Raw genomic sequence first — 121,896 nt, 5'->3', positions numbered from 1 at the left:
CCTTCCTCACAATAAGATAAATAGGATATTACCCTTTCCCCTAATTTACACATACCTACACAGTGTAATGATATAACACCTATAATAACAATGCTCTTGCCAATGTTTGTTTGTGGTGCTAAGTACTCTGCAGTGTTAGGTGAAAGGTTTCAGATCAGAGATGATGTGACCTGGCTGTGGGGGATCTGACATGATTTTTACTGTCTGTTTCCTTGATCTGGAAAAACACAGGTCCTGATGAGTGGGCAGGGTGGGTTATGAAACATAAAGAGCATATCAATAACTTAGTGCATTTTAACGAACACCTCAGACACCAAAGGGAGTTTAGTGTCTGGCCCTGCTTCCACATTGGAATATGGCATGAGTCTTCATATACAGGCCTCCCAGTGCACACACTTCTACATATTATTACAGCTGAAACGTCCTCTCATTCATTTAATCAGTTTTGAAACATCATATTCCGCTTTTATTATAACAGATAAGAGTGTTAAATGCCATGCCCTGCAATGCGAGCTCAAAAAAATAAATTCCTGTCACTTATGTTGTAAAAACAAATATTGAATCTTGGATCTGTATTAGCAAAAATTGCGTCTATTTTCATATTTATATTATTTAAAAAATGCCAATCAGGATGTAACAGGATAGAACCGGTGGCTTCGTGCATTTGATTTGTGACATGCTTATAAGGGTATTTTTAGGACAACTCACCACATAAAACGTTCTAACCTGAAGGTTTCTGCAACCGTTACACACTAAGAAGCTGAGGGATAGCACATTCTGTCTCCTGCTGGCGGAATAATCTTATTTGAATGATGGGAATTTCCAAACAGATGCAGCTTTGTGGCCTAATGCGCTTAGCCGGAGAGATGGTCCAAAAAACCAAGTATGTATGCCTCCCGGTTACGTAGCCCATAAACAACGTATGCCATGGCTGAGCCTTTCAAAATAAAATGGTTATTCTCACTCCAGTGTTTTGTATCACTGCGCTGGACTAGTCAAAAATCATTTTATTCTGAAGTGTGCACTCGGAAGTACAACTCTTTGGATTTTGAGTAGCTTTGTGAAAGGTTAGCTAACGCGGGCTAGCCTGATATGGAAGAAGAGGGAGCAAGAGGAAGACTGAGGGTCTACCTGAGAAAAGCGGACTGGCTGGGACTAGTTCTGAGGGGTGATTTCGGGAGATAACGTTACATACTGGAAGGAATGTCCTCCTGGCTTACAACACCACAGAGATAGCTAAAATCACGAGACAGCCGCAATCACTACTAAAAACATGAAGCTGACAGCTGCGGAGCGCCTGATAACAACCCGCCACCGTCGAGTTTAGCTCTCCGTGGCTGCAGCTGGACATTAACGGCGACGGCACCTCGGGAAGCGTTGTAGCCAACGGGAATCTTTGTTCGCGTTTTTTCCCATTCTTCTTTTTTTTCCTTCTTCCATGGGACACAACTGGGCTTTACCTCCGCTCTGCCGTTGTGTTACCGCCGTGACAGCAGCAGTCTTCGGCTGGTATCGACTGGCCACCGTGGTCCCTGAATCTTGTGGACTCCTAGCAGCTAAAGTTTTTTGGCTTATTTGACGGACGCGGCAGTCATGTTTGCTGTACGAATCGTCACCGCAGACTACTACCTGACAAGTCCCATTAAAGACCTGGACGTCTGCTATTCTGAATTCAGGGAGAGCGACGTGAAGAAAGTGCCGGTGGTGCGGATATTTGGAGCAACACCAGCAGGTTAGCCTTGTCCTGTGTTTTATTCTCGTTGATTCCTCAGTAAGCTAAAGCTTGCTGCACGCGGCGTGTCACAGGTTTGTTGCCTTCGCTGCTGCTGCTGTTTGGACACGCGCGCACAAACACGTCCGCGCTGTATTGTTCAGAGGAAACCTAACGGGTGTTTTATGTATGTGACAGGAAGATGTTGTAGGGTGTTGACACGTTTTACCAACGCGGCATGCAGCCCTGTTGCAGTAGTGGGAGCTCTCCGCTGTGCTTTGTTTTCGCTTCATCGTGGTGCGGTGGCGGACACCTTTTAGTCCGTGGGGCTCCGCTTGTGTCTGTCTGCCACATGTGGCATTCAGGGAAACTCGTACCTTTCCCGCTGCGATGCCTTTATTATATTTTGTATTTATAGCAACCTGTGGAGTGTGGCTAGCATGCAGCTCATATATATATATATATATATATATATATATATATATATATATATATATATATATATATATATATATGTATTTATTTATTTTTGGGGGGGTTGGTAAGTTGAAAGGATAAACACCATTTTGTTGCCTAACTGTAAAATGGGTGACAGTATTATGTGGTGGAAGAGAAATGTATAGAATAATTACTGTATCATGCGTTGATAAAGCAGGGCAGTCGTGACTTTACATTAATAGCCTTGACAACAGAGGTTGTCATTGTATACAAAACGGAACATGCATTGTGTGAGTGTGTAATGTTCAGCGCTACAAGCCCGGACAAGACCCCTACAGTATGTGGAGTAACTATCGTGGCTTGCAGGTGCTGCTTTAGATAAAATATACACATATATACAAATGTGTTGCAGATATTTATTGTAGATGTGTGTTTTTTCTGAACTGTGCCACATGCCCTGCTCTTCGGTAAAGCCATTACAGCCAGGCATTCTGGCCACTTTAATCCCCACAAAACAAAAGAATGTTTTTCCTGTACAATGGCACAGCATTAGCAACCTGTGCCAAATCCTCCAGCAATCACTGTGCCCTCTTTTCAACCTTGTTTGATGGGTGAAGGCACATTGCAGTGTAGTGACTATAGATATTCTTAGCAAGGTTTGTCCCCAGTGGGGGGAAATGGTGAGTTACACTTGCCCCCTCGCCCAATCAGTGCTCCTGGGTCGCAGGATGACCTGGAGCAGCGTCCAGCAGGATGTGCCCTCAGTGAGGATTAAAGGCTTTACAACAGAGGTGGGGGGAAAAGAACAGCGGGTCATGGTGAGGAAGGTGTCTGCTGTGGTTTGGCCCTGTTTGTGTTCAGGTCTGCACGTTCACATGCAGTGGTTCTCATGCAAATTGAATATACAGACCCAGAAACTGCAGTGATGGCTTGTTAGGTGAATGTACTGTATGTTGATCAGAAAGTACCACAGTTCAATAAACACAGTGTTGCAATCCCTAGAGCAGAGGCATGCACTGATTTTAGTGTGAATGATAAGGTCCAATATTAAAACCTGAAGTGACTGGTGGTGTGGATAACATTCATTGTTTTGCTGGGAAACCCTGCATCCTGCCAGTCATGTGGACGGTAGTTTGATTTTTACCACCCAACTTGCCTCAGATAATGGGACTTCTATCCACCAACGGTATCCTCCAGCAGGACAGTTATCTGCACAACAAACATGAAGAGACCAGTGTGTTGACCCAGCCCCTGAACTCCCCAAATCCTTATCCAAATCAACTTCCACCAGAGAACAAGCCCGTTCCATGGAGGTTCTACGTGTAGCAAACCACAGAACCCAGAGAATTTGCTTCCAGTGTTTCAGTGCCTGACACCCAGACGTCTTATGTACGTTATGGAGGGAAGAGCTATTTTAGTGGCACAACGTCAAAGCAGTTGTTGTGGCTGTTCTGTGTATGTTATTAATTACTACCTTTTTCTCGTCTCAAATTGTTGTAGTAGTAGTAGTAGTAGTAGTAGTAGTAGTAATGATAGTGATAAGCAGATCCATTGTTTGAACATTAATGGTTCATTTAAGTAATTTTTAAACATTTTTTTGTCTTAAACAATTTTATTTCCCCTTTCTGTTTGATATGAACTGTGATAGTGAACCGCATAATCTAGGCTTCCTGTCAGATAAGTCTTTGTTACCTTGGGCTGTAAGAAGTCATCATAATTTGATGGCCTCTTAATAAAATGTGGTTGACAGTAACTAATATATTAATATATTAATGTTTTTGGTGTTAGAAGATTTAGGAGGCTACAAACGTGTGCAAAAATATGCATCTGAAGGGAGGTGTACACTAAAACAACTAAATGGTACAGTTTTTTTTTTCTTATTTGCCAATAATCCTGTAGCAAACACAAGTAATATTAACATTCTGAATAGTAGTATTAAACATCTGATAGTATGTCGCAGGTATGATGACTCACTTCCCTTCAAGTGAAAGACCACTGGTGCAGGTCACTCAGCTGAATAATATCCAGCCACATTCCACTTGTGTTTTTCCTGCTCTGACATGCACAAATGTCTGCAGTGAAAAAGAGCCAGCTACATAATTGTCATAACAATGATGGTTTGTCGATACGGTTGGTTTGACCCACGTGTGTTTGCCAACACACTTGTCTAAATGCTTATGCCTCTGATCCTATCTGATTGGTTAACATTCTTGAGTATGCAGCAGTGAAACAAAAGCGAGGATCCCAGTGGAGCATTAAGAGCTTTCATTGATTGAGTTCTTACAGGTTCAGCAGCACACGAACGAGCCTCGTTTCTCTGCTGTGCGTGTTGTATCTGCAGTTTGAATATCGGGCTCTGTGTTGTTTCCACTTGCAGTAATGACAGAATATCTTGTCTGCAGTCTGTGCATCGCTGTCGATGCCCTGCAGATTCTCATAGTTGGATCCCTCTCTCGTTCAGTTTATGTATCAGTTGTGTGGCCACATTTTCAGATTTGAAATTACATCACCATCTGGAAAGCATTGAAGTGGAGAGGGATCTCTTTCTTTCTTCCTTTCCTTTCCTGCAGCTTAGAAACAAGCCACACCTACTAGAAAGGTTTTTTTTTTTTTCTTCTTCAGATTTCACTTTGCCTTTTATGGTTTCATTGCGTTGACTCCTCAGACTGTTCATGTGCCTTTATCATTAGCGTGTTTACTCTGGTCTAAGCGGTCAACAGCGCATCCACACCACGTGGCTCTTTCCACAACCCCAGGCCTCATATTTCCTGTCCTTCCCTGACCTAAGCCACGCACACTCCCACTGTGTAATTTGATGCCAAGTTTCCTGCTTTTTTTCCCTCCCCACTCTTTGTTAGCATTCAGAGACTGTCCTGCCTCTGCAGCACACATACTGTACGTGCATGCCCATCTTTGGTTTAGCTCAAGAGGAAGACAATACAAGGAATCCTTTCGTTATAAAAGTTATTGGTGCTGTTGAGGTGCCGGAAACCTTTTAAGGGCATGCATCTCCAGGCTTGAAGCTGACAAACTAGATACGCTGATGGGGCCTGGTCCTCGTGGCAGCAGGAGGCACACTGTTTTGGTTCATCGCTTGGATGTGTACACTAGAGTGTTTGTTGGGTACGCATGAGAGCGGAGAGGGGGAGAAAGTGCATGACCAATTGACCTGAATGAGAGGGCCAAGCATTGAAGCCCAGAGGGTGGTAAAAATGAGGGCCTCTTCCTCTACTCTGGCCCTTTCCCTCCCAGGTTTAGCACTCTCCAGGGGAACCCTTAATACCATCTGAAGGAATTCCTCCTGATCCATTAATAGGATAATGGGCAGACTAGAAAGGAGACTGGCTCATTAAACAGAAGGTCATTGTTCCCTTTACTGTTTACTCTCCTGTCTTTCTGTCGGTTACCAGGGTTCACTTATCGTCCTCTAACTGTTGCTCCAGTTACTTCTAATTGCTTTATGATTAAGATGTTTATTTGTTGACAGGTTTCCTCTGGAGTTGCCTTTCGTTCTTTTCCCCCACTGATTTTACACTTTTGTTTAAGCTTAAGTGCACCAGATGTAATGGCTACAGGTTTACCATAGTGATAGAGTAGAAACACAAAAGAAGACCGAAGGCTGCTCTGCACTAATCCTCCTCCTGTGATGTTTTTTTTTTTCCTTCCCTTCAGATGAGGCCCGGCTTCTTGTCAGGGCTCTTTGAATCTTCAATAGAGGAAGGAACATTTTCGATGTGGGGACACAGAGTTACTGTTCATTTGAAAATCAATTAAATACTTGATGTTCTACATGCAGAGGACAAAGGAGGTGTTTGGGTTTTTGGGTTTTTTTTGGCAGTACTGGCAGTTACTTTTTACCAGTATGTTTGGAGAGCATGTACAGTGACTTAATGTTTTAAGAAAAAGGTATGTTATTATTTTTAATCTATAAATCCTGTATGACTAATGCTTTTAGAAGTTATATGTTTTGGTTTGACTTATTGACTCTTCTGATCGCGTATCTGATGTCAAATGTTTCCACAACATTGACTTCGTTGGTGGATGAATGGTTAATCACAATACTCAGGACTCCCCCCCCCCCCCCCCCCCCCCCCCCCCCCTCTCCACAATTCCATTTTTCCCTATCATCACTATCAGTGTGTCATTCTTTATTGAAGTGAATGCGACTGTTTCCAAAGATTTACTCCATGCCTGCCATTGATATGAAGTGACAAAGCCCAGCCTCCTGTGTTTGTTTCATTGGCTTCCACTCTTAACTCACTGCTAGGGCTGTAACCAGGACTAACTTCTCCGAGGACAGATTTGCATTTATAATTGTTCCATATCTGTCCATCTATGGTTGTAGATGAGTTAACAGTTGTTGGAAAATGTCTCTCGCATACTAACGAATGTATGTGTTTGTTTGTGTGCACATGCACATTAGTTGTAGCACATTTTCAGTTCACTCCAGAGGCAAGTCACCACACTAGCAGTCGCTCTGTACCCATGGTCTGCTGGTAGTACTACCATTTTTGTCACATCTCCATTGAAGGGGCCTACTGACATCCTCTCTGGGGTGTGCTGTCTGGTTTCAGAGGGACTTAACCAGACGCAGTCAGGGGAGCCACGCTGAAGAGCTTTAATAAGTAAACAGGCAAAGTTAGGGCTGTTCGATATAACGATATATATCGGATGACGATATAAAAACATCTATAGTTTAAGTTTACACTATCGTTTGTTTCGTGGTGTCGCAAAATAAACTGTTTACGGTAGGGCTGCTCAATTAATCGAATTTTAATCACGATTATGATCTGGGCTTTCAACAATCATTAAAAATGACTGAGCCGATTATTAGCCCCTCCCTCGTGCTTTACTCTCGCACTGCTCCGTGTGGCAAATCGAGCGCACCTCTCTGCATTTCGAACACGTGTCACAACAATTAAGAGCAGCGGTCCCCAACCTTTTTTGCGCCACGGACCGGTTTATGCCCGACAATATTTTCATGGACCGGCCATTAAGGTGTCGCGGATAAATACAACAAAATAAAACTAGTACCGGTACCGAAAAAAAGAAAATTTATTCATAACACACGTGAAAAGACCAAGGAAAACCGAGTAAACGATAAAAACGATAACAAAATAACGCTGAAAACCGATAAAAACCCTGAAAACTATACATTTCACACCTGAGCCTCAACTCTCGCGGCCGGTACCAAATGACTCATGGACCGGTACTGGTCCGAGGCCCGGGGGTTGGGGACCGCTGATTAAGAGGACCCGAGGGAAGCTCGGAAAGCTAAGGAGAAGTTATTTGGAGAGGAGAGTGACTGCTCTTGGTTGAAAAGAGAGGTAAAAAAACATGGGTTCGCGGAGTCAGACGTGGATCAAGTAGACATAGTGTGTAAACTTTGCTACAGTGTCGTAACTGCACCACAGAGCAACACTGCAAAGTTCACTAAGCATAGATGTTTACATTTTTCATTTATTTTTTATATTGCAAACATTTGCACTGTTATCAGTATTTGCACACTATTTTATATTATTTTTTTGACAATCTTTAAAGTCATTATTCAATACATTGTTATTGTTAAATAAATATCGTCAAATAATCGAGATCTCAATTTCAGTGAAAATAATCGTGATTATCATTTTTGCCATAATCGAGCAGCCCTAGTTTACGGCAATATTTTTTTCATCGTTTTGATGGTCACTGTAGTGGCCATATTAATTTCTTAAAGTTCTCTCTTTCTCTTATATTTAATATAACCACACTATGGACGGACAGGCGCCTGTTTTTATGCGTTGTCGTTAGCAACAACGACGGTAAAACCATCGCGTGTCCGCTTGTTTATTTTCCACATAAACCTTTCACAATAAAGCTCAAGATCCTGTTGAGACTTTTCAAAATAAACTGAATCACGTGAAAGAGTATGCGGAGTATTTACGGATGAGAAGCAAAAAAGAGCCGTCAGGTGCTAAAAAATAAACCTTAGACTCAAACATTAGAACAGGCTTTACCCTGCATCACGCCGTGTTATAAATACTCACAAAGAAAACGGCGGCTGTTACAACTTTAGTCTAAAAATGTATCGTTTCATGCATCGGTTAAAACACTCGACTCCAGGTACACGACGCCCAGCTGGAAACACTTCACGCAAGTCGAGCTGCCTGAGATTCACAGAATTTACAGAAAATGTTAAATTTTTGTGATTTATATCATTATCGGGACGATAGATGTCTTATATCGGGATATAAGATTTTGGTCATATCGCACAGCCCTAGGCAAAGTCCTCTGACTCCAGTTCACATAGGCCTGTGAGCATCACATATGGATACGGAGGAGACTTTGTCTCTGTCTGAATGCCAGAGTACCACAGCTGGTCTTTGTGGTGGAATACAGACAGAGAGGCTGGATAGATGCAGCTAATGAGCAACATCTAGCCAGAGGTGATGAAGTCATTCAACTTTGTGATGTGTTACTGCTCGAGTGTAATTCACATTTGGCAATTTTCCAGATCCTTTTAATTTTTTAAAAATGCTCAATAAGTGGAAGGCACCGCATCTAATCCAGCATATGGCTCACACATTAAATTGACCAAAATAACTGTTTTATGGTTATGAATGTAACACAACTACGATGCTGTGTCAGCCTTTAATTTCTATGTGATTCCAGAAAACACTAAACAAATACAATTCATGCAACTTAATTAACCAAAGAAAGTTCCAAGCATTCACTTCAGATTAGTAAACATCTGAAATGCCCCTGGGGTTGAAATTCTTTGCAGTGGACTTGGAACTCGACAAAGATTATCAGAGTAGTTGTAGTAACCAGCCGCAGTCAGTCGTGACTACACGGTGACAGGCAGTGGTTTTTGTGCCTTGATTGGCAGGACAGTAGAGCAACAAGACAGGGAATATGGAGAAGAGAAAGTCGAGGTGTGACTTGCAGCGAGTGGTTCAGTTGGTGAGGATCTGGATGAGGGGTTTCCTCAGCTTGGTCTGCTTTTGTCTTGAAGGAGCTGTGAGTATACAGAGGCTCCCTCAGTGTCCTTGCTGCTGCTGCTGCTGCTGCGACAACCTGATTGATGGCCGTAATAGCTCCCTCCGGCTTCTCTGTGGGTAACCGAACTCATCACTGTCGAGGGCACAAGCCTGACACTGCAGCATACTTTGTCCCCAACACATTCTGTTCCCTTTCACCTCGATTCATGCTGAGGTAGTAGAGGTGACTTTACATTAACACCCAGAGCTGCTGGATATCTTTTTTTCGCCCCACAGGTTAGATCAGTACTGTATTCCTATTGTTCAAGTTTGACCCTGCCACCCCTCCCCCTAATATTCTTTTCACAATGCTGCATCGATCCACTAAAAAGAATCTATCTTCAGCGTGTGCTCCTTCACGGTGAGTTTAAAGCACCTGCTCGGCTGCCACTGTAACTCAGCGTCATTCCCACAGACATGTATGCAGCAGTACAGTAAGCACTTGGAAAGCTTTGTTTTGCTGTCTCCTCTCATTCTCTAACCAGTAAAACCAGCAGCACTGCCAAAGTTAACACAGATGGAATACACACATGTTGACTGCCTTCTAACATTCCTGACAAGGGCTGTACCATTACAGCATGCATTATTTGAAGAACGTTTTAAGGAGGTGCTCTGTAATTCAACTAAAAGAGAGATATGGAAAGATAATGTGCTTCTAAATTGCAGGAAGCTTGCTGTTATGTCGGGGGAGACCCATGTATGATTTATACAAGCCGAAAAGATGGCTTCTTAGCAATAAGGAAAGCTAAGAAGTAATCACTTTATTCCAATTGTCTCATGTTTGATTTTTGTATGTTATAGAATATTAGCACATCTGCAGCACAGATTGTTAAAATTGTAAAGGCAAGCAGTCAGCACCAGGTAAGAATGTCTTTCTGTGCATTACCCTTTTTGTTGTGCTCTCTGTAAAGGTGTTTTAGCAAGCTTTTCTTTAAATCTGATTTCTTATCGGAACACTCGGCCTGTCTGTTTTCCAAGTCAGTAGGGCATGCAGGCTGTGACAGTGCGAGGCCTTGGTGGTGCTGCTGTTGTTGTTTTTCTGTAGCTGCACAAGCTGCCAGATGGCTTTGCCAGCGAGGTAATGTGATTTAACTCTGTGACGAGATGGATGCCTACTAGAGAGGCAGGAGAGGTAGGCTCACAGGGAGTCGTCGCCTCTCAGTTTGGCTCTATGGAGAAAAAAACCCCAACATTTAATGTAAAGTGCAAAAGAAGGGCAAGTTCTTCAGTATGGCACCATGTCTTCTTTTTCAAAGCAGGTTGTTTCTTTAATGTGGTTCTGTGTGGTCTGAAAAGGGACCATGTTGGCACGTGTTGTTGGGTCATTTTAGGCCCTCGGTTCAGCGTCGGTCTCTTCCTCTTCCTCTGCACCATTGTCCCCTCAAAGGAGGGGAGGGAGAGAGAGGGTGGGCCCTGCTTTGTGCACCCAGCCTGTGAGAGTGGGAGACTTCCCACTCTGTGTTCCCTCAGGGCCACTGGCACTACTGCAAGAGAACTCTGCAGAATTTCAAGGCAGATTAAGACCTTGTTGAAAAAGAGTGAAAGAATTTGGCAGGCCGAAGAAAGCTTGAATCACTGCTGGTGGGGGGAGGGAGGAATGCTTTGAACCTACCATGCTGTGCCATTCAGCATTGATATTAATGAGGCGTGTGTATGTGTGTGTTGGTTGGGTGTACGCACGTGCACTTACAAAGTCAAATAAAGCAGATAAGTTTGTACCAGTAGCGATGGGTATATCTGCAGTTCGGGGTGGAGTAGCCTCCTGTTGCTTCAGCGTGTAAGCTTTCTTATTAACCTTCTGTTCAGTGATAGAATTTACAGGATTTTTTTTTGTCTGTTGTGTAGTAATTGAATTATAGTTTGGCTTTGGGATCATGTAATGCAGTATACTTCTCTGCCAAGTGTCCTAGATCAGGTCCAGTGAGATGGGATGGAAGGATTTAAACAACTAAATTCTTCTGCAATGTCAGTAAGCCAATTGTGTTGTTTTGGTTGATGCTAGTTTTTATACAACTCAGACTGGATTCAATTCAGTGTTTCCAACAGATTTAGAGTCTGTATATTTGGGCTTTTTTGTTTGTTTGTTTGTTTGTTTTTTACAGCCACTCTTATGTGCCGACAGACAAGACCAAGTTTACCCTGATCTTAAACACCAGGAAATTTTAAGGCAAAATCTTGAGCCATTCAGTTAGCTAATGTGAATTAATTCTTGTGTTTACATATATAAAAACGGTTCTTAAGAAGTTAAAAAAAAGGGAAATGTGCAAATGCTATGACTTAATGCAGCTTTATCTATTCAGCTGATATCCATCCACTGGTGGCCACTCACTGACCTGAAGATGAATGAGGTTAACAAATGCATTGTTACTGCATTGCTTCCTCTTCATGCTGTCGTTGGGTTAATATAGCAGGTGGCCTGAAACTCAGAACCAATGTGAATGACATGAGGTTAATGGCAGTGCTGTCTTAGTATCAGTTGTATCAGAACTCCAGGGTTTTACTTCATCGATATTAAAGCAAAGTATGCTGCTGATTAAGGATGTAAACAGTAATAGACATGTGGTTCATTGAATCACTGACTGAATTTCCAAGGATGACTTCTTAGATGGTTCTGTGAAACAGTCAGTTTGCTGCATCAGGGTGGTGCTGGAACTGGGGACACAACTGGTTCCTAAAGATGTAGGTATTTGGCTGATTGCTGATTGTAGCCAGTTCTTTTATGGCATAAACTGGGCCATATTAACTCTGTCTGAAAGTAAAGTGGAATTGAATGTTGTTTTCTAAGCTTCAAATATCTGCATGTATTTAGCTGCAGAGCATATTTGCTTTATATGAGTGGATTCTGCCACCTGTGCAAAGACTGGTGTTCCTGATACCCCCCTCCAAAAAAACCAACAACACAAATCAAAATCATCTAGCCAAAAAAAAAAAAAAAATCCACAACAGCAAACAAAACAAAAACAAAAACCAGTCTTGCTGTCTTTTTCATACACAACTGCACAGCTCCAACTGAAAGGGTTCTTTTTGATCAATTTTTAATTCCATAGCACTGTACAGTCATTTTGAGGGCAGGCTTATTAAAAAGGGGAGGGGGGAGGGACGTTTTGCAAGCCAAGCTCTAAAAATAGCCTAGCTTGTATGTACATATGTAAGCGCATGTGTGTTTGCAATGTGACTGAGCCCTGTCTCTGTGTGACTAGACAACATTCTGGTTGCTGTTGTTTAACTGGTCATCAACTCTTTCTAAGTGCATGCTGAGTGTCTCCAGTTTGTGAGGTGGTTCTGCATTTTTGGCAGACTCACACAGCCTCCCATCTGAGAACTTAAAACCTTTTATTCCTCGAGGAACTGTGTCTAGACCTGCTCTCTGTTCTCTGACTGTAATCTGTTGCCATCATAGCAATAGCTCAGCTGCAATTTGGTGTGTTTGCGTGTGTCGTTATGGCTGTCCCTGTGTTATGTCGAGCGAGTGGGAGGAGAGGGGGATGGCGCTGAGAGGAAGAGAGAGGAGGAAAGAGAGAGAATAGGCATTTATGAGCCTTGCTCGCCCAATGCAGCAGCTGAGCTGCCGTCCCTGCTTCTCGTGATGTGTGGCAAGAGCAAGACATGCTGTGAATATCAAATTTCGTCAGAGCTGAGAAAAGGAGGGCAAGCAGCGCTTGGAAATCACTCCAGTTGTCTGGCGAGAGATTGCTGCCCTCTGATAACCGAGCTGCTCTGGACACACGCAAACAGCATCCTCTAGCACCGTGGCAACCACTGGGCTCTAGCCAGTTCTCCCCAGACTCATTATGAAATCTGTAGCATCTCTCTGCAGTTCTCGCTGTAATCTGACTGTTTATGGGATTTCTCCCATTTCCCTGAAATGGAGTCTCATTTTGATTTCTTTTCATATTTTATTGTTTTGTTAAACTGGTCATATCCAGCTGCAACATTTTTATTATTAGAGTCTACTAAAGTAGCTTTGCATGTTTAAAACCATTCAAAATAGTCAAAATTGATCATATACTACGACTTGGTGCAGCCCTCAATTCATCCACTGTCTGAATTTTTCTTTTTCTTCAGTAATCAATACATTTTTCACCCTATTCATTACTACACTGGATATAAATGAGTGAGGTTTAAGGGCAGGCAGTGCTTGGAAATCATTTCAGTTGTCTGGTTTGAGATTGCTGCCCTTTGATAAGTGAGCCTCTCTGGACACACACAGGGGTTGTGCAGCTGCAGTGTTCAGCTGCATAAGCTGACCACAGCCCACATAAGATTAACAGCAAGAATGTTAGAAGAGAGACACGGCATTTTAAGAAACCTGCACTGAAGTCTTTGGTCGAACTCCACAACAGCAAAGATGGTGAAAGGCATATAATTTAAAACGGGGGGAAAAAGCCTGCATGAGTCAGCAGACGTTTCTGAAACCGTTGGTTTTTATTTTTAAATGAGATTTGACCTGCAGTTCTGTGCATGAGCTTCGGTAATGGACGCTTCAAAACGATTGTCCAAATAAGGCTACGTTCACACTGCGGGTTTTAATGCTCAATTCCGATTTTTTTGATCAAATCCGATTTTTTTTTTTTTGTCTGGTTGTTCACACTACAAATAAAATGTGACAGCAAACGCGCTCTAGTGTGAACGGTTCACGGCCCTCAAAGCGGCCCGCATGAGCAAAAGAAGACATCACACACAACGCGCTCTGTTTACGGAAGTAAAAATGGCAGCTACAGAGCTAGTAGGTGTTGTTGCAGCAGCAATTTCTGCACAGTTGTAACCGACAGAATTTTGACAAATTAATTAGAGAAAGAAGGACACCGAGAAAAAAGAGAGCCCGTGCTTTAACAGTGGCCGCCATGCTTTCTCGTTTGTCTTCTCCGGCGCAGATAATTGGCGTCTGTCTTGTGTCAGTGACGTAAAAGACGGATTCAATGCGACATGACCATTCTAACAGCAGTCGCTTTCTAAAACATCAGATATGTATTGGATTCAGCACCACATACGAAAGTGACTTAGGTCGGATTTGAAAATATCAGATTTGTGCTGTTCAAACTGTCATACCATGATTGGATATGAGTCGCATAGGTTCAAAAAAGTCGGATTTAATGTGCTTTCGCCTGCAGTGTGAACGTAGCCAAAGTGCCTGACATGACTTCTGCTGAATAACAAGACTTGTTTCTAGAGCAACACTTTGCCGTTTTACGTTTACGTGTTTAGGAGGTAGGTGGTGATGTAGTCTAAAGTCCCAAAATACACTGAATGAGATCTCTAAATGTTCTCGATTCTAATTAGTTCAACCTGTGTAGAAAGCAAAAAGTGATACACTGGTTTAGGAGGAATCACATTCTTTTGGGCTGTCAGTAGGAAGAGAGACTGCTGTGCAGCGTTCAGAAGCCTTCTTGTCACCGTAAAGCCATTTCCTTACAGTTACTACAGGCCTGAACTTTTCTAAACGTCACCTGGTGGAGTTGTAAGTGAGAATGCAAATGTCAAAGCACACATTAAATGGTCTTTAACTTGTCAGCTTTCTAGTACAAAGTCCCCGTAATGGCCATTTGTGTCCATCCCACTACACCCACTATGTTTAACAGCAACATAGTGGGTGTAGCGTATGCTTCCTCCTGCACACTCTATGCAGGCTGAGTATTTCACATGTAATTCATGTAAAGATGGTTTCAGGTCAAAAAGCCAAAAACTGCACCTGACTATTTCTTTCAGCCTGTAAAATGCAACACGTAGGTCCTTACTTAGTAGATATCCCCAAATGATTCACTCTTCGTTTAGAGTTGTGTTAAATAATTGCATATAGTGGCTACAACCCAACTGTCTTTGTGTTCACCTTCAAAGAGTTGTGCTTGCTGTTGTGTTTTGAGTATCCCTCTGTATGTGTGTGTGAATGAGAATATCCTTCCATGTGTGTTCTGATAGCTGCAGGCGCTCTAAAGATTTCCCCTCCACTTGTCATGGTTCCTGCCTCTCTGTCGTCCTCTTGTTCTCCTCCTCCTCCCTCTACTGCTGCCCCTTACATTCTTTTGTTTTCCTCGATGTGCTCTCCTAATTTCGAGGGTTTTCACTCTCTCTGCCTGAATCACATCAGCGTTTCCTCTCATTTCTGCCCGCTGTCCTTCCCACCTCCTCCCTCTCTGCTCTCAGATTGTCCTGGAGTGGCGCTGAGGGAGAGCCGCTTCACCTCACACATGGAGGCAGTGTTTACAACCAGAGCAAGTTTGGCCTTTTCTCTCACCCTGTCAACTCCCCCATCCCCTTCCCATTGTCCTCCTGAACTCAAAGCTTCATACACACAACTTTAAATCTCACTCTCCCTTCAACAGCCACCTCCTCTTTTCATCTCGTTACCTCACACACTTGCTTGCTTGAGCATAAAGTGGTGGAGATCTAAATTGGCAGGAGCTAATTGAGAGGGGTCAGTGGGCTTTACTTGGACTTCATGCTTTACGTAAAGAAACCCAAAACAAAACAAAAAGCAAGAGTCAAATACAAAATATGTATCAGTAATCAACATCGCATGTCTAGTTTAAGACTACAGGACAGACAAATAAAAGTTTTTCTTGTAGTTTTTGCACCTCTCATTGTGGAAGTGGGGTGTGGGGTAGCTGCTTTGACAGGGAACATGAGATGAAAAATAAAAATAAATTCTCTCCTCTATGATTGATTGTGTGCAGTGAAGCCAGGTTTTAATTGGATTTCACTTCTCCTCTGTTGCATAACTTTTTTTTTTTATTAAGCATTGCATGTTGGTGCAGCCTAATTGCACTACACTGCTCCTACATTTTCACCCCCTCCTCCTCTTCCTCCTCTTGTTTTGCTCCAGGAGTCAGGGCTCTGCTGGTGTGTGCACCTCCTGCCCTGATCCTGGCCTGCCCCCCCCCACCCCCAGGGCTGTTCTTGGCCTACATGGCCTACGCTCATGCTCCCCATATTTATGCACAGTGCTCTCGCCAAAGAGATCTGCTTTTCCCCCTCCTCCCTTTCTCTCTGTTTTGAGGAGGAGTTCAGCTGAGGATATGTGGGAATAAAGTGTCCTAGTTCACAGGGTTCTTCCTGTAAACTCTCAGCCTGCTAATTACTCTCCCACTGGATGGACTGCTCTTTTCTCTTTGCACCCCCCTGTCTGATCACTCTTTTTTTCTTCTTCTGACTCTCACTTTTACTCTCTTTGCACTGTTTCTCTCTCTGTCTGTCTCTTGTCTGTTTCTGTCCACACTCTAGTTTTTCTTTGGCCTCTCTCTCAGATCTTGTACTTTGCCTCTCTTGGCCCTCCAGCTGTATCCATATTAGTTCTACAAGTTTCAAGGGGTTTTCTAAAATGTTTGTAAATTTTTGTATCAGACATTTCACCTGCTCATGGCAGTTTCTGATAATTTATGACATGCTCGTTGTTTATTTTGTTGGTATTATTTGCTTTAATTTCTTAATAACAGTGGATCCTTACCAGATGTATGTCAGGTGTCATAAATGGAATTGATTTTTATCAATTGCTCTGACAATAAGCTCCATAAGAGCCACAAGAAAAGCATTTCTCTGCACATTGTTCTCCGCGATGGACCTCCTCTCTACATTGATTGTTACTGATTCATATCTCCGCTGCCCTTCCTCTGACTCTACTCAGGTGACTAGAGACATGCAGGCTGTGAACTCTTTGACATGAACTGATTTTTTCCCCCCTGTCTTTTTCTTTTATCCCAGGAAAGTTGACTGAGCACACAGGCTCTTTCTTAGGACTGACCTTCATTACTAGTTTTGCTTGTACTTATACTTTGCTTATACCAGACTGTGTGCTGCAAAGCCACAGATTTCTACTGTTGACTGTTAACAAGCTCTGTTAGCACAAAACTGAAGTGCCTTGCTCAAAGGCACCTTTGCAGATCGTTAATTCAATTCAATTCAATTCAATTCAATTTTATTTATACAGCGCCAAATCACAACAAAAGTCGCCTCAAGGCGAGTGTACTTGTCTTGTCAGCAGATAAGACAAGTCCAGTTGAAGCTGATATGTGTCCATCAGCCTGCCATGGAAACAAAACATACAAAGAGTTGAAGTGAAAATGAGTATGGAAGACAATGAAAAGTATCCACTGCAGCCACCATCTGTGCTTTTCAGAATATTTTTATTTTTTGTCAGATTTGTTAGATTTTGTGACAGCAAAACATAAGTGCACTGCTATTAGTGTAAGAGCCTGTGGAATATTTCTGTGAAACATAATTGCAGGAAGTTAAGGATTTTCAGATAGCACAGATAGAGATTGTGGTAACATTTGGAAAGTTCATCTGAAAACCTGATCTGAGATTATATTTTTCTTTTTTAGCATCAACATCTATCAGCTGTAGACTGCAGCGAGTCAAGGTAGCCTCAAGCACGGGAGCAATGGCTAGTGTGCTGACCCATAGCCACAGTTTCAAGCTGTCATGTCTGTTTTGATATCAGCCTGCGTCCTTTTATGAGACCGCGCTGTGCTTCTCATGCAGTTCATGTCTCACTCGCCGCATACATACTCTTCCCATAGATTAATGTGAGTGATGCCCTTTGGCTGTCAAAGATCATTGTCACAGAGTAAAAACCCATCTCAATGCACCAAACACATTTTCATGTATCTGTCACAGTCACAGTCCCAGTCCCATGCCTCAGCCAAGCCACGGCATGTGTCAGTTTGTGTACTGACCTCACAGGTGGTACACAATAAGTAAATACACACACACACACACACACCATGCCCTCACCGGGACAGAAAGTGGGACGGCTGCTGTCAACCTTCAGCAAGCTGACCAATTTAAACATCATGTCACACTGATGGTGTCTCCCACAAGTTTACTATATCCGGTCTTTAAGTGATGACGTGATAAATCCTGCTTCCGGGCCCAAACTACTCCGCGTTTAATAAGGCTTTTGTGTTTTTTACATGTTTTAATGCTTTGTATCTTGTTCTATTTAATCTCAACAAGCCCCTAAAAACAGTCAGTGATCACTGTCAGCCTCTCTCGGTTTTTATTACCGCTAATCATTTTAAAGCTCAGTTTTTAAAACCTTACGATGTAACTGCAGCCCAGGCCATGCAGCAGTATATTAATAACTAACCTCGTTTTGTGGATGGATTATCTCAGTTATTCTCCCAACTGAAGTTTGGTCTGTTTACAGCATCCTGCCATACGATTGCATTTGTCCCGAACCTTCGGGAACCCTTGCGTTAACTTTTATTGAATGGAAAAAAGTTAGCGTTCATCCTCCAGCTTCACTGTTAATATTATGTTAACATAGCTGTGTCGCTAGCGTTCACGTAGCACATACCAGCTAGCCAAACTTCAGTAACCCTACAAATGTCACTGCTGTTTACTTTCCTGTCTTCATTTATGTCGGAAATGGCAGTAGAGCTGTATGTCTTAATTTGTTTTGGAAATCTCTGTCAGAACATGGTATATTATATTTGGATGGAAACTAGCGAGCTAACTTCCTGCTAACGTCTAACTCCGTTAAATTTCATAAATTCGGTTTTCATGGATGCCTGGGTGGTAAACTTAATTGTTACACCTGGTAGAGCAGCAACGCTAATCATTTTATTACAGGTGAAAGGATTTAGACAGTTTTTAACTCTGTTAGACCGCAGTGATCGTGTGACTTAGGGACCTGCAGCGGAGTTTGGGCCCAGTCACGGCTAATGACGTCAGACTTAAAGACCGGATTGAACTACAGCTGGGCAGCTCTGCAGCCAAGTGAACTAGTTACTTTTTATACATATAAAAACAGATTTGAACACATACAGGCATAGAGGAGAAAAGTAGTAATCACCTAATTAGACTTCACTTCACCTTCAGGATTGTGGGGTAGGCGTTCAGTACTGTGTTATGCACACTTGTTTAGAGCTTGATATAAATTGGGCATTCAGTCTTTGTCTACTTTGATGGGGATTTCATTCACAATCCCTGTATGCTACACATTATGGCTGTTTAAAGGTTGCACATTTTGACTTCATTGCCAGAAGAGAAGCCCATCATTCTCCTGTTTTTTGTGGCATTGCTCAAGTTGTCCATCCTGCTTTTGATCCATCTGTTACCCAGTCAAAATCTGTGGAGTCTGCTACCTCCATCTGTGCTCTGTTTTCACCAGCCAGGCCAGGCACACAGGAATCATATCAGAAATGAATGACAGGAAGGCCGGCCTGGGCAATCTGATCATATGTGGGCCAACAATTTCCTTGTTCATATTTGTAAAGATCAGTGTAGCCTTGTTTTGTCTGCGTCACGAAGGTCTTGCATGAAGCACCTTCCAAGTCACCATCTGGTAAGACTCAACCTGTCTGCTCAGATGACCAGCTCTGCTGTGCCGTCTGTCTGCTCGGCTCGGCTCAAATTGAGGCATCTGCATCCGTCTTCCAGCAGAGTGATGGGGACATGCTGCTTACAAAGTGGTCATTAAAGAGAAATACAAAGCCGAATCTGCTTTCAGTCACGAAACTGGGATCCAGGAATAATGGATTGGATGGTGTTCACCTGCTTCACCATCATAAATACATTTGACTACATTTGGGAAATGAGACGCACTAAAATTGGGGTTAAGTTTAAAATTACACTGATTTTACTCAGGTTTTTCTGCAGTTTCAGGTCCAAACTAAGATGGGCAGTGAGTCATGAATAGTTTACAGCATAAATCCTATTGCCACCTTTTCAGCTCTGTAAGCAGGCCTTACACAGCTTGTTCAGGACTAACCAGGCCAGCAAGTCCTCTCTCCTCTAACCCTGGCTTGTTGCTCAGGCATACAGCCAGGACAGTCCTGGCTGTACAGCAGCGGGGGAGGGCCTGCTTATTTGTCCCGTTAATAAAGCCCAGACACAGCCAAAGAGGGAGCCTCACCCAGCCAGCTGGACGATCTCTTAGCAGCACTCCAGACTACAGCATAAATTGTTTGAGAGATACTTTGTTAGTAAGTTATAATTGTGCAGCTGTAGTATAAGGAAATTACTCTTATTTGCGCCAACATAAAAAAAATATGTCCATTGTTCTGTTTTGTTTTTGTTTTTTTTCACTAAACATTGAGTTGATAAAAACACTTAAGTGGCCAGTTGAAGCCTTCAATGTGAACCTGGAACAGAGAGTGCGTGGATCTTTACAGACTGGTGTTTTTGCATTCTCCCAGAGAACAATGCAGTGAGATGTCATTGTTTTATCAGGCTCTGTTAAGTCTGAGCGGATTCAGAGTCAGTAGTGTTTGTTCTGAATGAATAGTGATACAGAATGAAGGAGTGATACTCCCCCCCTCAAAGGTTCATGTGCAAAATTAATGAGTTGCAGATGAAGAAAAGTAGGGAGCCCGGCTTTTGTGCCTGGTCTGTTCTGATATATATTCTGATCTGCAATGTCAATGAAAACTTGATGTTTAGCTTTTAATTGATGTACAGCAAACATCAGTTCAGTGTGTAAAGAGAGGGAAAGTGCGAGGGAGTTGTTAAGTCTTACCACCAACAGGTAACTGCCATTGCATTAATAAAATCAGAATAATTACTTATATAGAATAATAGGTAGACGGCGCTCATCAGCCTGAAAGTCCAAGGGAAGTATCTGGAACTGGAGTCCCAAACACTGTTGGTCTTAGAGCTGGGCGATATATCGAGTTTTTTAAAAATATCGATATATTTTCATACGAGATATAACATGTGACAATATCGTTTATATCGATATAGTATATGTTACGTTATAATTATACTTGTGGAGCTGCAAGTTTGCCTCTCTTTCGTCCATTTTTGTCTCTACGCCGCTTTACTGGGCCTCGCCTCTCCTTCACTGAACACAACTCCCCCTCCCCCATAGCTTCACCTGCAGGCAACGACAAGATGAACACGGCAAATCTCCGTTAACGAGTTACCGCGGATCGCCCCGTGCGTGGGGCTGGACGGCGTCAACGTGTTAGCGAGCTAACTGCGCTAACGAGCTAACCGCGCAAACGACATGCAGCCCACAGGGGCTGCATGACCTAAAATCCTTTCATTTTCTAAAAAATCTACAGTGCACCTTATGTATGAATTCTGGTTGTGCTTACTGACTGCGAACCGTTTTTATGTGGTACAGGGCGCTCAGCAATCTGTCAAAAAATGTTTTAGTACGACTTTGGTAAGCTACGGCGCTGCACCGCTTGATGGATTGTCGGAGCATTACGGCTACCGTAGCGGAGCCTCGCGGAGTGATACGTACTGTGCTTCAACGCCATAAATGGCACCTGTTAAGAGACGTGGTTACAAAGATGATTTCAAACTCCAGGCTGTCAGTAACGCAGTAGAACTTGGGAATAGAGCAGCTGTGAAATCTGTCTGTCTTTGTTATTATGCTCAGTGTCTTTTAGTTTACATTTTGACTGCACAATTGTGAGCTTTTTGTTATGCACAAAAACAACATTGTGTTTCTTTTATTTATGGAGCATTATTATTTAGTAAATGCTGATAATTTATTTTTGAGTAATTTCTTCATGTACATCTACGCTGTATGTTAATAAAAGTGCCTGTGTGACATCTGGGACACAGCTTTGACTAAACTCTCTTTTTGTTCTTACCTTATGGCTTAAAAAAAAATATCGAGATATATATCGTATATCGCCATCCAGCTAAAAAATATCGAGATATGAATTTTGGGTCATATCGCCCAGCTCTAGTTGGTCTCATCTGGTACCAGACTATACTGGTCAGTGCTGTACTGTTGGGTCCACTTGGGCTACAGCTGTTTGTCCATATGAGCTCACACTTCCTAGAGAGGACAATCCAGCTGACCCAATAAGGATGTCGGCCTTCCTCACTGACTTAACACCAAGCACGCTGTAGCCATCGCACCAGGCAAAAAGGTTGATGCTGTTACAGCCTCATCTCAGCTCCATTGACAATTTTAGTTGCCATGTAGCATGCAGCATCAGTTGCTGCAGTTATAATAACAGATGCACATCATCTTCAAAAGTCACCACACACAGGTTAAATATGATGGATTTGCTGTGTTCACTATTTATATAGCTACTCGTTTCCTGTTAACGCTACCATTTTGGATTCCACCTGTTTGTGTTTTAACCAGTGTTTTCACGATAGCAGTTGGCTGATCTCTTTTTGCCACAAAAGCAGAACATCTACACTGTGAAGAGCATCATTTCATCTCCTCCTTGGAATAATCCTGCCAAGTTTTTTAGAATTTGTCCCTTGGCTACATGATGCTTTTCACTCCCACTTTGGCAATTCCACAACCATAATTAGTAGTGAAATTAGAGTAGCGTGTACTTTCTTCCGACCACTTGAATTAAGTACGTGAATGGCCACCCACTGGGCACCTCATTTGGTTTTAGAGGAGTAACTGTAAAGTACTGAGCTTGTGTAGGACTACAGACATTTTTTTTTTTTTTTTGTATGCATGATCTTAAAGTATCCCTTATGCATTATCTGTAAGACTGCTTACAGATACAGATGTTGAAACCAACATGTTTGTTTGCTGTTAAACTCTGTAATTCATCAAGCATGTGGGAAATGTCCTCCTTCAGTCCTGCACCAAATTGTTGTATTTACTATCCAACACTGTATCACTGTTGCAGCCCAAGCTTGCCATTGTACAGCATTTTTTTTCTACATTATTTCTTGTCTTGTCTTTAAAAAAACAACAATGGCACTTGCCTCGTTTGTGGTATTTTTCGTAAGGAGGAAGATTGTGTTAACATAATGTGTCTAAGTGGGAATGAATCTCTGACATTGATTACTTTGTGTTTTTTAAAGCATTAATGTGTTTGTGCAAATGCATTGTTGAGCCAGCAGTCTTTGATGTTCAGCTTTTAATTGATGTTGCATGTGGCACAAGTACCATTCAAAAGTCTGTATTGTGCACTTATAGCATCTCCTCTAAAAGTCTTGTAATGAAAACTGGATGTGGAGAGTTTAAAAGCCTCCAGTGTTCATCTTTACTTATGTTAATTGCAAACACTAACACAGTTGCTGAAGAGACTATGAAGAAAAACTTTTAAAAATAGAGTCACTTATGTGTATTCTTAATACCGCATCTGTTTTATTAGACCCAACTAATTTATCGACTGGCCAATATTATAGTCTGATATTGGCTATTTGCTAATGTTTAGGCATTTGTAATTTCGGAGGTTGCATCGTCAATATCAATGAGATGAAAAAAAAAAGTAGTCGAAATTAGGGCTGGGTGATATGAGTAATATCTAATGTCGCAATATTTTTTTGCTATATTGCGATACAATATATATCACGAAATGTCTTGAGCCCTAGCATCTCTGGTACTGGGGGCAAATGGGGTGAGCTGCAGTTTAAGCCTCTGTGAGTTTATGTAAATATCGGCATGTGTGGTATCCACAGAAACCTCAGCTAAAAGCACATATAAACCATTTCTACAACCACCAAACAGCAAAAACGACAAACAATTAAAGAGCAGTTACATCATTTTGCGAAATGTGCCTAAACACAAACAACGAAGCCACAAACTCACTCAACTTCATGGAACCAAGCAAACGGCTAAAACTGCAAGTTTTGTCACGCTCTGACCAAAGTTTACTGAACCAGCTGCAAAGAAACCCACAAATATGCTTCACGTTCGATAAACAATAACATGGACTTACTGTGCTGTTTTTCTGTTTCTCTCACCAGTAGGCGTTGTAGCTCGTATCACAGCTTGTTTATTTAAAGTTTTTTTTTTTTTGGTGTGTGTGGGAAGATATTGACATGTGGAGTTTAAGAAAGTCTTTATTTTGCAGTGGATGACTAATTTCGTGGTACTGCTACCTTTAGTGGCAATAGTTTTATGGCATGTTTTGCAAATTACCAGATTTTGTTCAACATCCTCCTTGTGAAATCCAAACGATGGAGGGACGCAATATTTTTTCTTATCTGGTAGCAGATAAACACGCGTGATCAGCGCAGTGTGCCGGGCAGAAAGTTTTCCGGTTCAGAGGGTGGATTAATGATGTATTCGCAAAATACCAAAACCACTCACAGTGAATCACATGCAGACAGCTTAATATTTCCATGGCAGCCTATACTCAGTGGTTAGCCAGTTTAACAATCGTATGTGGAAAAAAACTTGCGATACATCGAGTATGTTTGATATATCGTTCGCCCCTAGCCGATTTATGGGAGTAGTGACATTTTTAATCACCAAATATCGGTATCAGTCTTAGAAATCCTATATCCAGTATGTCTGAACCATACTGGATATAAAATGTGTCACTTCAAATGTAGGCAGAACTAATGTTATATCTTATTCCAAAACATGCAAAATACCATCAGTACGAATACAAAAAGTCTTGGTATCAGTACGCAACATCAGCCGTGGTCGCAGTGCAGATAAAATCCCAACATTTCCGATCCTTGCTGTACTATAAGTATTTGTTTAGTATGTGGATGTGGCAAACTGTTTTGACTTAGCATCGACTCCTGTGTTAAATTTGTTGATATGTGTGTCTCTTTGTTACTTAATGAAGATAAGATAAAAAGGAAACATTGTAATCGATAAACCACATCCCTTTGACAGATCTTTTCAGTGTGCGGCCGTTCTTTGTTCTTGGCAGTTGTCTTCATTTACCTTTCCAGTGTGTTTCTAGACAGTGCCTACATTAAACTATAGAAAGAGTTTGAAACACATCAACACGTTTGCATATTTTGCCAAGTACTGTGTTGCTTTGGAGGTTTTTGAAGTTTTTTTTTTTTTTAGATGCTAAATAATGATCAGAGGCTTACAAGCAAATCTTGTTTTCAGACATGCCTGGGCTTATGTGTGTACTCAGGAGTTTTAACACACAGTTTTAACACACAAAAAATATGACATTTTTTATATCATGTGAAAGTTTTTATTGGGGAATTATCGGGGACATGGCCCTGCTGTTCATCTGTATATTACATCCCCTCTGTTCTCTCCAGGAGTTAATTTAAGGAGCAGAAGATTGCGAGTGAATCTATTAGAAAGGCTGTGATTTAGCAGGTTGTCACCCTCCTCTGTTCACTCCCCTTCCTCTTATTGCAGCCTTATTGCTCTCCTCCTACACACACACCCCTAGCATCAAGCTACACTGTGTGGCTGTGTGCATATTTGACTGATATTTCACTGTTCCTCAGTGAATTTACACAAAGGCTTATTTAAAGCATCGCAGTATAGGCGCTGTGCTCCGCTAATGTTTTCTGGAATCAATTCAGAATGACCCCCAACATCATACAGGGGCATAACTACACATAATGACAGCTGTTAATTCATTAGAACAATGGCAGTGAACATGAAAGTTGGTGTCAGGGCTAGGGATGGGTATCGTTTAGGTTTTATCCGATACCAGTGCCAAACTGGTACTTTTGAAACGGTGCCGGTGCTTAAACGGTGCTCGAACCGGTGCTTGAACCGGTGCTTAAAGAATGGAGAACACAAACTTTGTCCAAAAACCTCTTATGTTTTTATTTTTAGAAGTCTTTTTTTTCTGCAAAATGATAACCAAGTTAGCCTTTTCTGTTGATACAACATACCTCCTTTGGTTGGAACCGCTGCTTAAACAATGGAAAACACAAACTTTGTCCTAAAACCTCTCATGTTTAGCTGTTTTCTTTGTAAAAAGATAACAATGTTAGCCTTTTTTGCAGCTATAGGGCATATATGGTATCACTCTATCAAACAAGAAGACAGCCGCATGTAACTACGACGGTGTTTGCTAGTTCACCTTACATGCATTAATTTAATAACGTGGTTAGCCTACTCAACGTAAATTACACACGAACAACATTAACCTCCTCACGCAGAGAAGAACGGCTGCTGCTGCCATCATCATCCGTCATCATTTCTGCTACACTGGCAGGGCTAGGGGCCAGGACTCTACTCTTCGGGTTCTTGGGGGATGTTGCTAACTCCGGGTCCGATAACAGGCACCACACCCGCAGTAGATGTGCTCGGTGTGAGGTCTTTCAGCAAGCTATCAAATACGGTGCATTTCTCGGCTTTTAAAAAAATGCTATGCGTTGCCAGGTGTTTCATCAGATGCGAGGTGTTACCTCCTTTGACAGTATCACCTTAAAGCACTTGTTGCAGGCTGCTGAGTTTGCATCTTTTGCTGTGAAGTACAGCAAGACTTTTGACCGCTTCGCCTTGGGCGTTTTTAATCTGTAGCTCTGCTCTAAAAGAATGTACGTACCTGGGCCCGCCTACTATCCTTGGAAAGGTAAAATGATTGGCTAGAATCCAAAGTGTATGACATCTCAAGAAAAAAAAAAGCACCGAAATAAAGCACCGAAATAAAGCACCGAAATGTGCGCTGCTTTTCGGTCTGGTTGCTACCGTTTATGTCAGGTAAGGCACCGGATACCGGTACCCATCCCTAGTCAGGGCTGCTATTCTGGCTAAGAAGTCATTGATTGGCTATGCTTGTCATGCAGAGTGGCTATTTCTGTGTCGAACTAATCTAATATTTTAGAAGAATTTATGTGTGGGTGTAGAGGCTGTTTGTATTTTTCTGATATTTCCAGCATATGAGAAAGAATTGTTCCTGAAAAAAACATATTGGGTTTACAAATATATGTTTTGATGTAGCTATGGTATAAGTAGTCACTGTAGTTACAGGTACAGGCAGTCTGTCTTTCTTACTGTGATGTCTATATGTATTGCAACCTATACTGTTTTTTTTTTTTTGTTGTTGTTTTTTTTATTATTATTTTAAACATTGCAAATGGACCCCAATTGACAATAAAATGTACAATTAAGTGGAAAAACTTGAATGTACAAGAGAGATTAAAACACAAACAAAAGTACATTTTTGGGGTAGATGCCAATACATGCATTTTTGCTTGATAAGGAACCTCTAGATTTAGCATGTCTGACATAATTTGAAAAGGTAGTTTTCCAATATTGTTGAAATAGTGCTATTTCCCTTCCAAACACTTGATACATGTGTCACAAATATCAGGAGACCATCAGTTAAACTTGGTTGGGGTGATATAGGTCCTCATCACCGTTTGTATTTTAACATCTTCATTATTGTATGGATTGATTGTTTTTGTTTTGGGACTTTTAGGCATGCCTTTCCTCACTTCTTTTCATCTGTATTTGCTTGAACATCCTTTCTCTGTGCTTCTAACATGTCAATAGTGGATTTGCTCTCATGCAACAGCAATGCTGTATAAACTAAAGAAATCTAAATTTCCTTATCAACAATAAGGTTTTCAAGGTAGGATAGTGGTGGCTCAGATATTAGATGCTATACGTCTGTATTTTAAGAATTTGACATTTTTAATTGCAGATACTTGAGAAAATGTTTGTCACCCAATGCCACCCAGATTTTGAAGCTACCATCTGTCCTTCCAGCCCTAAAGGATTCATTACAGCATATGGGGTAGTAAGATGATATGGAGGAAGTAGCTTTAATATGCCACTTTGTACCATATGTCGAAAGTATTTTCTAAGGACAAGGTTTCCCATTTTTCCTTTGAGTGTATAATATAAAGAATATAAAAACAGAACATAAAAACCGTTTTACTGGAAGATTTGTAGTAGCTCTGACCCACATGATTATACATTGATGTAGGCAGTCATCTGTCTGATGTCTTCCTGACCTCACAAATCAATGCTCCTAGGTCACTGGGATAAATATTTTACTATCAAGGGTAATTTTAAGACTTTAAATTTAAAGTTTGTTAGGAAAAACTGTCGTCGGCGTACAGAGGTATTCTATGCTCTTGGTCACCAAGTTGTATAGCCACTAGACCTACCTCTATTATCACCACAGTCAAGGCCTCATGACAAGGATTATTAGCATCAGTAATAAAGGACATCCCATGCTGCTAGATCACTCTAGAAAAATGGTTTGGAGGCTATATTAGTAATTATTGTATGTTGCAATTTACTCAGTCATCTCTTCTGTCAAATAGCTGTTTTTGACATAGGTTTTAAGCAGGAAGTTATTTTAATCTCTAAAATTACTTCATTTCAGCTTGTGATTTATATGTTAACCATATTTAGTAAATTTGTTTGTTCCATATGTCATTTGTATCAGATCAGTACAAAAAGTAAGAGGGAGTTTGCTGTACTAAGCTCATGGCAACCACTAATAAGGCAAAACAAAGAAACATTAACACATGAAAACATTTAAACCCATAAGTCACCACTCCCTTACTCAAAACAATGAACTTCAAAACCAACCCGTGGTCTCTACTAACCATAAACCTTATTAAAAATGTAGTCTTATATAACAGGCCCTGTTCAAGATCAAACTGTTCCATCTGAGTATAAATGGTTTTAAGATGTAAATTTCAGTCACAACAGAAAGAATGAATTGAAAAAATATTCAGGGAACACAAATTCTGTAAACCATGCCACAATGAACAATGCCAGATACAAAACCTCTTGGATGTAAAATCAACTGTAAGAGGGCATCCTTAATAGATGAAACTCCATATAATAAATCCTATTGAGTTTTTAATTTGAACGGCAACTACTCACGAACTAGTCGTGGAATACACTGTTTTCCCTAGCAACCACAGTGTCCCAGCAGGTTGTCGATCATCTAGGCCTGTGTGACTGTGTTCATGTGCAGCTGATTCTGCATCATTGTTGTCCTCCAGAAATATTAAAATTGGATTGCTTAAGCCATTTCTGCAGTTTGATCGAGATGTGTAAGTGCATTCATGTCTGCAACTCATGAAGTCTTCCAAAGTGCAGCTATATCAGGAAGTGATCTTTGGAAGCAGCCATTTACAGGAAATCAAAGTTATTATAACAGCAGCTACTTTTTGTCAGCCCATTCTCTGACAGAAAGTGAAGTTGACTTTCTGTCAGAGAATGGGGGTTCAGTAACTTGAACGCATACTTTCATAGACGTGGTGATTCCCTGATTGGTAGAACCATTTAATCTTCTATAGTAGGAATTCTAGTGGTAGCATGATTAGTATGAGTCGGTGTAAAACAAAGAGCGATGGATGGAGCAGCTACGAAGTTTGCTTTTCTTCCCATGCTTTGATGTAAAAATCCTCCTAGCTTTTTCCCAATAAATGTTTTAATGGAACAGTGTTGCTGTTTTGAACCCTAATAGTTTCTTTCACTCAACCTGAGCTCACCGTTTCAGTAACGGCTCCGACTCCACTTTAAACTGTGCCAGCGTCATCACTGCTGCTGCTGTGTTATCATTGTTTTTGTTTAAAACTGGGGGCTGAGAATGCACACTTGCAGCACAAGTGCATTGGCTTCATCTTTCTGACAAGGAATCTACATTCATCTTTGTTGGTCTTTCTTTTACAAGACACCTGAGTAGCAAAGAGTAAACGGGTCATACTTGTCTTCACAATCTTTCTCAGTCTTCTTTTTGGACTCTTGTTATGATCAGTCTCTTTCTCAAAATGTCCTTCTTCCAAATAAAAACAAAGCCATTCACAGCACATTTTTAGACCCAGCGTTAAAGAGTAAGTGTCCTTTGTACCACAGACTTGCTTTGCTTCCTTCTGTCCTTTCCTTCCACACACCTCCTCTCCCTCTCTGTCTCATTTATTTGGCACTCTGCCAGGCTGCACAGTGAGCCAGAGGCTGACTCTGCCAACATGTGTGTGTTTGTGTGCATCAGATTAACTTGCGTTTTATTCTGTGTTTATTTTTAATTCTCTCAAGACTGTGTGTGTGCTTTGCCCTCACGTACCCTGTTGTCAGGTTCAGGTAAAAACCGTTGCACAGATGCACCTCGATTAAAGTTCCTAAAGGTGTGGGAATTATCATCACTATTTTGTCTGTCATAATCTTCTTCCTCCATCGTATTCTGCTGTTCTGACATTTTCTGTGCAGGCAGTGGGAGTGCCTACTCAGTCCTAGATTTCACACAGTTCTCATTGGGCCTTTTTAATTAATACTAGCAGTGCTTTTATTAACGTCTTCTTCCACTCCTCCCGGTGGCAGCTGACTGTTTAATTACAGCAGGAGGCTAACCGTACCCGCAAACTGGGTAGGAGAGGAAAGGGAGGAAAGGATTGACATTCTCGTGACATAACTTAAAACAATGTTTTGAATGTGACTATTTTTTTTTATGGATTTAAACATAACTGGGTTGTAGAGAGCTTTCAGGTGTATAAATGTATATGTGTGTGAGAGTGTTCCTGGAAAATGGGACCTGTACTCAGCAAAGCCCACCTTTCATAGATACTACTAATAATAATAAGTATCTTTTTGTTTCTCTGCTGCAGCAGACACTGTGTATTTGGAGCTTAAAGATGTGATGGTTGTAACAAGGGAGGGAAATTTGATGCTTTAAAACGCCATAACAAGCACTGTTTGTTGTTTTAAGCTATTGTAAGCAATATAGCGCATGCGCTGTGGGCTTTAGATATGAGATCCATGTAACTGATCATTAAATGTTCTTTAACCAGCAAGTTCCTATATACAGCAACAAGCATTAATACTTCAAACCCCCCATTTCACTGCTAATGTCAATGACATTACAGGACCTGTTTTCATTTATTTATTTATTTTTTACCAGGCTATAAACACAGCATTTTAAAATGAATGTCTAGGGGCACTTATTCTTTTGGAGCCAGTCTCTAGTGGCCACACAAGGAACTGCAGGTTTTGGCACTTGTACGTCGTTTTTCTTTTTTAACCCTGGAGGTTGCTCTCTGTGGTCCTGACATTTTCTGGAGTTCATGTGTGGAAACGTTTAAATGGTAGTGTGAACAAAGCCTTAAACTATTTTTTTGTCACAACTTATAAGTAATCTACTTTAACTTCTCCATAGGGAGGTTGTTGCTTGAATCCTTTATAAACAATAAACCAAAATAGTAAAAAAAAAAAAAAAATTACTAGCACATAGCACTGTCTTTTTATTTGTTGGAATATCTGTCTGTCTTTGTCCCAGGGTGGTTAACAACACTTGCCTGCTCCGCTGTCTCAGACTCACTTACTGGCTGGTTTTTATAGCTGAACTGCTTGGTAGTCATTTTACTGTCCCAGCAGTAGTCTGGGGCTTCTGTGCCAGTGCTGAGTCATAGAGCTTCAGTTACCACAAGGAGGTTGGAGGAGGGGGAGAAGAGCTGGAGTGGAGGCGGGAAGGCCATTGGCAGAGTGCTGTCTCACTGTCTCAGCACTCCTGCCCCAAAGATAACTCCCAAGAGCTGTCACAGCCCCTCCCTCCCTACTGTTCTCATTCACAATTCCTCAGCAGGAAGGGAGATGGGAAACGGCACATTTGGCTGGGAACAGCTGAGATGTGTGGGAGCTGTCACCTCACCAGTAATGAAAACAAACTTCCTCATTTTTCTATCTTTTCAGTATATCAGGTTGTATACCTTTGGGTTTTGGTCACGTCAGGCTCTTTCATCTTGAGGTTAACACAAATATTTTTCTGACATTTCAAAGCTAACAAGCCTAGACAAGCTCTTCTTCACAGGCTGGCCTGAGTGGGAGGAATCAAGTGTCTATTAAAAACAGCAGCTGTGTTTATCGGGAGAAAAATGAATAAGTCAGATATGACAAAGACAGACTGTTTGTCTCTGTAATGTGGGAAGTGTAATGAAAGATGTTGAGGCACCTGGAAAACTACAAACTCTTCCTTCTTCTCCTGTTCTCTTCGTGGCTTGCCTTTGCAGATACCAGGATCAGGCCTATGCAATAGAAGCAATGTCAGAAAGAACAATTTACATTGGAGTTAAGCCAGAGCACTTTCTTATTTTATGGAAATCAGAGAAAAAGTATGGTGAATCCTGAGGATGAAGTGATTTTTGTGATGCCTGATTGACAGATGTAGATTAGCCGTGAGCAGGTTTTGTTCTTTCTGATGCCTTAATTGGATGAGCACTTCAATGTACCGACAGTATGTCTGCAGGAATTTACCTCAGCTTAACAGGATGGATCGAAGAAGAAAAGGTTCTTAGTTAAATGCTCAAACCTGTAGCACAAAAATGAGCCATCCATTTGAGTCAGATGTTTTTCCTCTTTGAAACCCTGCACAGTAGTGCTGGGCGATATGACGATATATATCGTGTGGACGATAGAAAAGTGTCTATCGTGCCATTTGTCTTCTATCGTTTATATCGTACTAACCCAAATTTTATAAATTATTACATAAAATATATAATTAACCCTTTACAACCGGTCGGAGCAGGCACACTCCGTTTTACCTAACTATTTTTAAATCCCTGTAGAACTGGAACCACGTAAGGTAGTGCAATATTTTTTTTTTTTTTTTTTTTGCATGTGAAACCGGAGGAGTTGTACTTACATCTTATGCCATTAGCTTGTCCAAGGTCACGGTTTCCTTCCACATATAACTTTGCAAAAATTGCATAAGAAGCACATGCAGCAACAAAAACATAATATTCCAAACTTGCAGCAACAAAAAGATAATATTCCAGAAACACGCTTTGCCGACGTTCATAAGACTTCCTACGCTGGCATATACGTCAGCGCGAACTATCGCATGTCCGCCACTACCTGCCCGAAACCGGAAGTGACGTCATTTTCGCGAAAGGGCTTATAAGCCTATGTTGGTGTTTTTAAAAGACATGTTTGACTTTATGCTTTTCTGTATCGTTTCTGGGATGCTTAGAACTCAAATTACACTGTTGGAAATAGTTTATTTTGATGCATTATAATATTTATTTTCATTTTTCCTGTAGTATACAAAAATTAGTGTATCTCAAAAATAAAACTATGAAGACACTCAAAATAAATTTCTCGTGGTTGGAAACTTTTGTATTTACAGTTTTGAGGGATACACCTCTTAAATTTTTTTTAACTAGAAATATATGTAAAAAACAAAACAAAAACGATTTTCAATTTGTTTGTAGTTTATTGCACTACAAGTTTTTGCAATTTATGTAGTTACTATGGACTTAATGCATACATATTATTACAATTTGGGCTATAACGGTTGTATTGATATATGGAAACTTGAAATACTCCCGCAAGTGGCACTACAGCATGTAAAAACATAAAGATAAGCTCTGGCGGACTTGGTTCTATGGTAGGTCTTAAAAGGTTAAATAGCCTGTGGCAAATATATTAGTGTTGTCTTCTCACTATACATGCTCTTAACTTTATGCAAGAAAAAATAAAGTATAAAAATATATATATTTTTCGCAAAGAAACTCCGTCTCGTGGTTTGCGAGCTGGTGCTGCTGTACGTGCACCCGGATTTGCGACATACTTTACAGTAACTCAAAACAAAGACTGCACCCTTGGCACTCGCTGTTTACAGACTGCGTACCTAGATGACCACAGGTCAGGTCGTATATCGTGATATATATCGTTATCGTGATATAAAATAATTCATATCGTGATAAATATTTTTTCCATATCGCCCAGCACTACTGCTCAGTCCCCACTCCCTCTACTTCCTGTTCTTCTTCTTTTTCTTCAGCTCCTGAAAACCTTCACTTCTAATTAGGGCTGGGCCATACCGTTCATGGTAATACTGGTATAATGTTGGGCAACAATACGAAAATGGAATATAGCGATAGAATATGGGTAAAACGCACATGCGCAGTGCCTTTGTTTTCATACGCACATGGCGGGAAAAGCATGGCGGCGACGGAGAATTAGAAGGGTGAAAGCGGATCGTTGAATGAAACGGATGAACCAGAATTGGTTTGTAAAAATGTGAAAACTTCAGTGGTGTGAAACTGGTTTAGCTTTCGTCTGTCAGATACACAACAAAGCACTATTTTTGGTAGAGCATGCTAGCGGGCCGTCGTTATTACCGTGTGTTTTTTGGAAAATACAGTGCACCTAAAATCAATCCTTTGATTTTTCTGAAAATCTACAGTGCCCCTTATAATCCCATGTGCCTTATGTATGAATTCTGGTTGTGTTTACTGACCTTGAAACGATTTTATGTGGTACACGGCGCTCGGAAATCTGTCAAATGTTTTAGTACGACTTTGCTAAGCTACGAACCCGCACCGCTTGATGGATTGTCAGAGTATTACGGCTATCGTAGGGAGGAGCCTCGCGGAGTGATACGTACTGTGCTTCAACATAATATTACTGTACTGTGTGTGTGTATAACCTCTTTTGAAGTTCAGTGGATATTATACATGGTTATGCTGAGAATATGTCGGCCAATTTCCACTTGAAATGCCTTTTGGTTAAATTGTCAGCAAGGAATTTGCATTTGCACTGTTAAATTTTTATATAACTTTAATGCACATAAAAAACAGCTGCTTGTTTAAGTGAAAATACATTGATGGTTTTTTTGCACTAATAAAGTTGTGGAGTTGTAAAGTATTTTGTCTAGTGTCAATTATATCGTCAGTTACATCGTTATCGCAAATTATATATATTGTGATAAATATTTTTGGTCATATCGCCCTGCTCTACTTCTAATTGTATAGACACTCTTTAATACATTTTTTGTTTCTCATCTTAATTTCCATCCTTCTGTTTCATTTTATTCTTCTGTTTTTTTTTTTCTTATTTTCCTGGTGTTTGTCCCCCCTCTTTCCTCTCATGCAGACACACACCTCATGCCTGTCAGCTCTTCTTCTTCTCTTTCTGCTTTTTTAGACACACTCTCGCTCCTTCTCCTTCTGTCTCTCTTTCTGTGGCCTGACCAGCTGGGTGGAAAGAATCACTTGTTTATCTCCCCTGCTGCCCGTCAGAGGCTTTTGCTTTGCTGCCACCGTTGCCTAGCAACTGCAGCAAAAGTCGGCATTGGCTGCTTATACAGAGACTGTGTGTGTGTGTGTGTGTGTGTGTGTGTGTGTGTGTGAGAGAGAGAGAGAGACACTCCATGTTGACTCGGCAGGCTGAGGACAGACACGCCGCTCTCACCACTCCCTCGGCGCAGAAGTGGTCGCCAGCCTTTGTGTGACTCCAGAGTAGGCACACTTACACAAACCTTAGCAGTGTTCAGTGTAGACACACAAACACATGGTACAAACAAGACTGGGACTTCCCGATCTCACAGTCTGTCTGCATGCCATGAGCCACCAATCCACATTTTCACTAGTGATCAGCTGATTGTCTTATTCAATGAAATTTTCATTCCTTGGATGAAAATATAATTTTGCTTCTCCTTTTTTTATTTCTGTTTTATTTTGAGTTTCAAGATCACAAAAATTTGTTATTACAATTCTAACCGTGATCATGGTGATCTGTGGAATCAGTGACTTCTTTATGTCTTCCTGTGTTATGCTCACGTCTCATATATACAAATATTTGCTCCATGTCCTTTTCACTTCTACTTAAGGTAGCTGACAGAATCACCTGAATATAAGTACAGAGTTAGCTCCGAGCATATACTTTATATAAAAGATGGACTTAGTGGCATTTAATATGGGAGTCTTTGATCAATTCTCAAACAGCCATGACACAAACTGCAGTTCTAGCACTTGGATTATTACAGGGTAATCCCAAAAGTAAGCTCTCCCCTTTTTTTTTTAAGAAATACAAACAACCGTTTATTTTCTATAATATTGACATCATTTCAAAGGTTGAAGAATTATTTATTTTTCTACATTATTGCCATTTCGGTCGATGCATTATTTGTAGACACTGTTCCAGTTTGACAATGCCCATGTCATACCAGCTCACCATGTTCTTCATCTTTCACCTCTTCATCGGAGCAGAATCATGTTCCAGACAAATCCTCTTTCAACTTTGGGAACAAACGTTTTTCACATCCATGCACAACTGTTCATACACTTCCGTCAGTTGGCTATAAATTTCAACCGGTTTAACGCCTTTTGCGTTTTTGATGATGATCAGAAGGTGTGCTCCAAGGTCCAGTGTAAGATAACTTTGGATTAATACTGTTAGTGCGAAGCCACCAGGAATAATAATAGCTGAAAATGACTAGGACTGGACAAGGTACAGTCCAATCCTTTTTTCCTTTTTTTTTTTTTTTTTTTTTTTTGTTTGTTGCTGACTGATTAATCGTTTCAAATTTTTTGCTTTGCCTAATAAAGAGCAGTAATGTACAGTCCAAAATCAGCTGTTTGACTTTCTGCTTATGAAAAGGCTTTGACAGTCAGTGCCTCACAGGCACAGTTTTGTTTAAGTATTTCTAGCAATCAAGTAATTGATAAATCCAATAATTGTTGCGTATCTAATCATTGTTAATGGGAAACAGTGCGGGCTTACAGGCATCATTGTAAACACATCCATATCTCCTGTCATTATGAGTAGCTCTGCTTGTATGAGCTCCAGCACAGTAGATGCCTGATTCTGGCATGTTCTGAGGATCTCATTGTCTTTCAGCACCACGTTCCATCTTGCATCGCCCTCCCTTTCCTGTTCAGATGCCCTGACATGTATCTTGGTGCAGAAAATGCTGGGAATATTTCTTTTGTTTTTTTGTTTTTTTTGAGGTGCCACCTTGGGGGGTCTCGACAATGGTGCCCCGAGGACTGCGGCACTGCATCATACACAGCATCTGTCAAACCACAGAATGAGGATGGAGACTTGGCAAGCTGTGGGTACATGTGTATGGGGTAGAGGAAGAATGCCAGAAGCTCCCCTTTTCACTCTCCTCTGTTCTCCCGGTGGTGATTGTGGGGAAGTCTCTGGGCATGTGCAGACACGTCTGGGCAAGAGTCAAGCTCTTGCTCAATGCTGCCTCCTCCTGTCCAACTGCCTGTCAGCCTGTCAGTGATGCAAGATAAGCAGACAGAAAGAGGCTTGGCATGGATGAGCCTTACCACCCTCTGCCTTCGTTGTAATTTAATTTTCACACTGCTGTTGTTATTCTCTACGTGAGGCTTAAGACAGCAGATAAAAGCTCTGGCCCAGGCTGATAATCACAGCGAGAGAATGAATCGGAGCATCTGCAGTACAGATCACCTCAGATGACTTCAGTGTGCTTGTCAGTGTGGGAGCAGCGTCGTGTCACACCGTTGGGTCAGCCGGCGCAGAGATGCAGTATTCCTAACTTCACATCGGCCTCTGTGCTGCACTCCTCCCACACTTTTCCTCTCTTTTTCTGTGGAGTTTTTCAGCTAATTAGCTGGATTTATACAGTGTGCGTGTTTGTCATGAATCACAGGAGTTCAGGCTTTTCAACACAGATGAATGGATGGGGAGGAAACCCTCTATACAGGCCATGTCAGTAGTTTTACAAGTGTAACATGTGTGAAGCACGATGGTGCGCCACACATGTTACACTCAGGATGGGCCGTGTCACTGATTCATAGTATTTTGGGGGGGTTGCCTTGGAAAGTTTTTAATAAATGAAAAAACATTATAATCCCAGTTTGAAGCATTGAGATGAACATTGGTGTTGTTATCGTTGGATCCAAAAAACTAGTGTGAGGAGGGTGGGTCGGACTGTAAAACGTCATTGGCTAATGACCGATAGTTGACAACTCGTAGTCAACAAGCCTGCTGTTTCATACCACTGATGATCCTCCAGATGTAATTCATTGTGACCAAAAATGAGGGTCATATTGCCTATACACTGACAAGGAAAATGTTTACATATGTCAGTACTGAAAGCTGTTTTCCCATAGACTTCAATATTACTGGAAGTGTTTTTACAACCACAGCTCTTACTGTCTGGTGGCCTTCAGATAGAAGGAGGTTTAAGGCAATTCCACATTGGCTTAATTTTTTTTTGCTCGAAGCTTTGTCCAAGTTTTATACTGTCTTTGGTTTTATCCCAACATTTTCTTAAATGATACAATTATCAGCTGTAATGAAGCAGTGCATCTGCTAAGAATAAGAGCTTGCATAAACACCATCACCACAATTGAGCGCTGGCAGAATTGTATTGGACACTGATCTTGTGACTCCCAGAAGAGAAATGAGCTGTACAGAACGTGTTTCTAATGATCAGCAGCTTACATTCTAGTCTGATGTGCATTTCGATGTAAGAGACTTGGAAAACATGATAATTAATTGTAATCCTGCTTTAATAGAGTTTCTTATTGCGTTGCAGGCCAGAAGACGTGTCTCCACCTCCACGGTGTGTTCCCCTACATCTACGTGCCGTACGACAACTATGGGCAGCAGCCAGAGCGCTACCTGCGGCAAGTGGCCTTCAGCATCGACAGGGCCCTCAACGTCGCCATGGGAAACCCCACCTCCAACAACCAACATGTCTTCAAGGTGGTGCTGGTTTCCGGCATGTAAGTAACTTGTGTTTGCTGTGTTGTACCGACACAACTGAGCTGAGATTTGCTTCAGAAAGCAGCTTGACTGCACACTTTGGTAAAGGTTGTTGTTAAACACAGCCTTTCTGAAACAACAAAGGGTGTGTGAGCCAACAATTGTGACTTAAGACTTCTCTAAACACTCAGTTTCAGATATACGTATTCTAAGTTTTCATGTCACATTATTGCTAATTCAGTTACTCAGACTCTCGTCAGCTTCAGAGTCCACTTTAAGATTGTGGTTTTAGCTTTTAGAGCTCTGCATGGACAAGCACCACTGTGCACCAGAGAACCTTTACTTTCTGTGACCTGTCTATATGTGTATGTATACTTTACTTTAACATGTGTATGTGATGCAGGTTTACATATTGAATGCCTTTTTTTCCTTCTTTTCTTTCAGGCCTTACTATGGTTATCACGCCAAGGAGAAGCTCTTTATGAAGATCTATTTATACAATCCTCAGATGGTCAAGAGGTAAGGATCGAAGCAGTTTAATGTGAACAGAGATCATCCCAGCCTCCTGTTGTTTGAATGCCACACTGTGCGCACGAGTCTGCCAGCTTACTAAACTGAAATCGATCGCTGCGTATTCAGCTGTACTCATTGATTGGCTGAGTGTGTGTCCATGCATGAAAGCACACGGGAAGACTGTGAATTATTTGCCAGAGTGATCAGTGTTGGTGTTGAAAGTGTGAGTGGAGCTACTGATTTGAGGCTTGGCAGAGAGCGAGTAACTCTGTTAGAGAGAGAGGGACAGAGGCTGGAGGAATGAACGATGTATCACTGGGAGGGGAGGGGAGGGGTGGGGTGTAGGAAGGAAGGTGGAAAAGTAGACTGGCCTTGTATGTGTGTATGTAAGTATGTTTAGGGTTTGGTTGCATTTTTGCCAGGTGTTAAAATAATTTTTTTAAGGTGAAACCGTAAATTTTATTTGTAATTATATGTATGTTTGGATGTGAATATATATATTTAGGCTATACCAGACCTTCCCAAAGTGTGGGGCCCGCCCCCTAGGGGGGGCGCAGAGCCATTGCAGGGGGAGCGCGGTATGAAAAGGGAAAAAAAACTAAAAAAACAACGCTAGCACGGGGGCGCCTCCACAAACGCAAAGGAGGAGATGAAGCATCGCTGAATATGTTTCCAAACCAACTTCATTCTAAGCCAAAGACTAGAAAATATGGTGAAGCATATCTTCCCTTTGGCTTCACCTGCACAAGTGCAAAGGTAGGTCTCCCCTACATTTTTATTGTAAAACAAAGGGGGGCCTAGCAAAAAAGTTTGGGAACCACTGGGCTATACAATGGCTTGGCGTTCATCCTGGGTTCAAACCCACTTGGGGTCTTTGTATGTGGAGTCTGCATGTTCCCCCATTTTCTCTAAGAACTGTTGTTTCTCCCGCCTTTGGAAAACATGCAAGGTTAATGCTGCCGATGTTAGCCCCGGACACTCTTGGAAAAGAGATTGTAAATGTCAAGAGTTTCAATCACTGATTAAGTAAAGTTTGATTAGATTAAATACCCAGTATTTCCAGTAGTTGTCATATTCAGACTATGTACAGTCAGGTCCATAAATATTGGGACATCGACACAATTCTAACATTTTTGGCTCCATACACCACCACAATGGATTCCATATGAAACAAACAAGACATGCTTTAACTGCAGACTGTCAGCTTTTATTTGAGGGTATTTACATCCAAATCAGGTGAACGGTGTAGGAATTACAACAGTTTGCAAATGTGCCTCCCACTTCTTGAGGGACCAAAAGTAATGGGACAGAATAAGAACCATAAATCAAACATTCATTTTTTAATACTTGGTTGCAAATCCTTTACAGTCAATCACAGCCTGAAGTCTGGAACACATAGACATCACCAGACGCCGGGTTTCATCCCTGGTGATGCTCTGCCAGGCCTCTACTGCAACAGTCTTCAGTTCCTGCTTGTTCTTGGGGCATTTTCCCTTCAGTTTTGTCTTCAGCAAGTGAAATACATGCTCAATCGGATTCAGGTCAGGTGATTGACTTGGCCATTGCAAAACAGTCCACTTCTTTCCCTTCAAAAACTCTTTGGTTGCTTTTGCAGTATGCTTTGGGTCGTTGTCCACCTGCACTGTGAAGCGCCGTCCAATGAGTTTTGAAGCATTTGTCTGAATATGAGCAGATAATATTGCACGAAACACTTCAGAATTCATTGTGCTGCTTTTGTCAGCAGTCACATCATCAATAAATACAAGAGAACCAGTTCCACTGGCAGCCATACATGCCCACGCCATGACACTTCCACCACAATGCTTCACTGATGAGGTGGTATGCTTAGGATCATGAGCAGTTCCTTTCCTTCTCCATACTCTTCTCTTCCCATCACTCTGGTACAAGTTGATGTTGGTCTCATCTGTCCATAGGATGTTGTTCCAGAACTGCGACGGCTTTTTCAGATGTCGTTTGGCAAACTCTAATCTGGCCTGCCTGTTTTTGGGGCTCACCAAAGGTTTACATCTTGTGGTGAACCCTCTGTATTCACACTGGTGGAGTCTTCTCTTGATTGTTGACTCTGACGCACATACACCTGCCTCCTAGAGAGTGTTCTTGATCTGGCCAACTGTTGTGAAGGGTGTTTTCTTCACCAGGGAAAGGATTCTTTGGTCATCCACCACAGTTCACCACAGGTCTTCCTAGTCTTTTGGTGTTGCTGAGCTCACCAGTGCGTTCCTTCTTTTTGGGAATGTTCTAAACAGTTGTTTTGGCCACGCCTGATGTTTTTGCAATCTCTCTGATGGGTTTGTTTTGTTTTTTTCAGCCTAATGATGGCTTGCTTCACTGGTAGTGACAGCTCTTTGGATCTCATCCTGGCAGTTGACAGCAACAGGTTCAAAAAGCAAACAGCACACTTGAAATGAACTCTGGACCTTTTATTTGTTCATTGTAATTGGGGTAATGAGGGAATAACACACACCTGGCCATGGAACAGCTGAGAAGCCAATTGTCCCATTACTTTTGGTCCCTTAAGAAGTGGGAGGCACATATACAAACTGTCATAATTCCTATACTGTTCACCTGATTTGGATGTAAATACCCTCAAATAAAAGCTGGCAGTCTGCAGTTAAAGCACATCTTGTTCGTTTCATTTGGAATCCATTGTGGTGTTGTATAGAGCCAAAAATGTTAGAATTGTGTCGATGTCCCAATATTTATGGACCTGACTGTAAGCGGGGCCTGTATGGAAGCCTTTGTATAGACAAATCAGTAATTCTCTGTCTTCGTATGACTGAATGGTAAAATTTCTAAACATTTAAACTTTTCTTGGGGCTGTATGTGGACTAAAGTGTATATGAAGATGTAGACATTTTATATTAAATTAAAGCATGCCAATAAACTACAATTCTGGGCCTAAGTGAGCCAATCCTTGACATTTTGGCCTCTGCTGTGCAGCTTGATAAAAATGTGGTATGACATCTCTGTGATCTCTCTTTCATCCTCAGAGCATGTCCTCAGAGCAAAAAGGAACAAAATGATTAAGCTTTGCTGAGAAAACTTTATCAGATACAACTTGTAGCAATCCTTGATTTCAAGGCAGACTGCAGTTGTGCCTGGTCTCCACCAAAAACAGTCGGTTTCTCTCGAGCTGGGGGAGCATTTGTTCAGTTGTAAGCGGTTAAATGTCTTTTCTTTAAACCCCAAGTGGCACATGTATCTTTTTTTTTTTAAATGGAGCAATCTGTGTTTGTTGCAGAGTGTGCGAGCTGCTGCAAAGCGGAGCCGTGATGAACAAGAGTTACCAGCCTCATGAGGGCCACATCCCCTACCTGCTGCAGCTTTTCATAGACTACAACCTGTACGGCATGAACCTGGTTAACCTGGCAGCTGTCAAGTTTCGAAGCAGCCAGAAAAAAGGTAAGGGATTTGGACAGGGAGAGCACAGATTTCCGATCTTGTCTTCTTCTCTTTTTTTGTTTTAATTTTCTCTCAGTTTTTTCTTCGTGCCTTGTCATCAAAATCTAATTTTAGCATCTGATTGTAGTACTGACCGATAAACATTTTCCTCATACTTGGAAAAACCCATAGATTTAATCTGACACTTACCCTCGTGTACTTTAGGATGCAGGACAGGCTGCTGTTTTTTCATCAGTTGGCAGTGCCTTTTTTTTACTCATTACTTGATTGTTCCCTCGTTGCTCGGCAGGGATGAGAGCAGGCCAGGGAAGGGTTGCCATGCCTTATGTCATATTGAATTAGTCTTGATCTCCCCTCAGCCTCAGGATGCCTCTGTTGTCTTGTGAAAGCTTTCTCTGTTTTCATCCCTAATGTTGTCCTCACGCTTCCCTTCACATGTTTTGTCTTGTGGTCTTTGCTCTTTTCTCTCTCTTTTTCTCTGAACTTGCTTTTTCTGACCTCTTTGCCATTCTTTCTGTCTTGTTCCTTTCGTTAATGACCAAAGGTGAAATACAGAGGACGCATACCTCCACATGAAAGTAACTAGTGAAAAAGTGTGAAGACAGGAATGGCAAGCAGATACTGGGGATCAGTAGCCCGCAGTCTCAGACTCTTCATTTTATTTGTCTGAGCTCCCTGTAGCTGAGTCCTGTGGAGCCGTGTCACATCTACAGAGTAACAGATTAGACACCTGCTGCAGCTGCTCTAGGTTTTGGCTTCTGTTTGATTTATAAGGTGAATACATAGCAGAAGTTGGATGTGACAGTCTGTGAACAAGCAAAACATGGGAGACACTTTTCATGCTGTCTTTATCTAATATTAGCCACACTGCAAGCAGCTCTATAAAAATAAACCATCATCTACCCTGTAGAATTACAACAGGTTTGAATGATGTTCTTTGCTTCTGTCTTTCTTTGTGTCTTCTTACACATGAAGGAGACAGGGAGCAACTTTAGTCCTGATTTGAAGAGGCGTTTGACCAATGTAAAAAACAGTATTTCCTCCTTTTTCTTCACCAGCTACCATCGCTTTACGTGCTAAATGCTCCACCATGCTGGCTATCAAGTTTGTAGTTTACTTTTGCCATTATCCGCTTAGCAGAGAAGTAAACAGCTGACTGATGTGGCTGTTTAATTTAGATAACATAAGAACCAGTTTCCTGTTGGGATCTGCAGTCTGCATCGGACGACTCGGGGTGAGCATTTTCACTGCCACCATGATTTTGGTTTTTTAACATAAATCTATTTATTTATATATTTTGGTAGCCAGAAGTGACTATTTGGATGACAAGGTGGTGACCTACGTCATCAGCTACTGCTAGTTATCTTATCAAGCTACATCCATAAACTGTACAGGTGCATCACAGAGACACACATACTTGCTAATTATTGCTAACTAACAGACTAATGAAATAGAATTTCACATATTAAAACTGAAGCACAGAGGGCTGCTAGCTACAGCTTTCACCCAGATGATAAAATATTATACTGGGTTCTAAAAAGCTTTTACTGCTGTAAAGTTTGATAATTTTACATGGGTGTCTATGGGGATTGACTCAGTCTCTAGTGGCCATTAGAAGAACTGCAAGTTTTAGAAATTTCATTAGCTTAATTTTTTAGCCCTGTATTTGTGTTGGCAGCAGTGGGAAGGAAAAATTCCCTTTTAACAAACAGAAACCTGTGGTGTGACCAGGCTTACAAAACAGCGGTCATCTGCAGCAACAGGTTCGGGGCGAGAGGAGGGAGACGGGACAGAAGAGACACTGTGGAAGAGAGCAGGAGCTGAATAATATCTAATGATCAAATACAAAGTGGTCTATAAACAAATAAAGTCTGAAGAACCAAAAAATGTGTCATTCTCCAAAACTTGTGGACCTACATGTATCTATGATTTGTGCTACAGTGAGCTGAACTCTTGATATCTCTGTATTGATCTGTTTCACATAACTCCTGGAGAGAGGTGGTAGTGTGTGGGCTTGAAGCTCAGCAGTGTCTTGGGACCTCACAGTGGTAGTGTCACGCTGGGGGTTTCTCTTCAGATCTTTGGTGAATCTTACCCAACTCCTCTCGCCCCTCGTAGGCACTAAAACCCCTGATTGCCAACTCTGTTTGATCTGAGTTTAGGCCTAAACTCAGCCTTCTGGTCGTCGTGCCCAATCAGACCTCTCTCCACACTCCCAGAGAGCATCCCGCCCAGCAGGACCACCTTCACTTGTGAGGCCATTAAAGACTCCAGACAGGAAATTCCACACTTGTTCTTTTAATAAAGTTCTTTTATAGAAGTCCTCACGCCTGACTGTCCTCCAACAAAAGCACAGTTCCCGTGTTTGATCCACCTCTACACTGATGCAATCAATGGAAAAGGGCTCCTGTTCCCCTTACAACAAAGAAACCAAAATGCTCCAATAATGGGTACACCAGTTTACATTTTCTGCTCCCCTCAATGTCCAACTTGAAAGGAAGTTCCTAATCTGGGATCAAGCAGCAGAATAATAATAGACTGAGCTGGTAAAATGGGCCAATTCAAGATAAATGAAACCCTTAATGTGTTTTGAAGTCCATTCAACAACTTGAACACTCTGGCCTCCTAAATACTGAGATTAAAAAGTGTCACAGGTACCAAAAGAACTCTCCATGTAACAAAACAACAGTTTTTTATCGTGCCTACCTTTGCTGCATTAAAGAAAGGAGGATAATCATGATTCATTATGCCTCAGATTCTCTAACAGTGTGGATCGCAGTTTAATTGCTAAGAAATGGCAGCACTGAGCAGTTAATCAATCGAAGTGTAAATGAAAACCCCGTGGTTATCCAAATGCATTTGGAAGGAAAAATACCGTTACTGTGATCCTCTCATGTGCCTCTTATGTATATCTCTGTATATGGTTAACAGATGAAGCAAAGGCAGACCCAGAAGGATCGGCCTTCAGGAGCATCAGCCCCTGGAAGATTCCCTGTACGTCCAAGCTCAACGACAGCACCATAGGAGGCACATTCGTCCGCTGGGAGGAGAACGCCATACCCAGGCGAGTCTCGCCACATCTTAGTCTAAGCAGAATCTGAATGCACTGTTTTTGGCTTATGTCCGAGCTGCAGTGGATATTAGTTCTCCGTAAAGATAATTGAAAACCAAAATGGTAGCTTGTTTTTATTCATTTATCCCCCCCCCCCCCCCTTTTTTTTTTTTTTTTTTATATTCACTGACTGTAGCTCTTTAGTCCTGGATGAGGTGGAGAGGCAGAGCACCTGTGAGCTGGAGGTTGATGCTGTTGCTGTGGATGTTCTCAACCGCCTCGAAATCGAAAGTAAGTTCACTCAGTATTGCAGCCACAAACTTAAGAAAGCAACGGGTGAGGCAAAGTGAAATTCAAGATAAAGCATGGACTGCTCTGACGGCTGCCACACATCGAATCTGTTATCAGCCCCAAATACAAACATCATGGATCTGACCTAATCCGTCCAATCACAGGGGAGCAGCTAGACGTACAGAGGATGGGATAGAGGGTTAAAACGAACCAGGGACAATAAAGACAGATGCTGTTATCTGGCAAAGTAATGTAGTGCCAGAGCAGATGCAGCTTTTGTTCCTGAAAGATTTGTTTTAATCGCACACATCTGGATCTGTTGTTTTAGCGTGTGAAAGAAAGAAAGAGAGGTCATTCTTGCACTTACAATCTGAGCGGTGCCAGTTTTGCTGAACGTTGTGTTGTCTTAAAAGCAGTCCTTCCATCTGGGCTGTAAAGATGCTGTGAGTTTTATCATTGAAATCAGATGGGACCTAACAAGCTTAAACCACACAAAGAATCTGTCTTAAAATGAAAAGAGAGGCCGCGATAGACAACAAGTGTGTGTGTTCTGAACTTATGAACTATTACAGTTTGTAAAGCCAGAGCTTTTTCTCAGGAACTTTGTTTTCCTGGGAGCTAGAAGATTCCTTCTAAGCTTTGTTTGTGTCTTAAAAACAGCAAAGATTAGGCAGATTAGGACTAGAAGATTTCAGAAAGTTCTGTGGAAAGTCCTAACAATGTGACTGAATGAGAACTGATGAGTTTAGATGTAAGGGTTAAAGAGAGAGTGTGGGGCTTGGAGGGGAGGTTAACCATTCTCTGGAAAAATTATTCAGAGAATCACTGCTTCACCCTATTAACATAATATTGGTATATAATAACTGGTCTGTGGGATGTGTAGGATGTGTATTGTCAGGTGCAAGTTATTTGTGTGTTGATAAAGCTGTTATTGTGATATGTGTGTAAAGATGCCCACTGCTTTTGTTCTTCCTGCTTCCTATTTTAAGGCTGCAGGTTTTGGATGAAATAATGACTCTGCACCTCATCTTCTTTCCACATTATTTCTTTAATGAATTTGTTTGCGGTGTTGGAGCTGCATGACTGTGTAATGACTGCTATACAGACAGAGCAGAAGTCCTGCTGTGGAAACGTGCAAAAAACCATGCAATAGTTCTTGCAGTTAAAAACAGCTTTATGAGTTGATGTTGTTAAGCACAGCTTTATATAAACACCGTGTTTGATGGTACAGAGTTTGAGTATTTTTGTGCTTAATTCTCCATTTTTGTCCAGATCAAATTGGCAGGAACCCTGGCCTGCAGGCCATCTGGGAGGATGAGAAGCAGAGGAGGAGAGAGAAGAACCAGCCCTCCCAGATTGAAACCCCCGAGTCACAAGGTACAGGCATTCACCATGGAAAATCTTAGCTTTGTCTAAGTCAGTCTATGGTTTTCTGTTTAATTTCTCTGCGATCTGGGAGTAAAGGAAAATGTATGAGTATGGTTAACTGTATATAAAAGATGGTCATAGTCACTATGCTGTCACCCATTCATTTCTTAACTCTTCAGTTTCAGCATTTGGGTCATTCCCATTGGTTGTTTGGAGCCAGAAGTGACTGTTTTTGGAGCTAGCAGGCTTGGTTATCAAGCTAGGCTCATAAACTGAACGCGTGCAATGCACAGGGACACAAATCTGCTCATTGGTGCAAAGTAAAACATATTTTCATGAAACAAAGCAGGCTGTGTTGTTTGTCAGGTGATTCCATTGTCAGGCATCAAAAGAACAAATGTGATGGAGAGGTCCAGCAAATGGAATTGGCAGAGCGCTTTTGGCTAGACAGACTTCTGTTGGCACACTTGTCAATAACAACAGCCACACCTTATCAGTATTCAGTTGGATTAGTTTTAAAAAGAAAATCACCCATGCTGCACCCAGCATCTGATCTACTTCTTGAGGAATTGCCCTTTTTTGGCGATTCTTCCATCCCCCAGAATTGCTAGTGCTGAAAGCGTAAACAGTGCCTATGATGGAACCGTGTAAGAACACAGTGTATCACAGCTTAATGTTTATGGAGCTGCATAGCCACAGACTTTGGCCATGTGACACAGTACCCATGCTGGCTACTGCCCTCAGCAGCTGCAAAGCGAGTGTCAGAAGTGACCCACGAAGCAGCAGGAGAATGCAGCCCGGTCTGATGAATCACATTTTCTTCAACGTTATGCCAAAGGCTGGGTGCGCGTCTCATTTATCTGGAGAGAAGAGCTGGCCAGCATGATTCGCTTTTAAAGAAGGCCAGTATGATGCTCTGCAGCGTAATACTTACTAAACATAGTTACAGGCCACCTACGTCATTTCACGGACGCTAATCTGATTGATTCAGAGGTTTCAGCAGGATAATGTGCTTTGTCATACTGCTCAGGAATTGTTTGACCAACATGACAAATTGTAAATTAACTTTTGAATTTCTCAATTCAGAGGAGAGGAGATGTTTTGAAACGTTGATTTGGATGCAAAATTCTTCGGTTCTAATGTGCGGGGAGTGAGTCTCATTTCAGTGGCGCCAGTGTTTCTGGTTACTGTGAAAGAGTTTTGAGAATGTCTGGAGGCAGTGTAGACTGTGGCTCACTGTGTTCTTCTATCATGTTATGCTTCTCTTTGTCCAACTGTGGCATCTGTCTTAGTTTTGTTTCTAAAGTCTCTTCCAGCGGAACGTAAAATTAGAATTTTCCATTACCTCCACTAGTCAGAGTTACAATTCAAAGAGCTGTCCATATGATCTGTGGGAAAGCACTGTCTTTAAACTACAAACCCTTTGAATCTTGCCAAAGTCTGATTCTCCCCGAAACACACACACACAGACAGAGCTGTCATGGAAATAGGCTGCCAAATAATCAGAGCACGGCTGCACTGTGACAAAAAGTTTCTCAGGCCTACACCCAAGCACATAAGCACATGGGGTTCCCAAGCTTGAAAAGTGAAGGGAGAAGAAATCAGATAATGTCCACGAATTATAGCTCCTACAGAACAATTTACAATGTGCAATTTCAATTAAGAAAGACAAAAGACTACGGTATGCAGAATTAAGGTCACAGTTTATTACAGACTGACAGCAAAATTACCCAGCCAAACACCAGCATGCTTAACAGCTTTTACTGACCACAATGTTTTAATTGTAGCGAAGAATTCCATATCTGAAGAATGTTTCTAAGCGCCAGAAAGTGCAGTGTTGAAATTGCTTGTCTGATGTGTTCCAGATCGTGGTTTTGTCACCTCATCAGAGAGTGAGAAAATCTTCATGAAGAGAGTCGAGGAGATCCTCAAGGAGAACGAGTTTGATGTGTAAGTTCCTTCTCCTTCCTTTGATTTATCTTGGTAGTGCCAGGGTACATGATATCTGAAAGACTGCACTAATCTTGATCCTTAAGATTGTTCACGAAGAAAATTCATAATCACATCACTTATTAACCTTTTATTAACGCTTCCACTTCCCTTAGAAGTGCCGTAGCACTTCGTGTATATTTTGTACCGGTGTTAGGTACACCTGTACAGCTCACATGGCCAATCACATGGCAGCCTTTTGTGACGTCTCACTCCTCTCACTCCACTCACTCCCAACCGGGCATGGCACATGGCTGTCTCTCCCTGAGCCTGGTTCTGCCAGAGGTTTCTTCCTGCTAAAAGGGAGGTTTTTTTCTTCCCGCTATCACAAAGGACTTGCGCCTAGAGGGTTGTCTGATTAATGGGGTTTCTCTGTATTATTGTAGCATTTTTACCGTACAATATAAAGCGCCTTGTTGCATGCAGGCATAGCCGAACTGCTGAAATTCAAACTGAGCATCAGAACAAGGAAGAAGTGATGTGGTTGCTCTTGCCAGCCAGGCTGGTCTAAGTATTTCAGAAACTTTCTCTAGGGTTTACAGAGAATGATCTGAAAACAAGAAACTGTCCAATGAGTGGCAGTTCTCTGGTTGCCTTGTTGATGTCAGAGGTCAACGGTCTGTTACTACTGTAGAAACAAGCGGTGGTGTTTTCATGATGCACAACCCTGTTAATATCCAATATGTGCCTTTTTCCACTAACGCCTACTAGGCCCAACTTAGTTTTTCTGTTTTCCAATAGGTAGATGTACATGGTACAAGGTACTTTTTTTTTTAGTACCAGTTTGGCCGGGGTTCCAAGTGAGCTCAGCCGAGCCAAAAATGTGATATCACTGGATAAATTATGAAAGCGACTTTTTCACGAGAATCAAGTTAACCATTTTTGAAACCTGGAAAAGGCGACACACAAACCAACACCATGTTCTAACGATGAGGTGCAGACTTTTTTGTGCCTGATGACAATCCAAGAGGGAGCTAGACTATTGTTGTGTTGTTTGTGTCAAAAGCAAATGACATCACCGGACTTTGAGGCCACCTTGCCCACCCATGTTGAGATGGTATTGAATTGTAATGGAAAACAACCGAAACCGAGTCGTGGCGAAACGAATAGGTGCTAGAGGAAAAAAGGCATTGTGTCCCTTCTCACGTGATGCACTGCCTTCAGGCTTGGAAACGGGACTCTTGGTAATTTGCATCACTTGTGTGACGACCCCCTTTACACAAAACCTGCATTTAAAGTTTGGAACAGAAATTGGTATTCACTGTCTGCAAGTTTGAGGTCTATGGTGAAATGGCCGAGATCACATCTGCTCTGTATGATGTATTACTCGCTCTTTGCCAGATTCAACACAGATGTCCTAATTTTGTTGTGGCATGACAGTTCTAAAGGGCCTTTGAAGTCAGTGTGGGCATGCACAGTGTTTCAACATGATTTTCTCTTGCACAATTATTTTGTTTGCATTTCTTTTATTTGATTATCTCATTTTCCTAGTGTGAGAGTGCTTATTTTGACTTTATTCTTTTCATGTTAGGTTATGGTTTGTTGTTTGACTTTCAGTTATTACATTTTTAATAATGACAATAAGACAAACAATGTCCCATATCCGTCATGAAATTTGGAGTAACTGTCACAGAGTTGGAGTTTATGCAAGAGAGTAACAGTGTTTGAAAATGGGGACAAAATGCTTCCAGCCTTAGAGAGGAAAGTCTCCCATAGTCTGGCAGCCCACATCAATAACAAGTTGTTCTTGTTTTTAGTTCTTTGTATTGAGCTGTAATGAAGTTGTTGTGTGTCCTCAGTTTCTTTGTGCCTCAGTGTCTTTCTTCTCAGGGCAGAGAGGGAAGCAGTAAAATCAGAGATTGGATAAAATGGGGAAAGTGAAATTGCAACAGATGTAGTGGAGAAAAAAAGGGAGGGGGATGGTGAAACAATCGCCAGATGTACAGCTAGAAAGTATTTCCTGTTATAAATAAAGTACAGTTGACTCGAGTGTGTGTGTGTGTGTGTGTGTGTGTGTGTGTGTGTGTGTGTGTGTGTGTGTGTGTGTGTGTGTGTGTGTGTGTGTGTGTTGCTGCATCACATCCAGATGGCTTCCATTCACCAACCCCTGATATCAGACAGGAACAAAAGGGAGGGGGGGGCAGTGCAGACCTTCGGTGTAGAGTCGGCCTCGTCTTAAGTGATGGAGCGCACACACACAGAGTTGCCTGGCTTCTTTCCCAATGCCTGGCTGTCTCAGTCACCCTTTCTGTTAATACTCTCACACAGCCTATCACTTCCTGTCTGTTGGCTCTCCTTTACTCTACTATGCACTGCTCATATTGCTGCTTTGTCAGTGTCTCACTTAGCATTTTAGGCTTTTTGGAAACATCTTATTTCCCTTTACTCATGGTTTTCTTTTAATTCAGGGATTTTGTCCAATTCTTCAGCTGTGAGCCTTTGTTTTGGCAGTTTCTACAGCCTCAGTTATGGACATATTGTTGTACCTCTTATTCATCCAGAACCAGTCTCTCATGACACTCTCTGGTAGGCAAGTGACCTTCTGGGCTTCCCTGATTTTGGATTCCAGCCTTCTCCTCCATGGGAGGGCTTTTATATCCGATTCTATATATAGCTCTTTAAACCTCATTTTGGTTGGAAATGTCCTCCCACTCGATTAACCTTTACCCTGTTCTGCCACGCTCTTCATACAAGGCTGTGCAAAATAGAGTTTTGGTTGAAGATTGCCCTTGTGGGCAGTCTTCCAGCTGGTACCGTTTAATGTCTGCCTAGGAAAAGAGATTTCAATTAGTATAGAATGTTTGGTTAAGCTGGTGGAAACCAGTACTTTAACACTTACCTTTTGGATAAGATTGTCTTACCTTTGTTTTATTTTGATGGTGTGCCAGCCACAAGAGTCCTCAGGCATCTCGAGTGCCCTTTTAAAGGTTCCTGGTGCTACCCATAGCTATATTAGTTTATTGTAGATTGTAGTCAGTAGGACAAGTGGGAAATATTTTATTTACTAATTGTAATTATGTTAATTATATGTCTATAATATTGATTTGATACCAATAAAGGTTATTACGTAAGACAGTTAGCACTGTTGCCTCACAGCAAGAAGGTCCTGAGTTCAATTCCACCACCTGGCCCAGGTCTTTCGGTGTGGTGTTTGCATGTTTTCCCCGTGTTTGGGTGGGTTCTTTCCAGGTACTCAGGCTTCCTCACACAGTCCAAAGACATGCAATTAGCAGAGTTAGGTAAACTGGTAACTCAAAATTACCCATAGGCGTGAATGTGAGAGTGAATGGTTAATAATAATAATAATAATAATGGATTGCATTTATATGGTTGTCTGTGTGTTAGCCCTGCGACATACTGGCGACCTGTCCAGGGTATACCTTGCCTCTCACCCTAAGACAGCTGGGATAGGGTTGCAGTCCACCTGCAACCCTGAAAAAGGATAAGTGGAAGAGAATGGATGGATGGAACCCCAGATCATTGTATGGCTTGAGGACCAATTAGCCGCGGTCTATAAAAGGCTGCTAGTTAACATCAGAGGCTGTTACAGGAACCATGTCCCACCCCTGGCCTACACTCTTTTTTGGAATTTTAATGTTGGTGAATAAACACCAACAGGTTTGTCTGCACTCCATCTCTGCCTCAATCCTCCTCTTTGAACCCAGCTCCTATAGGCCATCCTAACAGTCAGGTATTGGTAGAGCTGGGCGATAGAACGATAACGATATGTATTGCGAAATAACTTTTTCTCGATAGAAAAAATAAACTATTGCGATAGACCTTGCTCTCTTAAAAAAAAAGAGAAAAGAACAGCCAATCCAAATTAAGTAGCGCAGAGCCGAACCAATCACAGCCGCAGCGTCACGTCACGTGACTTGTTACGTACAGCACAAGTGCCAAGCCGCACATGTGTAGTTGTTTCGGAAGCAGCCAGCCGGGCTGCCCAGGTAATGGAGGAAATGAGTGTGCCGACTAGAGAAAAATCAACCGAGAGCGTGGGTGACCAGGTTACCGAAGAGAAAACAGATGATGGTTCCAATGCCGGAGAGATTGTCGAACGGAAGGGCCATAGAAGTTCCGTAGTGCGAAGGTATTTCGTAGTGATGTGTCGGTCGCGAACGAGCTGGATCTTTGACGTGAACGTCGCGAGCCGGCTCCTTATCGCGAGCCGTGGGTTTTTTTTTTTTTTTTCTTTCTCTCACCCTCTCTCTCGCACTTTTTTCCGCTTCACTCCGCACGCGAGCCTTGTGCTTTGCGCTGGGAAGAGGGGGGAGGGGCGGTAGTTACACTCGCAGTAGCACAGGAACAGAGCGGGAGGGAGAGAGAGAGAGAGAGCCAGGGACAACAACGTCACATTAGAAAGGTATAGTAATCATCCACAACTATTTTCAGTTGCGGATGATAAAGGATTCAGAAAGTTCAGAAAGCTATACAACAAGGAGAGATTGAAAATTTCCTTTTAGTTCTCAGTTTATTTGATACTGACAAAAGTTTGTCTGTTCTTCTGTAAAACAAACTAAGATTTATTTTTAGAATTAATATTTTGTTTCTAAGTGGAATTGAGAATTTAGTAGTCTGTTTTGTTTGTTCTATTTTGAAACTTAAACGCTTTAGCGGCTGCCTTTTGTGTAGTTTGCAATATTTGCCTTTATTTATCTGAAAAAGTCTCATGTTCCTTAAGTACATCTACCCTGTTGAACTTATTATGGGAAATAAATATTAAAATCAAGACAAGCTGCTGATTATTTCACATTTTACTTGTGAGCAACGGCACATTTAAATCTTACAAATATAGTTATTTGGCTTATATCGTGATATATATCGTTATCGCCTGAAATGAAAAAAACATATCGTGATATGAAAAAATCTTATATCGCCCAGCTCTAGGTATTGGTATGGGGAATTTACTCCAAGTCAATTGGATGTCTTATTTCTAGCCTCCTGTCTATGCTGGTGCCATATTGTTATCTAAACCCACTGAAGAATTTGAAGCATTTTCTGCTGTGTGCTACGTGACAGGAAGAGAACCTTTGGACAGTGCTCAGACTTGATTACCCCACACGGCCTGGGGTTAATGCATAAAGATCTGGGGACATTAACTAACTGTCAATTAGATAAAGTGTTAAACAAAGCCATCTGTAGCAAATCTGTTTGTTCAAATTAGCATCAGCAGATGTAGTTCTACATTTTTAATTTTTCTGACTCCTGTGTATTAATCGCAGTGTCAGCCTCAGAGCCTCTGTGTCATTTGAACTTCACAGCACAGCTCTTACTTGTGATGCCTCATCGGTGTATCTGTGGCCAGTTGTGACTCTTCATCACTCAGCATGGTATTATCTTAACAATTAGTGCAACTGCACACTTTTGTCTTGAGGCAGCAGATAGAAAATTACAGTCAAAGGTGCAAATCATATGTGCATCTACACATTACACCTAAAGGAGCTGTTCTGCCATGGAAACCCACACTGTGGAGCTCCCAGTGCAGTGTTTGTGCTGATGTTGATGGAAGAGGTTTGGAACTCTGCCGTTATTAAGTTGCAGAGTGATGGCGATTTGTAGTCCTTATTGCTTCAGGGCTTGGCATCCCCATTCTTTACTTATATGGTCTGCAACTGGAGTTGCTGTGGTTCCACTTTGCAATAATACCACTTCCAGCTGGTCATGGAGTAATGACGAGAGAAGATGTTTCAAAAACTATTACAGTACCACACCTGAATTCAGTCTTTAGAACGATCACAGATGTGGCTAGGTGCTTGATTTTATACACTTGTAAGATGAAGAACACCTGAATCAGAGATTAAGCTGTGTGGTCTGGTAGTTTTAATGTAACAAGTAGTCTTAAGTTAAATCTTGTTAATGGCTCATCAAATGGCTCAGAGCCTGTATTTCAGTATATACTTGAGCATTTACAAAGGCACATATCTGCTAACAAGACTTTCTAGTTATCGTTCCTTTCTCTTTCTCATCATTCAAACTCTGAGAGGGCGTGGCTTGGTGGCAAAATGTGTTCATCATTGCAGAAATCTCCTGACGCCTGCCAGGCTCCCTCCCTGGCTGCCTCTCAAGTCGTCAGCTGGCAGACTAATTAAGAACAACCAGACAGTGGCACGTGCATGCTGACTCTCGGGAGGCTCTTCATCATACGGCACCAGCAGAACGAAGTCTCTGTCATGAAACCTCCCTCAATCTCAACCTAAACTCTGAGTCTGGAGTAGATTTCATTTTACAGCCATGCTGTCTGAAAACCATTCATCATTTATCAGCCTCCTGCCTGCTGCTGCTGCTCATTCATCATTTAAAGTGAGTTAGAGGGTGTCCACAAGGCTGTGATTCATAGTCTACTATTCTGTCTGATGTGTTTGCTGTTTATTTGTCTCTGTCTGGCCATCTTCCCACACGAGTGTTTGTGTTCTTCCCTGAGCCGTGACTGGGCTCAGTCATGGTGTTCTGCAGCTTCACCTGTCAGTCCCGTGCTTTTCTACATATTGCATCAGAAGGGTTAAAGAAGCTTGAACTTGTGCTGCAGAAGTCGTCCGTGCAGTCACAGGAGCAACAGTTTAGTATCCTGAGGGCTTTTTACATGGTCAGACTCATGGCCAGGCTTCAGACTCTAGTCCACCATCTTCACCAGATCTGAAAGACCTCCTCCAGAGCAGTGCCTAAAATGGAATTCGTTTTTTTCTTTCTCAAAACCACTCCTGTAAAATCTGTTCCACGTGCGAGTGGCGGCCGCCCGCCTCGTCTTCGTTTCAATATTTCAGAGTCACTAAGTGGTGAGTTGCCAGGCGATGCAGCAGGGGCAGCACGATTAAGGGGACGTGATAGGCAGCTTGTGGCTGAGGGCGATCCGGAGGGATACAAAGCCCAGTTGGCTGCCTGCCCATTTTCCATTCATATTCCCTCTGCCAACACACAGACACACACCACTTAGCTGTACACACCCATATACTTTCTCACACAGTTGCCAGACAAGAGACACTCTGCACACTTGTGCAGTCCCACACACAGCTTTCACCCACTAAACCGAGCACTTTCTCTGATTAAGACCCGTTGTAAAGAGATGCTAATAAAACATGGCTGCTGCACAAGGTGCTCAGCTTTCTAATTCAGCTAACAGCCATGCAGACAACACTGTTGAATGTTTTGGTAAAAAGTAAAACTTGATGTCTGTTTATCTCCTCAGGACACAAGATCTGTGTGTTTGTGATGGGGAGAACCAAGAAGATTTCCCCGGTGAACTAACACTTCATTTTGACCCCCTGACCCCAGACGGGCTGCCGTGTACCGCTGCTAACGCTGTGGAGGTGCACAGGGGTCCACAGCCAGGTGAGGACAGTTGCAGTAGTTGTTTCACAGAGCGGCAACAGCAGATTTTGCTTTGAGTTATATCATATAGAGTTATCACGATGGGATAGTTTGACCTGCTATGAAACCATTAAAGCCAAAGCTATGTTCTGATTTGGTTTTTTACACTTTTTATTTGGTGGCTCATCAGTAATTTGGTGGCATGAAGTGGGTTAAACCAGGGTGGTAGTCCCCAAATGTTTTCACAGACCAACTGTTGTATCTTTGATAATGGAAGTAATCTCTTTCTTGGGTAGTTATCAAGGGTTATATAATTGAGTAAACTGACTTTTTAGGAAGTTGAATAAGTTTTTGTGCACAAAAAACGATGTACAGCGACATTTCTTTCTTACATTTGTTTTGTCTGGCTTTAAAGCCAATATCAGAAATGAAAGTTGTTATAAGCTTATTAAATCTGAGAACAAAACAGAAGAGAAATCCTCTTTTAATACCATCTTGTAAGTAGTCTGATTCACTATAGGAGATGAAGAAGATCTGATGTCGAGACTGAATAATTTGCAAAAAGCTGGATTTTACTTATTAGCCCCCTACACTTTCTTTTCCTTTATAGAATTTAAGCCCTAATTGGACTAGGTTTCCCTTGTGACATGCATTTGTTTCTTCTCTCATTCTGCCTGTGTGTTTGGCAGGAGAAGTACTTGTTTCATCACCCTGTCGCTCCTTCCCAAGTCAGGGAGTTGAAAGAGTGACGATGTGAGACTGACATTGGGCTAATGTGCAGGAAATCTGTGCTTGTGTGTCCAAACGTTTCACTGGTACTCTAGCAACTGCCAGAGATGGGAGTCACCGAGCTAATGCTGAACTGTGCTGCTTTAATATGGTATCTCAGTGAAACTGTTGTTAGCAAAGTGTGACATCGAAGTATGGCTAACGGTAGTTTCCATCTTCTCTGCTGCTGCCCACAGACTATGTGAGGAGCAGTGGGAAAGTCCCAGAGGAGGCTGTCGTTGATGAGGAGGCCATCCTGACTCTCCTGGAGAACAGTCAGTCTTTCCTCCCACTCTCCCAGACATCCAACCACTCGCCCCTGTTAGGTAACACAGCCTCTTTCATTCGTGCACGTTTTTAATTTTCTATGCTCGATTTTGTTTCCCATGATTAAACTGTGATTTTAGGTGCTAATTTTAAGGCTGTCTTCCGCAAACAGCATTTCAAAGATGCTGATTCAGTGGTCGGGTCATGTGACTTTGACTCCAGAAGCTTCAGCTTGTGTTTTCTGAAATGGATTTTTATGGCTGTTTTGGATTGTTGTCCTGTTGTAAAAGCCACTTTTTTCCCTTTTCCATCCATATTTTCTGATATTTAGTGGATTCTTTCCTCCATATACATCTGGTTCTTGTCCACTTGGCTGCCACTACACCCTGAAAAGAGAAAATATTCACCTCAGTGCTTAACAGCTGTCCAAGTGTTGTTTTCTTTAGTAGACAGCATCTTTAGTTTCTTCTTTTTCTCTTCTTCATTTTAAATTCTTCTAAGTTGGTGGCCAAAAACTTGTGAATAAAAGTTTGTAAGCAGAAGACATTTCTAGCTTTGATTAACTGGCTGATCTGGAGAGAAAGTTATTGCGTACAGCTGTCTGATATTGTCTGTGTGCTTTATTTTGTCCTCCATGCAGACAGCAGCCGGGACCAAGCCATCATTGACTTGCTGGCAGGCCTGGAGGACGATGGTTTCTGCAGGACACCCACTAGGCAGAATTCCCAGTCCCGCTCACTCCCTGGTGTCACGAACTACAACTGCAACAGTGATGAAGAGGAAGCAGGCCCAGAACTGGACAAGGAAGAGGCAGAACTCAGTGTTATAATGTCACAGCGTTGGGACAGCGACCCTCCTGAGAGTGCTTCCTCTCAGAGGCATGTTTATCTCTGCATGGTTTAAGGCAAAACTATAACCATCAGTTTTAGAGTATGTTGTGCATCAAAATGTTTTCATTTTTTAGTAATAAGTACAAGTAATAAGTAACAAGTACAAGTGTAAGCTACACCTTTTTGTTTCTGGTTGTATCTTAAATAAATAGGTGAGCGATCGCTGTACACGATCTGTGAGTCATCCCCAGTGAGCTCTGCCTGGGCATTTTTTTTTTAATAATACGGTTCCTGTCGTTGGTGTGTGTGTGTGTGTATGCACAGACCCTGCATGAAGGAGACAGAAAACTGCTTCAGTGATGCCCAGCAGGAGTCCTCTGACGAAGACATGGAGTGGAGTGGAAACAACTCTATGTTCGCTAACCTGTCCATCCCGCAGCTCGATGGCGCCGCAGACGAGAGCAGCGGTGAGTTGTCCTATGATGAGATGTACTGAGACAGCATGAAGTGTCAGCTTGCTTTGATGCCCATCTGACACCCCCCACTGATTCACGCTCTGTCAAGTATGTCAGGAGACGGGATCTGATAGCTGCTACAGAAGAAAAAGTTGGGATGATTTTCAGTTGTGGCTCTATGACCTGACAGGCTACAATTTGATGCAGTGCCAGACTCGGGGGTAAAAACTGACTCTCTGGGGTTAATTAACTGTTCAGTTTTTAGAGCGCGCATGTGTGTGTGGAAAGATGACTACAACTTCATAGACTGGTAATAGACTCTGTTTGCTTTTTAAAAAATATACCAGTATCAAACATAATGAAATTGGACAGTTCTTAGTCATAAAATTCATCATGACATTTCTGTATAGCTGTAACAAATTACTCTTCAGTAATTTGCAACATAGAGTTTAAAGGTTAATAACACTAAAACTGCCTCTGTAGTTGCTGTTTGTGCTATTTCAACAAGTGTTTCCTGCTCCTGCAGGAAAATAGAGACACTTTTGCAGGAAATGTTTAGTACAGCAGTGTGTGCAGACCTGCAAGCCCATTAAGAATAGAATAGAATAGAATAGCCCTTTATTGTCATTGTACATGCACAACAAAATTATGGGTACTTCACGATAGCTGTGCAGGAATAAATAACAAACAGGAGAAATGTATACAGTCAAGAAGAATATCATATGCTTTATACTTATTATGAATTGTTTTTATATATTTAATAACTCATTATAGATATAAGATCTGTCTGCATATATTCACACAGAAGTATTATTAGTCCATAGTGTGACCATATTTGAGCTGTAATTTATCACCCCACCTGCATTAGATGACTTTATCAGTAGCTCAACTGGGCCAAAAGCAGAACAACTACATTATCAGAAGAGCCAGAGCAGAGAATGAGGGACAAGCTTCCTGCTGATGCACATGTTAGTGATGTTCTCGTTGCCCTGTGTCTTATGCAGAGCGATGGTCACTTTCTTATTCAGCTTAAATGATGAATTTTGGCTTTCAACATGTTATAATGGCATAGAAATATTGTAGTAGTTTGACTTTTTAAAATTTAAATTAGTGCTGTCAGCGTTAATCGCGTTAAAATGACGTTAACGCCATTAACGCGGCAAATCTCCGTTAGCAGGTTAACGCGTGTGCGGGGCTGCATGGTGCTAATGCGTTGATGCCATGCAGTCGCTCGCACGGGGCGATCCACGTTAACTCGCTAACGGAGAATTGCCGTGTTAATGCGGTTATGGCGTTAACGTCATTTTAACGAGATTAACGCTGACAACACTAATTTAAATATATCAAATAGTGATCGATCTCACCCTGGGGTTTTGGGCTAAGATTCATGGGTGATTGCGCTGTCTGATCAGATGAATTTCAGGTTAATTTCTTGCAGCTGTGGATACTAACTGATATGCCTCTTCTTCTCACATGCTGTATCCATAGATTCCTCCTTAACAGATAGTGGCTCAATGACGCAGTCTTCGCTTACGGCCACTGAAAAGATGTTGGGCAAAAGAAATCCCATCCCCGGGGAGACGGTCCACCTTGAGCCACCATCTACAGCTAAGATCCTTTTGGAGTGCAAGCATCCTGAGCACATACCAGTTCATGTGTTGGACACGGAGCAGCCGCTTGACAAGCACTTTCAGTTAAAAAGCAGTCAGGACAGCAGTAGTGAATGTTTGACAGGGTTCAAGGTGAATAAAGAAATCCCCTACATCCAGCCAGTCAAGCACCCTATTCCCTGCATATTAGCCAATCACCCTGAGGTGTCTCCCATCTGCATGGACAAAGAAGAACTACGACCTTTGTACACCTATGATAAGAAAGCTTCGATAGCTTTGGATAAGACGGATATTGAAAGTTTCCCATTTGGTAATGGAAAGGTCGCCAAGGACAGGAAGAAGTACGGCAGTATAAAGAATGTAGAAACAAACTGTCTGTCCATTCTTCAGAACCACAGGGCCTTTTCTCTCTGTTATTCTGAGCTGAGAAACTGCTCAGCTAAGACTGACCTGGAACTGAACACAAAAGACAATAAAAGCCCCCTTCTGAGGAGCATCGCATCAGCCCCATCGACCTTGAAGGAGGACGAGTTTCTTGATCCTCATGAGGACGAAATTGGTAAAGACGGCGAGGAAGGAGATGTCGGTGAGCTGAAAATCAGGTACGAGGACTATCAGGAAAATAAGACTGAGAGGACTATTGTTGCCCAGCAGGAGGCACACTACAAGTTTTTCCCCAGTGTCATTCTCTCCAACTGCCTCAGCAGAAAGAAACCTGGGAACAAGAAAATGGCTGACACCTGCAGTAAAGTAGAACAGGCCCAACCTCGCAGGTCTAAGCTAAAGATGAACAAAAAAAGGCTAGGTATGACAGGACCTAGGAACAAATTAAAGATGGTCCAAAGCTCTACCTCTGATAGCCAGATTAGCACCGGCATCACCTCAGTAACACCTGCTAGTCCTGTGACTACGGACACTGAAATGCTGATTTCTGAGGATCATCAGGATTTACAAGAGGCCGAGTTGATCAAAGAGGAAACGATTGTGAAAAATGAGTCTGAAAGTGAGGAGAGGTCCATAGGTGAACAGGCAGAACCACAGCCAGAGCCCCTTGTCTCCAGCTCTGCTACCAATTCCTGTTTTTCTGAGGAAACTAAAGACTCTACTGAGGATGTGGTAAGCCCATTGCAAGATTTGTCTGCCAAAGTCACCTGTACTAAACCGTCAGCACTGCCAGGTAGTAAATACACCCTGAGGACCAAACGGAAGATGAAATATGATTCAGAGGATGGGGAACACTCAGGTGCTACTCGTTCTAAAAACCTAGCTTCTGTCAAAGAACGACTTAAGGACAATGATGGCTTAGGTGGGCAAGAAGTAAAGTATCAGAGAAGACGCAAAAAGGAACCTCCTATTATTATAAAGTACATTATTATTAACAGGTTCAAGGGAGAGAAAAACATGCTGGTGAAGATGTCCAAAGTGAATGCAGCTGAGCAGTTGGTGGTGTTGACGCCAGACAAGCTAGAGCACTATAAAAAACTGGCTCCTCTCAAGGATTTCTGGCCCAAGGTACCAGAATCCACTGCTGTTAAGTTTCCCGTCACTGAACCAAAAGCCAAAAAACATCCCAAAAGAAAGGCAAAGGTTAACTCCACAAATAAAAAGACTATCAACAACTCCTCCAAACCTCTGATCAGACAGGGTGAAAGGGTTCAGAGGCCAAAAGGCCGCAAAAAAGCCCCAATCCTGCCATCTCTGCCACCCCCTAGACCATGTTACTGTGAGTTGGCACATGACTATGATGTTGACTATTCAGATGTCATGGTAGAGTTGGGCTACCTCTCAGATAGATCCCAAAGCCCGAGAGACTCAACGCCTCCACGCTGTTGGTCCCCAAGTGACCCCCTCATGAATACCAGGAGTTCAAAAGAGCTGATAAATCCACACATTGACCCATGTCTTAGTTCTGCTTTCCAAAAGCCACATAGATCGTCTATAGCCAAAGGAGCACGTAGTAAGTGTCAAACTGCCAAACCCAAGAGACTGTCAGATGCTAAAAGGAAAACAAGTAAGTCTGCAGAAAAGCCTAAAACTGAGAAGGCAAAACAAGGTAATACTACTATTTCGAGGCAGAGGATCAAAGCTGGAGGTGCTGTCCACAGTTCTACAAGCACTACAAGACCTAGAAGGTCTCGTAAAAAGAAAACAGAGGAACCCAAAAGCCATGACTTAAGTAAAGAGAGCTCCCAACTCCTTTTCCCAGAGGATGAGTTGCCTCCTTCTGAGAGCTCTTCACAAGAGGTTCCTCCATTTCAACAGCAGGTGGGCAAAGACAGCCAGAGCACGTCCCAGACTCCATCTACACCAGAAAGGAACTCAGTAACCAAGTTTATCAAGCCAAAGGTTGAAGACTGTGAGACTTCCATCATGGAGGTCAACCAAAGCATTTCGGCACCTGCTCAGACGAAGCAGCAAGCTTGCCAGACCACCGTGGTAAAGGCAGAGGATTCACAGGAGCATTGCACAGACTTTCTGCCTCCAGTACAGGAACACAATAAAGATGTCCAGCTAAAAGAAGGTCTCCCACACTCAGGCCCCAAGAATGGGGAGATACCCCCTCTCTCTGAGACCCCATCTGGCTTGGCTGTCCTCAAGAAGCTTCTTCAGACGAGGCAGCAGGGACAGCCCCTTCCCATACAAGTGGTTGGTACAGCAAGCCACTCTACAGCCATAGCCCAGGCGGCAGCACTTTTAATTCCCACCACTAAACCCACTAAATCCAGAAGAGCCCCCACCCTCACTTCTCGGAAACCCAGGGCCCCAAAATCTACCACAGCAAAAGAAAAAGGGCCGAGAAACAGGAAAGGCAAGACGAGTAGTACTCAGCCAAATCTGTCAGTAAAGCAGGAGGGCACCATGTCAGATGAATGTCCCCTCTTCCTGTCAGACCCGGGACTGGACAGCTGCAATTTCATAGAGGACAGCTTGTCACCAGAGCTCCCGCACAACTACACATTTGATATAAATGCTATCGATCAAACAGAGTTCTCCAGTCCGTACAGTGGCAGTCAGTTTGTCGTGACTGATAAAAATTTACCGGTCAAATTCCTGAGTGACATCAGCCAGGATTCTGTATCTGCTCAGGCGCCGGACTCCGAAAAGACACTTGACAGGCTGCTTTGTTCTGGGGAGGATCTTCAAAGGGGCTCTGACTGCAACAAAGCAAGGCCGGACAGCCCCGACCTTTTAGATGGGCACACGAACCGCGAGCCTACATCAAGCCTCACGTCCCTCAAGAGCAGAGAGTGGGACTTCTCTTTAGGTAAAGCCCACACGCTCAGCCCCTTTCAAGACTTTCACTGTGAGAGGAAAGAGCTGCTCTTTTCAGTTTTTGACTCACTGCCTTTAAGCTCCGCTTCATTCGTCGACCATGAGGGCTCACCAACAGGTGAGCTGCCGGAGGGCATCGACGGACTAACATCCACCACCCCCAGCAGCTCTCCACGCTCCATCAGCTCGCTATCACAGGTGAGGGCAAGCCAGCTGCAGCGGGGGGCAGCGGCCGGAGGAGCCCACATTCTCAAGCCCCTCATGTCCCCTCCCAGCCGAGAGGAGATCCTCAGCACTCTTCTGGACCTGGAGATGTCAGAGGCCACCTTCCTGGAGCCTTTCTGCAGTGACCCCTCTGATGCCCCAGGGAAGCCAATGTAAGAGTAACAGCAACAGTAACCATTTCTTTAACATCATCTAGCATGCATTATTTACTAAATATAACAAAATAAGCGTATTAGTAAAGTTTTCACATAAGAGCCAGAATCTAACTGGTTGTGATGGTTGGTAAGGTTTTATATTTGTTTGTGGGATTTTTTAGCTTCCCTCACAGGCTTTTTAATTGGGTTGTAAAACATCTCAATCGACAAAGTACTGCAATAAATAAAAGGAAGGTTGTCAGATAAGAGAATAGAAGTCCAGTGAGGAAAGAGTTTTAGCATTTGTTTTAGACTACAGCAAACTCAAATGGAATCCTTTATCATGAAATGTCTGAAATTTCCATATGTTCAAAAAGAATACACTGATCTGGCTCTGTTTTATACTGTCTACAGAGCTTCACTCGATAGACATTTATTGTCAATTGTCTGTGGAGCTGTGATGATTTATTGTAATTCAAATGGAAATGGGTGTACTGATCCTTTCCTCGTCTTTTCTCCAGGGAGGTCGGTGGCCGTAAGCTAACAGTGGGCACTCGGCTAGCTCGGGAACTTGCAGAGTTTGGTGGAGACCTGTCTCTGGAAGGCCTCCATTTCTGGAAGACGGCCTTCTCAGCCATGACGCACCCCGCCACCACCGTTATCTCATCTTGTCAAGGAGCAGAGGCTTCAGAGACAAATAAACAACAGGCAGAGGGTGACCTATCCTCATCCAGCAATAAGAAGGTGGTGCTTTTGCCCTGCAAAAACCCACCAAGCCGCAAGCGTGTGCAGGTGTGGCTAAAAGCTAGAAAGCAGTATGAGAGTCTACAAAAAGGCAGGAGAGAGTGTGAGGTGCTGAAGACAGAAAGGGCTGGTCTGGAGGTGGAGGAAGATGGGAGCTCAGAGAGAAGCGAACTGCCAGCTGCTGACAGACGCTTGAAGGTTGAGCTCTGTGGTAACCTTTCCTGTACCAGAACTCAAAGGAGAAAGAAACAGAGCCTGTCTTTAATCCTGTCTCCCCTGGAGAATACAAGATTGAGGTGTAAATCCACAGAAGGAAGTCCAGTTTCAGATCAAGGCAGTATCTGTCTTGAACAGGAGGACAAAAATAAAGAGGATGATGATGATAAAACCACCTGTCCAGAGTCCCCAGAGCTGCCTACATGGCAGCAGTCCCATCAACCAAGCCCCTCTGGCCAAGGACAGCTCAGTGAGAACAAGCCAGGTGAAGACTCTCCAGAACCACTATCACCTATGCGCTGTAATTCCCCAGAGCTGCTAAGAGGGAACCACAGTCCCTCACCTCTCGCTGTCAGTGACAGGGACGAGAGGAGAACCAGTCCCCAGCTCGTTCACAGCACCCCTTTCTTAAGGAGGCGATGGAGAAGCAAAGAAGATCTGGATCCAGTGTGCAGCACACCCATATCTCAGGGTAAGGAATGTGCATCTGTCTCCTTTGATGTTGTGATATCATCAACTGTTAGAAAGAATTGCGGTAAATCCTAACTTGGGAAAATTCAGCATGGAGTTTCTGTTATTAACATTCACTGTTATTTACTCCTTCTCTGGTCTAATTCCCGCTGCAGAGGATCCTGTTTCTCAGAGACTCCAGCAGAGGAGGCGGAGCCAGGCAGACCCCCTGAGAAGAGTGTTACTGACCACGCAGATGAAGGTCAAAAACTGATTGTGATTTTTCTTTTTAGACTTTTAAAACAAAAACTACAAGCTGCACAGGTCAGAAAATCAACTATTTAGTATCACTCCAGAACAGTGCGTGTAGCAGTCCCGTCTCTCAGGTCGCTGATCGTTTGATGTGCCTGTGATTTCCTCCTGATTCCAACTTTTCTTGTCATGTTTTTTTACCCTCTACAGAATCAGTTTGCTGCTTTGAATGTGCCAAAGAAAGATAACTCTCAGATCGAAGGGCCAAGTATAGCCAACTCCTACGGCTTTAAAGTCAGCATGCAGAACCTACAGGATGCCAAAGCTCTGCATGAGGTAAGTCTAGGGCAACTAACCTGTAGCTCTTTTCCAAGTCAATGAATAAATGGCTTTGTTCTGGTTAGATGTTGGTTTTGCTTTGTTTTGTTTTTGAGAGGAAGGGACCACCTGATTGGGAAGAAGGATTTATTTCCCCAAGTATCATCACAGCATCCTGCTTTCGACTTTGACTGTCCTATCGTCAATTCGATATGCTTTATACAAAACAACAAAATAAAACAAAGACACACCCAGCTTTGAATGTAGGCCTGAGTACAGGCGTTATGAATGTATGCACAGACTTGATTAAGTTCAGGCCTTTTCCAAAAATCCGGACCATGGTAACTGAGATCACTGCCAGCACACGTAGATCTCATTAAATTCAAAGAGAGAGGTTTGCCCCGTTTTCATGGTTTCAGGCCTCTTTAATATCTCTTGAATACTGTAATTTCTGTTAGAGTGGATGGTTTATTTATTTATTTTAATGATTGAGCTCCTAAAGTCTATTATGATTTAGACTTTGCTCTTATCTTCAGGCTTGGAATGAAAGCAAGCACCAATTAGTGGTTCACTCAAATAGTAAGCAGTCACTATTATGAGGTGAAGTTTGCATGGGCCACGGTAGCCTGCCAACATCTCTGCAACTGAAAATACGATCAGCAGTGTACAAGAATTAGTACGAAATAAAAGACTGTGGTTTAACAGGCAGAGGGTGACAGGATGTGCTGCTTCTAAAGAGGAGTTTTTGGTCTATTAAACCTCAAAGATATTTGTTTCCTCTTCCATCTTCAGGTCCAGCACCTGACACTGATGACCATGGAGCTTCATGCAAGAACCCGCCGTGACCTCGAACCTGACCCCGAGTTTGATCCCATATGTGCCTTATTCTACTGCTTCAGTTCAGATACCCCCCTGCCTGATGTAGACAACACCCGGCTCACAGGGGCCATCGTGGTAGATAAAGACCATCAACGTTCCGGCCAAGGTGAAGCACGTGAGCGGTGTTTTCCTCCGAGAACATAAGGTTTGATCACTAGTTTTAAAGCCACTAGATAATTGGCTGATTTTTCTGTTTCTAATCGCCCCCGCAGGATGCAGAGGAAGAGCGCCGTTGCTGGTCAGATCAGGTGTTTCTGGGCTGCAAGTGACATACGCTGCTGATGAGAAGATGCTGTTTGACGTGTTGGTCACCCTCATGAGGAGGTGTGTGCAACTGTTTTATGAAAGGGAACCAAGGGCAGAGTTGCTGCAGCTGTAGTGCATCATTACTATCATTTAAATGTGCCTTCATTGTAGATTTTACACCTCTACAGGGGTGGGGGTGGGATTTGTTTTGAGAAATGACCTCCGTCTGCTAACACGGTCTGTTCTGTCAGATTTGACCCGGACATCTTGGTGGGCTACGAGGTGCAGTTGCATTCTTGGGGCTACCTCCTTCAGCGGTCCTCAGCACTTGGAGTGGATCTGTGCCAGCAGCTGTCACGAGTGCCAGGTACAGCCAGGAGCCACTGAAAGTAGTCCCTGCTGTAGTACCCAGTACGGTAGTTCAGGGGACGCAGACATGTGAAGTAAAGATTTGGGGGTTTTGAGAGGAAGCTACTTTCAGCCGCTCCTTTGCCCAAAAACCACAGCAGGTAGTTCTGCATGTTCGATTTAGACACACATAGTGACGACTTAACCTCTACACCCTCAAGCACACTGAAGAAGTGAGTTTGAAAGTAGGTGAATAAAATCAAAAAACATACCTGATTGTAATTTAAGATTGTCTTCTCATGCAGCTCTGATCCATACTTTTGGCCAAAGATGTTTCTTCCATTTGATTACTTTTTTTTAAGGAAGTGGATGAAGTCATAGGGAGCCAGATCAGATAATTCAGTACAGGTGGTTAGCCAGGGTTGCACAGTAGTGCACAGTTATGGTCACTTCTGCCGAAAGGTCCCCCCCCCCCTCCATGTGGGCAGCCAGACCCTGGCAGACAAATGTGCACGACCTATGAAGAGAGTAAGCAAAGACATTTCTGAGGCGTTTGACTCCAGTGAGAGGCGGTGTCCATAGGACACGACAGTGAGAGTCACTTGTCTCAAAAACTGTCAGTTTAGCGTTCATGACTCAACAATAAAGGGAGAGATCCATCTGCTGACCAAAAAGAACATAAACACTCGTCTCATTTTGCCAAAAAAACATCTCAGTGATTCCAAAATTCTCTGCAAAATATTCTGTGGATTGAAGGAAGAAGAGTTGAACTTATTGAGTCCTGTTACATCTGGAGTTGGCTGTTACGAGAACATCATGTCATCAGTTAAACACGGTGGTGGTAGTGTGATGGTCTTGAACTGCTTTGCTGAGACTTCCTGTAATCGATGGAACCATGAGCTCTGCTCTCAACAGAATATCCTAAAGGAGAATGTCCAACCATCAATTCATTGCACGAAGCTCAAGTGATGTTACATATGAGGAGAATGATCTGAAATGCCTCTGAAGAAAAACGTGAAGTGAAGGTTTTGGCGTGGCATAGTCACAGTTCAGATTTCTATTCAAATTCAGATGCTTTGCCGTGGCTTTAAACAGGCCATTCATTTTCCAAAAGCCTCAAATGAGGCTGAATTAAAAGTTGCTTTTTGGCATGGGGGCAGGTAGGCTTCGAGAACATTTTCCCTTAATGCATGACACTATCATTTAAAAACTGCATTTTGGATTTAGTCGGGTTGTCTTTGTCAGATTTTAATGTTAGACAGTCCGGAACATGTGACAAATGTGGAAAAAACTAAAGTGACAAAGGGGGCGAATACATCTTCCCATCTTCCTGTCTCACTAGGTGTGAAATTCCCTCTTAAAATGTGCACAATTAGAAGCTGGCACTAAATGTGCAGCCACATATTAAACACGCGCAGTACTTTACTGTGCATCCCTGTTATTGAATCTGACAGTGTGAGTTTGGCTAATGAAAGCCAGTACATCGTGTGTGTGCTGGATCTGTTACATAATGTAGGTACACATTGTAGATAATATAAGTGCAAACATGTAGCCCCATTTTTGTGGTTTGCCTGTGACTGAGTCTTGACACAACATGTATGTGTTTGCCTGTATAAGTGTGTGAATGTGTGATTCCCTTTGAGTGTGTGTGTTTGTGTACTCGAGCTGAATGGAGAGCCTCTGGCGGCTTCCCTCCTCTGTAATCGGCTGCCTGTCTGGCTCTGTGCGTGTCCTCAGGTGACTCCAAAGAGAACCGCTTTGCTGCAGAGAGGGATGAGTACGGAGCCGACACCATGACAGAGATCAACATCATCGGGCGCATCACCCTCAACCTGTGGAGGGTGATGAAAACTGAGGCAGGTGTCCTGGCATGACCTCCTCACAGCTTTTGTAGCTCGTGACCTACTTTCTGTCTTTCCACTTGTTTTTCCAGCACGGCTCTCCCCACTTTACTTTTTCTGCTGCTGCTTTTTCTGTGACTCTTATTTTTTTCATAGTTTCATATAAAGTGAAGCTCTCGTATTAACAAATAAAAAATGTTGTCATCAAGTAGTTATTATTGTCTCTACATTCCCTCAACCTCTGTGACTCCAGTTTTCTCTGTCCTGTTGTTTGATTCTGTTTACTGTGAGCTGCTGCTGTCTGAACTGTTCCAGTTGTTTTGCAGCTTTATGCTGTGTGCTTTGCTGCTTTTTGATTAAAACTACTTTTTTTCTCTCACCAAGAATACACGGGGATTCCCTCAGTCAGCTAGGATTGGTTTACAGTGGCCACTGTAGTGTGAGATCAGCAGCAGTCAGCTTTCAGTTAGGACTAACTAGTAAAAGAATGGGTACAATTAGCCCAGTCACCCCTTCTATATATATCTATAGATATGGGTCTGGAAAGGGTTCCAAACCATTTTTAAGTGAAGCATGGTGAGAACCATCTGTCCATGCAAAAAAAGAAATCATGTTTAGTGTTTTGCTTCCCTGTCATGATGTTTCTGGTTTCTAAATATTCTTCGAGTGAAAAAGCCGACATTTCTAGTCTGAGCCTTTGGAGCTGCTCACAGCCCATCCACAAAAAGTCTACAATGTGTGATTAGTGGTCACATGTAGACACTTGTAGACATTTAAGTAAGCTAACCCATCTCTTGTAAAAGATTCAGAGTTTTAGTTGAAGCGAGGAAACGTTAACCCTTTGTGCTACTCTTTTACTTGCGTTCTGTTATTGCTATTATTTGATTCTGATCCATAAATTGTGTAAACGTCAGAGAGAGGCAGTTTTGAAAAACTAGAAAAAGTTTTTTCTTTCCTCCTCCAGGTGACGTTAAACAACTACACTTTTGAAAACGTGGCCTTCCATGTGCTCCACCAGCGCTTCCCTCTCTACAGTCCCCGCACTCTGTCTGACTGGTTTGACCACAACACAGACTTGTACAGGTTTGTGCCGGGGTCAAACACAACCACCTTTTTGGACATTACCTTACATGAAATTAAAAGATGTAGTACAAAGAAATGGTCGTAAATTTCTCATAATTGACTCTTCCCTTGAAGCCAGCTCTGTAACTCTGGCTTATATGATTATCCTGTTTGTGTTACTCTAGGTGGAAGATGGTGGATCACTACGTGAGCCGTGTGCGTGGCTGCATGCAGCTCCTGCAGCAACATGACATCATTGGCAGAACCAGCGAGCTGGCCAGGCTGTTTGGAATTCAGTTTTTCCACGTTCTGACCCGAGGATCACAGGCATGCACACGCACACACGCTCACAAACAATTCCCGATAATTTTTATTTCAGTCCTCAAATAGCTTGGTAGGAGACACAGGCAGGGCATTTCTATGGAAAATCCAAGTTTGTGGTTCAGTTCGACTGGCTCAAATCGACCGAGGTCAGTCTATCCTGGTTAGCTAATAGTTGACTGTTCAGGTAGATGAAGTCCCTTTGATGTTCTCTGTGTGAGATAACTGAAGATTTTTTAGTTTTGAAACCTCAGGTTCAGTCATGGGGTGAGAAAAGTTTAGAGCATGCTTCTGTCTCAGTGCCGTGTGAGCAGGGTTTTAACCATGTTGGTGAAAATGTATGAGAACACTTTAAAAACCCAGTTCTGTGTGGTGCAGCCTGAAATCTATCAGTGGGTAACAAAGTGGGTCGTACAGCTGATGACCGTCTTCACATCAAAAAATGCTGATGAGTGTGCGGTAAGAAAGTGGGATGAAATCATGTTGCAGTGCTAGAGTTGCACTCATCAGCATTTGGATGTTAACAATGGATCAAATTAGTGTGTGTGTGTGTGGCTCGTGGCTCAAGAGTTGGCAGTTCGTCTTGTGATTGGAAGGTTGCCAGTTCGAGCCCCGGCTTGGACAGTCTCGGTCGCTGTGTCCTTGGGCAAGACACTTCACCCGTTGCCTACTGGTGGTGGTCAGAGGGCCCGGTGGCGCCAGTGTCCGGCAGCCTCGCCTCTGTCAGTGCGCCCCAGGGCAGCTGTGGCTACAATGTAGCTTGCCATCACCAGTGTGTGAATGTGTGTGTGAATGGGTGGATGACTGAATGTAGTGTAAAGCACTTTGGGGTCCTTAGGGACTAAGTAAAGCGCTATACAAATACAGGCCATTTACCAATTTTAAAATTGTCCAGTAATTCTCATCCAGTTTTGGAGGTGTTTTTCTGCTCTGCTGATTTAGCGTTAAGCTCACTGTAGACGAGCCCTGCCTGTGCTGATTTCATCACTGCTGACTGCTGCACAGATTTCCGTGCACACTGATGCTGACATGCTCTAACATCATGCAGTCACAGCCTCAGAGCACAATGGGGAAACTGTCTAGGCTCTCAACTGGTGTCACAACTGTTTGGCTCGGAGGTTGACTAAACAATATGACATTTAATCTGTTAACACAGTAAATGTGTGGCTGATGTTGATGTTTTCCAGTTGGAGAGATCACTGCCTACACATGATTTCAAACCCCTCTAATCTTGGACTGTTTTGATTTAAATGAAATGAAGCATCCTCTTGGATGAAGGGTGAAACATCCAACTGCTGCCTCCTCGAGTTCTCAAGGCGGCCATAACGGATGACTGAGAAGTTACGCAGACAATTTGATTTAAATATTAACTAACACAAAAATATTACTTATTAGAGAGACAGATACATCTGCTCTGCAAACAGGGATGATGCTGCGCCCGTAAAACATTTTAACAACTGCAGATTGAATACAACCTGATACAGGGGTCTGATAACACCTTCCTAAATCTGAATCAGCTCCAGCAGGATATGAGTGATTCTCTGACTTCCTGTACAGACTGAATGCAGCTGGAATCTGTTTGACTTGATTGCAGCTTTTTGTGTGTTTCCCGTGCTGCTACTTCCACCTGCCAAATATAGACTAAAAAGTAAAAAAAACTAAAAACTCTGAGGTACTTAAACACAGCGAGCATGCTTCAGATGTGATTGTCATTTAGTTCTGTGTTGTTGCCTCAGACTGACGGATTTTTATGTCCCGTCTTGTTCTGATGCTGAACTCCACTCCGTCATTAGACGCTGATATCATTAAGAGTTTAGTTTTTCTACTCTGGGAATATTTCCTGTGAACAAAAATCAGCAACACTCTGTGGGACGTCTTCATCTTCTGCACACAGATAACTCACATAAGCAGGTGCTAGCTCTTGCAGTGATTTAAAAACAGTAAATCCTTAAAACCAGTTCTAAAACTGCCTTGGTGCTGATGCAGGAAAAGCTAGTATGAGTTGAGCAGCTGCTGCTAAGCTAGCAATAACAGACTGACGGTGATGTGTTACGGCTTCAGACTTTTCCAGCATTGTTTTACAAAAGAAACTTTGGTCAGAGATCCCAGCGTGTATCCCCCTGTTATCTTGATCGTCTTTGGGACATCATGTTTACACTTTGTGGCCAGAAAGTAGTTTTGTCTTTTCACTCTGGGAACCAATCAGGGTGCAGGTGGTAAAAATTCCAGTCAGATGTGTGAAGGAACAAAAGGAATAATAAGTCAAACTTTGTTTCCTCCTCTTGTCTTTAGTACCGTGTGGAGTCCATGATGCTGCGTGTGGCCAAGCCCCTAAACTACGTCCCAGTGACGCCCAGCATACAGCAGCGTGCCCAGCAGAGGGCTCCACAGTGCATCCCTCTGGTGATGGAGCCCGAGTCCCGCTTTTACAGCAACTCTGTGGTCGTGCTGGACTTCCAGTCGCTCTACCCTTCCATTGTCATCGCATACAACTACTGTTTCTCCACCTGCCTCGGCCATGTGGACAACCTGGGAACGTAAGGACATGACAGGCCCACACAGCTACAGCGTGTAGAGAACTCGCTCAGGCTGCACGTCTGCCAGGAAAATCTCCCTCTGGCAGCGGCTTCCTCCCCTCATTATTTTTAATGGAACAGGCACGCTGAGAGCTCGGCATGTTGTTCACAGCTCAGGGCGGCGAGCAGCGCAACTTAAGACTGAGTTCAGGTTTTCAGCAAGATTTGTGTAGTTGCATAGCAACAGCAAGGAGCCATGAACACTTCTTTCCACATGCATATGTCTGCTACATTGAAGTAACACAAAAAGAGTGGTTTGTGGCAGGCGTGCACAGGCTTCATCCTCAGCAGAGTCAGCTCAGTGGGGTGCTGTAAAACGTAGCAGTTCAGATTTCTACCAGAGCATTTTTCTCACTTATACCTGACGCTGTCTTTCCATACAGTAATATTCACGTTACAAGAATAATGTTAAGTGTTTGAACTGGTGTTCTTGTTCACATTCTGTCTCAGGCCCGATGAGTTTAAGTTTGGCTGCACCTCCCTGCGAGTCCCTCCCGAGCTCCTCTACCAGCTCCGCAACGACATCACCGTGTCACCTGGTGGCATCGCCTTCGTTAAGGTACAGCAACCTCATCACCATGACCGTCGTCTCTTACGAGACCTCACCAAGCTCTTAGTGTTGGTGTTGTGATGGATCGTCTCATTAGTTGCTGTGAAGGGCCAGTGCCTCCTGAGAAAACCCACTTTGTGATCTCTGTGCTTCCATTCATTCACTGCCTGATTGCTCCACATTGCCCGTTTTTCCCCTTTTGTGCTACTTAAGCAGCTCTCACAGTAGATCAGGAACATCTTTATTTCCGTTATTTACACTGAGACATATAGTGGGCCTAAAGCTAAACTTCTAAATTGCTTTTTACGTTCTAAGTTACAGCGCTTCCCCATGCTGCAGATCAGGCCCATTTTAGATCCTTCTTAGAGTTTTGGTGCAACCCTACTTTATGTTTCTGCATTGTAAAAAATTTCAGTAATTTAAATGATCTGTGTTTTCTTTGTTCTAGTCTTCAGTGCGTAAAGGTGTCCTGCCCATGATGCTGGAGGAAATCCTCAACACGAGGATCATGGTGAAGCAGTCCATGAAAACCTACAAGCAGGACAAAGCCCTGATGAAGCTGCTGGACGCACGGCAGCTCGGACTCAAGCTCATCGCCAACGTCACCTTTGGATACACCGCTGCTAACTACTCTGGACGAATGCCCAGTGTAGAGGTAGGCTCATCAGCAGCTGCTATATGGTCTCTGCACTGTGCACTCCCAGTACGATACTGCTATAATCCATGAAAATAGTTTATATTTCAATCAAACTATTTTCTCTGTATTATTGTAGGGCCTTTACCTTGAATCAGTGTTGCTGTGAATGTAGTTGTAACCCCTTTGCTCCAATATTTATTAAATCTGCTGTGTCCAGGTTGGAGACAGCATTGTCCACAAAGCCAGAGAGACCCTGGAGAGAGCCATCAGGATGGTCAATGACACGAAGAAATGGGGAGCGCGTGTTGTGTACGGAGACACTGACAGGTAAGGAATTTTACAAGACTTTTTGACTTTTTCTCAGATGTAAATAAATAGTATGCATGCCCTTGGTAAGACCTCTGCAAAGTGTTATTCACATAATCGTGGTAATCGTGTTAGGCCTGATCAGTGTTTGTGTCCTCACATGGGAAACCTGTAGTCACTGTTCCATTATCTGCACAACAGACAGGTTTACAGGGTTGCACAACATTACTGACAAATTCATAACTTCACTCGATAGTCTCCGACTGTGTGTGAACATGACCAGCAGCTTTGTTGTGTGTCACTACACTGTGATGATGTGTAAGTCTGATTGTACCTGGGCCGTGTTCTCATGAACACTTGCACCAATTAGCTAACAGCTTTCGTTTCTGACAGTCTGTTAAAGAAGAACTGCCACTGTGTTTGGCAGACAGGGAATTGGATTGTTTCTGACCTGCAGAGTCTCAAATAGAAGAAGCATGAAGTTTTAAACTGCAGCATGCTTTGCGTATGTGGGACACACTTTCCTCCAGACTCTCTCGTCTACATGGGATGTGTTCAAGCACAGAGCCAAACGCGAAGCCTCTCAGAGCGTATCTTGTACCACTGTAGTATGTAGTGCAGGTTGTTTGATAAGAATAAGTAATGAGCCTTGTGTGTTTTTGTGTGTTTGGCAGCATGTTTGTTTTACTGAAAGGAGCCACCAAAGAGCAGGCTTTCAAGATCGGCAAAGAGATTGCAGAAGCAGTGACTGCAACCAACCCCAAGCCTATCAAGCTCAAGTTTGAGAAGGTAGATATACACACACGCGCAAATACACGTGCACACACACAAAGGGAGTGAGTAAGACAAGGTAGTGGCCTCTCTCTAACATCTGTTCACTGTGATTTTTCCATCTCCACACATTAGATGTAGTTATTTATCTGTGTGTGTGTGTGTGTGTGTGTGTGTGTGTGTCAGGTGTACTTGCCCTGCGTTCTGCAGACAAAGAAGCGTTACGTGGGCTACATGTATGAGAGCCTCGACCAAAAGGAGCCCGTGTTTGATGCCAAAGGGATTGAGACGGTGCGCCGCGACAGCTGCCCTGCTGTTTCCAAGGTAACAGGCAAACCATGCTTTCCCCTCATTTTCACTGTGCTGCGCACCAATCGCAGGCATGCCACTCTTGTTCCTGCTCTCGTTTACTCAGACCGCTTTGCTTGTGTCAGTCAGGGAAAAGGTCGTCGTCTCCTTCCGCTTGCACATTAAACAGCATTAACACCTCTCTTAGATTTCCAATAAATCATTTTATCTTCATCCTCTTATGCCTGTGTTCTTTTACTCATGTGCCCCTTAGATTCTGGAGCGTTCCATCAAGCTGCTGTTTGAGACACGTGACATTAGCCAGGTGAAGCAGTTTGTGCAGCGTCAGTGTGTGAAGATTCTGGATGGCCGGGCAAGCATGCAGGATCTGACCTTCGCCAAGGAGTACCGGGGCAGCGGCTCATACAGACCTGGAGCTTGCATCCCTGCGCTGGAACTCACCAGGTGTGTGTGTGTGTGTGTGGTCACAGTACAGGAGAAGTCAGGAGTGTGGCTTGGATAAACGTTTGCTGGTTGGCTCTGTGTGTGTGTGTGTGTCTGTGTGTGCGTGCAGCAGAGAACAGGATGGTGAGTAAGAGCTTGCTGTCAGCTACAGTTACAGTACCCGGCTTGAATCCAATTAGTCCTCCCTCACTGTGTTCATTGTCTGGCTGCACTAGCCTGTACAGTACCTGAGTGTTGCTAGGCAACCTGTTTTTTAACGAGTGGAGGACAAAAAAAGTGATTTTTAGATGCACAAGGAAGAAGCATTTATGAGCCCTGCTTCAGTTCATCTGCTTTTTTTTGTGTGTGTTTTCTCTCTCAGAGCACCAGCACACGTGCTCGCTGCTAATGTGAACATGTTGGCTGTGTGATGTAAACAATAACTGCATCAGCTGCTGTCACTTCATTTTTGTTCTGCTTCGCCTCAGACGGATGATGGCCTATGACCGAAGGCTGGAGCCACGTGTGAGTGAGCGGGTGCCCTACGTCATTGTGTACGGCACACCCGGCGTGCCCCTCATCCAGCTGGTCCGCCGGCCCACCGAGGTGCTGCAGGACCCCACCCTGCGCCTCAATGCCACCTACTACATCACTAAGCAGATCCTGCCGCCGCTGGCCCGTATGTTCCAGCTGATCGGAGTCGACGTGTTCAGCTGGTACCAGGAGCTCCCCAGGGTGAGGACAACTTGCAGACATACGGGCCATTGTGATGTTTTTGTCTCACTGCTGCCATTTAGAAGCAGAGCAGCAGCAGTGGAGATAAGAAACCCTTCAAAACAAAAAAAGAACCAGGAACATCATAAAAACACACAATCAACTCAATACTGAGTTTGGAGGGTGAATTAGATTAATTGGCATCTTTCTTTGACTGACTGTGGCAAGTCAAAGAGGTCAGGATCACTCTCTGCTTCCACTCTTGTCAAAATAAAAGCAGTCTGTCATTTAGAGAGAACAAAGGATGAAGAGAGATCTCTTCTGCTTCCTGCTGATGATTAAATGAGTCAAGCTGCAGCGCTGCTGCCTCCGTCTTTGTTTCTTTACTGAAGTCTGACAGAGTGCACACGCCATCTGCTGGCATAGCTACTAATCACAGCCAGGTACATAAATGGTTGCTGCTCCAGTGCCACTGACTCATTTTATGTCTTTGTTTTTCCCAGTCACACACAAAATCCTCAATGTGTGTATTTGTATTAAAAAAATTGAATCTTTGATCTCTGATCCTTCAGCATCTAATGATATTCGGTAGGATTCTTAACAAACCTGAAAAGTATCATGATCACGTAGTTCACACTGTTTCATGTCCATGAAGATGCTGTGCATGTTAACTCCATGTGTCTGCATATAGTCCAGCAGCAGTGATCAATCAAACGTGTGTTTTCAGCTACATCGCTCTTTTCTCTCCAGATCCAGAAGGCATCCTGCTCCTCCGTGGTGGGTGGGGAGGAAGCGGGGAGGAAGGGGACAATTTCCCAGTACTTCACCACGCTTCACTGCCCTGTGTGTGATGAGCTGACCCAGCTGGGTGTGTGCTCACGGTGTCGTGCTGAACCTCAGCGAGTCGCTGTTACACTCTACCAGGACATGAGGCAGTGGGAGAGTCAGCAAGAGCAGTTGCTGAAGGTGAGAAGTTGAGGATGCACAGAATATGAAATTCTGAGCTCCTGTTAAGGTTTCGAATAATAATTGGACCATTAACTTCTGTGATTACAGGTATTTATTTCTTCCTGCTTTTGTCACACTGTCTTTAAACATTTACCCAATTGATATGACTCAAAGCAGGCGACACTGAAGGAACACGGAAACTGCTTTCTGGCGATAAATTTAGATTTATTAAGACAGTAATTGACATCAGCAGTAATGATGCCTGGTGGCAGCAATCACTCGGGTTGAGTTGGTGTGCAGCTTTGCTTAAACAATGTCGGACTCTGCAGTTTTTCTCTGGTCCACAGTCAGACCAGTAGTGACGTTTGTGAGTGCTGTCCATACCAGAGCTCATCCTTGTGTGATCACTGTGTGCGTGTGTCTCTATTTGCATACAGATCTGTAGGAACTGCAGTGGCTGTGCTGAGCGGCAGGTTCCCTGCGTGTCCCTCAACTGTCCCGTCCTCTACAAGCTGTCCCGGGTGAACAGACAACTTTCCAAGGCTCCCTACCTCCGTCAGCTGCTGGAGCAGTTCTGATTGGCTCCCGAGTCCCGGAGCCACTCACTGATTTGGTGCTAATTCCTGGCCTTCCATCTTAGTGTTTGTCCATTTGGTCGTAAAAGTTTAAATGGTGCTTTGATTGAGCCCTGACGGGTTTTCTCATTTTGTCTCAAAGTATTTCTCTGAGTATGGAGACTGTTTACTTCATGCCTCCAGTGGAAGAGGCCGTGTGTTCGTTTGCTGCCATCTCCATTAGCTGCTATGGGCCGAATGAAGCTGATCTTTTTGATGACACGGCCACAGACGGCCTGTTGCGGGACTGAGTGCAGTCCAATCATGGAACATGTGTCGTATTGTGTATTCACTGTAACTGGTTTTTAAAGATCTTATAAATTCAGAGACGAACTACACCCAAACCACTAATTGACTTTTTCTCCTTTTTATACTGACTGCAGTCTTTTTGTAAATAGTTCCTGTACAGATCCATCTCCAATCTCACTGTGCATTAACCAACTACAGCTCCAACCATGAACACAATCAAAGCAGTTTGATGCGTTCTTTTTGAAGGTGCCATTTTTCTGTTTCTTTAACCTTGTCCGTTTTGGCAGATTTGACAGTTCATACTACAGAGTATGGGAACTGGAAAGCTATCCATTTTTTATTTTTAAATGTGGGACTGCTGCAATACTGTATTTTGGTAATTTATGCCATGAAGAGTCTATTATTTCCTTGTGGATATATGGTTTTGTGTACGTTTCCAATTTTACTGTGCGAACCGTCTTCAAACTACATTAAAATTTGATCTTTAACCCTCCCACTCCATGCAGCCGTACACAGGATCTGTGGATTTGTAAAAATGTAAAAACTTATAATGAAGGAGATCCTTTTTGTTTGTTTTTAATGGACATTGCTGTGGGTGAAGGTTTGAGATTGATATAATAAAATAAAAAAATCAATGTATGAAGATGCCTTCTTTCTTTCACTAAATCAGGAACTTAAAAAGAAAAAAATCAGAGGAATCACAGTGACATGAACCATTACAGCACAAGACCAAAAAGAAAAAAAATCCAGTTTTAACAAAAGTGCAACAGAAAACAGCTGCATACACTGTACAGCTCAGCTCATCACACACACACTATATTGCCAAAAGTTTTTACTCGTCTGCCTTCACACACACATATGAGCTTGAGTGACATTCCATGTTTAGCTAAAACAGCTTCAACTTTTCTGGAAGGCTTTCCACAAGGTTTAGAAGTGTTCTTCCAGAAGTGCATTTGTGAGGTCAGACACCAATGTTGGACAAGAAGACCTGGCTTGCAGTCTCTGCTCTAATTCATCCCAAAGGTGTTCTGTCAGGCTGAGGTGTAGGACTCTGGTGTGGAAAAACTGGACTGGCCTGCACAAACTTCCTCGTCCATGTCTTTAGAAACAGTTGTGCTGGAATAGGAAAGGGCCATCCCCAAACTGCTCCCACAAAGTTGGAAGCATGAAATTGTCTCGGTATGCTGAATTATTAAGAGTCCCTTTCTCTGGAACTAAGGGAGCAAAAAATTTACACTTAGTGCAATGCAGTCAAACAAGTACCGTTCTAGCAGCCGCCAACTCGAACTCCTCCATCAGATTGCCAGATGTAGACATGATTCGTCACTGCAGAGAACACATCTCCACTTCTCTAGAGTTCAGTGGCATCATATGCAGTTTGCACCACTGCATATGATGCTTTGCATTGCACTTTGCAATTCTGTACCCTTCTATACTCTGTTCTTGAGCTAATCTGAAGGCCACATGAAGTTTAGAAGTCTGCAGTGATTGACTGTGCACAAAGTTGCTGACCCCGGTCTGTGATTTACGTGGCTGAGCTGCTGTCAATCGCAATCACTTCCATTTTGTGGAACATTTAATGGTGACAGAACTTCCTGACTGGACTTGTTGCACAGGTGGCATCTTATCACAGTACCATATTCGAAGTCACTGAGCTCCTGAGAGCAAGCCATTCTCTCACAAATGTTTATAGAAGCAGTCTGCATGCCTAGAAGCTTGATTTTATATACCTGTGGTCATGAAAGTGATTGGAACACCTGAATGTAATGATTTAGAAGGGTGAGTGAATACTTTTGGCAATATAGCGTATTTGCAGTGCAAAATTTTATTTTAAGGGGGTGGCTAGTTGTCTGTCCCTGGTTCAGCTCATCCACTCTCCTCACGTCCTCAAACAAGGCACTGAATTCTAGCGATGCATCAATCCATGTTTGTCTAGCTCCAATGTGATACCAGTAACTCAAAGAGAGAAGCTGACAGAGAAGTCTTAGCTGTAGTCAAAAACCACCGCAAACATAAAAACATTCCAAATGTAAGAAGTATAAAAACTTGCTGTCCCTTGGCTTTTGGCTGCATCCATGCTATGTTAGCTCTCCCGTTTGTAATCAGTGCTCTACTGCTGATGGAAGGCATAGTAAACACAGAACATAGAACTGAACTGAATAGATTGACCTGTTGCCACCGATCCCAGTGAAGTTCTTTGAGTCAGGATCAGGCTGATATCTGATCTATTTCTTACTTTCATTCTAGCCTTACCTTTTACCTAACTGCAGAGGGGATCAGGACAACAATATTAAACACACTGTCAAATGATTTATAAGAAAATAGCAACAGTTCAACATCTGATCCTTCACTGTCCAGCAGACGTCCAAAAGCTTTAAAAGATGCACTGAATTGAGCTGCGGAAGTGTGTGTATGATTTATAAGCTGCACTACTTAGTCAGTGCTTCCTTCACTAGAGTACAAACAGTAACTATGTTGGAGTTTCCAGGTCTTGGACAGCAAATGGACAGTTGAGGCGTATCACTGAGCCGACATTCTCAGTCTCTCTTCTCTTGGTCCAAAGAGAGCAGCAGTTTGCGTCTCGGTGAGTCTCCTACCAAAGAGATGCTCTCTGAGAAAGCGGCGCCTGCAGGCTCTGACGCCTGTGTGGTTTGGGCAGTGGGGCTGTCTGTTACAGCCATGACATCAGGGGGAGAGGACATCTTGCTTGGTGAATTCATAAAATTTGATGTATCGTCCATTTCAATGACCTCAAAGTCTGCGTCGTTCCACTGATCGGCCTCATTATCCTGCTCTTCCTCATCCTCATCTTCATCAGCTCCTGAGTCCAGCAGTGCCCGTTGGGATTCACTGCTTTCAATTTCGTCATTCGGTGGACGGCCCCTGGAGCCGTGTTTCCTGCTTTGGCTGTTGGGCACCAAGGCCAGCTTGTACATGACTGGAAAGAGGATGGAGGTGAAGATGGCAGTGACGAGTGACAGGTACATGAGCAGCGGGTGCTTTGGAAACCTCTTGAACAGGAAGCCTACAAGTGCTGGCAGCACCATCTCGCCCAGCGCTGCACCCACCACGAAAACTGCCGCTGTGCGCCCCGTTACTGTGGTGTACTGCTCCACCCACGAGATGCCGCTTGGGAAGATGGTAGCCATGGACGCCCCATAGATAGCAGTGCACACCCACAGGACCTCCTCTTTCTTGTTGAAGAAGCAGAGCAGAAGAGAGGAGATAGCGGTGCCCACCAGGCTGAGCAGGATCATGGTTCCCGGGTACATGCAGGCTGCAAAGAAGATGGCTAACCCACGGCACGCTGCAAACGACCCCCAGAACAGGGAGTTTAGCCCAGCTGCCTTCACCTCAGCCATCTGGATGTACTCCTTAGCAAAGGTAAAGATGAAGGAGCCATATGCTACTTCAGCACCGACGTAGGCAAAGAAGAAGAGGAAAAGTAGGGCTGTAAGAGCCACATGATATTTGGCCACCAGGGGCTTTCCTGAGGCCGAGCAGGGTTTCGCACGTGACACGCTGCAGCGAGAATAAAGGATGAAGAAGAGGAAGGACATGAGAAAGACAAAAGCACCAATCACGATGTAGGCCCAGGTGGAGTTGAGGGTGCTGTGCGAGACTCCCTGAGTGTTGACGGTTTTGGTCACCTGGGGCTCTGTGGAAGGCGTACTCTTGGTTGGTGCTATGGCCTCAGTGCCCTTCCAGTCAGTCCCAAACACCAGCTTGGCTATGATAGGAGACAAAAAGGCCCCAGCGGCAAAACTGAAGTGCATCGCTTGCAAGTGAGGCCCCGACTGCTCACCCCACGTGTCCAGTATGAGCACGTTACCACCTGACACACAGGAGAAACACATAGTTAAGAATGGAGACACAAGCGTCACTTTGCTTTGGCTAAACTAGAAAAAAAAAGATTAACAGAAGAATCACAATCAGACAAAACAAGGAATGACTCCAAATAACTCCATCGGCAAGTTTTCATTCTTATGATGTTAAGAATAAGCTACCACTGTTAGCAAAAGCAGATGAAGGATTATTCTACAGGCCTAATACCACGTGGTGCACTAACTACATGCAAGATTTACAAGATTTCAAAACAGTTTGTAAATGTCTTTATAGGTCAATTTGCAGGAAGGAAACATAATTCACTATGAATTCAGGTGCACTGAAGAAGCAACAACCAGACAACACCCCGAAAAGGAAAAGTTTGCTGTGTGTGCCAGCACAGTCTCAAGAGTATAGAGGAGAGGAGACGTTACACAAGCAGAGTTGAACGGGGCCTTCGAAGAGCATTAACCCAACAGCAGGACGAGTATCTGTTCGTTTTTTGAGAGGAGGATCAGGAGAAGCACTGCCAGAGTGCTACAAATTACCTTCGGCATGCTACTTGTGCATGTTTCTGAACAACCTTTTGGAAACAAACTCTATGAGGGCCCACTGTCCCTCAGTGAGACCTTTGTTCTTACAGCTGAACCACAGAACACCAGAACTAGCAGGTCTGCCACTGGTGCCCTGTTCTCTCCACGGTTTCGCTTTCATTCAATTTTATTTACGTATGCACCAATACACAGCAACAGTCAACTCAAAGCACATTGTAATTTAGGGTAAAGAGCCTATAACGTTAGAGATAAAACCTCACAATGAGACAACATTAATGAGAAAGCACTTGGCAACAGTCGGAAGGAAAAACTGGCCACCAGTTAGGGATGAACAGAGGGAGACAGGAAAGGCACGCTGTGGAAGAGTTTGTAACGTGGTTTGAAGCTTTAAATGTAAAGTGATGGATAAACACATGTACAGTGAAAAGAATCAAGTCGAGAATAAATGCTCAGTATATCATGGGAAGTTCCCAGCAGCCCATGTCTATTGCACTGAATTACTCATACCATCTCCCTCAATGTTACAAACAGGACTCCACTACTGTTTATTCACTCTGCTGCAGCTAAGCCATGCCCTCATTTAAACATGCATCACCACAGCAGGAGAGAGAATGACGAGAAGAAGAGGTAAAAACTCATCAGCTGAGGCTGGCTGTTAAAATCATTGAACTCTGAGAAACTGATACAGTGAATATCAATAGTCTACTTACCTGTATCTATAACACCCATGGATATCCCAATGCTGGACATGAACACAGTGAGGAGCAAAGCCTGCTTACAGTAAGGGATGGCACACATCCCAGATGCCGTGAGCAGCATGGACAAACCTAAAAGATTACCACAGGAGGCAAAATCAATCTCATAAAATGACTGTAAAGGCCGGCAAGAATAACAAGCTAGAAAGGTACCTAGCAGGAGATGGGGGTTCATGCAGTCAAAAAGAATGCCTCCTAACAGGGATCCGCCGGCGTAGCCTGCAGAGCGGCCAACAAAGATGTAGGAGATGTTGCCGATATCCTGGTTCACATTTGCAGCCAAGTCTTCCAGCGTGGGGCCAAGAACTGAGATACACATCCCCTAAGAAAATAAGACAAAGCTTAGGTCAAGCTACAACTGCAGGACCTCTGTTGTTGTTGGACCCACTCCTCTCCCTCCATTGTCCTACTTGTCTCATCTCCTTGTGAGATCAATGATAAATGATCACATCAGGATCTAGGAGAACTAAACTAACATTTCCAACTCTGTCCTTTCTGCTCACCCCCAATGAAAACTTTACCTCCTCCTCCTGTGTTTTTGTCAGCAACAAGACACGAGGTGAAGACAGAGGTGGCAACGTATCAACACATACTGCACAAATGTTTATTTTAGGATTTCTGTTCAGAAAACTTAAGACTGAAAATTTTTTACAAATTTAAACAAATCTAAACTTTTTTTGGGATCCCTGCTAATTTGCATATAATTATTTAACTACTATAACTGATATAATATAAACATTTAGAGAATAGTTAAGCTTATGCACGATTACTGTTTGTGGACCTCAGCTCACGATTTAAGACTACACTCCCTCACATACTGTTAACCACCACGCTATAGATGAAGGTGAACTCCTGTATAACTAGACAGCACCTGACTTTTCTAATGAAAACACAAAAACAGTTAAATGTCAATTCTACTCGTTCACACACCTTGACTCTCATGTATACTAGATTCATTAGTGCCAGAACTAGTCTGTCCAGAGTTTACACTTTCTAAGCTCCCTGGGGTGGATGAAAGCTTTACTTATTTTATATGCTAACTACTGAATCTGGCAATACTACACAGTTTAGTAACCTGTCTGTCAGCTCAGATCAAAGGTTCAAAATTTGATCCAAAGGGCTGGAAAGACCATTGGCATGTTCCCTCCATTTTCCCCCAGGTGCTATCAGAGGAAACTGCAATAAAGTGTGGCCTGTAAAATTACTAGAGATATAAATCACACGGTTTACACAAAAACCTACAGAGTATAAAGCTAATACTATCATGTAAAAGGTACAGGGTACCAAATTGTGAGTTGTTCAAATTATGTTTATATTTTATTTAGTGCTTCAATTTGTCAAACCATTGAATAGTAATAAGTAAACTGTAAGTGTGTGCATGTGAAATGGTATGACGATTAATTTATGTGATGGTTTTCCTTGAATGACAAAGCAAAATTTCTTTGAAGGGAGACAACAAAGGCTAATCTAATCTAAACTGAACATTGGAATCATAATCCTCAGAGTTTATCCGTTCCTTTTACCAGTGCCAGCATGCTTATCTAACAGCTTCGCATCACACAAAAAAGTGAAGTGGAGCTTTTGCTCACAGAGCCTCCAAAGTTTTTTGTTCTCTACACTGAGTTCACACTCAGTGACAACAAAAACTGCAAAAGTTTCCATTTTCCCACTTTTTTAACAGCTTAATCTGATGCTGAAACAACAAAACTTGAATGTTCTTCCCCAGGCCCAACGGGGGGAGAAAAGGTTAACAATACAGGAGAAAGTCGTCCAGTGTGTGCAGGTGGATTTCACTAATCTGATGCGGAATGAATGGTTGAAGAGCGAGATTTACAACTATGAAAATCCGGTTGTGCGGGATACTGCGGCATTCACTGAACTATTACAACCATCTCATTGCTTACTATTCAATAGTTACAAGCACATATGCCCACCTTGTGTACGTAGATTCACATTCTGTTGCACCTTTATAACAACTATACAGGCAACTGACATGTGGGGCCAGTCAAAAACAACCTAAGGACACAAAGTACAGCTTAATTGAAAGGTCTCCTTCGTTTACAACGCTCGACAGAACTATAACAGGCCAAAATCTACTATATTATGGCACTATAAAAGTAACTGCAGATCTTCTGACATTTTAAATTAATTTCCTGGAGTAGACTTCAGTAGAAATTCCAAAGTATGCAAATGAATATTGGACAGCCCTGATAAGCTAGCGGTTTATGGCTATAAACTGATGTTGGTTATGCTAACGGATAACATTAATACAACCCTAGCTAGCTAACTAGTTAACTGTTGTAGATATCCCAACCAACTTAATAAATCTATTCAGTTACCACCATATATTAATTTATTGAAAAATTTCCAATTAATTTCCTTTTTAAAGGAATGAGAAAACTCGGAGAATTGTTTAATGAACCGGCAGGTTTAAGCTAACTTCCCACTCCTAACAATTTACCAAGCCCAGGCAAGATGCACAGAGCGCGAGCGTAACCATCCAGCGGCCGGCTGCTCCTTGGCCGCCCCTTCCTCCGCCAACCACCTCCACCCGGTCGTCGCTGCTTTGTGTGGTCTTCCTCTTCGCCCCCTTTAGTGCGTTCTTCATTTCTCGCCCGGCGTCCTTCCTCTTGTCAAACAGGGTGTCCTCCTCCTGGTCGTCGTTGTCGTCCTCCTCCATGCTGGCGAAATGGACGTGCTTCTTTTTAATATCGGTGTCACGCGTGACGGACGTAGACATAGCTGTCAGTCTAGCACCGAGAGAGAGAGAGAAAGTGTGTTGCTGGGAGTGATGGTGAGCTGTCACAACGCCGCTAACTGCTGACTGACCACAGATAATAAAGCGAGTCTTTTATCTCCTCCCGTTCTGGCGCCTCCTGTTTGAAGGCCGCAGTTGGTTAAATACACGGATTTTTTGAGTCGGACATCTTTAATGCGACGGTGACTGCAGGGTACCACCGCTGCAGCCGTGGAATCCCTCCATATGTCAACACCTGCTGCCTGTATGGCTGCTGAAGGTTTGCAAAGATCATCTATTGTGATTGATGCTCACTCCGTGTGTAAAGAGACACCTTCCTTTTGAATAACCTGAATATTTTTTTTACTTTAATTATATTAATCTGCAAGCACTGTTTTGTCATGTTATCACTTTCACCTGTGCGTTTTCGTGTTATTGCAAATCAGTGAACCTGGGACCTATGCAATACTCAGAATGTTATGTGCCAAAACAGGCAACCGCTTCGCTTTGTTTATGAGCTTTTCAGTACCCTGAAATCATGGCAGAGTAAGACCTCCGTTTCAACTGGCTGTTCACAGCTGACGCGTTAAAAATGATCCAGGGCTGCCGGAAATAGTAGTAGTTAGAAGCCTTTTCTGCCTGGCAGTAGTGAAAGCACATGGCGCCATCTAGAGTTTGTACCAAGTAAACTGGCTGAGCACAAATAAAAACCAAAGAGTGTAAGAACTGTTTGATTACTTGGCAGCAAAGTTACAATAGGTCCAGGCTGCTGGGGGCAGCCACGGTGCACTGTGTGTTTCTTCTTCACTCAATCCTCCCTCAGCTTAGTTCTGCTGGAGGGTTTTTCCTGTTAAAATTGAGTTTTTCCTTCCCACTGTCCCTAAAGTGCTTGCTCATAGGGGGTCATATGATTGTTGAGGTTTTCTGTGTATTATTGTATGGTGTTTCCTTTACTATATAAAGCTCCTTGAGGCAAATGTTGTTGTGATTTGGTGCTATATAAATAAAACTGAATTGACTTCAAAGACCTGAATTTTAAAAATCCCCTTTTCTCCCTTAAACATTTCAAGTCCAACATTCTTTCATAAATTCTCAGCTATGTAGAATAACTGCTAATGCCAATGCATTAGTGCATATAAATATTATATTTGACCTTATTTATGAACTACAATTTATACAATCTTATATTTCCTTAAGAACAAGAAGAAGAATGTCTTTTAATTTCAAAGGTATTGGTAACAATAGCTCTCAGATAAATGTCAAAGCTATTACAGATACTTGTGAAATTGTAGTTATTTAGTAAAATACTCCACTTTAAATTAACTTCTTCGAATTAAAATACCTCACGTAGCACTCTCACTGTGGTGTGTTGGAGCCTGAACACCTTTAAGAGAGGTTCTAATAAGAAATTGCAGTAGTCTGGCCTTGACGTAACAAGTAAGCATAGAAGAAAACATACAGGAGTCAATCTTAAATGTAAATTTTAAAGGTTTTGAGGTGTACTTCATGTGGCAGCATGGTGTGGTTTTGTGGGAGCAGGTCTGGAACACTTGCCACATATTGTCTGATCAGTTCTGCCCGTTCATGCAGAAGCACGCTGGGACCATTCAGAGAGGAGCTTGCAACAAGGAGAGCAGCTGAAAAAACACACTGAACACACACGATGCACAACAAGGACTAAGCACTGTAGGAAAAAATAAAGAGCACAGCAAGCACTGTCTGCTGTGCTAGCTGTTGGGAACCCACGGTGGTTCTTACTTGCTGTGATATGAATTTGCAGTCTCCTTTTATAGCTTTGTTTTTTTACAGAATAGCAAAGTGATTGGAATCAAATCCTCTATCAGAGTTGCCCATATGCTCCGATGCTGACCCTGCATAGAATGCTGCACAGAGTCCACTGTCAGATGCCATAAAAAGATTATGAGTAACCTGCACTGGTGCTGTTCCTGTGCTGTGAACTCTAAATCCTGACTGAATCGGGTGAACCCTGTTTGGATAATATGTTACTGTGAGGCCTATATGATATGAAGGGACATCATTCATGACTTTGTAAAGTAGAACAAGGATTTTAAAATCAATTCTAGGTTTAACATGGACTCAGTAAGGAGAAGCCAATATGGCAAATGTGATATTTCTACCTGGTCTCTTCTAGAACTCATGCTGTGGTATTTTAGATCGTTTGAAGGCTTTTCAGGGAGCCTGATACTAAATAATAACAGTCCAGACAAATATTTAAATTTGTTTCATGTGTCCTAACCTGGGCAACATTGACGCCAGGGTTCCTCACAGTAGTATTCGGTGCCATTATATTTATTCTTCATATGGAATTCATCTATCCATCCTTAACTGCTTGTTCTATTCAGGGTCATGGGGGGATATTTAAATTTAAATATATATTTTAAAAAATGTCACGTCACCTTTTGTCTCACACTAACACATTCTATCCCAAACGTTTACTGCAACTCGTTTGAAATTAAACATATGACTGGATATATTGGTTTGATAGAAGCCCTTTAGAAAAAAAACAAAAAACATTACAAGCCCCTTGGATTATCTACATATAGGACATTCATTAGCTCCACATCAGTATGTACTGCCCACCTCCAGGCAGTGTTTTCTGACTGCTAAGAAATCCTGGTTCCTTTACTGAGATCCATAACCTAATAAAAGTGCAGAAAGTATATAACAGGAAGAAGGACTAAATCTAGACAAATCTAATCGACACGCTCACACATGGGTCAAAAGAAGATAAAGATTATTAGAGAAAAACTGTGAAGGAGTGGCATGTCAGTGTCTCACAGGTTCAAAGGTATAAAGTGTTTTTTTCATGTTCAGTTTTACTGCACTTGATTTTACATGTTGATTAAATGAACTTCAGTGCTTTCTATGATCTATAGGCATAAATGGAAAAAAAACCCAGATAACTTAAAAGTAAATATTTTTACTGTTTTTAAAATGATTAAAAGTAATTGTGTTTACATACATTGCATATACTGTTGTTCACAACACATCCTGCAACAGAGGAAATGTAGACAAATTCATATTTAAGAACACTTTTTGGGAAGAATACATGGAAAAGGACGGAAGCAGTAAAGATGCAGCAAATAAAGCCAGTGGCTGGATTGGATGGCAAAATAACAGCAAATAAATACTGTTAGGCTTTGGTGTGTAAACTTCAGCGGATTGTCTCAAAGATTTTGGTCTAAAGTAATCACCAAGTAAAAATAAATCATGCAATTTAAAACAAAGCATCTCTTTGGTTGGCACATATCATTTCTAGAGGCACATATGACCGAACAGCTAAATAAAACAAGTAAAAGAGCGAATAGAGTGCAATGAATACATACAACAAAGCATTCATATTCATATATGGCAATGAGAAATTACTCGAGGCTCTCACAGATGAATAGCACTATGATGGCACTCCACCATAAAGAGTCATGCACATCATAAGGATAAGACATGTGATTTAAGCATAGTCACGGAAATGCTGAAGGTTTCAGTCACTTTGTGCATTAAAATAAAATAAAATAAAATAAAATAATGGCAACATGTTTTTCATTAAAGAGCAAAGTTAAGACGTATTCACGGTGACAGGACAGTACAGACAGGGAGCAGAGCTCTGCTATCATCTGAGGTAGCAGGTCACAGGTCTGCAGAGGAAAAAAACCACTGACCCACAGCATTTCTATGATGGAGGTTCATTTCCCTGGCGGCGTGAGTTTTCCAAATATGCAGTCCACCACAGTCAGTGATGGGTGACATCACATGGTTCACTGGCACTACATAGGAGGCTTTGGGGAGGCAAATGAGGGCAAGCAAACACACTTTCAGACATTTTCATTTGTGCAGTTTGGTCTTCAGTCAGTTCATTTAAGGCTTTTAACAACATGAAAGTCTCCAGAAGTGAAAAATAAATAAAACACAAAACAGATACCTTTCTACTGAATGTCATTGAACTGGACACAGAGTTAATAATTAATGGGACTGATGGTCACATAGTCAATCATTAGTTAGACTCACGTCCACAGTTCAAACAGAGGAGTCTCTGAAATGATTCAGTATAGTGGGTAAATGTGTCACAGCAAAATCATACAGAGGTGAAGGACAATGCACAACGTTTTGTGGGGTTTTGGGCCATTTAAGCGATCATCTGACCTGAACCAGGTCAACTGTTAATGAATGCTGCACAATTTAAGTATGAACTCAAATGTGAGAGAAAATTACAGGAAAATGAACAATCTTGCAGTAGGCTTTGAGTTAACAAAGGCATGAGGATTCAATTAAAAGGTAACATCTTCCAGTTTCTTCGAATGTGCCCACTCAGCATGTTGCTAAAACAAAACCCACTCATCGTCTTTGAAAGAGCAAAGTAATCAACAAACTGATGCAGTACATCAGATACACATGGCCAATGTAAGTGGTGAATGTCATCTTATGTGCTGATAGGCTGAAAGCAGTCAACAAAGTTTTACACACATATGACTTGACGATAAGTGAACTTTCACAGTGGCTGGAAGTCCTATTTTTCCTACTCCAGACTAATAGTTTCCGCTTGCTTCCAGTCTCTGCTTTTTTTAGGGTAACCAGTTGCCACATATTTACTTTCTTAAACAATTTCTTTAAATATAACATCTAAAACACTGAGGAGGTTTGATTTAAAGCAGCCTCTTTGAATGAATCAGTCACAGTACCAGATTAACTTATGACACAGTTGCAGGGGGCTTTATAGAACCCACCCTCTCTATGCTTTCATGTTTGTATAATGTAATCATTAATAACTCAATAGTGGTAATTTTGGAAACACAGTGCAGCATAAATTCTGGGATGCTCCACAGCATGGGATCAAGAGTGGATAATAACCTTAACCCCTTAAAGCCTGAAATATAAAATAATTGCAGGAAAATTCTTGTTTACTGAACCATCAGACAAATTTGTTTAAAAAATTAAGTACATTTTAATTACCTTATATGACTTTTAATTTGTACCATATATTTGCTAACTCTGGTATTTAAAAAAAGTATTGTGCAGTTTATTTTGAATTTTTCAAGGGAAAGAATTATGGGCTCAGCGTGGTGAACTTAGAGCTTTTGGGTGCCAAGCTCTGCTTGGTGAGTTAAACAGCCTTTAAATGATCAGATTTCCTAGATCCAACCTCTGAAGGGAAGCTGGGTCAGCATCTCTGACAGGACATATTTTATTGTGCTTCCCAAAGCTGCATCCTTACAAGCACCTTTACAGCTCAGATTCCAGAGTCAGACAGAAAAACCTAGACTTTTTAGAGCACTTCTCTGAGCCGATAGTTACTGTGTGTCTTTTAAAACACCAATCATTGATTAGGGATGCACTGACTGTCAAAAGGACCGATACCAGTACAAATATCAACGGTAATACAGATACTGGTACTGATACAGATATTGATGTCTTAAAGAGCAATCTGGCAGCCTGCAGATAACAGTATTTGTTTTAGTTTTTGTTGTTATCTAGTTCCCAGTTTGGTCCAGGAAAACAAATATAGTATATTATTTCATTTGTGTCAGGTTTTTTTTTTTCAGCTCTTGTTAACTTTTAGGCAGGACATCAGTAAATGCCATTTTATTTGCAGAAATGCTGGTATCAACCAATACCGACCGCTGTATCAGTGCACCCCTAAAACAGATTACTTGAGCATACTGGAGGACATAAAGATGACAGGGTTAAATATAAATCTTTGGCAGACTGGTTCACTATGAACTTATACAAAAATTAAAATTAACACCATAAATTGTTTCCTATGTTTTTCTGTATGTTGTATTATACAACATGTTTTAACTGTATGTCTAAAACTGTATGATAGTATGATATGAAGCCCAGTGAGAATGGCTGCTGACAGAGTTGATCTTGGACAGAGTACTGCATGCCTAATTCTTATTGTGACAAAAATTAAATGTCCCGTTTTCCCCATTTTCAGCTATAATTTCAAGCTTGATGTAAGATTAGTTCATTCTGATGCATAGTTCTTCAGGATCACATTTACGTTCAGCTTCAACATATGACTCTGATATGTTTGAACACTTTGGCATTTTTTCCTACTTAAAACAGTCTTCAGTTAAACACAGATATGCACAGAGTATCTTAATACTATCAATGAGCAGCAGCAGCCTCAGTCTGACCCCTGAACCTCTCTGTCGGTCTCTCTTTAGGGGTATTTAGAGGATAGACTCTCCTGCTTTGTGTTGCACAACTTCTTGAGCCTTCTCATGATTCATCATCTTCTGGGCAGTGTCCTGCTCCCCTTTCACGGCCTCCTTTTTCTCTCTTCTCTTGCGCTTGGCTTCCACCCAGGGTATCAGACACAGCAAGGCCCCGCCAATGATCGGTGGGACTCCTGCTAGGTAGAAGGCCATGTCGTAATATCCCATTTTGTCCCTCAGATAGCCTGCAACCAAATAAAGGGGGGGGGGGGGGGGGGGGGGGGGGGGGGGAAATGGTCAAATAAACACAGCTAAAGGTCAGCATTTACGATCACATCCAAATACAAAGAGAAACACAAGCGTCAGAACTCCTAAACATCACAAGGTTAACAGCTGGTGCTGACCAAGATGTCATTGACTTGTCACCTGTATGGCTTCTTTACATATGTAAACTCTCCTAATAAAGATGGCTTCCAGCTCTAAGCGTTTACCTAAAGAAGATCCTTATGCAAGACTTACCCTGTGATATTTGGGGAGAGGTAGTCTAAAAAGTTAATTGAACAGCCCCACACACACACACACACACACACACACACACACACACGCACACACACACACACACACACACACACACACACACACACACACACGCATACAGTGTCTCATTCTAATTCAACTGATTGTCTTCCAGGAAGCCCTCTGCACATGAAGCTCACATGAGTAAATGCACATGATAGCAGTAAACTTTTAGTGAACCTTTGGTCACCTTTGGCATCCAGCACTGAAGAAGTCTCGCATTTTTCCAGATCCACATGTAAACAACGTCAGCTAGAAACATACACACTCACTGATTAGCCACAATATTGAAACCACCTGCCTAGCAGTGTGCGTGTCTCACACATTTCAAAGCATAGCTATCAGGCATCCTACAGATGCTCAATCGTGCTCATGATTGAGATCTGGGGAATCTGAAGATTAACTGAAAACTATGAACTCTTAGCAATGTTCCCAATGGTGGAATGCATTATCCTCCTTAAGGGGTCAGTGATATTAGGAGATGCTTTTGGGAATGCAACTCCCACATAACTGTTTCCAGCAGAAAATTGGCCCAGGACTCCCATGTCCTCTGTTGGCTTGTCTGATAATGCATCCTGGTGCCACCTCTTCCCTGTGTAGATAAGTGCACACGCTGGCTCACATGATTCATCAGACCAAGCCATCCTCTTGATCCATGATCCAGTTCAGAAACTCACATGCTCAGTTTAAGATCTTCAGCTTTAGTACAGGGCTCAGCATGGGCACTCTGACCAGTGTTGCAGCTACAATCTCATGCACAGCAAGCTGTGATGCCCTGTGTTCAGATGCCTTCTTATCACAGAAAGACAGCATTAAGGCTTTAACCAGATTGTGCTGCATTAGCTCTTTGTACGAGACAAGGTAAAATGCGGAAATGCATCAGTGATTCTTGTGCACTCACCAGCTCACTGAATGTCCTTTTTGTAGGTACACATCACTACACAGTTGGAATTACCCCAACGAGGGTTATATATAAAAGTATCATGTGTGCATGTGCTAGATTTTTGAAGCTAGTTAAGGCCTAGGCTCCAAAGTGACTAAACTGCCATATTATTAGATCATCAGTTTAGTGTGGGCATGTGTCATATGTTCAGGGGTTACCTGAGCATGATCACAAATTTCAGTTTACTCCTGCTTTACCTGCAATAGGGGGCCCCACAGTCATGGGCACAGACATCAGGCCTAGCAGGAAGCCAATGGCCTGGGACACATCTTTGGCTCCAACCAACTCAAAGGCGATAGGTGCCATGATGCAGATGAAGCAGCCGTCAAACAGTCCCATCAGCAGGCACACTGCGATAAGCCCGCCAAACACATTGCACAGGGGGATCATCATGGACATGAGACCGATGACGAAGAAGGACGCCACCTAAGTAGAGAGATTATTTTGTAAATTGTTATGGTTTAGTACACTCTATATATTCAGATTGGATGCAAAACCAAAAGAAACCCCTCATTTTACTTTAACATTACATGAGAAGGCTCATGTAATGTTAAATCTTCATCCCCTATTGTAAGACCTTTAACTGGCTTAAAGGTCTCACTGTGCTATGATCCTCACATGATCGCTAAAATGCTATTTCAGAGAGTTTTTAATGGTCAGAACTTCTGCATTCAGACAATGTAAATCTGCTTACACGACTGTTGAGGCCACACACTCACTTGCAGGAACACTTTGTTGACTCCGCTAACGTAATCCGCCACTATGCCGAAGATCAGTCGGCCAATGCCAGATGTTATACCAATGCACATGAGCAGAACTTCCTTATTGGCGTCTTTTCCAAAACGCTCCTCCACGTGTTTCATCTGTGGACAGTAAATGAAAGATGAACACAGCTGTTTCATTTCTTTAGTTTACTGCAGTTATATGATGCACAGTAAAGCACATTTAAAGAATTACAACACAAACTGTGAAACTGCAACCACTGACTAAAACCTCATTGGACAGTGCTCTTTGCGGATTTGTGTGTTAACTGCATAAAGATATTTGCCTGAGATCTAATCTCACTGGACACTTAACTAGGTACACCTTTCTGGTACCGGGTTGTACCTCCTTTTGCCTTAGAATTACTTCAATTCTTCATGGCAAAGATTTACCAAGGTGCCGCAAATATTCCTCAGAGATTTTGTTCCATGTTGCCTCGACAGCATCGCACAGTTGCTGCAGATTTGTTGGCTGTACATCCATAATGCAAATCCCCTGTGCCACCTCATCCTAAAGGTGCTCTATCGGATTAAGAGGTGGCTGAGGAAGCCATTTGAGTACAGTGAACTCATTGGCATGTTTGAGAAACCAGTTTGATGATAAAAGCCAGGAAGGAACCACGCTTTCGCAATTTTGGTGAATCTGCCAATCTGTAGCATCAGTTTTCTGTTCTTGGTTGACACGAGTGACACCTGGTGTGGTCTTTGTTTTTTATAAGTCTGTTAGCACTGCGCTGCACTCCTGTGGAGGCATATAGTTGAATGAAGAGAAGGAAAATTCACTCAACCTTTCACTCAATGTATCTTTTACTCCACATTCTGCATCTGTTTTTCAGAAATCTGGGGTTGAAGTGTTTTGCAGAACTGGGTTAAAAAAAAATGTCCGGTTTTACAAATCCTTTTATTTATATGACAGCAGCCATATTTCAGTGCTCATTTGTATTTCAGCTTCCAGTGAATGCCGTTTTCTAGTTTACACTGTACAGATGTTGGCTTTCCACATTATCTCCTGTAGCCACGTCATTCCTACTGCTAAGCATTAATCTGTGAGGACCGAGAAGAGAAAGAGGGGCCTGCTGTGTTTCTACCTCCAGGCAGTGTGCAGCAGTCCTCTTCAAAGGACCTGCTGTCTGCTGATGTATAGACCCATCACCATCACCCCCTGCACTTTCTGGCAGTCACACATACATCTGTAAGACCTCTGGGAGACTTACATTCTTTGCCAATGTACAACAACACACTCTATCTTTAGGAGGGAGGTCTTACGTCCAAGAAGCAATGCTACACACATCTTTGTTTGTTTGTATAAGTGTCAGTTGATTAACTTATGATACACACACTCAGTTGAGGCTGACCAGAGGGAGGATAGTTTTAAAGTGAAGTTAGATGTATCTTGAACTTTGCCACCTAGAATTCTGCTTGAAAGGTTCACGTGACAAACGTGCTGCTCCCTCAATCACACGATCACATTATCAGACATAAACCAGTGGACAGTTGATAATTGTTGAAATTTATTGCTTCAGCCTAGCCTTCTGAAGGTGATTGATATTCCTCATGTGTCATACCGTAGTGAATACCCTATGGAGAATGTGGTTCAGTCAGGAAAAGCAGACCAAGAGAGTCACATAGCAAATATGTAAGATAATATGGAAGTGTACAACTTACAACCTAGCATCACCTACTCACTGCCATGATGAGATCTATGATACCAGCCAACTATCAGACAGACAAAGATCCTTTGTTCACAGCTATACAGCTGGTAAACGATCCTGGATCTTTTTTAGACATTCGCTTTCTGACTCATTCCCACATTATCAGGTTAGGTTACTTTTTCAAAGCTTCCTGCTCCAACCGATATATAAATGGAAAGAAAAATAAAGTGGTTCATCTCATAAATTCTCACCCAGCAAAAACAAGATTTTTGACAAACGCATGCATAGCTGATGACATTAAGCATAACAACTACAGAGTGTTCACTGAAGTTCTCAGTAACCTGAGCTGCTACTTATGACTAGTTCAGATGCCTAACAAAGAAATCTATAGTTGGTGGATTTAGCAAGGTAACAAACTAGAGCACCTTAACACAAAATACATTTCAATTATAGGGAGAGTTTTCCCCTTTAGAGCCCCACTGTGCACCAACCCAACCTTCCCCCGTGCTGTCGTTCTCCCTCTCTCTCTCAGATGTGTAATGATCATCAAACATCCAGGCCACACACTGCAGCCCTGCAGGTGCTCCTCATTAAAAAAATGAAACAAGCTTATTTTAAAAGTAGACACAGCTATCTGAAGAAAAGTACTGCTCTGAACGGTCCTTTATGGTATTCCATGATTCAGTTATGTTGATTCAGGAAACGGAGGACATGGATTATCTGTCTTGATGATAAGATCAAACTTTCTAACATATTGGCCTTCAGCAAGTTGCATAATTTTCACAAATTCCTTTTCCACTTTGCACTTGGCAGTACACTAGCATACCTTTTATCAAGCCATTTACAGAGCAAACACAAAGGCAACTTCTTTTTTCTCTAATCAGCAATAAGTTGAGAACTGGACTTTACTCTTTAAGTAAAGAGGTAAGCAAGATGAAAAACATACGTGGTACTAGGGCAAGGCTATTTCAAAAGGCCACGCTCAGCACTTTGCCCAAGGAAACAGACACTATAAAAAAATAAAAAGTACACAGCTGTTTGGAGGATCTGACAGGACTCCGTTCCAACAGGCTGAACAATATGCTGCTGGACGCATGTTTTTCTGCTTTTCCATCCCACAGGGCTGGGGCTTTAGGTGCAGGTAGGGGGGAAGGATGGCTGCTGGGGCTGTTAGTCCAGTGCTGGTGCTGAGGCTTCAGCCAGATCCAAGTGTTATCCCAGTCTGTGTAGCAGACATGAGAAGTGTTGGGAAAACACAGGCATTGATCCACAGGACACTCTGATCTCCCTCCAATAACAAAGTCACCATCTCCAAATAAACAGTCACCTCCTGAGTCTTTCCAGTACATACAGGCTCCCCTTCTGCAGCCCTCCCAAGACGTTTTCTCTAAGCTCAAAGCTTCCTATCTTAAAGCAGAAATAAACACCGAATTAGGGAAAGTGACACCTGTTTACGGAACTGCAGATGAAATCCTCCTTCCATATTATGCCACATTCACCAGGACCACACAGCTAAATAATGAACACATGCTGCTGTAGAGGAACTAGGAAGATGTTGTGGTGTAGAGCCAGGCAACCCAAACTACAAAATCAGCTGACATCTACCTGCCGAGACTGATTTTCTTTAATCATGTTTTGTTTTGTTTTGTTAATATATCTGTCTTTGAGAGTCAGGGCTCTTTGCCAATGCTGTAGAGTCACACTGTATTGTATTTGTGTTGTTGAAAGCACTGAATAGTTATATTTCAAAATGGCTCAGTAGTTCTAGAAAAGTATCATTGTATTAAGAAAGGTGAACTAAATATCTAGTAAAATATAATATGTAAAAGTAGCCCAAAATTGACCATAAGTGGTTAGGTAACCATGTCACAATTACACACAGAGGCCTTTATTACAATAAATTCCAATTTATATTTCAGGATTGCGCACAAATACATTAGCAAACTGTGTTTGTTGAGCTATTCTTTAAATGCGCCATCTTAAGCAATTTGGCCTTGTGTTCATTTTAATTGCGTACATCAGTGTAATTGCATTACGCTGATGGACCCATAGCTCTGCAGGCAGTGCAGGTAACCATTTTTTAAAAAACATTAAAACGCAGGGAGACCTCACCACCGTTTAGCACCACCGCTGGCGTCCACCAAAGCTCAGCCCTGTCACCCCTGCTGTTCATCCTCTGCATGAACACAGCATTGGCCAACCTACAATAACCAATACCCTGGACCCTCCTTTACGCAAACGATGTGGCACTCGCAGATCCAGACCGCCTGCCCCTACAAGAGCAGTCGCAGGAATGGAAGGACCGGCTGAAAGAAAGTGGAATGCACCTGAACACCAAGAAGACGGAATATCTAGAATGTGGCCTTCAGACCCCGGGATTGATCCAGATCGACGACCAGGAATTAAAGAAGACCGCCCAATTCAAATATCTCGGGTCCCTGGTCTCGGCGGACGGCAAGACTCTCCCGGATGTGCGCTCATGAGTCAACACAGCATGGCTTAAATGGCGTGAATCCACCGGCATCCTGTGCGATAAGAGGATGCCTGAACACCTTAAAGCCAAGATCTACAAGACAGTCCTATAAGGAGCGGAATGCTGGCCAGCCACCAAGAAACACGAGCAGATCCTCAACGCCATAGAGATGAAGATGCTCAGGTGGATGGTGGGCTTAACCCGCCTGGATTGTGTGACAAATGAAGATGTTCAAAAATGACTTTTGCCCCAATCGAAAAGATGATGAGGGAAGCACGCCAACGGTGGTATGGACACGTCATGCGCAGCAAGGAGAATTCGGTGTCAAGAAAAGCCTGCAATAGTAAAACTGTAATCTTTGTGCCACTTTTGTGCATTTGTATCGTGCCAAATAAGCCGTACGCAGAGCACCAACATTCCTACTGGAATCCCCATCATTTCAAATCATTAAGGGTCTCATGAGGCAAGGTGTGAACTCTTTGTGCGACACTGCTCCACCCTGCCATCATGTGAATTATTACAGCCACATATTACACACACACATATTAGAATGACTGATAGTCCAATAATGACTCTTCTCTCAAACCATGTTTCCAAACTGTGAACATTAGAATTCTCAAAGGAGTGCCCTCTCTCTGTTTAGGTGCAGATGTTCAGCTGAGTCTTGTCTTGAAGAGCTGGCTCTCCTATCCTGTGCCATGCATCTGCAGCATGCACTTAGCTGTCTAGCTTGTGTTTAGATGTTTTGTCCTTGGGATGATAGTGATATTGAAGTGCACACTTGGAGAAAATTCATCTGATATAACACTGGTGCACGTGAAGGAACTCTGGAAACGGTCTCAAATGATGTGTTTTTCTGTCTCCTTTTGCATCCTCCCTTAAATAAAATTTTAAATTTATCACAGTTGCCAAACAACAAAATATTAAAAGACAGTAACACTCTGTGCCAGCACTGAATGTCTGGAAGATCCTGCCATGGTTTCAACTTCCCTTCCTCTCCCCTTTCACAGTTCTGTTATTCACATAGCTGGTATGAGTTTTGATGACTGTGCTGTTGAAGCTAGCTAACCTCTCACCCTTATTCCTTGTTAACCGTCCCAATAATGAGATCCAGAACCCGGGAGCAGGATAGTTGCAAAATCACACTGTGGAATCTTGGAATTGACATGCTCCCATATGTCAAATAGATGATCACCAACCCCTTGTTTGGAGGGGAGTGAACGGCACATACACAAACAGTAAGCATGAACGCCAGCATAAATATTATTAACACAGCAGATGAAAGAAGTGATAAGTACTTACCAGATGAACATAAGGCACAAAGTAGCCATAGAGGGCAGCGGGAATGCCGAAGGCCCAGATGCGATATCCCCACGACTTCCAGATATTGACGTTGAAAATCTGTTTTAGGTGTGAGCTGCCTGTTTGGGAGTCTTTTGGTTTGACTGGCAGCAGGGGCTTGTAAGTGAAGCCAGCCAGCATCAGCACAAGCATGAGGATGCAAAGGACACGCATGGTGTGGTATAGGCCTAGGTTTTCCAGTAAGGCTGACAGCACAAAGGGCATAGCGATCGTGAAGACGCTGCTGCCGGCTGTTACGATACCATTTACCAGGCCGAGGCGCTTCTTAAAGTAATGGCCAAGGATGACCAGGCTTGGCTGGTAGGCGAAAGAGCAGCCGCAGGAGAACACAATGCCGTATGTGAAGTACATGGGGCCCAGGGACCTAAGAGCAAATAAATAACATCAGTGTATAGTCGATTCATTCAGAGCTGCCAATTCATCCGCAAGATATTTCCCAGAAAAGAATCAGCTCTTAGCAGCAGCAACTATAAAATAAGATGTCTTTAAAGGTCCAAAAAAACCGTTGTTTATGATACTGATTTTTGTTTCAAGAAGCTTTATCACGTATTAGGTTAAATCAAATGCAACGCAATAACACAATTCTTATTCACATAAATCAAATACAGAGCAAGTCTCCTAACTCGTTTTCACATTAAGTTAATTTGCTATAACTTCAGTGACAACAAACAATTAGTTTAATTAGTTTTAACACATTATGACACATATTCTAACCGATGGTGCATATTGGTTTACATTGTCAGTAACTCATAATTATAAAAGTTATCAATTGTTTAAACTAAGTCATTTTACTATTTCATGAAAACTGACAGACAGCAGTAAACATGGGCCTACACCGATGCTTTTTCAACATGTTGCTGCCATCAAATTCAAAATGACCTAATGCCTTTTCCTTAAAATAGTACATGTTCTTAGTTCCACTGTTAATAAAATATTTTATAGGTTTATGAGCTTTGCCAATCACTGCATTCTGTTTTTACTTACATTTTATACAGGGGCCTAGCGTTTTTGGAAATGGTTTTGCAAACAGTGAGTTTCAAAGTTCTGTTTGGCTTAAATAAATATCTAAGTGCCAACAGCAGTCACATAGTAAGTCTGCAACCTAAGAACTCAGCTTCCTGACCACAGTTTCTGTCATTTGACCAGCTGTAATTCAGCAGTTTTATTGCTTACTCTAGTGATAAAGTGTGTGCGTTGCACTTGTTGCGTTGCTTGAACCAGATATGACTGTGTGAGTGTTTCCTCACTTGTAGGCCACAATGAGATTCTAGGTAATTTTTACCATGAAGTCATCATTTTATATAAAATGTTTTGTTTTGGGAGATCAAACTGACTCATCGAACTGATCAAATAGAATCAGGCAGACCACACAGTTACACTGTTATTTATTTTCAAGTGAACAGAGTCACTGAGTTTGACCTCTTCACTATGTTTGTGATAATGTTATTTGATATTTAGGGTAAATGTGATGTGCTGCAAGATACAGCCCATCCAAGACATTTGTGTTTGACTTTAGATGAGAGAATGTCTTGAATTTCATTTGTTACTTAGCACTAGTTAGCATGTGTCTATGCATTTTGCCCTTGCAGCCCAAAATGTTAACTTAGAAGTTTCTAAAAAGCAGGATATATTATGGCCTGTATTTATATTATTGGTTATTTATATATTATAGTTGTGGAAGCCATATGAGAAATCATGGGTGCCTTGTTACTGCCCCAAATACAATCTTTTTCAGTGGAAAACACTGTGTATGCATATTTTTTGACAAAAAAGTGAAGTGAGACGGGCCTAATATCCTACAATACTAAGGTTTTGCCTATACGTGCAAAGTTAAATAACAGTTAAAAGGTGCTACAAAAGAATTATACATAAAGCAAAAGCATGCTATCTTAGGAAATGTAAAAAAAATTCTTATGCAGTTTTGAGCTGGAAAACTTCCTTACGTGACAAAGGAGCTAGCCAGTAGGCCGACCAGACCCACAGCAGCACCACCCACTGCAATAATTCTGCAGCCGAGCATGTCGGTGAATATGCTGACGATGGGAGAGCAGAAGAAGATCATGCCCATGGAGAGGGAGCCCACCCATGCTGCAGGAGACACACAGTGGGAAGACAGGATGAATGTCATGATTCTATTATATTTCAATTCAATTCAATTCAATTCAATATTATTTATATAGCACCAAATCACAACAACAGTCGCCTCAAGGCGCTTTAAATTGTAAGGTAGACCCCACAATAGTAGATACAGGGGAGAGAAAAAAACACCTTGCACAACTGTCTCCAGGAAAATACTTTACACTACAGACACTAACCGCTAAACAAAGGGTCATGTTGCAATAACAGAACACTGTTGTTTCTGTATCGATGCACACATTTACTCAAGGATACACACACACTGTACAGCTTACTAGGCAACCAGTCATCACATGCCTTACAAATGTCATGAGTTCCCTTTTTTCCATCTTGGCCATTTTACTCCTGCTGTACTTTGTATTTGAATCTATTGAACTTAAGCTTTACAAATGCTTCTTACCTACAGAGTCCATACATTTACACATTCCTTGTATGATTTCCTTCATAGATGGAAAAGAAGCAAATAAACCATATGGTGACAGAACACACAAGATACATAATACATTATTATGTAATAATTTCCTTAGAGATAATTAAAGTACTCTGATTCTGAAGAACACACTGTTTTTAAGGAGGGGGCTCTATAATTTTCAAATACTGAGGTCGTTAGTAAGTCATACCTGTGAGCCAAAGGTTCAAGTTTACTCTAACTGGCATCAGTGAGAGGGGACAATCATAATATGGTCATCTCAGATTAACAGCTCCGGCTGTGCAAGCCCTACTCACCTGCTGTTCAAAATGTTTCTTTGCAAAAGCCAGCCAATGAGAAGAAAGTTCATTTTAATGCAGGGGGAAAGCCAAAAAAGCTTGTTTTAGACAATGGATGGACTATACCAAGGTCCCTTAAAAAGTAAATAAGAATTGCTGTGAACAAAGCTATTCTGTTTGTGTGTTTGTCATGACTATAGGGAAAAAGGCGAGAGTGACATGTTTTTGTACAAATAACTGCTGGGAACTGGGAACTTTCTCTTTAAGACATCACACATCCAATACCAGATAACAATAGAGACCAGAAATGCCTTCAGGTGAACAACAGGTCAGCACATGTGACACAAGCCATATAAAAAGTTGTTGACTCTGAAGCTAAGTCAGGTGAAACTTGTGGGAAAAGACCAACTGGAGCTGGAATGCTTTTGTTGTCTGTTTTTTACACGACTAACAGGAAACCCTTGTGTCAAGTTTCAGGGTTGTTGCTGGGATTTTATTCTCCTCACCTCACCCCATGCTGGCAGAGTATTAGGCGATCTCAGGTTTCCAAATAAGACAGATGCTATGAAGTTCCAAAGAAAAACACCAGTGTGGTTGTGATTTTAGGATTAATCTGGACAACACTGTCACCAGCTTCTCCCTTTTTAAAGTCACACTCGAGGAGACGTGTTTATTTCAGTGTGCCAAGAGTTTACAGTCAGCCAGCAACTGAGAGGCTTTATTGCTCATTGTTTAAATCAAACTGTCCACAGTTGTTTATTACCTAGTGGTCCCTGCGAAATGTGGCAACAGTTATTTTTATTTTATTTCTTGTCACAGTCACTTTTTTTACACAACAGTAATTCACCATTATAGTTTAGATATTTGTCATGTAAGGATTAATGTTGTAAACACTAAATGCACTTATGTTGTTAGGTTCTGTATCAGTTTTACAGCCATTCCGTCATAAACCAAAGTACAAATTAAAACTTTGGCCTGATAATAAGGATGGACCAAAAGTCAGAGGAACACATAGTCTTTATCATTCGGGGGAACTCCCAAAGCTTCTTCAGAGTTATTCCAGACAACACAGTAAGTCAGAAAATGTTCACTCTAATAAATGCCAGTGAACGAGAAGAAGCAAGAATCCTTCAAAAGCAACAGGAAATTGCTGTTGTGCTCTTCTGGCTGTCTTGATTTAAAGGCATTTATGCTTCAGACAAGAGAAATTCTAGATTAAAAACAATGTAAAATCAGGATTCTCTGTGTCCCAGTGACATCCACCTCTAGCTACGGGCACTGCTTTAAATACTAGCAGACGAGTTTCCCTAAGTCATCCGTCTGCTTCGCTGGAACCCCCCCCCGACTCTGAACCCAGTCACCCCACAACAACTGAACCTTGAGACCTAGGAAACTGCATAATACACCTGTTATCCACAGAAAAATGTATTTCAGCTGCAGATTTTAAAACTCAGAAAGCCTGTGTATCATTTGAGGTAACTACTTTGGCCATTCTTGCCTGATTTTCCCTAACGACCCCAAGAACTTCTGTAATGACACCATGCATCACGTGTTGTTTTGAATGGGGGGGGGGTTCTACTTTTTTTTTAACATTGAACAATAACTGAAATGTCAGTGTTTTTTTGTTATGTTCAATTATGCATTTGTGCAGTTTTAACTCTTATTTCTAATATTTCAAGCTAACTATTAGCTGACTAGCTTAACGGCTCAATAAATTTATTAATTTAGAATATTTTGACTGTTTAGTCATTACTTTAAAATTATTTTTAAAAAGTTTCTTTAAAAAGTACTGACAAATAATTACCACTGTTTACCCATTAATTATAATTAAACATCCCCTGTGCTATGTGCTGACAAGTTTAGCTATAGCATGTAAGTTTATAAGTTCATGTCATTTTTCTTTATTTTCCTTCCTTAAAACAAATATATTTATCTATTTCTTTAATCCTAATTTCTATGAAACATCAAGTGAGATCACTGCACTGAATGCCACAAACGGAGGACTGAAGACTTGACTTAAATTTATGAATAAATTCAAAGGGTTTGCATTAAAAAAGCTATTTGAAGAGTTATCTTATAACCAAAATTAACTAAAGTATCTAATGGATGAGGTATTTTGCAGTATTGAGGTAGCACAAGACTTGCTCAGGTTGATTAAACAAACAGAACATCTCTATGGCACGTTCTAGGAATCTGTTGACCAAAGATGCTCAGATGTTACCTATGTCTAGTTGAAACATGGAGAATGAAGACAGGCTTCATTTAACACCATAGACCACTTACAACTTACCCCAAAGTCCCAGGCTGTTCCACTATAATGAACACAAACTGAGGAGGAAAAAGGTTTTAGCGACTGAAATGCTCTCACGGCCAACAAACCAAAAACAAGACCAGATGTCCCCCTGTATCAACACAGCACCAATGCAAAAGTGTTTGTTACCATGACGTAGTACTGACTTTAATGGCTTTAATGGAAGTGTTTTCGAGTAAATTCTTAAGCTTAAGACTCTTAATCACTGACAGTATATATATATATCTATATATATATATATATATATATATATATATATATATATATATATATATATATATATACATATACATATATATATATATGTATATATTTATGTGGTATTAAAATAAATAAATATACATATACATATAAATAAAATAAATATAATAAATACTGAGAATACACAAGAAATTACAGACTAAGCTTAAGATTTTAATAGGAAGAGGTCAACGATCTTCCTCATCTAACAGAGTTTTTCCAATCCAGTCAGAGCTCTAATAATGGTTTACAGAATAGTGATTATTATAGATTAAGTTATACGTCAACTAGAAATAAAAAAGCACAGCTGCTATTAAAAGTACTTTTGGAATTACCGTCTCCTAAAACTATCACCACCAGGGGGGGCATTTTACTAGACGGGTTTAGTGAAGTTATTCGCCCCTTTAGCAAAAAGGGAAGAGCACAGTATGTCTAAGATCAGGGCATGAATCCTTGGAGATCCCAGTTAACAGTTTGGTAGATAGCTATAAAGCACTACTTAGATATAGTGATTGTATTTTATCTAAAACATAAGACAATAAAAAGCTAATTGAGTAAATATATTACTAGTCAGAAATGTCAGCATTAAAAGCTTTCATTTTACCAATCTAGAAAAAACATTGCGATGAGGCCATCATCATTATTTCACTTCACTTTCCAAGAGCTCTTGTTTTGCTGGGTACGTCACCGTTTCTTTTATTGGTGCTGGTGGAGATAAAGGTACAAACTGGTATTCCATGAAAGTACACCCAAACCCAAGTTTAACTTTAGAGATCACACTATGTAAAAGTTTTGGAGACAAAATAGTAGTAGCTGTTTTTTCAGATTCAGTTGGCAGTTCAGTTAACGGTGGAAAATATTAAAAATGTAACCACCAGGAATCAAGAATTTATGATAATCTGATACAGTGACCATGTTAGTTAGAGCCATTACTGGACGGTGTTTCCATTCATCCATTTTCTTCCACTTGTCCAGGGCAACACCAAGGCGTTCCCAAACCAGACAAGAGATTTCTCTAGCGTGTTTTGGGTCTACCCCAGGGCCTCCTCCCGTTGGAACATGCCCGGAACACCTCACCCAGGAGGCGTCCAGGAGCCATCCTTGTCAGATGCCTGAACCACCTCACCTAGCTCCTTTTGATGTGGAGGAGCAGCGGCTGTGGAGGAGAGAGCCCCTCCCGAATCCAATTTCAGACTCCGTAGGTGGTGCTCTGTTTTTTGTTCAAATGCAATAACCATCGGCAGTTATGCTAAATAAACCACTGTTAGAAATATTTAACATTTCACTTCTTCACCATGTGCAACTATTAATTACTGTACTTAATTACAAAGTAGAATACTAGAGTACCTCAGTTCTTCTGAGAGACAACATACAGAACAAAGGTTGTTCTGTTTAAATTCCAAAGGACTAAATGATCTGCAAAGACAATTCAGTTGGACCTGTCAATAATTGTGTGGTCTAACATCCACACAGCCACTTACAATCTGATAAGCTATTAGCTGGCAAGGAACACCTAGCCTTTCATGTACTGTAGTTACATCCAGGCTCCTTGATCTCCCAGACAGAAGAAACTAAGCAGAGCAGTGGCCTTAAATCCTGCAGCTGTCTATACCCAGCAGCCTCACAGCCAGCTCACTATCAGACATTTGGACTCGCTGACCAGGGCTCAGGAAGTGGACCCTACTGCACTGAACGCACACTTGGCTCCCACAAGGCAGAGCACATTCTTCTCTGATGACAGCATTGAGAGCCGGAGGAAGAAGAAGGAAAAGGGAAGTTAAGAAATGCCAACTAAGTGCAGTGAATATGTTTTAGTGACCCACATACTTCCCAGCTAACTGCACTCGATTCACATCCTCCCAGCTTTACTTCCTAATGATAATCTCAAATAATTTTATATCTAAAAGGAAAAAAAAGAAAGGTGTGTGTAGGTTCTCAGTCATCCAGGTCATAGTAATCAAAGGAGCATTCTTGAAACTTTTATTAGGCCCCTTGAAGCTTTTCTTTTCAAGCTCCTTAAAAAGAAAACTAACTAACTAACTGAAAAACAACAACATGCAAATAAAGCATGTTGTTGTTTTTCAGTTAGTTAGCGGTTTTTAATAGCAGGGTTAATGAGTATACAAGCTGTGACCTATGTTAGCTTGAACAGGTTTTTACATAGTGTTCTCCAAAGGCTGTTTTTGAGGCATCTATAATCATTACACAAAAACATCCACAAGAGTTGCATTTGCATCTCTTGACACAGAGAGACAGACAGCCATACACACTAACAGTCATTCGGAACTAACAGTTAGCCTAACCCCACTAACTGCATGTCTTTGAGCTGTGGGAGAAAGCTGGAGTACCTGGACAGAACCCATGCATATACAGAGAGACTATCCAAACTCCACAATGAAAGGCCCCGATGGTGGATTCGAACCCAGGACCTTTCTTGAGGCAACATACTGCCCATTTAAATAGTTTTCAATAATCATCTTAAATGATTTTGAGTACTTTTTTTACTTTTGGATCTCTATGACATCATCAAGAGGGGATATCCTCAAGATGGTTCATGGGCATCCAATCAGAAGGCTGGCCTTAAAAGAAGAAACCTATAAAAAACTTTTTTGAGACGGTGGATGAACTTGGGATTGTAGAGCATGCAAGAGTTCTCAAATTAAAATTTAGTGTACTTTTAAAACCAAAGAGGTGCTGAAGTTAGTGTTGGTGTTTATTCTGTTGCCATGACACCATTTCTCACTTCTCTGATTATTTGGTCTGGAGTAGGCATTTTATTTGAATTAAAAGGAAGCAACAGAAATCTTTTTTAAGAGGAACTGTAATCGACATGTATAAATTCTGTGAAGTTACCCTGAGAGACTAATTATGACACTTTATTTCTTTTATTACAATGGAGGATACTATCCAGTGTATCCATGGTTTTAATCACTGCTACATCTGTCAAATAAAGTCTAGACACAACAACATATTCACATACCTAGATTGCATCAGAATCAGAGGAGCTTGGCCCACAAATGTGTAACAGCTGCTTAAGACTGTGTTATCTTTTTTAATTAATTAAAAAAAACTGTAAAATGTATAAATTAAGTTTCAGCAAAATGAATAGAAATTAGAGGACAGGATAGCTGGATAGAGATGAGGGGGACTCCTTACAACTCCTGCTGAATTAAAAGGGTCTTACTGTGTAATACTGTTACAGTATGACTTTTCAACTGGTGCTGTTCAGTCACAAAGACCCCAGTCATAACCCTAATCAGGGCCTCTTAGTGCCGCAGTCAAACATCTGGGTCTGCAACAAGGATATGGCAATTCCAGTTTACAGCAGCTGGAAGCCATTTGTATTGGGTTGTTCCACTGGAAACTGTGGAGAGGGGGGAAGTGTTTTTTGTGTGTTTGCAACCCACTCAAATCATTTGTGTGTTTTCTGGCCTCTCACACTGCAGGAAGTGAAAACGTCTGTCTGATGACACAGGAAAAACTTGGGGAGCAGCCGCAGAGCGATTTATGGCTGTGCATAAAAAAGCACATCATACGCATGCTTGGAATGACTTCCCTCTGCAGCAGATACTAGAAGTCCATATGAAAAATGTTAAATGGGAGTTGTGTTTCATGTTAGAGGGAAGCAAAAAGGGGTGGTGTGTCAGAACAAGCTGGTGATTGGGGGAGCTTTTTGTCCACCCCCTTTTTTAAGCTCACCGTATAGTGTTGCAAACAACAGCTTGAATACATACTCTCCTCCCCAAGTCTCCTTATCTCCAGCTTCTTGTTTCACAGAAAGGCTAACACTTAACCAATAACTGCCATTATCTGTACCTTCAAAATGTATCCATCGGAAGGCGTTTTTGACTAACACTTTATGTATCTTGTGGTAAATCAGAGGATTTGTTGTACTTAAATATGTGTTTGTTGAGAATTTGAATAAAACACTTATTGTTCCATATAAAATTAGTTCAGTTCCCTCCAAAACCATACTAGCTAAGCTAGCTATGTGTTACTAATAAAAAAGTAAACTGAAATCAGCAGAGAAACCTACTTTGCCTTTAAAAATATGAGATTTTTTGTAGTAACTAACAATACTGTTAGTATTAAGAAAGAAACACAAAGTACCCACAAAACTATAGATACTTTATTTTAAGTCAGTCCCAAGTTAAAACATTTGTTGATGCCACATAAACTTGATCTAAAATAAATATTTATTCAATAATAATTTATTTTATTGTAAAATAATAAAAATTACATGTATGTACATAATAAAAATCCACATCAATCCATAATATCTGTAATGATAAAAGAGGCAACAGAAAAACTTGTTAAAATCTTCCCCTGAGAAATATATGAGCACTGTGATATAATGGCCATGCTGTTTTCTATGGTTACCATGGCTGTTTAGAGACACACGGAGACCAGACCGATCATGTACCTGTGAATCTTATTATAGTGGCAGTGTGGTTTTTGCCGGTGCTGCCTGTTCGATGTTCCTAATTAGTTCAGAGTGGTCTTTGTGCAAAGTTAATTTTATCCATGGTCGATGAAATGAATGGATGCAGGAGACAGTAAACAAATCAAAGAGTACCCCATGCCATGCTTAGGCTAGAGGGCTACTGAGAGCTTCAGTAGCTTTTTGGGGATATTAGTCACTATAGGATAGTACTATAGGAGCATACCATTATCCCAACTCTGTTTTTCCTTCAAAACAGGAAGGTGCCACTTAGAATTTTGTTTCTGATATTTATTCCCTCTTATTCCCTCTTTTGCTCTGTAAAAATAACACATTTTCATACTTGTCATGCACTGTAACACCTCCACATTGTGTCAATTAGACGTGGTTGAGTGAGACCATAAAGACTGACTGTTTCAAGACCTAATCTTGGTGCAGTGACACAGGGATTGTCTGCTGTTAATCAGTCTGACATTGCCCAAGAGCAAGGACATCACAGCCATTAGTTCACGTCCAGCCCCTCAGACCACAGCCTGAGGGGCTGGTCCCCTGCGTGTCATGTGCAGGGGGCCAAACAATTTGTTCTGGTGCCACTGAAGTGGGCTCTGCCTCCAGCATGTTTATCTTCTCGAGACTTTATCTCTTGACAACCTTCACCTACTCAGACCCAAGCTTACACACGCCTGAAATCAAACGGCCTGTCAAATATTAACCCGTCTATGATTAAAACTTGTCAAGGTTTTGTGGAGCCATTCCATCGGAGTCATTTTGTTTTGTTTTGAACCAAGTTACCCATGAAGATCAATCAATTATGCTTTTTAAGAGTACATGTAAACTTGGTTGGGCATGTTACATTCAAGTGAGCCTGTAGTTGTAGATAAATATTTAACTGACAATTGTCTCATCAAGCTCTCCTTCAGGAACCATCTGAGCATATTATTCCATCGGAAATCCATTATCCATAACCTTTTTGGTATTTGAATTTAAAAAATAAACTTAAAACAGCTTGTTTTCAACTAGTGAAACGTGTCTACTTCACAAAACAAACCCTTGCATAAAACATCATGTGACAGTAAATTACTGCTAAAGCAGCAATATAGTAAGCCTGACTGCTGACAGAATAAACTCAACATCAACTGAACACTTTGCCCTCAGTACAAGGCAGACAGCAGCCAAGCAGTGAAAAGTCCTAATATAGTCTTTCCCCCGTGTTCTGATCCCGCTTCAGTCAGTTCTGCTGCCCTATAACTACGTTAAAATTACAGACTGCCAGTGTGTTTATGATCTCGCATGACAAAAAACAATAATCCAGCAGAACTGAGGGAAACCAAATTCCTTCTCTCCTGTTAATGTACAAGGGAGTCATAGTTATTGTTAACTGATCTAACACACTCAAAAAACACTTGATCTAATGTTGGTGAAAGCACTGACATTGCTTTACTCTCCCAGGCACTGATACTAAAACAATATTTTATCCTTTACTGCACCATCAATCTCTTTATTTTTTCCTTTCATACACAGTCAAAACAATATTCAGCCAAAATATGCTCACATAATGTCTTGTTATTGACATTTTAATGTCAATTAAATACATGGGTTTTGATTACTTCAGAGTCATCAAAACAACACAATCAAGGTATCGAAAAACTCTGTGTTTAGTCCAAAGTTCTTTGGCAGGTCTGACAGTACACGACAACCAAGTGGCTTTTGGCACGAGGCTCAAGAATAACCCCATCTGGCATTTTCACAGGGAGAGAACCAGAATCTGTAACAGATGTGAAGGTCACTGACCTGACAGTGGAAGCCAGCATAGAGCCTTGACCTTCCCACCCCAACATAATGCATTGTGATTGGTTGACTGTGACAATTTCCGAGCTTTGCAGCACGTTATCTTTGGCACCAACAGCTACTAGCTGAAGACTTCAGCTATTGGAAACTTGCTCTTTATGGAATATGTATCCCTATTTAAGAAATTCATGAATGCCCAGCAGATAATTTCTGGTAAATTGGTAGTAGATCAGGCCATAGGAACTACAGCTACAAATTAAAATGAATATGTTAGCACGCATGATAAACACATTATGCGACCGGAAATCATAAACATTACCCTGCATCACAGAAAAGAATATAGTTTTACTCATAGGCAGTAATGTTTGATCATTCTTCTCAGAAAGGAAAGAGAGAAATGCGCAGTATTTTCAGTTATTCCAAGCAGAGATTGTTGTTATAATAATAATAATAATAATTATTATTATTATTATTATTATTATTAATGTAGACCCTAGAAGAATTAAAACTTACAAATTAAAGACCTTACAATATAAACTGTTGTGATTTGGCGCTATATAAATATAACTAAACTAAGTTGAACTGAACTGAATTATTCCAACAAAAGCAACCAGTTTACAGCAATCAGGCCATCATGGTCCTTAAAGTGAACAAATACTGGCCCTAATAATTGCTTTAAGTTGATTTAACAGGGCTGCAGACCTTAAATGAAAATTTATTTTCATCTTAGGTGCAGTTTCAAGGCATATGCAGTTTTAGCCGCATCGGAGCTTGAATGTGAGACAAAGAAACATGTTCGAACATGTGCGTTGGTATGTCTTTGCATTCAAATCACCAAGCACAGGGCACATGAGGGGTTTTCAATGTGGAACTGCCTACATTTCAACTCCCGAGTCAAGTTAGAGGATTAAAAACTTACTGTTTGTACTGCATTCTCCATAAAGAACAGGAGTAAAACTACCTATCAGAAAGCTTTAATAGGCAAGATTAAAACAGTAAATCAGCACCTGCTGATAACAATCTCTCCCTATTATGTTATCTTTACTTCGGGTCTTTTTGACTGTAATTATGCCCATTCAAAATGTACCCAAGTGGAATAAATCAGAGATAAGATAAAGGAGAGCCATGGCACTCAAACAGTAAATGGCCTGTATTTGTATAGCGCTTTACTTAGTCCCTATGTACCCCAAAGCACTTTACACTACATTCAGTCATCCACCCATTGGTGATGGAAAGCTACATTGTAGCCACAGCTGCCCTGGGGCACACTGACAGAGGCGAGGATGCTGGACACTGGCGCCACCGGGCCCTCTGACCACCACCAGTAGGCAACAGGTGAAGTGTCTTGCCCAAGGACACAACTATCGGAGCCAGGGCTCGAACCGGCAACCTTCCAATTACAAGACAAACTGCCAACTCTTGAGCCACAATCGCCCCTTGGAAACAGAATTTCCAAGGTAAAAAAAAAAGAAGCTTTTTAAAGCCTTATTTTTGGTTCAAAGTCAAACATTTTCAGGATTTTTTATTTTTATTTGACTTCATTGGTGAATCAATACTTGAAGTTTTTATATCCTGGTGATCATCAAAATAAAAGTTCATTAAAATATTTCTTCTGAACTGTCCCATCAAACAAGTGTCTTAATCACAGGAAAATGAAAATGACTATTAAGTATCCAGTAACGCAATAAAACTGAAACATGAGAAACAATGTTAATGTCTTAACAGAAAGGAGGTCTAACCCATTTGGCTTTTTAAACCCACCAACCTACATCAGATACTGACTAATACTGACTCAATATCTTTGAGTATCCGTGCTTATAAGTTAATATATTCATTTCAGTTGCATCGTATTCGTGTTCTGTGTATGACATGCACCACAGGCCATGATATTGATGGTCTTATCTGCTCCACTCCATGTGTACAGCGAGAGGCAAAAACGGCGAAACAGATAAGCACACACGATGACACAGACAGCAGAGGAGAGAATATTACTGCAAAATCTTGTCGCAACTTTCACTTGTGCTAAAATGAAGCTCTATATGACTTGCACTCTTAATGTGTGCTATGCAATTCTTGAAAAGCTTGCTAAAAATACATATATGCGTGATTACAGCCAGTGATAAACAGAAAATACATTCAAGGGACTGTGCTGGGAAGTAAAACTGTTGTCTAAAGTTAAGCAAAGTAAGGTCTATGTCAGCAGTGTCCGTGTAAACAAGCGATACAAATTTCCATGAGAATCCTGACCAGGGAGCTGAAAAGTGTATCTGGATTTTGGTATGACTGCAGTAAAGTGTCTACACAACCAGAGAAGACGACTTGTTATGTTGCCAACAAGCAACACTCATACAATGGCTGATGGGTGTTTCTTCCATCTCATCTTTACTTTTTACATTTTCATTATCAGACATTAGAAATACCATTATTGATATATCTGATCAAATTCGTTGCCCAGCTACCGTTCTTCCCCCAAAATGACTCAGAAACTAGACTAAGACGATCAAATCACGCTACAATGACTAGCCATTACAGAGCCAACTATCCAACGGAATTCATTTTAGTATTCTGTTTCCTCCATGTCAATTAAATTCCAACATTTCCTCTAAAGCTCAGTCAGATAAAAATATTCATGTGGGAAAGAAGGGGATCTCATTCAAGGATTTGTGATGTTTACGAAGACTTGTATCCTGACTGTTATAGATGCGTTCTCTTAGCATTCTGGCACTTCCTCTATGACAATGTCCAACTTCAAAACCACTCAACTGCCTCATTAATTCTCATTAGTTCTGTTCTCACGACAGGAAGGCAAGCTGAAGAGTGAACATCTAGTTCGAAGCAGTACTTTGTGTTCTTTCTGGGAAACAGGATCAGGGAAAAAAAATGGAAAGAATGGATGCTGTCCATCTCATGAAGCGAAAATAAGCAGGAAAGACCTCACTAAAACTTCTAACTCAAGAATTTACATCCTGGCAGTCAGCCACTGTAATCTCAAATGGATAGCAACATGAAGTAATTATTAGTGCTGTCTGAATGTTAAGTTATATACATATATATATATATATATATATAGTGGATAAAGTAGTGTTTAAATGATTGTCACTATACTTGTTAGTGTTATTAATTTTCCCGAGTTCATTAGAGATTTAGCTAACAAATTCAGTGTGTGAACTGTGTGCATAGTAAAAGACAAAATATACATAAAACAAATGTGTTCACATTGAATGAGAGTTAGCAATATATGAAAAACAATGTTGCTTAAGTATTAATTGAGTAATGCATTTCTTAAAGCATCATGCTATTACGCTGAATCATTATGCTGTCAGCTGACATCATTGATGGTCACCTCTCCTTCTGTCCTATGTATGGACGTGCTGTTTAGTCTGTTGTTTAGTCTGTTGATGGTAGATGGTGGACTCAGGTGCAGACCAAAACAATCACTAGGGGTGGTCTCAGCCTGGTTTCAAACAAACTGAAGACCGATTTATGACAAGAAATCGTATTCTTGTCATAAATCGATCGATCTAACCGCGATGTAGTCAATTATCCGATGTACAATGCATGTTTCAGCTTAGCACTTTCACATAGCCAAGGTTATAAGACACTTTGAAAGAAAGTACACAGGAGCAGTGTTGGGTGTAACGCATTACTAAGTAACGCGTTACTGTAATTAAAATACTTTTCCACTGAAAAAGTAGAGTAACTAATTACTGTTCATTTTTAGGTATTTTAATTACAGTTACTTACAATGTACTTGCGTTACATTGTAAAATAATTAAACTCGCTGAATATCATTATTTAATTTCATTAATTTATCTTCTAAACGTAGAAGTAAACTCCGCCGCTTTAACATCGCTGTAGTGCAGCTGCACGTCATTTCGCGCCAGTTTGCTGCATAGTCGTATTCTACAGCGGAAGATGTCGGACTCGGCTGAAGCGTGTGGCTGTTTTACGAAATGGACATATTCCCGTCTCTTCACTTTTCTGAAACAAGCAGACATGAATATTACAGCAACATGTAAGCTATGTGCTGGGGAGAAAAAACTATCGGCTGCTGTTAATAGCGCGAGTAATCTACTGAAGCGCCTGACACGAGAGCATAGACGAACACTTCTGAGTGATCCTTGTTCATCATCCATGGATAACACCGCAGCAACTCCTGCTAAGCAGCAAAACGTGATTTTACTTCAGCAGCACAGAAAGCGTCTGAAGGTGAGCTTAAAATATGACTGCAGGCTACATAGCTGGACTGGCCATCGGGCATACCGGGCATTTGCCCGGTGGGCCGATGGTGATCTCCCTCTGTTTCTACTTCAATCATGAAACTGATCAGTGATCAGCTGATCGGCTTTTCTCTCTTGTTTGTTTATCACTCTGAATCTTACAACAAACGTTTTCATCTGATGTAAAATGTATAGAAATCCATTATTGTACATAGTAATTTTTTAGGGTCCCATCATAATTTCTTCAGAAGTAGCTAAGTACTGTTTATGATGCCAGTATTTTCCCACATTTTCTAGATACTGTACCGGTACTGTGTGTGAAATGCCATCAAAAAGTCAGTTAAGTTTTTCTTTCTCACCTGTCTTTCTGTCTCCTTTCACTTTTTAAAGGTTGCCATGTTAGAAAAAATATTTTGCCCTGCCATGCTGTTTATTGATGTGGCAAATGAATGGTTTATGAAAATATATCTAAATCTGTCATCAGTAATCAGTAATGATCATGTCTCACCTCTAGTCTTCTCTGTCTTACTTTCAGGTTTTCACTATGTGTTGTAGATAGTTCAGGAGGTTAACTCGACCAATACCAGAATAGGGAGGATGGTGTAGGTTTAAGTTTATTAGACTGATACATATATACCAACAAGACAGTGTACATCACTGTGACAACAGCGTTTGTTTTCATTCAAAGGCTTTATGGCTTTTCCTATAATACCTGGTGGGCCGGTCTCTAGTCAAAATGCCCGGGCCGATTTTTTTTGTCCCAGTCCAGCCCTGCCAGGCTACATTGTGGAACAGATGCTACCGCTGCGTACTGTAGCGTGTCCGTCTTTAAAAAAATTTATTTATTATTTAAAGAGTTTAATTTCTATTGTTTGTCCACTCAAGGTTTATATGGATTTTAAGAAGTATTTAGTTAAATACTTATGTAGTAATTAAGTTACTTTTCTGACACAGTAATTAGATAAGTATTTTAAATACAATATTGACTAAGTAATTAGTAATAGTAATTAATTACTTTTTTAAAGTAACTTACCCAACACTGCACAGGAGAGTACACAAACTGTAGTAACAGCCTGCTACATACCATCTAGCCTGAAATATCTACCAAATAAACATAAATATTTGCAGTAAATTCTCCATGTTTTTTTTCCCATTAGTCCAGAATACAGCACCTTCTCCCTGTATTTACTTTTGTTGATACTACCCCAAACACATTTGGCCAATAAGTAGATTGAACGTTGCCAAATGGTTTGTAGTGATGCACTTTGGTTTGCTTGGAGTTTTCTCTGTGGAAAGAAAAACCATACCACAGGAAAAAGCAACTAGTTTACAAAAGTATCATCTGATATAGAACAGAGTAAATAGGTCTAGGTATAGACACAGGATGTTTGAGGATGTCCTATGGTGGCATCGGGAATCAACACACACTGCGAGCATAATTTTGGCTTCTGTGGATCAGGCTTGTTGGAGCACATCCCAAGGATGCTTAATTGCAATGGGATCTGTGGAGTTTGAAGGCAAATCTTTGTGCTCATTACCAGTTGTCCTACTGGGGGAAGATGCTGCCACTGCGGACTGCTGTTGCCATGCTTGATGTGCAACCACCTTTAGGTGGGTGATATGAGTCAAAATAGCATCCCCATGTTGGGCTGGGGCCCAGAACATTGCAATGGACTAAAAAAAGCCCTGGCGGTTTACAATTTTTCTGGCACAAACCCTGTAATGGTGTTATGACTGGTGCATATGAAATCTCTAATTAAACATTTCAGATCATTTAAAAAAAAAAAGAAGAAAAAAAACACACCAAGCAAGCAATGGGTTAGAGCCATAGTACAAACCACCTTGGCTGCAACCAACACAAAATCCAACGCAATAATCACAGAGATCAGCAGAAGAAGCTATTGAGTCGGTGAACAGCTAGGTCCCAGACTACCAACAAACACGGGTCCCCCATGCAGTACTACTTTTACATGTTCATTTGCCAAACAGCGATAACAACAACAGGTGGTTACAATCAGCACAGGGCCATTATTCATGTGGTAAGCCGTCCCTCTGTCTGTCTCTCTCTCTGACTCTCTCTCTCTCTCACACACACACACACACACACACAAACCGGAAAAAAAACTATGTGATTTTGCCATGACTGTGTGGTACACCGCTATGTGTAATATTCAATGTTTTTTAAGGTGTCCTTTTAGTTTAATGCAGAAAAACATGTAAGGTTTTACATAATTTGTATGATAATGCCGACTGCTGACTAGACTGAAGGACAAGAAGAGAATTCGTGTGAGAAAAAAATGAGTATTTGTACACACTATGGTATAAGAAATTACTACTTTGATTTGTGTTTCCCCTTCAGTGACTTTTCAAATAATTAACTATAGCCTGTCCCCCGCTGGGAGCAAGCTGTATTTCATTCGCGTTTTAAAGCGACTCTCTGTGCGGTACTTTCACACCGAGAGCACGCTGAGAGCTTTCACCCAGGACTCCTCGGGTTTAGACACAAACCAGTACAACCACTTAACACTGTTTTTGTTTTTTTTAATTATCACCACACTGAGTGCCAGGTCACGACTTTGACGCCAGGCTCGCAACGTTATCCCCACAACCGCGCTATTTAACCGCACTGTCTTTCTTTTGTCTGCATGCGTTTCCTTCTCTCTCACCAGGAAACGACACATTACTTGCTAGCTGAACTTAGCTAACGTTTTTATAGTGGGCTAAATGTTAAACATATGCTGCTGTAGAATTATTATGTCTTTACGAAGAAATAGTTCTCCAGGAGAGCTTCGTTGGTGGTCTGAAGGTTGTCGGTTCAATTCCCCGCCATTACTAAAACTGTCCCATGAGCAAGACATCGTTTACTTTAAAACCGTTAATCTCCTGCGGGAGTTACATCACACCTTTCTTCTAAAAGAATACACACTCATGACATAAAATGACATTTAAAAAATATATAATTCTTTACTAATGTGGTACTTTTACTCATACAGCCAGGTTAGCCTGTACTCACATGTTCTGAATTGGAGGTCTTTATCGTTCGCGCCACCAAATTCCCGCAGGAGGTAGATGTACATTACACCGAAGGCGTTCTGGATCCCAAACACCGAGCCGTTGCACCACATGGAAGCCAGCATGACCACCCATCCCCAGCCGCCCTCGGGGTGCACAAACTCAACCTCCTCCTTGGCTCCCGGACCCTCGCTTTTCTCTGGGATATCCACTTTGCTGTCCCCGTTCTCCTTATTCTCCGTCTTCTCCTTCTCCTCATCCTGCTCCTCCACTGGACGCTTCTCCTTTGCGGGTTCGCTGCCGGCGGGTGTCTCGGCGGCTGCATCGTTTTCTGGCATATTGTTCCCTTCTGTCATTTTTTAAAATAATGTGTCAAAAAGGCACTGCGGATTTTGAAGTATGGAGGTATTTCACGTACGCTGGCAGGGGGAGGTCAATAAATTCAGACACAGGATATGACAGAGATTTGGGGTCACGGTAAAGTTTTATCCATTGACGTGGAACTGTAGCTTCAGTAGTGCTGGTACTGCAGCATGTGCAACTGTCAAACATCTGCCGTTGCACTTTTATAAATAGACAACGCAGAAGGGCGGGGCTGCGGGTATCCTTACACTGCAGCTGCTGAGGCGTTTCCAGGATATCTTCAGTGGGGTGGCACAAGTCTAAGTGTGTGTGTGTGTGTGGGGGGGGGGGGTCCAGCAGAGAACAATGTAAGCATATGAAAGAATATTTGACCATTTGACCTTATACAAATACAGTATAGAGAACTAGCACAGCAAACGTTTGAGGCTAGTAAGTGGAACGGTGAGAGTTTAAAGGTACTTTTTGTTTACCCTTGTTTACCCTACTTTTTATTACCCTCTGCAAACTTTAAAAAAGAATTTAACCACCAGAGGCCAGCATTTAATCAGTGGATGTGTTGAAAAAAAAAAACGCACGCAAATACAATGTTCTGTCCTCTCTTTTGACTTTTAATGTATGCTTTTATTCCTACCTAATTACTCAAGAAAAGCACATAAAACATGCTGCAAAGGCACATAAAACACAAAGGAAGGAGAAAAAAACAAAAATGAAATCTCACAAAACACAACCGAAGCGTTTGTAAGAAGACATTTAAGTGGCGGAACAAAAGAAGAATTGTACTGAGACACACTTGTGTGTTTTAATCGCATGTTACTGTAACTTCGTGTTTGCTATTGTCATGAATCGGCTGTGGCATGCAGGATGTAAGACCCAAAATGCAGGACACTCAGACAGAAGAGTAAACTCAAAGAGGCTGCTTTTATTGCAAGAGCAGAAAAAACTCCATAAACAATAGACTTGCAAAACCAAAACTAAACTAGAAAATGCATTGTCTGAAGAAACTGCTGTGTGAATGCTGATAGCTGAATGTTTTGAGCTGAAATGAAATATTTGCTGAATTTTAAGTTGAATGAGCTGAAAAAGACAGAATTTTTCGCCTGAAAACAAAAGTGCAGAACTGTTGAAAGCTGACATTCACACAGAAGAAGTTGAAAAGTAGCTGAACATGTTTAAAATGTATATTTGAAAAAGCTGACTAATGACTAAAGAAAATTCAGAGTCAGAAAACATCTGAATGAATATTAAAAATTCATATTATATTAATCACTGAAAAGTGAGGTCTTTTCTGCTGTTGAGATAAACTTCTGACTGAAAATACCAGTTAGGACAATGGGTCAGCTAGATGGTTATCCCTCTACTTGGATCCACACAGTTTAAAAAGTTTAGATCTCTGAGCTTTGGAAGACACACTGTTGGAAAGAGAACAACGATGGCTACGTTTTGAGCGTTAAATGATAGCTGTAGAGCAAACACTCTGCACAGAGCAGCAGTTGAAACAGAAGTTTTTAAGATTAACCTTGGCAGAGTGACAGACAGAGCTCATTAAGCAGGCAGGTGTGAGCCTGGTTGCTATAGCAACTCCAGCCAGTGGCAACACACACACACACACACACACACACACACACACACACACACACACACACACAGAGAGAGAGAGAGAGAGAGACATGTGCCTCTCTTCTGCTGCTTCAAATAAACAGAAACATGACCACGAAACAACGAAACTTCAAAATCCCATAAACAGAGGTTGTAACCTCAACTCATTTCATTGCTGTTTTTCAACTCGGAGCTTATAGTTGCAATTCTCACACGTCTTGACAAAAGGTTTTTAAAAGTCCCTGAAGTCATCGCTGTGATATCATGCTTGGGTTATCAAAGAAATACTCTTCATCTTGGATGAAGACCATCATTAGAATGATGAAGGCTTTGAGCCTAAAAGATGATCCAACCCAGTGTCCCAGCCAGTGTCTACAAGCCAAGTACGGTGCAGTTTCTCCACTGGAGTGCAAAGTCCACCCAGTGTGATGAAAGTATCATTGGTTGATCGCTTTAACTAGCAACAAACTTGCATCAAAAAGAAAGCGATCTGAAGTTGAGGATCGACTTGATGACAAAAGAGGCTTCTCCACAGCAAAGAAGCAACGGCGTTTCTCTAAAGAGAGACCCTGCAGTCACACTGAAATGAGCAAGACACAGCAGAGGGTACCTAACATATGGATCATCGGCTCAAGTTACATAAAGCGAGGAGAATGGGCAGCACGCCACATGTTTGGAGAAAACTTTGGACTTGATGCCAATGTTCATTGGTTTGGAAAAACAGAGATGCGCTGGGATGACGTCCTTCTTCGTTTTGATGCAGAGTTGATGTCCAGAAAGAGTCCACCTGATATTTTGGTCATTC

General features: G+C 41.9%; 3 protein-coding genes across 4 annotated transcripts; 1 reads left to right on the top strand and 2 right to left on the bottom strand.

The window, feature by feature from the left end:
* Nucleotides 1-1,028: 1,028 nt before the first annotated feature.
* Nucleotides 1,029-78,463, top strand: rev3l (REV3 like, DNA directed polymerase zeta catalytic subunit). Of its 2 annotated transcripts, none has more exons than XM_063495543.1 (32): nucleotides 1,029-1,732; nucleotides 38,019-38,208; nucleotides 38,633-38,707; nucleotides 41,964-42,124; nucleotides 45,056-45,188; nucleotides 45,373-45,467; nucleotides 46,740-46,844; nucleotides 48,701-48,785; nucleotides 56,008-56,150; nucleotides 57,095-57,223; nucleotides 57,805-58,042; nucleotides 58,319-58,461; nucleotides 59,938-63,709; nucleotides 64,213-65,123; nucleotides 65,278-65,363; nucleotides 65,564-65,689; nucleotides 66,464-66,656; nucleotides 66,763-66,874; nucleotides 67,048-67,163; nucleotides 68,882-69,000; nucleotides 69,950-70,068; nucleotides 70,233-70,374; nucleotides 72,661-72,905; nucleotides 73,395-73,503; nucleotides 73,943-74,149; nucleotides 74,349-74,458; nucleotides 75,112-75,226; nucleotides 75,395-75,532; nucleotides 75,771-75,961; nucleotides 76,429-76,675; nucleotides 77,405-77,620; nucleotides 78,040-78,463. In XM_063495543.1, exons 1-32 carry the CDS (start codon nucleotides 1,594-1,596, stop codon nucleotides 78,178-78,180), a joined length of 9,051 nt encoding a protein of 3,016 aa, XP_063351613.1. In that variant the 5' UTR covers nucleotides 1,029-1,593; the 3' UTR covers nucleotides 78,181-78,463. The 2 variants fall into 2 exon arrangements, with proteins under 2 accessions (XP_063351613.1, XP_063351612.1); XM_063495542.1 differs by having other exon boundaries at nucleotides 66,464-66,665.
* A 109-nt stretch (nucleotides 78,464-78,572) lies between these two features.
* Nucleotides 78,573-86,652, bottom strand: mfsd4b (major facilitator superfamily domain containing 4B). Its single transcript, XM_063495546.1, has 4 exons — nucleotides 86,061-86,652; nucleotides 83,753-83,921; nucleotides 83,555-83,671; nucleotides 78,573-82,300 (listed from the first exon to the last, which is right to left on the bottom strand). The coding sequence occupies exons 1-4, from the start codon at nucleotides 86,337-86,339 to the stop codon at nucleotides 81,003-81,005; spliced, it is 1,863 nt and encodes a 620-aa protein (XP_063351616.1). The 5' UTR covers nucleotides 86,340-86,652; the 3' UTR covers nucleotides 78,573-81,002.
* Nucleotides 86,653-89,261: 2,609 nt separating this feature from the next.
* slc16a10 (solute carrier family 16 member 10) lies at nucleotides 89,262-119,660 on the bottom strand. Its single transcript, XM_063495536.1, has 6 exons — nucleotides 119,134-119,660; nucleotides 102,220-102,364; nucleotides 100,217-100,640; nucleotides 94,748-94,891; nucleotides 94,226-94,454; nucleotides 89,262-92,754 (listed from the first exon to the last, which is right to left on the bottom strand). Exons 1-6 carry the CDS (start codon nucleotides 119,486-119,488, stop codon nucleotides 92,525-92,527), a joined length of 1,527 nt encoding a protein of 508 aa, XP_063351606.1. The 5' UTR covers nucleotides 119,489-119,660; the 3' UTR covers nucleotides 89,262-92,524.
* Nucleotides 119,661-121,896: the final 2,236 nt, after the last annotated feature.

Source organism: Pelmatolapia mariae, linkage group LG15, assembly GCF_036321145.2.
Source record: "Pelmatolapia mariae isolate MD_Pm_ZW linkage group LG15, Pm_UMD_F_2, whole genome shotgun sequence".
In the NCBI taxonomy this organism is placed as follows: Eukaryota; Metazoa; Chordata; class Actinopteri; order Cichliformes; family Cichlidae; genus Pelmatolapia; species Pelmatolapia mariae.
This window is presented reverse-complemented; position numbering and strand designations above follow the sequence as displayed.

Coding starts and splice junctions, on each gene's coding strand:
- mfsd4b (XM_063495546.1), bottom strand. CDS start 86,339: ATGTCTACGTCCGTCACGCGTGACACCGATATTAAAAAGAAGCACGTC. Junction 83,922..86,060: donor GTGCATCTTGCCTGGGCTTG/GTAAATTGTTAG, acceptor TTATTTTCTTAG/GGGATGTGTATCTCAGTTCT. Junction 83,672..83,752: donor GAACCCCCATCTCCTGCTAG/GTACCTTTCTAG, acceptor GTAATCTTTTAG/GTTTGTCCATGCTGCTCACG.
- rev3l (XM_063495542.1), top strand. CDS start 1,594: ATGTTTGCTGTACGAATCGTCACCGCAGACTACTACCTGACAAGTCCC. Junction 75,227..75,394: donor TCAAGCTCAAGTTTGAGAAG/GTAGATATACAC, acceptor TGTGTGTGTCAG/GTGTACTTGCCCTGCGTTCT. Junction 77,621..78,039: donor AGCAAGAGCAGTTGCTGAAG/GTGAGAAGTTGA, acceptor ATTTGCATACAG/ATCTGTAGGAACTGCAGTGG.
- slc16a10 (XM_063495536.1), bottom strand. CDS start 119,488: ATGACAGAAGGGAACAATATGCCAGAAAACGATGCAGCCGCCGAGACA. Junction 102,365..119,133: donor AGACCTCCAATTCAGAACAT/GTGAGTACAGGC, acceptor TGTCTCCTGCAG/CATGGGTGGGCTCCCTCTCC. Junction 100,641..102,219: donor CTGGCTAGCTCCTTTGTCAC/GTAAGGAAGTTT, acceptor ATTTGCTCTTAG/GTCCCTGGGCCCCATGTACT.